The 129,928-nt window shown below is 51.6% G+C and overlaps 6 protein-coding genes, 1 long non-coding RNA gene and 1 pseudogene across 14 annotated transcripts; 4 read left to right on the top strand and 4 right to left on the bottom strand.

The window, feature by feature from the left end:
• Positions 1 to 22,539: 22,539 nt before the first annotated feature.
• Positions 22,540 to 24,719, bottom strand: LOC123841262 (olfactory receptor 287-like). The gene is given in 4 exon segments (XM_045870903.2): positions 22,540 to 23,996; positions 23,998 to 24,301; positions 24,304 to 24,324; positions 24,327 to 24,719. Coding segments are annotated over 4 exon segments (924 nt in total). The 5' UTR covers positions 24,601 to 24,719; the 3' UTR covers positions 22,540 to 23,671.
• A 22,382-nt stretch (positions 24,720 to 47,101) lies between these two features.
• LOC123847142 (olfactory receptor 6B9-like) lies at positions 47,102 to 48,064 on the top strand (annotated as a pseudogene).
• A 3,091-nt stretch (positions 48,065 to 51,155) lies between these two features.
• On the top strand, positions 51,156 to 55,093 carry SPRN (shadow of prion protein). The gene is made up of 2 exons (XM_045879133.3): positions 51,156 to 51,424; positions 52,403 to 55,093. The coding sequence occupies exon 2, from the start codon at positions 52,418 to 52,420 to the stop codon at positions 52,853 to 52,855; it is 438 nt and encodes a 145-aa protein (XP_045735089.1). The 5' UTR covers positions 51,156 to 51,424; positions 52,403 to 52,417; the 3' UTR covers positions 52,856 to 55,093.
• A 250-nt stretch (positions 55,094 to 55,343) lies between these two features.
• Positions 55,344 to 73,005, bottom strand: MTG1 (mitochondrial ribosome associated GTPase 1). Of its 3 annotated transcripts, none has more exons than XM_054508481.2 (11): positions 72,769 to 73,005; positions 70,368 to 70,445; positions 67,226 to 67,323; positions 64,293 to 64,373; positions 63,728 to 63,784; positions 63,258 to 63,348; positions 61,754 to 61,815; positions 61,171 to 61,267; positions 60,792 to 60,873; positions 56,348 to 56,460; positions 55,344 to 55,995 (listed from the first exon to the last, which is right to left on the bottom strand). In XM_054508481.2, the coding sequence occupies exons 1-11, from the start codon at positions 72,878 to 72,880 to the stop codon at positions 55,862 to 55,864; spliced, it is 1,005 nt and encodes a 334-aa protein (XP_054364456.1). In that variant the 5' UTR covers positions 72,881 to 73,005; the 3' UTR covers positions 55,344 to 55,861. The 3 variants fall into 3 exon arrangements, with proteins under 3 accessions (XP_054364456.1, XP_054364457.1, XP_045735088.1); XM_054508482.2 differs by having other exon boundaries at positions 67,232 to 67,323; positions 72,769 to 73,004; XM_045879132.3 differs by lacking the exons at positions 70,368 to 70,445; positions 72,769 to 73,005 and having other exon boundaries at positions 67,111 to 70,264.
• Positions 73,006 to 75,149: 2,144 nt separating this feature from the next.
• On the bottom strand, positions 75,150 to 92,792 carry PAOX (polyamine oxidase). 2 transcript variants are annotated; one of them, XM_045879130.3, is made up of 7 exons: positions 92,489 to 92,788; positions 91,448 to 91,934; positions 89,971 to 90,170; positions 88,023 to 88,275; positions 78,235 to 78,347; positions 77,716 to 77,873; positions 75,150 to 75,584 (listed from the first exon to the last, which is right to left on the bottom strand). In XM_045879130.3, the coding sequence occupies exons 1-7, from the start codon at positions 92,670 to 92,672 to the stop codon at positions 75,441 to 75,443; spliced, it is 1,539 nt and encodes a 512-aa protein (XP_045735086.1). In that variant the 5' UTR covers positions 92,673 to 92,788; the 3' UTR covers positions 75,150 to 75,440. The 2 variants fall into 2 exon arrangements, with proteins under 2 accessions (XP_045735086.1, XP_064451579.1); XM_064595509.1 differs by lacking the exon at positions 77,716 to 77,873 and having other exon boundaries at positions 92,489 to 92,792.
• Positions 92,793 to 96,984: 4,192 nt separating this feature from the next.
• LOC129045924 (uncharacterized) lies at positions 96,985 to 99,812 on the bottom strand. The gene is made up of 3 exons (XR_010412632.1): positions 98,225 to 99,812; positions 98,068 to 98,134; positions 96,985 to 97,318 (listed from the first exon to the last, which is right to left on the bottom strand). It is a non-coding gene; the product is annotated as an uncharacterized LOC129045924 (long non-coding RNA).
• A 78-nt stretch (positions 99,813 to 99,890) lies between these two features.
• Positions 99,891 to 108,810, top strand: ECHS1 (enoyl-CoA hydratase, short chain 1). Its single transcript, XM_045879129.3, has 8 exons — positions 99,891 to 100,045; positions 101,443 to 101,640; positions 102,199 to 102,326; positions 103,102 to 103,201; positions 104,809 to 104,913; positions 105,379 to 105,498; positions 106,967 to 107,034; positions 108,113 to 108,810. Exons 1-8 carry the CDS (start codon positions 99,958 to 99,960, stop codon positions 108,176 to 108,178), a joined length of 873 nt encoding a protein of 290 aa, XP_045735085.1. The 5' UTR covers positions 99,891 to 99,957; the 3' UTR covers positions 108,179 to 108,810.
• A 143-nt stretch (positions 108,811 to 108,953) lies between these two features.
• On the top strand, positions 108,954 to 121,897 carry FUOM (fucose mutarotase). Of its 5 annotated transcripts, XM_045879121.2 has the most exons (7): positions 108,954 to 111,652; positions 112,397 to 112,465; positions 114,023 to 114,093; positions 114,320 to 114,418; positions 115,090 to 115,163; positions 120,939 to 121,042; positions 121,644 to 121,897. In XM_045879121.2, exons 1-7 carry the CDS (start codon positions 111,301 to 111,303, stop codon positions 121,667 to 121,669), a joined length of 795 nt encoding a protein of 264 aa, XP_045735077.1. In that variant the 5' UTR covers positions 108,954 to 111,300; the 3' UTR covers positions 121,670 to 121,897. The 5 variants fall into 5 exon arrangements, with proteins under 5 accessions (XP_045735077.1, XP_054364454.1, XP_045735078.1 ...); XM_054508479.1 differs by having other exon boundaries at positions 120,939 to 121,897; XM_045879122.3 differs by lacking the exons at positions 120,939 to 121,042; positions 121,644 to 121,897 and adding an exon at positions 115,440 to 115,829.
• Positions 121,898 to 129,928: the final 8,031 nt, after the last annotated feature.

Raw genomic sequence — 129,928 nt, 5'->3', positions numbered from 1 at the left:
CTCTAGAACTTACTCAATTTGTGTAACTGAAATTTTGTGCCCCGCCTAGCTTCTGGCAACCACATTCTACTCTGTTTCTATGAATCTGCCTCAAGTAAGTGGAATCATGCAGTTTTTGGCCTTCTGTGTCTGGCTTATTTCATTTAGCATGATGTCCTCTGGGTTCACCCATGTTGTCATGTATGACAGGATTGTCTTCTTGTTTAAGGATGAATAATATTCCATTGTATGTATGTGTGTGTGTGTGTATAGGGTGTGTGTGTATATATATGTATACACCAATCTTCTTTATCCATTCATCTGTTGAGGGACACTTGGGTTGTTTCTGTGTCTTTATGAACATAGAAATGCGAACAGTCTTTTCCAGATCCTGATTTCATTGCCTTCAGATATATACCAGAAGTGGGATTGCTGGGTCATATAGTACTTTTTTTAAATTTTTTGAGAAAACTTTATACTATTTTCTATAGTGACTGCACCAATTTACATTCCCACCAATAGTGTACAAGGGTTCCTTTTTCTCCATGACCTCACCAATACTTAGTTTGTTTTTTTAATAGTAGACATCCTGGTGGGCATGAGGTGATATTTCATTATGGGTTTGATTCGTATTTCCCTGATGATGAGTGATGTTGAGCATCTTTCCATGTGTCTGTTGGCCATCTGGATGTCTTCTTCAGAAAAAATGTTGATTCATGTCCTCTCCCCATTTTTAATCAGGTTTTTTTGTGGGTTGTTTTGTTTTGTTTTTGCTACTGAATTGTATGCGTTCCTTACATAGTTTGGATATTGAATTCTTATCAGATATATAGTCTGTAGGTGTTTCCTCCCATTCCATTGGTTGCCTTTTCATTTTGTTGACTGTTTCCTTTACTGTTCAGAAGCTTGTTGTTTGACAGGTGTTGGTGAGGAAGTGGGGAAAAGTGAACCCTCTTACACTGTTGGTGGGAATGCAAACTGGTGCAGCCACTCTGGAAAACAGTATGGAGGTTCCTCAAAAAGTTGAAAATAGAGCTACCCTACAGCTCAGCAATTGCACTACTAGGTACTTATCCAAAGGATATAAATACAAACATAGTGATTGGAGGGACACATGCACCCCAATGTTTATAGCAGCATCATTCACAATAGCCAAACTATGGAAAGAGCCCAGAAGTCCATCAACTGATGAATGGATAAAGAAGACATTATGTGTGTGTGTGTGTGTGTAAAGGAATATTACTCAGCCATCAAAAAGAATGAAACCTTGCCATTTGCAATGATGTGGATGGAACTAGAGGGTATTATGTTAAGCAACATAAGTCAGTCAGAGAAAGACAATTATATGATCTCACTCATTATGTGGAGTTTAAGAAACAAAACAGATGAACATAGGGGAAGGGAGGGGGGGAAATAAAATAAGATAAAAACAGAGAAGGAGACAAACCATAAGAGACTCTAGGGAACAAATTGAGAGTTGCTGGAGGGGAAGGGAGTGGGAGGATGGGGTCACGGGGTGATGGGCATTAAGGAGGGTACGTGATGTAAATGAGCACTGGATGTTATATAAGACTGATGAATTACTGAACTCTATCTCTGAAACTAAATAATACAGTATCTATATGCTAACTACATTGAATTTAAATAAAACATTTTTTAAAAAGCTTGTTGTTTGATGTCATCCCACTCATCTACTTCTGGTTTTCTACAGAATAGAAATCACTGTGGACAGCATCCCCAGGAGCACAAACAGCTGAACAGTTGGTCCACCCATGAGCTTCCCACCAAAAGCCTGTGCTTTTGGTGTTCTTGTGTCCACAAAATCAATGCCAAGACCAATGTCATGAAACTTCTCCCCTGTGTTCACTTTTAGGAGTTTTACAGTTTCAAGCCCTGTGTTTAAATCTTTAATCCATTTTGAGCTTATGTACACGTATGGTGTAAGACAGGGGTCCAATTCCAATCTTTTGCATGTGGATCTTGTTTTCCAAAACCATTTGCTGCAGAGGCTGTCCTTCCCCAGGTGTGTTCCTGGCACCTTGTTGAAGATCAACTCAGTTGCCTGTGTATGGATGAGTTTGTTTCTACGTTCTCTGTTTTGTTCTCTTGGTCTATATGTCTGCGCTTGGCCAGGACCACACTGTTTTAATCACTATAGCTTTGTAATATATTTTGAAGTCAGGATGTGTGATGCCTCCAACTTTATTCTTCTTTCTCAAGATTGCTTTAGCTATTCAGAGTCTTCTGTGGTTCCATAAATTTTAGGATTATCTTGATACTTATGCCAGACAAAGACACTATAAGAAAAGAAAACCACAGGCCAATGTCCCTAATGAACATAGATGCAAAAATCCTCAACAAAATACTATCAGACCAAACCCAGTAGCACATTTAACAGTTCATACACCATGGTGGAGGAATGGATCAAAATACAAACATCAGTTAATGTGATGCACATGGTAACAAAAAGAAAGATAAAAGTCCTCTTAACAGCCACCTGCCATCATTCAGCCCTACAAAATTCTGGGTCACAAATGTCTTCAGGACCAGCAGAGAGCAAGGCCATCCCCCAAGCCTATGCGAGAGCCCAGCCAGCCCACAGCTATGCACAAACGCCTCAGTGAGCGCAGCCAAGCCAGGAACACTGCATCCATAGCCTCATGAGGGCTAAGAGAGGCCTTTTGTTTGATCGTATGAAATGCAATTTTAAGCCACTGAGGCTTTTATTAAGGTGTTATTTTGCAATTCACTTATGTAAAGTGTAGAGCCTGATGCATTGTGGTAACTGCAAGAAATAGTGTAACCATCAATACCACCAAAATACAGACCAGTTTCCTCCTGCTAAACAGTTCCCTCATCACTCAGATTTGTCTCTCCTGGAATATCACATAAGTGAGGCATGCAGTCCTGTGTGCTTCTTTCACTTCACATGATGTGTTTGAGTTCCATCATGTGTGTGTTAATATCTTGTTTCTGCTTATTACTCGGTGATATCCCATAATGTGAATATCCTCCATGTGATAGACCTTGGGTCACATTCAGTTTGGGACTATTATGAACAGTGCTGCTATAAACAGACTCATAAATGTCTCTGTGTGGACATGCAGTTCCATTTCTCCTGGGTCAACACCTAGCAGTGGACTTGCTGGGTCACATGGCAAGTGTATAAAGTGGTGACTTTATAAGATACTGCTGTGCTGTTTTCCAAAGTAAGCTGTGGAGATCTGAGGTGGCTCACTGTGCAGGGCCACTGCAGGACTAAGTGACTGACATGTCATATGGACAGTATAGAAGCCGACATCAAAGCAACAGGGGACAAGCCGGGTTGCCCCCCTGTCTGTCAGGACCCAGATAGCTGGCACATGGGTGGCCTGGGGTCCCAGTCACATCGACAACCCACCAGCCCAGGGCTCACCATCCACTCACTGAGTGTAGGCATACTGCACACAACCACATACAGACATTCCGTTCACATCAGCAGGAATGAATTAGTAATGATAGTGATCACAATGACCAATGTAATAATCATAAAGGATGCTTTATGCCAAAAGGAATATTTTCTTAAAGAATTGTACTCAGAGATGCTCAGTGGTCCTCAGAATAGAAATCACTGTGGACAGCATCCCCAGGAGCACAAACAGCTGAACAGGTGGTCCACCCATGAGCTTCCCACAGAAAGCCCTCCTGGCCCACCTGTCATGGTGGCCCCTTCCCTTCACAGCTGCCAGGCTGAGTCATTTCATTCAAGTGGAGGGAAGAAGGTGGACAGGGGCTCAAGGTCATGGGTCTGCAGTGTGCTCACCATGTGACCATGAGTCTCTTAAACAAAAAGGGAATTCTATCCCCACTTTGTCCTGCCTGTAGGACAAATGAGGTAGTACCCAGTCCCCACAATGCTGCAGGGCAAGCATGGTGGTCACTCCCATTGTGCAGATGAGGCATGATGACAGAGCCACTGACAGATGATAGATGGAGCACAGGGTCACAGAGCCACTGGGGGGAGGGCAAGACCCACCCCAGCTCCTGACCAAGGTTGTGCTGCCTCATAAATGTCACATAAAAAGTGAGGAATGATGCCCAGCGTCTGGCACAACAAAGCTCACAGCAACTCTGTGGCCCCATCCAACATTTCCTCAGATTTAAGAGGAACTTGTTAACCAACCACATGCATTTCAAACAGAAAGGCTTTGGGGGATGTGTTGGGGACAGAGATGTTGGCCTGATCCACCATCTCCAAGGCAACACAGTGGGGTGCATGACTGAGTTTTGGCAGAACCGTCTGAATGCAGTCCTGTGGTCCAGTGGGGATAAACAGGTTCCCACTGAAGCCTTATTCTGCTCTCTCAAATCCAAGATCAAGAGAGATCTGACTCATATCCCAATGGCAAACAAGCATGAAGAAATGCCCAACTTCCTAGTCACCAGGAAATGTAAATTGAAACCACAATGTGATACACCTTCCAGGATGGCTAAAATGAAGACAGACAATACTAAGTGCTGACAAGGATGGAGAGCACTCCTACACTCCTGAGGGAACTGGACAGTGTGGCAATCACCCAGAAAGACTGTTGCTGGGGCACATGGGTGGCTCAGTCAATTAAGCATCCAACTCTTGATTTCAGCTCAAGTCATGATCTCAGGGTCATGAGATCGATCCCCATGTTGGGCTCTGCGCTCAGCACAGAGTCTGCTCGAGATACTCTCTCTCCCTCTCCCTCTGCTCCTCCCCTGACTCATGCTTGTACATGTGCTCTCTCTCTTTCTAAAAGAAAGAAAGAAAGAAAGAAAGAAAGAAAGAAAGAAAGAAAGAAAGAAAGAAAGAAAGAAAGAAAGAAAGACTGTTAACTGCTAAAATTGAACAGACACAGACCTATGACCTAGCAATTCCACTCTTGGATTTATACCCAACAGAAATGCATGCATATTCTCCCCAAAAGACTGTATAAGAATTATCAGAACATCATTACTTATAACCAAAAGATAGAACCAACCCAAATGTCCACCAACAGCTGAGTGGATGAATCGTGATCTATTCATGCAATGAGAATTAATGAATTGCAGCTACATATGACATCATGAGAGAATCTTGAGTGAAAACACCAAACACACAAGAGCACAATCTGTGTGATTCCACTTATATAAATACAAAAACCAGGCAAAACTAATCTGTGGCAGTAAGTGGTTAAGACCATGGTTACCTTTGGGAGCTATGAAGGAAGGGAGTGTTGGGGTTCTAGCACGTCTGGTTCTTGATTGGGTATTGGTTTCATGGGTGTATGCAGTTTATAAAAATTCATCAAACTATACACTTAAGATTTGGGAACTTTTCTATATGTATTGTATAATTCAACAAGAAGTTTGGATGTAATGCACAGCATGGAGCTGTTAATAATACTATGTTTTATATTTGAAAATTACTATATGTTGGCTAACTAAACATAAAAATAAATAAATAAATAAATATAGAAAATTGCTGAGAGAGTAGATCTTAAAAGTTCTAATAAAATAAGGGAAAAAATTGTAACTATGTGTGGTGACAGATGTCAAACTAATATAATGTTATATGTCAATTATATCTCAATATAAAAAATAAACAAACACAAGGACTGTCAAGTTTTTGTGTTGTCACATACTTGCTTATAATATATAGCCTACTAAAAATCAAAAAAAGTTGACACACCAAAAAAAATCCAATCCCTTTGAAATATAGATAGTGAGAGAACACAGAAATGGTTGAAGACAAATTCACTACAGAATGAGAGGTCCAGCAGCCGTTTGCGTGGCTGGACTGTGTTCTGGCTACAGGTGGAGGAAATGTAGGCCACCTGGTGTGATCTGCAGCACATTGGTGTTTACGTGTCACAGTCACGTCGCGTGATGCTCTGGTGCAGCCCACAGACCCTGTCAGAGCTGTGTGGGGTAGCCAGGCTCCTTGCAGGAAAATTCCATGGAGACCAGGGAATACAACATCTGCTGAAGCCGGGAAGCAGTCAACACACCTCATCTCCCATGGCCCCTGCCCCCAGTCCAGTTTCAGAAGGTGGAAACCTCATCAGGAGATTCCAGTTCAATTCTTTCCTCCACCTGCCCTACCCCCTGGCTCTGTCTCCCATGCTGCAGCCACCCCAGCTCTCAGGAGGGTGTGAAGCAGGTTACATAATTGCTCACTGAAATTAATTGACACTCCTCTGAGGGAATTTAGTGTGGTTAGTAACTACGATAGACTTCATCACCCTCATCATGATGCCCTGGAGTCTCTGGTCCTACTATCCCTGTGCTTAATGAGCCAGAACCACCCAACCTTCTCATCGACAGGGGCCTGGCAAGGCACCTCCCCCAGGTGGCTGCTCAGCCTCCCACACCCCTGCCTGACTTCCTATCAATGATGCCCTTGGGAAGAGAGCACTTTGGTCTCCCAGCTCTTAAAAGTTCTCCCATCAAAGTTGGCTGGAATCTTTGTAAACTATCAGTTTGATTGGGTACCAAGAGGTTTATGAATGATTCCCCAATTGCCTGAAGAACACAAACTTTTCCTCGGTAACAGGGCTCAAGGGTGAAGCAGGTCAGGGAAGGGGCAGAGGCTGGGCAGATGGCTCAGTTCAGCTGCATGAGCTGAGCTGTGTTGGAGACTAGCCCAGGAGGGGCAGAGCTGTCACCAAATCTCAGCTCCTTTCAGGTGGAAAACCACTGCCATGCTGCTGAAGATGCCCGTCAGGACACTTGGCAACACATGTCCATCAGGAAGGCTGAGGATCCAGGACAGGAAAATCAGTATGGGCAGAGACTCAGGTGTGTCCAGGACCCTTGCTGCCAGTGAGGACTGGCATCTCTTGGCCTAGCCGGTGCCTCCTCAGCAGGTGCCTCCTGGCCCAGCAGGTGCCTCCTCAACAGGTGCCTCCTGGCCCAGCAGGTGCCTCCTGGTCAGCACCCACCCAGGAAGGAAGCTGTGGCCAAGCTTCAAGCTCCAGTTCCAGCCAAGCTGTTTGTTCCAAGTCCCCTCTGAGAGTGAGCACAGGAATCCCATGTCTGCAGATCTGGGGTAGACAGGCCACCACATTTCCCCCTAGTCTTCAAGGAATTACTGAAATAGTCCAAAAGTATCAAATATCTAACCTTTAACCTAGGATTGGTGTGATCCAGGATGCCCCACACAGCACCTCAATTGATGGCCATTCTCACCTGATATGAGGTCACTCTAGCATTTATCTTCTCTTATTCCCACAACACCAAGTTTGCCCTCATTACTAGGCATTGCCATCAAAAGTGACACTATCCCTGTAGGTTCACACTACTTCCTGGCTCCTTGATGGGGTATCAGTGTGTTCTCTCTGCTCACCTTCTTCCAAGCCTCGCCTCCACCATCTCATCAAAACTATTCTGTCACAGTCATGTGGCCTCCCCCATGGTTAAGCCAGCTGAGGATGGGAAGGCTCCATCCGCAGCACCTGGCTCTCTGCCTCCCTGGCTCCTGACCTTCCCAGTATCCTGTGCTGTTGCCATCACATTCTTGATCTCTTAGCATCAGCGGGCTCAGGCACATCATCCAACTTCTCTTTTCTCTCTCTATCTCTTCCTTTGGGGTCTTAACCAGTCTTGTGACTTCTACTGCAACATTCTCAAATAAGTGTCACCACCCAGGCTCTCCCTGAAAGTCCAGACCTGTGTCTAGCTGCTCACTGACCATCTCCACTCAGATGTCTCCTCACCTCACAGACCTAATGTGTCCAAAGTAGAACCCTTGAAATTCCCTCCAAAACTTTCTCTATCCACAGCTTTCTCCATCTCTATTAATGGAGTCCATCTTCTAGTTGCTCAGGCCAAAACCCTGAGTCATTCTTGGCCCTTCTTTTTCCCTCACATCCCACCAACAGTCCTATTGGATCTACTCTGAGAATATATCTAGGCCCCAGTGGCTTCTCCCTCCCTGCTGCCATCACCACCACCTCTCACTTGGATTATTGCAATGGCCTCCCAACTGGACTCCCTGCTTCCACACTACAGTGTCTCCTCAACACAGCTGGCGAGGGGTCCTGTCAAATGTGAGATATATCTCGTCATTCTTCCACTCACAATCCCTAAAAATTCCCATCCCATTCAGAGCACAGTTAAGGTCCTCATCAGGACCTACAAGGTTCTATATAACCTGGCTCTCCTCCACTCTGACATCATCTTCTCCTACTCTACCTTTCTATCACCTCACTCCAGACACATAGGCTCCACAGCTGTTTCTCAAACACCCTGGAAACACTCCTTCCCCTGTGGGAGAGGAAAGGAGGGAGGGGAAGGGTAAGGAGTCAAAAAATGGAAGAAGAGGAGAGCATGGGTGGATGGACAGATGGATGAATAGATGGGTGGATGGATGAAAGGATGAATGGGTGAATGGATGGTGGATAGATAGCTGGAGGGATGAGTGGGTGGATGAATGGATGGATGGATGGCAGATAGATGGATGGGTGATAGGTGAGCAATTGGGCTGGTGGATGAGCAGATAAGAGCCACTAGCCTCTGCCCTCAAGGAGCTCACAGTGTAAGAGAAATCAACACTGACAGATAAACACTGTGACATCTTTTTCCCAGGAAAACATGGCTTGGGATGGAGTCAGGAGTCACCCAAACAGCTTAGGGGAGAGTGGGCCTTAAGCACAGGCTCATAGATGGCCATCCTGACCAGATGATTCAAACAGAAACCAAGTCCAGACATAGCCAAGTCCACAAGGCAAGGAGTCCAGCTCAAGACCTGGGTCACCAAGTTGCACTTGGGTAGGGAGTTCCTCAAAAGCCAGTAGAGTTCTGCAGCCACAGGTCAAACTTTAGAGTATCCCAGAGGCAAGTGGCAAGCCATGAGCATAAGTAACCCTGATGTGGGTGAGGGGCAGCTGACCCTGAGGCTTGGGGGCTGCCTTGGGTGCCCAGACAATGAACATGGGGCCCCTGGGAGCACAGGATGAGGAAAGCCACCCAAGAGCTGAGGCTTAAACAGGAACATTGAATCAGCACAAGAGAAAAGGGTGTCCCTGAGAGTGGGAGCAGCACATCAAAACACAGATCAATGAGAAAACACAGGCTACAGAGAGGAGCCATGTCTCAGAATAGCCACACCCCTGTCTGTGTGTGTGCATAGTGGTATGGCCAAGGTGATGAGAGAGGATAGATTTTCAGAATATTTGGAGGCACCCACCAGTACCCAGCCAGTGACCCAAGAGCCATCTGGACTCCTCACCTCCTCACTCCACATCTAGCATGTCCCCACCCCTCAGATTTCTCTCCCAAATGCTTGTCCCCAGTCTCACGTTGCCACCATCCCATCATGTCCCCCTGATGATGCTGGAGTCCCAGTCTGCCCCCAGACCAAGATCAGAGCAATTTCTAAAATTCAGTTTTCTTTGGGCTTCACTCACTTCTCCCTCCAAACACAGGAAGCTTCCACGTGGAGCTGTGAGTTCTGCCCACATTCAGATCCTGCTGGCCAGTCCCCAGTGTCATTCGGTCTCTCTGTCTGTGATCTTACCTGTAACATGGGACTGCAATGGTGCCTGCTCCCTATTTGTGGTGAAGGAGGGCACAGCCATGTGTGAAGGTTGTTAGGACAGCTCTCAGCACCTACTGGTCTTTTGTGCTCCTCCTTCCAGCCTCAGCTTGAATGTCACACTCCCTAATGCCCCCAGCTGAGGTTGGAGTCCCCATGGCACCTTAGCCTTGTCAGTCGTGGTTACTTCCACAGTCTGTCCTAATGGCCTGCAAACCTGTCTCTCCATAAGGCAAGAGTCTGGCCTAATGTGTTTCTGGTGTCTCCCCCGGGCCCAGTCAGCATCTAGAACACAGCAAGTCATCAAAACATTTTATGGGATAATGGAGACTACCATGCTCCATGGTTGCTGCTATGAGGATTGGAAATACAGGAGAATAAGCCAATTTGAGAGAAGAGAGTTTCATTTTTGACCTGTTGAATCTGAAATCCAACTGGACCACCAGGTAGTTGGATAAGTGATTCCAAAAGAAGGAAAGAATGTGAGGTGTTGGGAACCATCAGTGAACAGAAAGAAGCTGAAAAACCACTAGGGTTGATGGTAACACTTGAGGATACAGTCAGGTCAAAAGATAAACCCTGCGCTATAACTAGACCTCAGAGGCATAGTAAGAACAGCCAAGGTGTGTACGGGTGCATGCAGGGATTCATGCACCAGACAGGACCTGGATGGCCTCCCTACTCCCAAGGGCTTGTCCATCTCTGGGGGACTTTCCAGGGGATGGAGAGATGAGAGACAGAATTAAGGGGACCCAGGCCTTGGGCAACATGACAGCTCACCAGAAAAGCCCTCAGCTGTGTGGGCTCAGTGGGGCATCCAAGAATGGCAGATCAGAGGAGGAGATTCTCCCCTGAGCTCGGTAGAGCTGCAAACAGTGGTGCATCAGGAAAGAGGCTGAGGACCAGGGGAAGCACTAAGGGGAAGGTTTCACTTTCCCCTGTGCTTTTGATTGTTTGAACTTTAACTAAGTTTGTTTTCTAGAGGAAGGAGGGATAGTAAGTTAGGTGATGAAGCCTCAGGGTGAAAGTCTGGGTACAACTTTGCAGACTGGCTGGCTGTGCTGACCTCTACCTGGTCTTACCCGGTGCATAAAACAAGATGATAAACTTACCTGGTCTACTTTTCAGGGAAGCTGTGGGCATGAAATGGGATGAAATTATCTATAAAATGTAATGACCAGACCACATGTAAGGAATTACTGTTGCTCACATTCACCAGATCAATAGCACAGCATAGGAAACAGGCCTTCTCACACTGTGGGGTATAAACTGGCACAGCCTTTTGATGCAACTTGGCTGTAATTTGTCAAAGAATCAAGCAGGAGCCCAAAGACGTTCATTCAGGCACATTCTTTGCAGTATTGTCTATAAAGGAAGAACACTGAGATCCATTAAATGCCAATTAGTAGGAAGTAATAGCAAATGAAGCCACAAAAAGACAGGGATGAATTTTAAATGCAAATGGATAAATGAAATAACCCAGTTGAAAAAAATTTTTTAATAAAAAAATAAATTTAAAAAATTTTTTAAAAAGAAAGAAATTATGGTATATCCATTTACTGGAATGATAACTGCTAATTAAAAATTAAGTATTAGACAATTATTGTATGGTTTCACTTATTTGTGGAACATAAGGAATAGCATGGAGGACATTAGGAGAAGGAAGGGAAAAATTAAGGGGGGGAAATCGGAAGGAGAGATGAACCATGAGAGACTATGGACTCTGAGAAACAAACTGAATGTTTTAGAGGGATGGGGGGTGGGATGATGGGTTAGCCCAGTGATGGGTATTAAAGAGGGCACATACTGCATGGAGCACTGGATGTTGTACAAAAAAAATGAATCGTGGATCACTGCATCGAAAACTGGTGATGTATTGTATGGTGACTAACATAACATAATAAAATAAAATTTAAAAAAAAAGAAAAAGAAACAACAGTGCATACACCTACAAAAAAAATTAAGACTTAGAACTATTATTTGTTGGTATGAAAATATATATTCATATATTAAATGGAAATTTAGGTGGCAAACTTTGATGTCCTGTGATTATATTTTTATAAGAGTGAGGCTATACTTAGAAAAGCATTTCAAACAATCTAAATATACACTAAACCATTAGTGTGGTTATTTCTTAACCACCCTTACAATGAGCATATAAGGTTATTTTTCCCCTTAAAAAAAGCTCATATATCTATTAAAGAAATTGAACCAATAATTAATAACCTTCAAGAAGAAAAAGCCCCAGACCCAGATGGTTTCACTGTTAAGTTCTATCAAATGCTTAAGAAGGAAATGATACCAGTTTTCTACAAGCTCTTACAGAAACTAGAAGCAGAGGGAATCCTTCCTAACTCATTCTATACAGCAAGCATTACCCTAATACCAAAATCAGACAAAGACATTACAGGAAAGAAAAACTATAAATCAAAATCTCTCATGAACATATATATATAAATCCTCAAAAAAATATTAACAAATCAAATCCAACAATTTCTTTTAAAAAAAATTATACACTACAATCAGGTGGGATTTGTTCCAGGTATACAAGATGGGACCTCTGAAAATTAATTAATGTAATCCATCGCAGCTAAGGGCTAAAGAAGAAAAATCACATGATCATATCAAAAGATACGGAAAAAAATCATTTGAGAAAATCCAATATCCATTCATGATGAAAACTCAGCAAACTAGGAATGGAGGGAAACTTCCTCAGCTTGATAAAGAACATCTACAAAAAACCTACAGCTAATGTCATGCTTAATGATAAGAAACTAGATGCTTTCCCTCCTGAGATTGCGGAAAAGGCAAGGATGTCCCATCTTGCTACTTACATTCAACATCATACTGAAAGACTAAGCTAATGTAATAAGACAAGAAAAGGAAATAAAAGTACACAGATTAAGAGGAAGAAAAAAAATCTGTTCTCAGATGACATGATTGTCTATGTAGAAAATCCCCCCCAAAAAAGACAAAAAAAACTCCTGTAACTAATAAGTAGTTACAACAAGTTTGCAAAATAAAAGTTCAATATACAAGACAGTTGCTTTTATATATTACCCATATCTCAGCAATAAGCAAATAGAATTTGAAATTTAAAACACAAAGCATTTACATTGGCAAAAATTAAATACTTAGGTATAAATCTAACAAAATACATGTAAGTTCTACCTGAGAAAAAATTATAAAACTCCAAAGAAAGAAATTAAAGAAAATCTAAATAAATGGAAAGATGTTCCATGCTGGTGCATAGGAAGACTTAATATTGTTAAGATGTCAATTCATCCCGATTTTATTCATAAATTCAATGTAATCCCAATCAAAATTCCAGCAAGTTAACTTGCAATGATTCTAAAATTTAGCCATCACAATACTAAAAGAACAAAATCAGAAGACTGACACTACCTGACATCAAGACTTACTGTAAAGTTACAGTAACCAAGCCATCATAGTACTAGTGAGAGAATAGACTAATTGACCAGTGAAACAGAACAAACCCATGAAAGTGCAGTCAACTAATCAATGACAAAGAAGCAAAGGCTATACAATGGAGAAAAGACAGTCTTTTTCTTTTTTTTTTTTTTAAATTCAATTTAAATAACATATAGTGTATTATTCATTTCAAGGGTAGAATTTTTTTTTAAGATTTTATTTATTTATTTGACAGAGAGATAGAGAGCACAAGTAGAGTGGCAGGCAGAGGGAGAGGGAGAAGCAGGCTCCCTGCTGAGCAGGGAGCCCCATGCAGGGCTCTATCCCAGGACCCTGGGATCATGACCTGAGCCGAAAGCAGACGCTTAATCGACTGAGCTACCCAGGCACTCTCAGGGGTAGGATTTAGTGATTCATCAGTTGCCTATAACACCCAGTGCTCATTCCATCAGGTGCCCTTCTTAATGCCCACCACCCAGTTACCCCATCCCCCCCACCTCCCTCCAGCAGCTCTCAGTTTATTTCCTATGATTAAGAGTCTCTTCTGCTTTACCTCCCTCTCTGATTTCGTCTTATTTTTCCTTCCCTTCCCAGATGTTCATCTGTTTTGTTTCTTAAATTGAAAGGAAGTCTTTTTCAACAAATGGTGCTGGAACAACTGGATGTCCACGTGCCAAAAAAAATGTAGATAGTGACCTTACACCTTTCACCCAAAAAATTAATTCAAAATAGATCCTAGAATTCAATGTAAAATGCAAAACTATAGAACTTCCAGAAGGTAATATAAGAGAAAATTAAGGTGGCCTTGGGCTTGGTGATAACTTTTTTAGGTACCACACCAAAAACACAATCCATGAGAGAAAAAGTCAGTAAGCTGGACTTCATTAAAATTAAAACTTCTGCAAAAGACAAATATCAGATAAATGACTCGTATCCAAAATATTTAGAGAACACTTAAACTCAATAACAAGAAAACATCCAGTCAAAAAATGGGCAGAAGACATGAACAGACCCTCCTTCAAAGAAGACATACAAATGGCTAACAGACACATGAGAAAATGCTCTACATCACTAGCCATCAGGGAAATACAAATCAAAACCACAATGAGATACCACCTCACACTAGTAAGAATGGCCAAAATTAACAAAACAGGAAACAACAAATGTTGGCAAGGATGTGGAGAAAGGGGACCCCTCTTACACTGTTGGTAGGAATGCAAGCTGGTGCAGCCACTCTGGAAAACAGTACGGAGGTTCCTCAAGATGTTAAAAATAGGGGGGGGGAGCGGAGCAAGATGGTGGAGGAGTAGGAGACCTGGATTTTGTCTGGTCTCAGGAACTCAGCTGGATAGGGTTCAAACCATTCTGAACACCTACAAACTCAAGAGGAGATCAAAGAAAAGAATAGCAACAACTGTCTGAACAGAAAAGCGACCACTTTCTGGAAGTTAGGATGGGCAGAGAAGTGAATCCGAGGCGATATTCGGGAGGATAGACGGCGGGGGAGGGGCCTCCGTCGGCTGCTTCTGGCAAGTGATAGAGCCCCGGGGCACAAAATCGGAATTTTAGAAGTCGGCTCTGCTGAGGGACGTCACTCCGGTGGCTGAGCAGGGGGTGGAATCCTTGCGGGACAGTGTGGTGTCAGGACCCTCGGGGTCACAGAAAGACCGGGGGTGCCTGAGTGCAGCAGAGCTCCCAGGTATCGGAGCAGGGAAGCCGGCTGCAGAGACGGAGCCGAGGCGCAGGTTCTCAGCTCGGGGTTGTCATAAACCGTGATCGCGGCAGTTGGGCCACTGCTCCTCTAGCAGGGACCGAACAAGCGGCAGATCCGGGGAGACTCACCTTCTTCCCCCGGGGAGGAGAGGTGCAGGAGCGCACCACAGGGATCTGCTGGGTTTGGAGACTCCACACCGGTCAGGTGCCAGAGATAGAGACGCTCAGTCACAGGCCAGGTGAGGACGGAGTGTGGCCAGAGACCAGGGAGACGGGAGTGACTGACGGCTTTTCTCTGGGGGCTCACTGAGGAGCGGGCCCCGAGTTCTCAGCTCCTCCGGGGCGGAGATTGGGAGGCCGCCATTTCACTCTCCGCCTCCAAAGCTGTACGGAAAGCTCGCAGGGAACAAAAGCCCCAGAGAGCAAACCCGAGCAGATTACTTAGCCCAGACCGGGCAAGGGTGGGGCAATTCTGCCTCCGGCAAAGACATTTGGGAACCACGGCAACAGGCTCCTCCCCCAGAAGATCAGCAAGAACAGCCCGCCAAGACCAAGTCTACCGATCAATGAGAATGGCAGAACTCCAGCGCTAGGGGAATACTGCACATAGAATCCATGGCTTTTTTACCATGATTCTGTAGTCTTTCAAAGTTGATTTTTTTTTAACTGTCTTTTTTTTTTTTAATTTTTCTTTTTCCCTTTTTCAACCAACATCTTATCAATCCCTTTTTTAAAAAAACATTTTTATTTTTCATTTTTAGAGTCATATTCTATCCCTTCATAGTAGTTACCCTTATTTTTGGCATATATATATAAGTTGTTCTCTCTTTAAAATTTTGAGATAGTTTCTTCTAACAGATCAAAATATACCCTAAATCTCTAGTGTATGGTTTTTTCTACTCCCCTGCCTGATCACATTCACTCCCTTTTTTTTCTTTCTTTTTTTAATCCTCTTCTTTCTTTTTTCAAACAACTTCTTATCAATTCCTTTTATAAAATTTTTTATAATTTTCATCTTTACAGTCATATTCCATCCCTTCATCATATCAACCCTTATTTTTGTACATATATGTTTTTCTTTCTTTAAAATTTTGGGAGGCACTTTCTTCTAACAGACCAAAATACACCCAAAATCTAGTGTGTGGCACTGATCTATGCACCAGCCTGATCATATTTGATCATAAACTTTTTTTGTTTTGTTTTGTTCTGTTTTTGTTTGTTTTGATCTTTATCTTTTTATTTTTCTTTTTTCTTTCTTTCCCTTTCTTTTCCCCCTGCTTCAGGTCTTTTCTGATTTGTTTAGAGTATATTTTCTGGGGACATTGTTACCCTGTTGGCATTTTGTTCTCTCATTAATCTATTCTCCTCTGGACACAATGACAAGACGGAAAAAAATCACCTCAACAAAAAGAACAAGAGGTAGTACCGACTGCCAGGGACCTACTCAATACAGAAATTAGTACGATGTCAGATCTAGAGTTCAGAATCATCACTTTAAAGATACTAGCTGGGCTTGAAAAAAGCATGGAACTTATTAGAGAAACCCTTTCTGGAGAAATAAAAGAACTAAAATCTAAGCAAGTCAAAATCAGAAAGGCTATTCATGAGGTGCAACCAAATATGGGGATGCTAACTGCTAGGATAAATGAGGCAGAAGAGAGAATCAGTAATATAGAAGACCAAATGATGGAAAATAAAGAAGCTGAGAAAAAGAGAGATAAACAACTACTGGATCATGAGGGCAGAATTCGAGAGCTAAGGATACCATAAAACAAAACAACATTAGAATAATTGGGATCCCAGAAGAAGAAGAAAGAGAGAGAGGGGCAGAAGGTATACTGGAGCAAATTATAGCAAAGAACTTCCCTAATTTGGGGAAGAAAATAGGCATCAAAATCCAGGAGGCACAGAGAACCCCTCTCAAAATCAATAAAAATAGGTCAACACCCCGACATCTAATAGTAAAACTTACGAGTCTCAGAGACAAAGAGAAAATCCTGAAAGCACCTCGGGAGAAGAGATATGTAACCTACAATGGTAGAACCATTAGATTGGCAACAGACCTATCCACAGAGACCTGGCAGGCCAGAAAGGACTGGCAGGATATATTCAGAGCACTAAATGAGAAAAATATGCAGCCAAGAATACTATATCCAGCTAGGCTGTCATTGAAAATAGAAGGAGAGATAAAAAGCTTCCAGGACAAACAAAAACTAAAGGAATTTGCAAACACGAAACCAGCCCTACAAGAAATATTGAGGGGCGCCTGGGTGGCTCAGTCATTGAGCGTCTGCCTTTGGCTCAGGTCATGATCTCAGCGTCCTGGGATCGAACCCCGCATCGGGCTCCCTGCTCCACGGGGAGCCTGCTTCTCCCTCTGCCACTCCCCCTGCTTGTGTTCCCTCTCTCACTGTGTCTCTGTCAAATAAATAAAATCTTAAAAAAAAAATAAATATTGAAAGGGGTCTTCTAAGCAAAGACAGAGCCTAAAAGCAACATAGACCAGAAAGGAACACAGACAATATACAGTAACAGTCACCTTACAGGCAATACAATGGCACTAAATTCGTATCTTTCAATAGTTACCCTGAATGTAAATGGGCTAAATGCCCCAATCAAAAGACACAGGCTATCAGATTGGATTAAAAAACAAGACCCATCGATATGCTGTCTGCAAGAGACTCATTTTAGACCCAAAGACACCCCCAGATTGAAAGTGAGGGGGTGGAAAACCATTTACCATGCTAATGGACACCAAAAGAAAGCTGGGATGGCAATCCTTATATCAGACAAATTAGATTTTAAACCAAAGACTGTAATAAGAGATGAGGAAGGACACTATATCCTACTTAAAGGGTCTATCAACAAGAAGATCTAACAATTATAAATGTCTATGCCCCTAATATGGGAGCAGCCAATTATATAAGGCAATTAATAACAAAAGCAAAGAAACACATTGACAACAATATAATAATAGTGGGGGACTTTAACACTCCCCTCACTGAAATGGACAGATCATCTAAGTAAAAGATCAACAAGGAAATAAAGACTTTAAATGACACACTGGACCAAATGGACTTCACAGACATATTCAGAACATTCCATCCCAAAGCAACGGAATACACATTCTTCTCTAGTGCCCTTGGAACATTCTCCAGAATAGATCACATCCTAGGTCACAAATCAGGTCTCAACTGGTACCAAAAGACTGGGATCATTCCCTGCCTATTTTCAGACCACAGTGCTTTGAAACTAGAACTCTATCACAAGAGTAAACTCGGAAAGAACTCAAATACATGGAGGCTAAAGAGCATCCTACTGAAGAATGAATGGGTCAACCAGGAAATTAAAGAAGAATTAAAAAAATACATGGAAACCAATGAAAATGAAAACACAACCATTCAAAATCTTTGGGATGCAGCAAAGGCAGTCCTAAGAGGAAAGTATATAGCAATACAAGTCTTTCTCAAAAAACAAGAAAGGTCTCAAGTACACAACCTAACTCTACACCTAAAGGAGCTGGAGAAAGAACAGCAAATAAAGCCTGAACCCAGCAGAGAAGAGAAATAATAAAGATCAAAGCAGAAATCAATGAAATAGAAACCAAAAGAATAGTAGAACAGATCAACAAAACTAGGAGCTGGTTCTTGAAAGAATTAACAAGATTGATAAACCCCTGGCCACACTTAGCAAAAAGAAAAGAGAAAGGACCCAAATCAACAAAATCATGAATGAAAGAGGAGAGATCACAACCAACACCAAAGAAATACAAACAATTATAAGAACATATTATCAGCAACTCTATGCAAGCAAATTAGATAACCTGGAAGAAATGGATGCATTCCTAGAGATGTATCAACTACCAAAACTGAACCAGGAAGAAATAGAAAACCGGAACAGACCTATAACCAGTAAGGAAATTGAAGCAGTCATCAAAAATCTCCCAAAAAACAAAAGCCTAGGGCAGATGGCTTCCCAGGGGAATTCTACCAAACATTTCAAGAAGAATTAATACCTATTCTTCTGAAACTGTTCCAAAAAATAGAAATGGAAGGAAAACTTCCAAACTCATTTTATGAGGCCACCATTACCTTGATCCCAAAACCAGACAAAGACCCCATCAAAAAGGAGAATTACAGAGCAATATCCCTGATGAACATGGATGCAAAAATTCTCACCAAAATATTAGCCAATAGGATCCAACAGTACATTAAAAGGATTATTCACCACGACCAAGTGGGATTGATCCCTGGGCTGCAAGGTTGGTTCAACATCTGCAAATCAATCAACGTGATACAATACATTAACAAAAGAAAGAACAAGAATCATATGATCCCCTCAATGGCTGCAGAAAAAGTATTTGACAAAGTACAGCATCCTTTCTTGATCAAAACTCTTCAGAGTATAGGCATAGAGGGTACATACCCCAATATTATAAAAGTCATCTATGAAAAACCTACAGCGAATATCATTCTCAATGGGGAAAAACTGAGAGCTTTCCCCCTAAGGTCAGGAACGTGGCCGGGATGCCCACTATCACCACTGCTATTCAATATAGTATTAGAAGTCCTAGCCACAGCCATCAGACAACAAAAAGAAACCAAAGGCATCCAAATTGGCAAAGAAGAAGTCAAACTCTCACTCTTTGCAAATGATATGATACTTTATGTGGAAAACCCCAAAGACTCCACCCCAAAACTGCTAGAACTCATACAGGAATTCAATAAAGTGGCAAGATATAAAATCAATGCACAGAAGTCAGTGGCATTCCTATACACCAACAACAAGACAGAAGAAAGAGAAATTAAGGAGTCGATCCCATTTACAATTGCACCCAAAACCTTAAGATACCTAGGAATAAATCTAACCAAAGAGGCAAAGGATCTGTACTCAGAAAACTATAAAATACTCATGAAAGAAATGGAGGAAGGCACAAAGAAATGGAAAAATGTTCCATGCTCATGGATTGGAAGAACAAATATTGTGAAGATGTCAATGCTACCTAGAGCAATCTACACATTCAATGCAATCCCCATCAAAATACCATCCACTTTTTTCAAAGAAATGGAACAAATAATCCTAAAATTTGTATGGAACCAGAAAAGACCCCGAATAGCCAGAGGAATGTTGAAAAAGAAAAGCAAGCTGGCGGCATCACAATTCCGGACTTCCAGCTCTATTACAAAGCTGTCATCATCAAGACAGTATGGTACTGGCACAAAAACAGACACATAGATCAATGGAACAGAATAGAGAGCCCAGAAATGGACCCTCAACTCTATGATCAACTAATCTTTGACAAAGCAGGAAAGAATGTCCAATGGAACAAAGACAGTCTCTTCAACAAATGGTGTTGGGAAAATTGGACAGCCACATGCAGAAGAATGAAACTGGACCATTTCCTTACACCACACACAAAAATAGACTCCGAATGGTTGAAAGACCTCAATGTGACACAGGAGTCCATCAAAATCCTAAAGGAGAACACAGGCAGCAACCTCTTTGACCTCAGCCGCAGCAACTTCTTCCTAGAAACATCGCCAAAGGCAAGGGAAGCAAGGGCAAAAATGAACTATTGGGACTTCATCAAGATAAAAAGCTTTTGCACAGCAAAGGAAACAGTCAACAAAACCAGAAGACAACCAGCAGAATGGGAGAAGATATTTGCAAATGACATATCAGATAAAGGGCTAGTATCCAAAATCTATAAAGAACTCATCAAACTCAACATCCAAAGAACAAAGAATCCAATCAAGAAATGGGCAGAAGACATGAACAGACATTTTTCCAAAGAAGACATCCAAATGGCCAACAGACACATGAAAAAGTGCTCAATATCGCTCGGCATCAGGGAAATCCAAATCAAAACCTCAATGAGCTACCACCTCACACCAGTCAGAATGGCCAAAATTAACAAGTCAGGAAACGACAGATGTTGGCGGGGATGCGGAGAAAGGGGAACCCTCCTACACTGTTGGTGGGAATGCAAGCTGGTGCAGCCACTCTCGAAAACAGTAGGGAGGTTCCTCAAAAAGTTGAAAAAACAGCTACCATATGATCCAGCAATTGCACTACTGGGTATTTACCCCAAAGATACAAATGAAGGGATCCAAAGGGGGACGTGCACCCCGATGTTTATAGCAGCAATGTCCACAATAGCCAAACTGTAGAAAGAGCCAAGATGTCCATCGACAGATGAATGGATAAAGAAGAAGTGGTATATATACACAATGGAATATTATGCAGCCATCAAAAGGAATGAGATCTTGCCATTTGCAATGACGTGGATGGAACTGGAGGGTATTATGTTGAGTGAAATAAGTGAAACAGAGAAAGACATGTATCATATGATCTCACTGATATGAGGAATTCTTAACTGCAGGAAACAAACTGAGGGTTGCTGGAGTGGGGGGTTGGGTGGGAGGGATGGGGTGGCTGGGTTATAGACACTGGGGAGGGTATGTGCTATGGTGAGCACTGTGAATTGTCCAAGACTGTTGAATCTCAGATCTGTATCTCTGAAACAAATAATGCAATATATGTTAAGAAAAAAAAAAGAAGAAGAAGAAGATAGCAGGAGGGGAAGAATGAAGGGAGGGAAATCGGAGGAGGAGACGAACCATGAGAGACGATGGACTCTGAAAAACAAACTGAGGGTTCTAGAGGGAGGGGGGTGGGACGATGGGTTAGCCTGGTGATGGGTATTAAAGAGGGCACGTTCTGCATGGAGCACTGGGTGTTTAGCACAAACAATGAATCATGGAACACTACATCTAAAACTAATGATGTAATGTATGGTGATTAACATAACAATATTTAAAAAAAAAGATGTTAAAAATAGAACTACCCTACTACCCAGCAATTACACTACTGGGTATTTACCCCAAAGACACAGATGTAGTGAAAAGAAGGGGCATCTGCCCCACAGTGTTCATAGCAGCAATGTCCACAATAGCCAAACTATGGAAGGAGCTGAGATGTCCTTCAACAGATGAATGGATAAAGAAGATGTGGTACATATATACAATGGAATATTATTCAGCCATCAGAAAGGATAAATACCCACCATTTGCATTGACATGGACGGAACTGGAGGGGATTATGCTAAGTGAAATAAGTCAAGCAGAGAAAGACAATTATCATATGGTTTCACTCATATGAGGTACATAAGGAATAGCACAGAGGACCATAGGGCAAGGGAGGGAAAACTGAAGGGGGAGAAATCAGAGAGGAAGATGAACCATGAGAGACTCTGGCCTCCAGGAAACAATCTGAGGGCTTCAGAAGGGAGGGGATGGGAGGATGGGGTAGCCAGGTGATGGGCATTAAGGAGGGCACCTGTTGTGATGAACACTAGGTGTTATATGCAACTAATGAGTCATTGAACACTACATCAAAATACTATACAGTGGCTAACTGAACATAATTAAAAAATTATAAATAAAAATAAATAAATAAATTGGCTATTAAAAAAAACCCCAAAAGACAATAAGAAAACAGAGAACCCAATTTAAAAATTAGCAGACACCGCACCAAAGAAGAAGTACAGATAAAATAAGCTTATTTTATGAAAAATAAAATGAAACACTTATTAAGGAAAAAATGCTTATTAAGGATTGCAAATTAACCATGAGATACCACTATACACCCGGTAGAATGACTAAAATCTAAAACACTGACAACGCCAAATGCTGGGAAAGATGCAGACCAGCAGGAACTCTCATTCATTGCTGGAAGGAATGCAAAATGGTGCAGCCACTTTGGAAAACAGTCTTTAATTCATTATCTAGAAAATAACTTCACAAAAGCACAAAGACTTCACAAGCATCATTAGCTACAGATGACTGAGTGTACACGTCAGGGAGAGAGAGAGTAAACTTTTGCTCTGGCCCTCGGCCAAGGGGGGTCTCTGGGAACCCCAACTTCCCACCGGAGGGAGACGGTTCCTCAACCCCCTGGGGAGGTGTTGACCAGCACCTGTAGGCGCAGCTCTGTTGTGGGCGCTTGGTTACTGCGGAGAATGAGCACTCACCAGAACCCCCTGGGCCTGGCGCCTGTCAGTTCTGCCTGGCCCGTGTGTGAGGTGGAAAGAGAGAGACAACTGGGCCTGCTGCATCTGGGGACAATGGCAACAACAGCATCTCCTGAGCACTCGCTCCCATCAGATCCTGTGCTCAGCACTTTGAACACACCGATTCATTTAATACTCCTTAGGGCTCCATGAGACCACACATTCACGGTCTCCATTTGCAGATGAAGACACAGAGGTTCACAGTAGTTACGTGACTTGCCCAAGCCATGCTGGCAGAGGCTTGGAGCCCATGCATTGATGGGCTGTGGGGCCTGACCAGGCCTCTCACAGAAGTTCTGGACCTGGAGGACCTCCCACGACTTATTCACTCAGAGGCCGAACCAAGCCCCGTTCCCTAGGACACCTGTACATCCCACAATGCAGACCACAGAAGGAGGTGAGCCCTGGTGGACATGCTCAGAGGCAAACCCACACACTGACTCCACATGGCCCTCAAAGGCTGCCAGGCTTCCTCAGCAAGGTCTGCACACACATTTCTCTGAGTTCTCTCCTTCATGGTCAACCTCCCCCCACCACCAATGAGGGAAGATTCAAGAGACCACAGGTGTTGGCAGTGGGGGAAAATCCCAAGGGCAGACAGCTCACCCCTCACTAGCAAGACAGCTATCAGCCCCCCAAGACCCAGACCAGGTTGGGGGCTCACAGGCTAGTCCAGTGCCCAGTACTTGGTGGGCAGTCAGTATCTGAAGTACATATAGTGCTTCTTAGGACCCCATTTCTCTTCCAGAATCTGGGTTTGGAACTCCAGGGGCTGAGCACCCTAGGCAAGGCCTGTGAGACAGGTGGAAACTTGGAAACTCCCCGAGGCAGACCACACTGCGATATCAGGGTGCTGTTTTCAGTCCATGCAGAGAGAATGATGCTGAGAACTGGCTCCCACAGAGGGGACAGTCAGATGTCCCAGTCTTGCTGGGTGGTCTCCGAGGGGCTCACATCCCCTGCACCCACCTCCACAGAGCCTCCTTGATGTCCTTGTTCCTCAGGGTGTATATGAAGGGATTCAGCACCGGGGTGACAACAGTGTTAAGCACTGTGACGGCCTTGGTCAGGTCCAGCGAGCTCTCCACTGAGGTCCTCACAAGCAGGAAGATGATGGAGCCATACCAGATGAGGACCACCGTGAGGTGGGAGGAACAGGTGGAAAAGGCTCTGTGCCGACCGGCGGCGGAGCGAATCCTGAAGACGGTGCCGATGATGTAGGCGTCGGAGACCAGCGGGATGAGGCAGGAGCCCAGGATGACGAGGAAGGACGCCGAAGGACGCCAGCTCCACGGCCCGCGTGTCGCTGCGGGACAGCACGACGCAGGGCGCGATGTCCCAGAAGTGGTTGATAAGGCGGGAGCCGCAGGAGGAGAGGCGGGCGGAGAGGGTGGCCGGCACGGTGACGGCGGAGAAGGCGCACAGCCAGGAGCCCAGAGCGAGGCGGGCGGAGAGGCCGGGGGTCCTGAGGCTGCCGTAGCGCGGTGGCGGGCAGATGGCCGGGCGGCGGTCGCGAGGCACGGCAGCCAGCAGGAAGTACTCGGTGCAGCCCAGCGGGACGACGAAGGACATCTGCGCGCGCAGCCGGTGAAGGAGATGGCCCGCTGCGCGGGGCGAACGTGGCCAGGGTCTTGGGCACACAGGCCGCGGTGAACCAGATCTCCAGGAAGGAGAGGTTGCGGAGGAGGAAGTACATGGGCGTCTGCAGGGGCCGGTGCGCCCCGACCAGGGCGATGGTGGCCAGGTTGCCGACCACCGTAAGCACGTGTATGACCAGGAAGAGGAGGAAGAGCCCCACGTGCAGGCCCTGCGGCCCCGGGAAGCCCAGCAGGATGAACAGCCCCTGCGTGGAGAGGTTCTGGCTGCCGCCCCAGGCCATGAGGCTCTGTTGGGACACAGACCACTGCAGGCCAGTAAGAGGGACCTCCCACCCCAAGTGCCCACTGGAGGCCCAGGAACAGAGGGGACGGCCCTGGCCCCCCTCTTTGGGTTCTACTCACCTTGTCTCTCTCCCAGGACTCCAGCCAGGCCTAGCGGCCCTGTGGGAGCCAGCGAGTAGACCATGGACATTGCCCTCTTCGGGAAGTCGCTCAGAAGGAGACTGGACCCAGGTTATCAGTTGCTTGCCACCTGGGGAGGGGGAACATCTCCTCATTCTAGACTCTTTGCCATGGGGGGGCACTTCCTCATTCTAGACTCCTTGTCACCTGGGGGGGGTACTTACTCTGGACTCTGCCATGGGGGAGCACGTCCTCATTCTAGATTCCTTGTCACCTGAGGGAGGGGGTCCTTATTCGAGACTCCTAGTCACCTGAGGGGTGGTCCTTACTCTAGACTCAAGAAGACTGGGAAAGAAGAAGAATTGTCAAGTTTTCACAAATGAAATTATGTATGGCCCAATTTTTAGCATTTTCATCCAGCAAACCACATTGATTCCTAGTGAAACATGCTTACCTATGTGCCTAGTAAATCCCGCCCCCCCGCCACACCCCCAACACAACTGTCAGAGGAAGCCCATAGGCGGCCCTGCTCTCCTTGCCTGGGGCTGTCACCCTGGATTATTTGTTAGCTGGAAACTGGGCAGCCAGGGGGGCCTTGAAGTGTGAAATTGCAAACAGTTTTATCACCAGCGCCCCCTCCTGTCTGGAAGCTGGGGGTCGCACTGTTGGGGGGGACCTGCTGGAGAGGAGGGGGTGCCGGAGGGTGCCTGTCTGCGGGGAAGGGGAGGGGCTGTGGCACCAGTGAGGAGGGGGTTTAATTCGAGCTGAGCTCGGTTCCTTAGTGCCCAGCACCTCCCCAGGCTGGACCCTGCCCGCTGGCTGCCCTGGGCCAACAAGCCCCCGATGTGTGTCCACGGGGGTAGCTGGACGGAGGCCGGCAGTGACCTCATGCGTGTGGAGCCCAGAGCCGGCAGCGAGGCAGGAGGGGCCCGGCTGGTCAACGCTTCTCCCAGACAGTGTCCAGATGCTGGACCTGCTCCGGGAGGATTGCCCTCAGGAGCCACAGCAGCCATGTGCACTTTTCTGCCTGCGCCCGTCCTCCCCCCTGCCACGTCCAGGTGCACACATCACACACACAGAGTCGCACACACAGCATACATACGTGGGCACTGGGCTCACATGTGTGTGCACACTCACCACCTGAACCAGCCCCTGGAACACTCACCCTGGTTCCTGATGGGCTGGGTGTCCCTTGGCTGCGTCCCCTCCCCAGACCCACAGTGCGCAAAGCTATCCTTAACAGTGCCCGTCAGTAACAAATAAGCCGCACTGTAGCCACACCTGCTCTGGCCGTGAGCCCCTGCCTTCTGTGGCCATGTGCCATGCAGTGAGCACTCAGGCAAAAGCAAACCCCCAGCAGGGCCGACACTGCCTGTCCCCTGCCTGTCCCCAGGTTCTAGGAGTGGGACCGGTGTGGGCCATGTCCTAGAAGAAGCAGTCCTTTCAGCAGGGCCCCCATGACTCCATTTCCTGGGGACCAGAGTTCTTTTCAGCTGGCACCTCCAGAATTCAGCTGGACACAGACCACTGCCCAGGCTGCACCAGGACCTGAGTCCACTGCACTGCTCATGAGCACAGGCCCCTGCAAGCCTAGCACCCTGCCTGGGGTGTTGGGTCCTGACCCGGGGAACTGGAGCTGTTTTTCTTAGCCTTGACTCCAGGACGAGCCTCATTTAGAAAACCATTTTCACTGTTGAAGATGACTGTTACAAAGACTAAATAGAGGCCTCAGCAAGTCCTGCCCTATCCAGGTTTGTCACAGTTCTCCAGTCCCGAATTCCCCATTCTTGCCGTGTACCTGGAGCTGAGGTTGGCTGGCCTGCTTCCCCCATGTGTGGAGGAGCATCAGACCCTCACGGCTGTGCAGGGTGAGGGCCACCCAGATCCCACGGAATCCCATATATCTTGCCAGGGGTCCCATCATGAGTCCATCTTGGGGGCCCCCCAGGGGATCTGACTCCTCGTGAGGGACGGCAGGGTTGGAGGAATCAACCTGTCTCGGGAGAATCCACTTGCCCAGGGCAGCTTACGGGGACATAGCATGGCTAGGGTCACTCACCCAAGGGGTCTGAGCAGATTCCAGGATGCCCCCCTGAAGCAGTCCAGAGACCAGGAGGGTGAGCATGGGATGACCCCAAGGACCCTCCAGGCAGGACTGTGTCCCTGGGTGGGGGCACTGCCTGTGGCCATCTGACCCTCTGACCTGCCAGTGAGGGTCTCTTTTGGACTGAGCCACTTGCTTTCCACTGCCTAACTCCTGGAGACGTAGCGAGAACAGGGGTGAGGGCCATGAGCTGCTGGGGACCTGCTGAAACCCTTATGCAGCTCCAGCATGTCCATGGCACTGGCCAGGAGGCAGGTTTTGGCTGGCCCAGGAAGACAGCCTGGCCATCCATCAACACCAGACCTGAAAGCAGTCCCCCAGCCCACTGTGGGACCCCAAGTGTGCAAGACTGCCCTGCCCAGGTGACCCTGACTCTGGTCATTCGGAGTGGTCAGCACCAGCAAGCCCTGCACAGACCCCAGGGCACAGGCATGGAGGCTGCCCCAGCCCCCCTGCCGTGGGAAGGAGGCACCTCTGTTGCTGTCCTGCTCCTCCGGCTGCCATCCTTGCCTCGAACTGTGGCCATGCGGTACCCTCCACCTCCTCTCTTCCGGGACAGTGAGTCCACCAAGCCCTGCTGGCCGTCAGCTGACATGCAGCCACTGGCACTCGGGCTCACAATCCAGGCAGCAGATGCATCTGGTACGGGGCAGCAAGGAGGATCCACCACCTTGGAGAGCCCCCGCCCGCCTGCCCACGCACCAATGGGGAGAGCAGAGGGTGAGCCCTCTGCCCAGCGGGCAACCCTCCGACACTCAGGTTACTTCTGCCCTCACCCAGCCTTCCTCCGGCTCAGGCCTGCAAGGACCCTCTTGTTAACTATGCAACTGGCATGAGGGTGGTCCTGGGCAGTGACCAGCCCCCTGAGCGGGTCCTCTTGCCCTTAGCCTACGCCTGGCACCTCTTTCTCATGCACAGCTCGAGTGCATCTTCCCCAGGGGCCAGCCCCACACCAGGCTTGTCTCCAGAGTGCCCACCCTGCGAGAGCACCTGGGGGCAGCGGTGACCCCAAGCACCCCAGGGCAGGTTCTGGCGGCACACTGGGTATTCTTAGCAGGTGCTCTGTGCTTTCTCCGTCTGTAAACAGTGCCTTAGTTTCCCCCTCTGTAAACAGGGGGTTTTCCACAGGTTGATAGGCAAAGTGCAGGCTGCCCCACTCCCTGCCCCTGCCAAGCATTCTGGAAATAGTTGCCTTGGCAAGAGCCAAGCTGGGGCTGTTTGCTGCCCCCGCCAGTGAGGACAGGAGGGAGCTGTGACAGCAGGATGGCTTTGAGCAAAAGCCTAACCTCTGGACTCTGCTGGCATCAACCTCGGGGACCTTGAGGCCTGTGGGTGCATCCAGGGTTGTGGAATTGGGCTCATGGCCAGGGCCGGGCTGCGTGCGGGTGGTCACTCAGGGCCTGGCCTCAGTGGCAGGGACTCAATCCCCCGGGCTGGCATCCTGGGAGGGGGAGGGAGTGCTCCCACAAGCCTCAGCCTGTTTCCCTTGTCAGCAATGCCCCAGGGACAAGGGGCACCTTGGCAGCCCCACGGTGCGCTGACCCCTGCTGGCCTGCTCCGGCATCTCGTGTTACCTGCCCTCGGGCTCCAGCACCACCTTGGGGCCACTGCCACACAGGTGTCTGGGCTACCCTTAATCGGGAGCTCATTAAAAGTTGGTGGAGGGTCTCCCCTGAGGCAGGACTGTTGCCTCGTCAATTAACTCCCAAATCAGGAGCTGCCACTGGTCTGGGAAAACACGGAGCATCTGTTTGATTCCATAAACACTATTTTTCCAAATACAATAATACCCTGGGAATTTGGAAGATTTAGAATAGAAGAAAGATTGTCAAAGCATAGATGAGTGTGGAGATTTGCTGTGTCTTCCACTCTTTGGGGTTACGTTACCCTGGCACGGACAGGGGCACACTGAGCTCCTGTTCCTTTTTCATTATGAAGGTAAGGTTGACATACCGAAAGCACATACTTAAAGTATACATCTTGATGAGTTTGAAGATATGTATACACCCGTCCAACGGTCACCGAACATCACCGTCACCTCTGAAAGCCTCCTTCCCACGTGAGACCTGCCCTCTGGCTCAGACCAAACACCGGGCTCCCACAAGCTTGCGCAGGAACAGCAGGTCCTCTAGCCCCTCCTACAAACCTACGCTGACCCAAAGCTTTTTTCACATTTCTGGCAATTTCCTTACAATAGAGGAAGGGCGGTTCAAATCGATAACTCCCCACTGACAAGACCACTCAAGAGGTGACAAGGTCCAGGGGCTGTGCCCAGAAAGGCAGAACCAGACCACGAGCTGGGCACCCACCCTCTCTCGGACCCCTTTCTCCATGAAGGGACAAAGGTCTCCTCCAGCTTCCTCTGCCCAGAATCAAATGTGATGGCACGCAGTAGGATGCTGAGGGCTCGTGAGGAGAAGGGGTTTTATTCTGTGGCCTGCAATAATAGATAGCAGTGCTCTTGCAGAATGAAAACATGAACATGGCATTAAAATGGGGCTTGTCCTGACTCTATTCCAACCGAGACACTGAGGTGACAGAAATCAGATACCAGACTGAGGCACCAGAATGAATGCAGATTTCCAATGGTGCAGAGAACCCAGTCTGCTAACCGGCCTCCTGCCCAACAGGAGGGTCAGTAAAGGGGAGAATTTGTGCAAACATTTTTTTTAAGAGGGAGGGGTCGGCCTATAAGTGCTTCCTTCAAGTCAAGAGCTGCATGGGAGTCCTGGGTCCTGGAGGGGGGGCTTATGGAGGCTGTGCCTCCTCCTGAGGGTCCCTGAGTGGCCTCTGGGTCAGGAAAGGGAGGCTGGCTGCCCAGGGATCTGCCGGCCCCAGGTTCACCAGGGAGGGGAGGTGGCAGCCCCACCAGGCCAGACACGGCCGTGGGAGCCCCGGAACCATCTGGAGGACGGTGGCTCCCACTGCCCCCACCATCTTCCCCCACACCCCGCCTGCCCCCTGACTGCAAGGGGCCGCAGCAGTTCCTGAGTTGAGCAGGAGGGTGGCATGCACTGTCAGTTTGCTGTGGTTGCTGGAACAAATTACCACAAACTTAGTGGGTGACTTAGATCAACACAAATTTATTATCTTACATGTGGTTTAGAAGCTTCATATAGGACCCTCTGAACTAAAGGCAAGGTGTGGGCAGGACTGGCTCCTTCTGGAGGCTCCAGGAAGAATCTGTTTTCTTGCCTATCCCAGTCTCTAGAGGCACCTGCCGTCTGTGGCCCACGGGCCCTTCCTCCATCTCCAAAGCCAGGGTGCAGCACCTCCAGGACACTGCTCTGTGGTCACATCTCCTCTGACGGACCCGCCTGCTTCCCTTTCCCACCTCTGAGGACCCCATGGTGACACTGGACCCACTTGGGTAATCTAGATAGTCCCCCTGCTTTAGCAGCCACCGGCGATGTAAATCCCCCATGCCATGGAACATAGCAATTTTACCAGTCCCGAGGACCATGACATGGATATATTCTGGGGAAGGGGTGTACTTTCCTGCAGACCACAGATGGGAAGTAGGTGGAAATCCCCCTGCACCATGCCCCGTGGGGAGGAGGGCCAGCCTGGTGGCTGTCTTCTCCTGAATTGCCGATTCCTGAGACAGTCTGTGCCCTGTGGCTCAATTCTCTGAGAGTTGTCAGAAATGCCAACAACTTGGAAATAAGTTTCCTGCCCAAACACATTTTAAAGGTCCTGCACCCCGACTGCCTCCACCCACATACGCTGCACCAAGACCAGCACCTGGATCCCATGGTGGATGTTTGGGCTGCCTCCAGTTTGTCTGCCTGCAAACGGTGTACATGTCCCCTTGGGAAGCCACATAAGTCATGGGATTTGGCGGTCAGAATAATACCACCTCTTGCCCTTTGAAAACTCTGCAACACAGTATTTCCTTCCAATTTTGGCATCTTGATAAAGTGGACTGGTGAAGACCACACACTTTTGTTCTCACTGTCAAATCCGCAATCCTTTCCAGAAGGACTAAGAACCGGGTGCGTGCGGAGCAGGTCCAGGGTGCGCATCAGAAAGGCAAAGTCAGATGCAGCAGAACAGGGAGAGAGGCGATGGGCTATGTGTCTGTACTGTGAACACGGCAGCCGCCGATTAGAAGTACAGAGATCAGAAGCAAGTGCCAAATCCTTGAAATACCCAAGAGTAGACAAACTGGGGAATAACGACTAATAAGGTGCCAGAAATACCACTGGCTTTTACTTTGGGACATATTCACTAGATATATACACTTTAGGCAAATGTAAATAGACTAATCCTTAAGATTCCCTGATGTAGGCAAAATAGGGGGAAAACAATATAATTGCTAAAACTCCATGTGCACTGAAATGATACCATAACTTGTGGCAATATTATTCCTAGGTTATCACTCGTGGGGTACGCTGATCACTAGAATAATTAGTATTAATCTTGTTTGGACAAATATAATTTAGATGAGTATGTTTGTGTATGTATGTGTTTCAGCTTTAGTTTGTTATAAGGAAACTCTTTTTTCTTTTTTTCTTTTTTTTTTTAGAGAAAGAATGCATGTGAGCGGGGAGAAGAGCAGAGGGAAAGACAGAATCTCAAGCAGGCTCCACGCTGAGCACAGAGCTCAATGCAGGGCTGGATTTCACGACCTTGAGATCGTGACCTGAGCTGAAATCAAGTTGGACACTTAGCCCACTGAGCCACCCAGGCGCCCCTATAGGGAAATTCATTTTAAGTGAAGTGATGTATAGTGAGCTGATGCAGACCTGTCGGTGTTTGTGAGGTTGTCCATCCGTAACTGTGCCTGGGTCCAGCCTCTCCATGGCTGTGTAGATGTCTATGTGTGTCTGACTATGTTTCCATATCTGTACTAGCGAGTCTCGGCATCAGACCTGTCAGTGTTGGTGAGTGGCAGAGAGAACAGAGTGCCCACCTTAAAGAATCAATTCTTGCCGGACCTGGCAGCCCCAATGCCCTGTCAGGAAAGGTCACAGCCGTGATATGGGGCGACACTGTCCACAGTGCTGGTGGCTCTGCTAACCAGCACTGACCAGACACCTCAGAGCCCCACCTTCAGGACCCGGCCACAAGCCACTGAGGATTGGGCTCCTGTGACCCGGCTCACCCCAGGGACCAGGACCATGGTTGCCCCAAACCTAGTTTCCTTCTCAGCTTCTGAGCCTGGTCCTGAAAGAGCCCCCTTCTGGCCCAGCCCACTGTTTCTATAGACCTCCTGCCTGAGAACCTCATCCTGTGGCCTCCCACTGCCTGCACCAAAATGTCCCCCTGAGACGCTACGTGGTTGACAGAGCGACGGCTGGGAGACCTGGTGTCTTTCAGGCTGGATGGTCCTGGGCCTCCCTCCCCAGCACCCAGCAGAGAAGGACAGGAATACACTGTTGCCAGCAGGAGGAGGTCCCCCTCTTTGTGAGCCACCATATATTAAAGACAAAATCTGAGATTAGGCAGGGCTCTGAGGGATGGAGAAGATGGGGCATATCACTGAGAAGCCTCAGCCTGGGAAAACCACAAGTTTTACAAAGAAGTAAAAAACTAAAGACAAAAACATTACAATTTGTGACTAAAGGTGTGCTGGGAGTAATGAGAGTCCATTTCTTAAGGACATCCTCACAAGCACCATCTCTAAAACAGAACTCTGGGAAACACAGCGAACTCGATGATGCGTGACAGAGGGGTCCCAGCAGATGCCTGGGGAAGGAAAGTACCATTCAGCACTGGAAAATGACATGAGATAAATGCCTGCCTCAAACCAGGCACAATAATAAACTTCAGATGCAATTTTTTTAGGAAAGATGGAAGACGTTGAAAATGAAAACACAATATAGCAACTTATGGGATGTAGAAAGAGCAGTGTGCATACAGGGAAACATAAGTGTAAACACCTACATTTGTAAAAGAAAAAAAATCTCAAACCAATAAAATAAAAACACCTTTGGGAATTTGGAAAATAAGAGCAAACTAAACTCAAAGCCAGTGGAAAGGAGGAAGTAAGAAAATTTTGAGCAGAGACAAATGAAATACAGAATATAAAAATAGAACCTACAAAACCAAAAACTGATTCTTTGGGAAGATCAACAAAATTGATAAACCTCCCACTAGACCGGCTAAGAAAAAAGGAGAGATACACATTAGCCAGAAATGAAAGCAGGGACATCTCCACTGACCTCACAGAAATAAGGATTACCAGAGAATCAATGAATAAGGCAACAACAAATTAGATAACCTAATGGAAGGAACAAATTCCTGGACACACAGATACAAAAACTGACTCAAGAAGAAACAAACAATTTGAAAAGACCTATATCAAGTAAAGAAATTGATCAGTACTCAAAAACCTCCAGCAGAGAAAAGCCCAAGACCAGATGGTTTCACTAATTAATTCTACCAAATAACTAAAGAAGAATCAACAGCTTTGCCTAATCTTCCAAGAAATAGAAGAGGGAAGAACCCTTGCTAATGTATTCTGTGAGGCCAGCACTACCTAATAAGAAGGCCAAACAGGGCGCCTGGGTGGCTCAGTCGTTAAGCGTCTGCCTTCGGCTCAGGTCATGATCCCAAGGTCCCGGGATCGAGTCCCACATCGGGCTCCCTGCTCCGCGGGAAGCCTGCTTCTCCCTCTCCCATTCCCCCTGCTTGTGTTCCCTCTCTCACTGTCTCTCTCTCTGTTGAAAAATAAATAAAATCTTTAAAAAAAAAAAAAAAATCTCTTTAAAAAAAAAAAAAAAAAAAGAAGGCCAAACAAAGACACCACAAGAAAACTACATACCAATATCTACAAATATAGATGCAAAAATCCTCAACAAAAGCACTAGAAAACCAAATCCATGGCATGTTAAAAGGGTTATACAACATGACCAGTGGGATTTATCCCCAGAATACAAATGTGGTCCAACACGCAAAAATCAATAGAAGAGAATACATCACACTAATAGAATGAAGGAGAGAAATATAGGAAATGCAGGAAAACCAGTTGACAGAACTCAACATACTTTCATGATACAAATACTGACAAAACTAAATAAAGAAAAGAACTTCTTCAACATGATTAAGGATATTTATGAAAAATCCACAGTTGCCATCATTCTCGATAGTGAAAGACTGAAAGCTCTCCTGCTGGGAACAGGAACAAGATGAGAATACCAGCTTTCAGGATGCTATTCAACATCACACTGGAAGCTCTAGCCAGGGCAATTAGGCAAGAAAAAAATAATAAAGGCATCCAAACAGAAAGTAAAATTATTTCTATTCCCAGATGACATGATCCTTTATATAGAAAATCCCAAAGAATCTATACCCAAAAAATAACTAGAATTAATAAGTTCAGCAAAGTTCAACCGCAGAATCAGTTGTGTTTCTGAAATATGCAATGAACAATTTAAAGTGTAAATTAAGAAAACAATTCCATTTATAAAAGCACCAGAAGAGAATAAAATATATAGGAATAAATTACCCAAGGAGGGAAAAGACTTCTACACTAAGAACTACAAAACATTGTGGCAAAAAAGTAATAAAGGCCTAAATACAGGTGCACCTGGGTGGCACAGTTGGTTAAGCATCGGCATTTTGGTTTCAGCTCAGGTTGTGATCTCAGGAACATGGGATCAAACCCAGCATTGGGCTCCTCTGCTCAGCACGGAGTCCTCTTGGGTTTCTCTCAGTCTCTCCCTCTACCCCTCCCCCTGCACGTTCTCCCTCTCTAAAATAAATAAATAAATAAATCTTTTTTTTTTTTTTTAGGATTTTATTCATTTATTTGACAGAGAGAGACACAGTGAGAGGGGGAACACAAGCAGGGGGAGTGGGAGAGGGAGAAACAGGCTTCCCGCGGAGCAGGGAGCCTGATGCGGGGGTCGATCCCAGGCCCCCGGGATCATGACCTGAGCCGAAGGCAGACGCTTAACGACTGAGCCACCCAGGCACCCCAATAAATAAATCTTTTTTTAAAAAGACCTAAATACATGGAAAGACAACCAATATTCATGGGTCAGATGAGTTAAGATTGTTTTGGCATTGCCACCCAAAGTGACCTACAGACTCAATGCAATCCCTATCAGAATAACCCAATTGTTCATTTTTGCTTTTGTTTCCCTTGCCTTTGGAGGGTGCTGCAATCAAAGAGATTGCTGCCGGGCGCCTGGGTGGCTCAGTCGTTAAGCGTCTGCCTTCAGCTCAGGTCATGATCCCAGGGTCCTGGGATCGAGTCCCACATCGGGCTCCCTGCTCGGCAGGAATCCCGCTTCTCCCTCTCCCACTCCCCCTGCTTGTGTTCCTGCTCTCGCTGTCTCTCTCTGTCAAATAAATAAAATCTTTAAAAAAAAAAAAAAAGAGAGAGATTGCTGCCTGTGTTCTCCTCTAGGATTTTGATGGATTCCTGTCTCACATTTAGGTCTTTCATCCATTTTGAGTTTATCTTCATGCATGGTATAAGGAAATGGTCCAGTTTCATTCTTCTGCATGTGGCTGTCCAGTTTTCCCAACACCATTTGTTGAAGAGACTGCCTTTTTTCCACTGGATATTCTTTCCTGCTTTGTCAAAGATTAGTTGACCATAAAGTTGAGGGTCCATGTCTGGGCTCTCTATTCTGTTCCATTGATCTATGTGTCTGTTTTTGTGCCAGTACCATGCTGTCTTGATGATGACAGCTTTGTAATAGAGCTGGAAGTCCAGAATTGTGATGCCGCCGGCTTTGCTTTTCTTTTTCAACATTCCTCTGGCTATGCGGGGTCTTTTCTGGTTCCATACAAATTTTAGGATTATTTGTTCCAGCTCTGTGAGAAATGTTGATGGTATTTTGATAGGGATTGCATTGAATGCATAGATTGCTTTGGGTAGCATAGACATTTTAACAATATTTGTTCTTCCAATCCATAAGCATGGAATGTTTTTCCATTTCTTTGTGTCTTCCTCAATTTCTTTCATGAGTGTTCTATAGTTTTCAGAGTACAGAGAGTTTACCTCTTTGGTTAGGTTTATTCCTAGGTATCTTATGGTTTTTGGTGCAATTGTGAATGGGATCGATTCCTTAATTTCTCTTTCTTCTGTCTCATTATTGGTGTATAGAAATGCAACTGATTTCTGTGCATTGATTTTATATCCTGCCACTTTGATGAATTCCTTTATCAGTTCTAGCAATTTTTTGCTGGAGTATTTTGGGTTTTCTACATAGAGTATCATGTCATCTGTGAAGAGTGGAAGTTTGACTTCTTCTTAGATGACTTGGATGCCTCTTATTTCTTTTTGGTGTCTGATTGTTGAGGCTAGGACTTCCAGTACCATGTTGAAAACAGAGGTGAGAGTGGACATCCCTGTCATGCTCCTGACCTCAGAGGACAAGTTCTCAGTTTTTCCCCATTTAGGATGATTCTTGCTGTGAGTTTTTTGTATATGGCTTTTATGATATTGAGGTATGTTCCCTCTATCCCTACATGGAAGAGAGTTTTTATCAAGAAAGGATGCTGTATTTTGTCAAATGTTTTTCCTGCATCTATTGAGAGGATCATATGGTTCTTGTCCTTTTTTTTTGTTAATGTGGTGTATCACATTGGTTAATTTGTGGATGTTGAACCACCATTGCATCCCAGGAATAAATCCCATTTGGTCGTGGTGAATAATCCTTTTAATGTACTGTTGGATCCGGGGCGCCTGGTTGGCTCAGTCATTAAGCATCTGCCTACGGCTCAGGTCATGATCCCAGGGTCCTGGGATTGAGCCTCGCATTGGGCTCCCTGCTCAGTGGGGGAGCCTGCTTCTCCCTCCCCCACTCCCCCTGCTTGTGTTCCCTCTCTCGCTGTGTCTCTCTCTGTCAAATAAATCAATAAAATCTTTTTAAAAAATGTACTGTTGGATCCAATTGGCTAGTATCTTGGTGAGAATGTTGGCATCCATGTTCATCAGGGATATTGGTCTGTCACAGTCCTTTTTAGCAGGTCTTTGCCTGGTTTTAGAACTTCATCCACAGCAAAGGAAACAGCCAACAAAACTAAATGCCAACTTACAGAATGGAAGATGGCATTTTCAAATCTCTTATCAGATAAAGGGTTAGTATCCAAAATCTATAAAGAACTTATCAAACTCAACACCCAAAAAAACAACAACAAAAAAAATCCAGTCAAGAGATGGGCAGAAGACATGAACAGACATTTCTCCAAAGAAGACATACAAATGGCCAAGAAATACATGAAAAAATGCTCAACATCACTCAGCATCAGGGAAATACAAACTAAAACCACAATGAGATACCACCTCACACCAGTCAGAATGGCTAAAATTAACAACACAAAATTAACAAAAGAGGTGAGGATGCAGAGAAAGGGGAACACTCTTACACTGTTAGTGGGAATGAAGCTGGTGCAGCCACTCTGGAAAACAGTATGGAGTTTCCTTAAAAAGTAGAGCTCCCCTACAACCCAGCAATTACACTACTAGGTATTTATCCAAAGGATACAAACATAATGACTCAAAGGGACACATTCACCCCAGTGTTTATAGCAGCATTATCAACAATAGCCAAACTATGGAAAGAGCTCAGATGTCCATAGACTGATGAATGGATAAAGAAGACATGGTGTGTGTGTGTGTATATGTATACAATGGAATATTGCTCAGCCATCAAAAAGAATGAAATCTTGCCATTTGCAATGATGTGGATGGAACTAGAGGGTATTACACTAAGTGAAATGAGTCAGTCAGAGAAAGACAAATACCATATGATTTTTCTCATATGTGGAATTTAAGAAACAAAACAGATAAACATGGGGAAGGGAAGGAAAAATAAGATGAAAATAAAGAAGGAGACGAACTATAAGAGACTCTTAACTCTAGGAAACAAACTGAGGGTTGCGGGAGGGGTGGGGGGTAGAGGGATGGGGTAACTGGGTGATGGACATTAAGGAGAGCCCTTGATGTGATGAGCACTGGGTGTTATATACAACTGATGAATCACTAAATTTTACCCCTGAAATTAATAATACAATATACATGAACTAACTGAATTTAAATTTTTTAAAAGAATAACAATGACTTTTTTCCTTTTCTTGAAAAATTGAGAAAACTGATTCTCAAATCAATATGGATTAGCAATGGGCCCAGAATAATGAAAACAATCTTGAAAAAGAACAAAATTGTAGGACTCACACCTCTTGATTTCAAAACTTACTATAAAGCTATAGTAATCAAAAGAGTGTGGTACTGGCAATAAGGATAGACATACAGATCAATGGAATAGATTCAGGCATCAAGAAATAAGCCCATATCTATGATCAACTACTTTTTGACAAAAGTACCAAGACCATTCCATAGGGAAAGAATAGTCTCTCCAACAAATAGGCTGTCACAACTGGACATCCATCTGCAGAAGAATGAGGTTGGAACTCTACCTCATACCATATACCAAAATTAACTCAAAATGGATCAACAATGAAACTATATTAGTTAAAACTATAAAACTCATTAAAGAAAATATAGGAGCAAATTTTTATAACCTTGGATTTGGGAAAGGATTCTTAGATATGACATCAAGAGCAACAAAAGGAAGAATAGATGAATTGGAGTTCATAAAAATTTAAAACTTTTGTGCATCAGAGAATAGTATTGAGAAATTGAAATGATAACTCACAAAATGGGATAAAATATTTGCAAATCTTATGTTCAGTAAGGGTCTAGTACCCAGAATATATTAAAAAAAAAAAACTCTTACATCTCAACAACTAAAAGACAAACAATCTAACTTAAAAATGGGCAAAGAACTTGAATAAACATTTCTCCAAAGAAGACACACAAATAGCCAACAAGAACATGAAAAGATGCTCAGTGCCATTAGTCATAAGAGAAATGCAAATCAAAACCTTGAGATACCACTTCACACCCACTATAATGCCTTTAATTTTTTTAATGGAACAAATGTTGGTGAAAAGGTACAGAAATTGAAATCCTTGTACACTGCTAGTGGGAATGTAAAATGGTGCAGCCTCTGTGAAAAACTGTGGCAATTCCTCAAAAAGTTAAACATAGAATTATTATATGACCCAGCAATTCCATTCACAGGTATATATCCAAGACAACTGAAAACCAATATGCAAACAAATATTTACACATGAATGTTCATAGCAGTACTACTCACAGTAGCCAAAAAGTAGAAACAACCCTAATGTCCATCAACAGATGAATGGAGAGATAAAATGTGGTAAATACTTGCAATGGAATATTATCCAGTCATAAAAAGGAATGAAGTACTGGTCCATGCTACAACATGGATGAACCTTGAAAACACAGCTAAAGGAAAGAAGCCAGACATAAAACACTACATACTGTATAATTCCATTTGTATGAAATATCTAGGATAGATAGCTCACAGACAGAAGGCAAATTGGTGACTGCCAGTGCTGGAGAGGGAGGAATGAAGAATGGGGCACAGAGCTTCCTCTTGGGGTGATGAGAACATGTTGAAGCCAGCAGAGACAACAGTGGCCCACATCACTAAATCCCGCTGGACTACACACTCTCACTAGTTCATGTTATGTTGTGTTAATTTCACCTTAGATTAAAAAAAAAGGAAAACGAAAAAAATGCCAAAAAGAAGGAAATCTTAAAACATTTCCATTAATATACAGATGCATATTATTCTGACCTCAGAGTAGTCAAGAATTTCCTTTAAAAGAATGTGAATCAGGGGCACCTGGGTGGCTCAGTTGGTTGGGCGACTGCCTTCGGCTCAGGTCATGATCCTGGAGTCACAGGATCGAGTCCCGCATTGGGCTCCCTGCTCGGCAGGGAGTCTGCTTCTCCCTCTGACCCTCCTCCCTCTCCTGCTCTCTGTCTCTCATTCTCTCTCTCTCAAATAAATAAATAAAATCTTTAAAAAAAAAAAAAAAGAATGTGAATCATAAAAGAAAATTTTTAAATTTCTGAAAATCTGTTAAAATTAAGATCTTTAAGGGGCACCTGGGTGGCTCAGTTGGCTAAGCGTCTAACTCTTGATATTGGCTCAGGTCATGATCTCAGGGTCTTGAGATCTAGCCCAGTGTCAGATTCTGCGCTGGGTGTGGAGCCTGCTTAAGATTCTTTCTCCCTCTCCCTCTGCCCCTCCTCTCCATGCTCGCTCTCTCTCTCTTCTGTCTCTCCCCCACCAAAAAAAAAAAAAAAAAAAAAAACACCTCTAACACCTGACCAAAGAACATATACAGATGGAAAATAAGCATATGAAATGAAAAGGTGGTCAAAAAATATGTTACTAGAAAATTGCAAATTAAAACAATGAGATACTACTGCATGCCTATAAGAATGGCTAAAATTCAAAAACCTGACAATGCAAAATGCTGGCAAGGATGCAGAGCAACATTGCTAGTAAGAGAGCAAAATGATAAAGCCACTTTGGAGGATAGTTTGGCAAATTCTTAAACAGCTAAACATACTCTTGTCATATGACCCAACAATCACACTCTTAGGTATTTACCCAAGTGATTTGAACACTTACGCCCACACAAAAAAAGTGCACATGAATGTTGATAGCAGCTTTATCCATAATCACTGAAAACTAGAAGCAACCAATATGTCCTTTAATAGGTGAATGGATAAAGTCTGAAAAGTCTGCATACTGTATGATTCCAATTATATGACATTCTGAAAAGTCAAAACTATGGAGACAACAGTAAAATGATCAGTTCAAGGGAAAGGACAGTGTTTAGTAGGTAAAGCTCAGAGGACTTTTAGGGAAGGGAAACTACTCTGTATGATAGTGTAATGATGGATACATGATACTTGTTGAAACCCATGGAGATTTACCACACAAGAAGTGAATTTTAATGTATGCAAATTTTTGAAAAGTCACTTAGGACATTCGGGGATCTGGGATGGAATGCAGAAGGTGGCAAACAATCCAACTGTAGAGGTGGGGTGTAAAGATGCTGATCTAAATAACCTCGGAAATGAGTGGAGTCTGTAAGACCAATAGCAAAAGAAACTACACAAGCATTGCACCCCAGCTGACGAAGCATTTTCCTGACAGAGTACAAGTTACAATCCTGTTGCCACTACGCATGTGCACTGGAATTGAAGAGTTAAGTAAGCAGATGTTGGATTTACAGACCAGCGAGGGTAGGAGGCTGGAATGACACACATGGTGGTGGATTAGAGGTGGAGATGTCAGTAAGATCTTGTGTTCCACTTAATATGGGTACAGATGGCTACATACATAAGTGTTTATAGATGGTACACAGGCACAGATTAATATTCACACATACACCTCTTTGCTCTGTCAGCTGGGAGGGCCTAGAAGTGACAATACCCAGGAGCAACAAGCATACCTAGTGAGTCCCCAGGTGTTCATTTCTAATATTACTGTCTAATAAAAAGCACCAGGTCTCCTTGGAGAAACAGCTGAATCTACACCTGGGGAAAGAAATATGCAAGATGAGCCTGGAACATCGCATAGTGCCAGAAATTTAGTAAGTGTTCAAAGAGAAAAAAAACTCAATGGTGGGGTACGTCAAAGGGGCCCAGGAAACAACTGAGTGTTCTCACTGGCCAAAGCTGGGACAGCAAAAAATTAACACAGTAGTACCGGAATATAACCCAAAGTATGAAATAGATATCCATGAATCTGTACCAATACAAACAAACAATTGGATAAATAAATGGAAAGAATAGACAAATGTCCCATAAGGAAGAATTCCAAACAATTTGTGTACATGTTCCTCTCTCAAGGAGGGAGAACACGACTTCCCACCCCTTCGATACGGGCTGTGCACGGCAACCTCCTTCCAAAGAGGGCAGTATGGAAGGGAGGTGGGTAACTTGACAGTGGAGAAACCTGACACATGGCCTCAGCCAGGTGACCAACCATGACCATCCGTGCAGATAGTGTGTGCCCTTAATGTGATGTGCTGAATATGGCAAGTCATGTCTGTGGTCTTCCTCTGAAGACCCACTACCCCAGTCTAATCATGTGAAAAACATCAGACAAATCCCAATTGAGGGACATTGTACAAAACAGATGACCAGAACTCTTCAAAACTGTCATGTTCATAAAAAATAAAAATTAAAATAAAGAAAGTTTGAGAAACTCACAGCCAAGAGGAGCCTAAGGAGATATGACAACTGAATGTAATCTGGGATCCTCTATTGGATAGAAAAAGGACATTGGATAAAAACTAAGGAAAAAGTAAGGAAACTAAGGAAATCCAAATAAAAAGGAGGGCACTTGTGACGAGCACTGGTGTTGAATGTAAGTGATGAATCACTGGATTCTAATCCTGAAACCAATACTGTAAGATATGTCAATTAACTAGAATTTAAATAAAATTTTTAAAAATTAAAATAAAAACAGGAAATGGAAATGAATATCTACAAAAAAAGGAAATCCAAATAAAGTACAAATTTTAATAAGAACATATCAGTATGGGTTCATTAATTCAAGAAATGTACCTTACTAATGTAAGTTATTAGCACTAGAGGAAACTGGTTAGGGGGTGCATGGGAACTGTCTGTAATACCTTTGCAACTTTTCCATAAATCTAAAACTGTTCTAAAGTAATTTTGAAAACTGTTCACCAGGGGAGCCTGGGTGGCTCAGTCGGTTAAGCGGCTGCCTTTGGCTCAGGTCATAATCCCAGGGTCCTGGGATCAAGCCCCACATCGGGCTCCTTGTTCAACGGGGAGCCTGCTTCTCCCCTGCGTGCTGCACCCCCTGCTTGTGCTCGCTCTCTCCCTCTCTCCCCCTCTCTCTCTGTGTCAAATAAATAAAAAAATCTTTAAAAAAAAAAAAAAAGAAAACTGTTCATCAAAAGACATCCTAAAGGAACTGAAAAAGAGATGCTATAAGCTGGGGAAAGATATTTACAAAACATGCTAAAACTTACAAACCACTCATGAAAGGAATCAAAGATTACATAAATAAATAGAGAAATATACCATGTTCATGGATTGGATAATATTGTAAAGATGCTAATGCTCCCAACCTAACCTATAGATTCAATAAAATTCTGACAGAATTTTTATAGAAAACAATAAGCTGAATCTAAAATTCAGGGAAGAGAAAAGGAGCTAAAAGAGCCAAAGCTATTTAGAAAAAAGAACAAAGTCAGAGAAGCCACACTACCTCTACCTGGTTGCAAGGCCCACAAAGCTAGGGAAAAGATAGACATATAGAAGTGGAATGGACTAGAGAATCTGGAAATGAGACCCACACATGACTGATTTTCACAAAGATGAAAGGTAATCCAATTTTCAACAAACAGTGACAGAAAAATCAGCTATCCATATGCAAAAAAAATGAACTTCGCTCTGTATCTCATACTCAAAATGGACCAGTGACCTAAGTATAAAACCTTAGACATACGGAGAAAATGTTCATGAGGCAAAAATTTCTTCAATACAACATTAAAAGCACAATCCATAAAAGAAAAAAAATATAAACAGAATTTCATCAACTGAAAAACTTCTGATCTTCAAGAGACTATTGGTAGAGTCAAGATACAAGCCATGATTTGGGGGGGAGTGAAACAAATCAAATACTTGATAGAATATCTGCATTCAGAATTTAAAATTCTCAAACTTCAAAGGCAAAGAAACTATCAACTCAATAAACAAATGGGTGTAAGACTTGAATGGGCATTTCACCAAAGAATGGGTACTAAGCACACAGACAGTCACATCATTAGTCAATAGGAAAATGCTAATAAAAACCAACAGGAGGGGCGGCCGGCTGGCTCAGTCAGTGGAGTGTGCGATTCTTGATCTCTGGATTGTGAGTTTGAACCCCATGCTGGGTGTAGACATTACTTAAAAATAACATCTTTTTTAAAAACCCAACAACACAAGGAGATACCACCACAAACTATTTAGAATAACAGTTTCCCAAACTCAATACCAAGTGCAAAATGGTATAGCCACTTCGGACAACAGCTCCTTACGAAGTTAAACATACACTTACCATATAACCCGCACTTACACAAGAAAAGTATAAGCAGATGTTTATAGTGACTTAATTCATAATCAGCAAAAACTGGAAACAACCTAAATGTGCCTCAGCTGGGAAATGGATACTCTGTGGTCTTTCCATACAGTGGAATACTACAGACAATAAAAGAAACAGAGCTGATTGAAGCAACAGCGTGGCTGAATCACAAAGGTAGTAGCTAAGTAAAGGGAGCCAGACTCAAATAGGACACTCTTTTGATACTATTTATATAACATTCTGGAAAGTCAAAATTATAGGAACAGAAAACAGATTTGCAAGGAACTAGGGATGGGGCGGTTTATTTACAAAGGGACAGCATAGAGGAAATTTTGGAGGTTGGAACCCTTCTATATTTTTATTGTGGTGGTGGTTACATAATTATATACATTTGCCAAAATTTGCAGAACTATACACTAAAAAGAGTAGATTCGGCTGTATTATACCTTAATTAAAAGCATGTGAAAGTATTTAAGAACATCTGTTCATCAAAAGACATCTTAAAGAAATGAAAAATAAGTTAAAAACTGAGCGAAGATATTGCAACACATAAGAGACTATTCATTTTGAGAATGTATAAAGATGTTTCCAGCCACAAAAAAAATGAGCTTGTATCAGTCTAGCCCTCCACCATAAACAATGGCAAAATTAAATAAAGTATACAATATGAGTATAATTATATATAATACTATAATTACACAAATACTATATGTCTTTAACAACTGTTTTCGGATGTCGGACAAGAGGCAATGCAGGACCGTGTCCCTGGAGGGCAGGTAAAGGGACGGGAGTTCTGGATGTCATGCATGGTTTGGGGGCCAAAGGGAGGAGACACACACTGGAGCTCGGGGACACTGAGGCAGATGTAAGCGCAGGGGATGACTGAACTTTGACTCCCACTTCTAGCCAAGATGGAATACAGAAATTGGATTTACTGTTCCACCTGAAAGGAAACAGACAAAATATGTGGGGGGAAAAAAAAGTGGTTTTCAAGACCCTGAACGTGAGGTAAGGAAAGATGGTGACCCTGAGAGATGGAAAGCAAAGGGAAGGGGTTTCAACTTTCCTGGCTTATTGCCTTGGGGGTTTTCATGCCACCAGACAGGGAAGGGGGCCAGGCAGAAGCAGCCAGAGTCCACTGAGTTGAGGAGATGGGGCAGATTATTATACAGGTGCCAAATAAATGCAGCCCAGCTGCCAAGAAGAGCAAGAATCTTAGGGACAGGAAAAGGCAAGACCCAAAGGACAACATACAGCACCCTTCCTTACAGTCTGAATACAAGCAAACTAAACCGTATTGTTATCTGTAATTAAAATACATGAAGCGGCAAGGGAATTCCAGAGAGTGGTCCCTCAGAGAGGGGAGCACAGGGTGCAGGAGGAAAGGAGCTGAGTGTCTGCGTCTTGCACCAGGAGTAGGTTTACGAGTGGTTATACATATTACTTTATAACTAAATGAATAAAGGGCATGCGTGGAAAAGAAATAAACTGAACCTCAGGGGAAGGGCCCTGAGGCTGGAGGCGGGGCTGAGGGCGGGCCTCACCCGTGCCTGGGCGCCTGGAGGGCAGGAGACATGCAAAGACCTATTTGTCACTGCGGAGAAAGCGGGAAGGCCTTACACCTTCCCTCCAGGGACCCTGCAGCGCTCCTCCACAAACTGTTCTGAGAGTCCCGCCCAGGTGAGAATTCGCAGAGTCCTCCAGACCCAGAGCAGAAGACCAGGGTGGGGGGCAAGGCCGCTAGCGAGCCGGATAAACACCACCTGGGTCCAGAGGCAGCCGGGAGCGAGTGAGATGCGGCGCGCTTTCCCACAGACCCTCGAAGTCCTGCGGAGGCCCGGCGGAGGCCCGGCGGAGGCCCCGCATCTCCTGCGGGGGAAGGTGGTTCTTGAGGCAAGGGGCCTGGGGAAGCCTAGGCGGACCGCGCCTTCAGGGAGGGTCTCCAGCCCCCGCCGCCAGACTGGGCCGCACAGACCGCAGGGCAGGAGATCCTGGACCAGCGCTCGGGCCCTAATACCCCGAACCCCCGGTGCCCTCAGCCTGGGGGTCCAAGCGGGTCCCACCGACCGACGCCCCACCCCCTGTCCTGCAGACACTTCACCAAGAATTTGGGGGGCGGTCCTCATCCCTCCGCACCCCGGCTTGTGCCCCCCCCCCCAGCTCTGAGCAGCCCGCGCAGCCCACCCTCCAACAGCCCGCTCCCAGCCGGGCTGAGGGTCGCCGGGGGCAGCTCCACGAGCGCGGTCCCCTCCCGGGGTGAGCAGGAGCGGCCGCCCCCTCGGCCTGGGGCCCGGAGGACTCTCCGTCGGGCACTCTTGTCCATGGGGACAGCTCGAACCCGGGCCAGCACCCCAGACTCCCAGGGCGGAGCAGAGGAGGGTCCTGAGGCTCACCCTCCCCCGAGAGGGGCAGGAAAGCCCGGAGCAGCCTCTGGGCCGCCAGCGGGGACCCCTGCCCCAGCTCTGCCCTTGCCGACCCTCTCCCCGAGATCTGCCCATCATTCAGACACCTAACTCCAGGGCTGTCCTACCAAAGTCCTAAACTGCGCAGCCCCTTAGCCGCTCTGAGTGGACCGCTCTGCCCATCCCCCAAACAGCCATTTTGCTGCTCAGAAAACACAAGATGAAGACCTCAGGCTGGCTCAGGCATGGTCTACTTGCAGACATCAAAGCTGGGGATGAGCCTCCCTCCCTTCTGCAAATCCCCTGGCCGCTTTGCTCAGCCCTAGAGAGCTCACTGGCCACCAGATAGAAGTGGTGCCCTTCCCCAGGCATGAGCAACATGAAGGAGCATTCTTCTGGGAGGAGACCTGGATGAGACCAGGAAAGTGCCCAGGGACATAGCCCGAAAAGGCACACCAGACAGAATGGGTCTTCTCTCTTGCTGTGTGTTGGGCACACCTAGGTGTGTGTGTGGAAGTATATACGCACCTGGGGAGGAAATGAGGGGGATGCACACCCGGGAGTGTGTAGAAAGTGCACACCTGGTGTGCGTATGTGTGTGTGCACCTGGAAGGATGGGTGTGTGTGTGTATGTGTGCACATATGGGTGCACACACACCTGGCCCTGTACCTGTGTGTTGGGGCAGGAAGAGCCTACACCTGAGGGCTTCTATATGAAATCGGGAGAAAGAGTATCTGCACCCAACGCCCCTTTGCTGGGTGCTAGCTCTGGGTAACTATGTGTTAGACTTAGGGTGGGTGGTGACAGGTCAGTAGGGCAGCACCTGAGAGACCCTTCTCAGCCCTCAGCGGACAATCACACCTGCATCTCTCTGCTGTTCCAGGGTGCTCAGAAGGAACCTCCCCACCAGGGAGGGCCATGAGCAACTCCACTGAGATCCTGGTAACAGAATCTTACTGGGCTTCCCAGAACTGTGCCACCTTCGGGAGCTGCTTTTCAGGTATTCCTCATCACATACCTGGTGACCATCCTGGAGAACCTGGTCATCGTGGTGACCATCCGAGCCAGCCATCAACTGCACACGCCCATGTACTTCTTCCTGGCCAACCTATCCTTGTTGGAGACCCTCTACACCTCGGTGACCGTCCCCAAGCTGCTGGCTGGCCTCCTGGTGTGGGCAAGGACCATCTCCTACTCGGGATGCCTCACCCAGCTGTTTCTCTTCCTCTCGCTCAGCTCCTCCAAGTGCTTCCTCCTGGCCACCATGGCCTGTGACTGGTACCTGGCCATCTGTCGCCCGCTGCACTACCCAGCCACCATGAACTGGAAGCTCTGTCTGTACCTGGCCCTCAGCGCCTGGCTGGGCGGCTTCCTGGCCTCTTTCGTGTCCATGGCTCTCATCTTCCGCCTCAGGTTCTGTGGCCCCAATGTCCTCAACCACTTCTTCTGTGACATCTCACCCCTACTCTGACACCTCGAAGTTTTGGACTTCGTGGCAGCCCTGGCTGTGCTCGCAACCTCCCTGCTGGTGACCGTGGTCTCCTACGCACACATCCTGGCCACGGTGCTGAGAATCCTGGGATGGGCCGGCCGCTGGAAAGCCTTCTCCACCTGCGCCTCCCACCTGGTGGTGGTGGCCACCTTCTGCACCACCACTATTTTCATGTACGCCTGGCCTCACACCGCCAGCTCCTTCGACCTCAACAAGCTGGTGTCCGTGGTCTACTCAGTTGTGACGCCACTGCCCAATCCCAGCATTTACTGCCTGCAGAATCATGACATCAGGGAGGCTCTGACCAAACTCCTCCGAGCCCCGGGTTCCTCCTGAGTGCCAGCTGCAGGAGGAAAAGTCCCAAATGCCCCTCCTCTCATCTGCTCACAGCCTCCTGCCCGCCACCAGGCTCTCTTCCTCTGCACCAGAGCTGCCAGGAACACAGGGTGCCCACGAGAGCATCTGGACAAGCAGGGGAAATGCCGGAGCTTCCTGCCACTTCTCCCAAGAAGCATGAGCACCTGAACGGGGGACCGCTCCCCAGCAGGGCCATCAGCCAGGAAGAGTGCAGACCCCGGCTCACAGGAAGACCCCTCCTCACTGTCACTCCCTTTACCACCTGGGACATGGCCAGTTTCCATGGTGACCAGCCCCGCTTCCTGCCCTGCTGGGCCCCACCTGCCCTGTCCCTGAGCCCACCGAGATGGCCTCCATTGCCTAAGGTCCGGCGCCTAAGAGCAGATTCTGCAACCAACCTCAGCTGGCTGGACAGTGGACCAAGTGTCCGGGCAAGGCCCGACGGTGCCATAGGCCACACACTTGCCACCTTTTCTCAGAAACAAGAATGTCATTTGACTTACAACTTGACGGGTCTAGTGAGTAGATGGCCTACCCATACCTGGCTTTTCTGCCTCTTCTTTGTTCTCTGGCACTTAGGGGCAGAAATTGGGTTGACCCAGCATTTTCCTTCTTATTGGGCTATTGTCCCTGGTCAGGGTGAGTGCTTCTTACTTGATCCCACTGCTTCCCACACTCCAGTCCCTCCCCTGCAGTGGCCCCCGGTGCCATGTGTTTGGTGTGTGCCCTTGGAGAGTACCCATGTATATCCAGACATGTCGTGTTGCTTGGCATGTGAGAGTTTTAAATTCATGGAAATGATTTGGTGCTGTAAATATTCTCTTATTGCGTTGCTTTATTATTTTGAGGTTCTGAAATTTAGAACTGTGTTGTCATCTTGCTAAATTTAACCTTTTATCATTAAGAAGTGTTACTCTTTTTCTCCAGTAATGCTTTTTGCCTTCCTCTGTCAGGCTTCAAGTCGACTCGGTCTGACAAGTACAGCTGTGTTAGCCTCCTTTCCCTTCTGGCTGCTCGTGTGACACGTTTTGTATCTGTGCCTCTTGGCTTCTGACCACCCGGCTGTCATCAGCTCTGCAAACCACACTTCTGTGTTGTCAGCTGCTCCTTATGTCTGTGGAGAAGTCAGCTTATTTTTACTCCTTTTAGGTAATTGGGTTTCCCCCACTTCCGGAAGCTTTCAAGATCTTCTAACAAGACGTTTGGTGTTTGGTTGCCAGGGCATTGTTTTCTTTGTATTTATCATGCTTGGAATTTGTGATGTTTCTAGAATTGTGCTTTGCCTCATTGGTTTTTGAAAAGGTCAGCACTGTGCCCCTAAACACTGCCTCTGCCCCATTCTTCCACTGCTCTCCTTTTGGTTCCCCACATCCATGTGGGGTCTGTGTGGGGCCCGTGTGCGGCCCATGTGGGGTCCGTGTGGGGTCCGTGTGGGGCGGGCCTGCTGCAGCGTCCCCTCTGCCCCAAGAGCATGTTGTATACACTTGCTTTCTCTCTGTTTTCTTCTGGATATTTTCTTCTCATCTTCCAGGTTACTAATTCTCCCTGGCCATATCTAACCTGCGTTTTTAAGTGTATTTTTTCAGTTCTAGAATTTCCGTTTGGTTCTTTTAGTTTCCCACTCTCCATCACATTCTCAATCTTGTTCTACTCCTGTAGGCATGTGTAAGTTCCTCCATGAGTCTGTTAGTGATCCTCTTGTTTGTCTGTACTGCTCTCTGTTCCTTGCCAAGACTAGGTAGTGTTATTACCATGACCTTTTATAGCATCTTAATATCTGACAAGGTGTCCTTCTTCTTTGATCTTGTTTTTCAAAATGAGTTATATTAGTACTTTTTTTACTTTTCCATATGGACTTTAGAAACTCTTGGGTTCTCTATTACTTTACTCGGGCTGCCATAACAAAGTACCATAGATGGGGTGGCTTAAACACCAGAAATTCGTTTTCTCATGGTTCTGGAGGCTGGAAGTCTGAGACAGCATGTGGGCAGGGCTGGTTCCTTCTGAGGCCTCTCTCCTTGGCTCACAGAAAGCCACCTTCTCCCTGTGTCCTCACGTGGCTGTCCCTGTGCATGTCTGTGTCCTGATCTTTTTTTTTTTTTTAAGATTTTATTTATTTATTTGACAGAGAGAGACAGCGAGAGAGGGAACACAAGCAGGGGGAGGGGGAGGGGGAGAGGGAGAAGCAGGCTTCCCGCTGAGCAGGGAGCCCAATGCGGGGCTCGATCCCAGGACCCTGGGACTATGACCTGAGCTGAAGGCAGACACTTAACGACTGAGCCACCCAGGCGCCTCCCTGATCTCTTCTTATAAGGACACCAGTCAGATTAGATCAGGGCCTGCCCTACTAACCTTATTTTACCTTAATTACCTCTGTAAAGACACCGTATCCAAATACAGTCACATTCTGAGGTTATAGGGGTCAGGCCTCCAACACAGGAATTCGGGGTACAGGATTGTGTGTGGAGCAGCAGTTCTGAGCCTCTGGGGATCTAGAGGGTCTGATGGAAGCTGAGAGGTCACGTCACATCAGGTCACAGTTGAGGAGGTTGTGGAGTCATCAAGAGAGCCTGGGTCCCCAGGCTGAGAGGCTGGGTGGGATATCCACAAAGGTGGATAACAAGATAGCACCATTTCAGGAAGTCCCAGAGTCACATCCGGCAGGGACTGGGAAGGCCGACTGGGTGTGGCAGTGGGGTTCCAAGTACCCTTGCTGTGGAGGGGCCACGGTGAGGGCTCCCCAGAGGGATCTGAACAGTGGCACTGCAGGATGTTAGAAGGTCACCCATTATCTCCTTTCCGGATATCCTGGGGCCCTGGATAATCATCCTCTCCTCTCTGGGCCTCCCCGGTGAAAAGCACTAGACGCCGGGATCTAGAGCATTCCGCGGCCCGTGTCTGGGACACATCGCCTGGGGCAGGGATGAAGATGGGGAACGGGAGAGGGTGCAGAGGGTGGGAAAGGGGTGGAGTGTCCGAGGGAGGGGGAGGGGGAGGGGTGGAGTGAGGATGGAGGTTGTGGGGCGCTGTGTGCAGCAGAAATGGGATGGGGTTGGGTGCCCACTGGGTGATGGAGACGGAATGGGGTGGACGTGTGTGGAACCAGGAGATGGGGTGGGGGGCTGGCGCGGACGGGGTGCAGCGAGGATGAAGGTGCTGGGAAGCGAGAGGGGCTGAGCGCTCCTCACAGACTGCCTCTTTCTCCTCCCTTCCCGTCTCCCGGGGGATGAGCCTCCGCGTCTGCCCGCCCCCAATCCTAGGGCGGAGGCCTCGCGCAAATCCAGACTCTGCGCTCGGGTGCAGGGTCTCCGCCACAGCCCGCTCCTTCCCGCTGTGCCGCGGCCCGTGAAGCGGCCACTCCAGCCCGCGGTTCTGAGAGAAGCCCGTGGCAGGTAAGGCCGGACGGCGGGATCCGAGCGCACCGGAAGGCTGGGGCGGGCAACCGCGGGGCTGGGGATGGAGGCGCCGCGAGAGGATCGGAGGGGCCCTGGAGAAGGGTCGAGCCGCCACCCGGATCCCTGCGCTCGGATTAGGCCCTGCGTCGCGTCCCGGTCCCCCGCCCCATCTGCTCAGCCAAGCGGGGGGGCGGGGGGGAGCATGGCGCGGGGGTGGGGCGGGAGGGAACTGTGCCCTGGGTCCGGGCCTGCGGGGGCGGGGTCTGCACTGTGTCACCGCCGCGCGTCTCCGCAACGCCCGCGAGGCCAGAATCCCCTGCTCGGGCTCTGCCCCCGATGCGCGCTGCCCCAAAGGGTCTGGAAGAGGCTGGCAGAGGCACACGCTTGGTCCTTTCTCCAGACGGTGATCTGGATCCTTGGGGGCGCTCGGTCCCCGAGACTGTGTCCTTCAAATATATCCCCCACCCCAATGTGGCCTCTGGTCCCGCCAAGCCGTGGAGGCTTGGGTCGGTGGTCCCAGGGCAGCCCAGGATATGGGGCCCCCTCCTCCAGGCCTCAGCTCCCTGACCGCAGGGTGTTCACCACCCCCCATTCTTTGCTCCCACTTCAGCCCCAGGCACAGAATAACCCCCAGGTGCTCAACCCTCTCACCCTTCAACTCAACCCTTACTCGTCACTGAACAAGACTCCCACCCTCTATCCAGGCCTGAATGCCTAATCCTCCCAGCCCACCCAGGCCCCGAGCCGGTAGTCCAGATGCTGGGGGCCCCTGTACTGCCAAATGCTGAGTCTCCTGTCCCCAAGCCCTGAGCCCGTTGGTCCCCCAGGCCTGTGTCCAGGCCGAGCCCCCTGGTCCCTAAGCCCCCTGTCCCAGAGCCCATGAGCTCTTGTCCCCAGGCCCTGAGCCCCTGGCCCCGAGTCCTCTGGTCCCGTGATCCTCACAGAAGCTGAGGTCGTTTCCGCGTTTTACCGCAGGTTTGCTCCGCAAAGATGAACTGGACGGCCGCGACTTGCTGGGCTCTGCTGCTAGCCGCCACCTTCCTCTGCGACAGCGGCGCGGCCAAGGGTGGCCGTGGAGGGGCTCGCGGCAGCGCCCGGGGAGGGCTGCGCGGGGGCGCGCGCGGGGCCCCGAGGGTGCGCGTGAGGCCGGCGCCTCGCTACGCGGGCTCCTCCCTGCGCGTGGCGGCGGCCGGGGCGGCGGCCGGGGCGGCCGCGGGCCTGGCCGCGGGCTCCAGCTGGAGAAGGGCCACGGGCCCCGGGGAGCGCGACCTGGAGGACGACGAGGACGCGGCACCGGGCGGCAACCGGACGGGCCAAGGCTTCTACAGCTACCGGGCATGGACTTCGGGCGTGGGGCCCACCAGCAGCCCGTGCCTCTGCCAGCTGCTGGGCGGCGCTCTGGGCGCCCTGGGGCTGCTGCGGCCGTAGGCCGGCCGGGCTCGAGGCCAGATCTGGCCCCCCGCCGGCGCCCTCCCCGCAGGCCTCTCCGGCCGGCCCCTGAGACCGCCAGCCGCCGAGCGCCCTTTCCCACCGCTGCCCACCGCCTCCGACCCAGAGAGCCTGTTGTACCTCTCACGCACCCGGAGGCTGCGTCCTGTTCTCCGCCCTGCCCAAGTCCCTCTCCAGCCTCCCCATTTCCCACCCGACCAGAGGACCAGGGCCCATCAGTTCCAGGATGCCCCACCTACCGCCTGGAGGTCAGGGTCCTCCCCAGCCAGAAAGGCAGGTGCCTGTGCTGCCACCCTGGCCAGCAGCCACCGTCTCTCCCGAGCTGCCCAGAGAGATGTGCCAAACCAGGATGTTCAAGCCATTCTGGCTCCCCTGACCCCATCCCGGACACTTGAGGAGTATGGACAGTGCTGACCACCAGGCAAAGAGGTGGGCCCTGAGGACCCTGGGGCCCTCCCCACTGAAGCAGCCAGAATGGACCAAAGGACTAGTGGCTCTGGGGAAGAAGAGAGGTTTCTCTCACAGGTTGTGCTGTGCCTACCACCCTCCAGAAGAGGCAGTCTGGGGATTTCGGGGCCCAGAGCACCCCTGCCCCACAGCTGACCCACAGCCTTGCCAGCCCCCCCTCAGGCCCAGAGGCGCGCCCCCTCCCTGGGCACCCTCAAGACTAGGGGCCTCTTGCGGCCACTTTGCTCCCGCTTGAAACAAGTCACTCTCCTTGGGACCTATTTTGGGGGGAAAACCACATTGTTTAAATTTCAAGAGCTTTTCATTTCCGTTGAGGTTTAGGTTCACATTCTGGAATCAGTGCTCGCTGGTCCTCAGGGATGGCATGGCCACTCCCCATAAGAGCCCTCCCCAGGGACAGCCTGCTTTTGCTTCAAGCAGATCTGTAGTTGGCGCCTTCCCCCCCCCCTCCGCCCGAAGGAGAGGGCAAGGTGTGAATGGTGTGAATGCGCAGGTCAGATCTCAAGTCAGAACCAGCAACCAACACGGCCACAAGGCAGGTCCCTGGAGGTGGGCAGCAGCGGCCAGGGGCCGGCCCAGCACCCAGCAAACACAGACAGATGTGAGAGTATTGGGCTCAGCAAAAGAAGCCGGGAAGCTGAGCCCCCTCCAACAGCTGTCTGAGCATCTGAGGCTGGTCTGGGGACAGGAGAGACCCCCAGAGAGGCCTCTAAGGAAATGCCGGGCGGGCCTTGCAAGGGTTTGCCTCTGGCACCCAAGCACCCTCTGCAGAAAGCCAGCCCTTTGCTCGTCAGGCACCCAGAGGCCCATTTCCCTCGAGCCTCAGGCCTGGGTCACAGTCTGTGAGCTCAGCCCTGGAGGCCTTGGCTCCTTACCACATCCTCCACCCCACATCCCACAGCAGGACCATGTCCCAGGCCTGGATCCTCTGGATCTCTCCCTCCTTCGGTGCTCACTGAAAGCCTCACCTGCTGCTGGGCTGCCTTCCAGAATATGCCCTCACACCCACCCCCAGCCCCCAGACCATGGGGCCTTTGGACTCAGCTGATGGACACCAGCACCTCCCGGGGGCGGGGGGGGGGCCGGGAGGACCTGCAACCTCTGCTCTCCCACAGCTGACACCCAGGTCTGGTTAGGGTGAGGGTCTCCAAGCTACCAGCAGACCCCTGGACCAAGCATCTCTCTCCAAAGACCAGGACCCAGAGCTGCAGGACACAGCTCCCTGCATCCACCTGTACTCACAGTGCCGGCAGACTCGGGGTACAGCAAGCCCAGTGCCCCTCCCTCCGTTCCAGACCAAAGACCAGCAGGCTGTGGCCTCGTGGGCAGTGTGGCCATTCTGCCACCGCACCTGCAGGCAGGAGAGTCTGCACAGGGACTCGGGTCTACCTGAGGGGCCGGGGCGTGGGCCAGCCTCTCCTGCACGCTCACAGGCCGCACGGCACCACGTGGTGGGTGGGGCAGAAACAGCATTCTCAAGTCAGGAGTTTATTTCACACACCAACCTGATTCCGGGAGTGTGTCTGGCCTTTGGCACCAACACACGCTTGAGTTCTTCCCACTCTACCTGTCAGGGCCAGCAGGAAGCAGACAGTGCCCGGGGCAGGTAATCTCAGGAGAGGTCAGTGTGTGGGCACCTTCAGGAGGGGAGGTGCCCTGCGGAAACTCAGGTGTTTCCAGGAAGGCCAGGCCCCCACTGGACACAGAAGAGGCGAAGCAGCTGACCAGGTCCACCCCCACCCCCTTTCCTTCCTCTGCCCTTTGCTGGAACGCAGCCTGCTAGGTCAAGTTCCCCGGGGAAGAGTCCCACTGTCCTGTTAGCTAGAAGGTGCTCGGAGGCAGTGGGAGGCTCTGGAGTCCCCACTGACCACACCAGTGACCCTCGCAGCCTGTACGCAGCTGGGGACAGACAATCCTTGGGTCCTGCCACAGCTCTCTGGACCCTCCTGTCCATCACGTGTGCACATTTTAGTCGTGTCGTGAAATAAACACTCTGCTGGCAAGTAGAATTGTCTTTATTGCAGGACCCAGGACACTATCAAGGACCTAACACAAGAACCCTTGCTAAGTGGCTCATATCCCAATTTTTCTTGCCGAGAGGGGCCTTACACGCGGGCCCAAGCTGCTACTGGTGCACAACAGATGAGCCACCAGCAGAGACAGGCTTTTGAAATGTTTAAATTACAGACTGTCCTCTCACCTCCGAAGAAAACATCAGCTTCTCCTTAAGAGATACTCAGCGTGTGTGAGGCACACAGGGACAGCTCAGAGGTGTCAGCAGCCCCGATGTCCAGACTCCGGGCACCATGCCCTGTAACCGGCAGCTGGCCAGGCCCGGAGGGGCAGCAGGTACCGGCTCCTTCCTAGAGACGAGACCTGAGTACTGTACAGTGACCAGCATGGAGATTCTGGGAAAGGGAGTCCCAGGGTCAAATTCTTGGCTGTGAGGGCCTGGGATGTCCCCATCTCTGGTGCCAAGGGCCAGGCGGGAGTGAGGGCCCTGCCAGCTGGACTGGTTCAGGGGTCTGCCAAGGGGGGTCTCTGCAGGACATCCCTGTCCAGCATCACTGGGCCGAGCAGCCCGCTGCGGAAGGTGCGGAGGAAGTCTCGGGCTGCCGCGGGGTAGTTGGGCTGGATGACGTTCACATCCCCTGGGGGAGACAAGACAGTCTGGGGAGGAAGGCACCTCTGTGCAGGGCAGACCCAGGATTCAGAGGCACCCCTCCCTGCCCGTCCTCAGGGACTGACGGTGGGTACCTGTGGAGCTTGGGCACCAAGAAAATCCACAGAGTCTGGGCAGTGGCGCCTGACCTCAGGAGGCTTCAGAGGGGTGGGACACAGGGTGTACCCAGAGCGAGGCAGGGCCGCCCTGAGCCGCCTCCTCTGCAGCGCCTCCGTTTCCAGAAAAGCCACATGTGCCCGCAATGTCCTCCCCGCCAGTTGCAGCCCGCCCACAGGCTGGTTCTCCAAGCCCAGCCCGGGGCCGAGGCCTCCACGTCTCACCTGTGCCTGTGAGCACCTTCACCTTCTGCGTCTTCCCCAGCCTCACAGCCACCTGCTTCAGCACCCCGGCTATGTCATCACAGGCTGCGGCCAGGCCGTAGTGCTGCATATACCTACACGCAGACCAACGGTCAGGGAGGGGGAGCCACGGCCAGGACCATGGACCCCACCGGAGCCCATCGCTGCAGCACCCACCCTGCTCCTGAGCAGGCCCGGGGCCTGGAGCCCTCGGTCAGCCCGGCAAGCCACTGGAGACACTCAGGGCCTCTGGGCAGCCGCACGAGGTCAGGGGCGCCAGGAGCACCAGCACTCTCTCCAGTGGAGAAGGAACGAGGTGTGCTTGGCGTTTTGGCAGCCCTAGGACCAGCACACTGAGCACCCACCACTGCTGAGAACTGCCCGGTGGCTCCCGTGAACTCCCTGTCCCACACGACTCCGGCTCTGGGCCTGATGAGAAAGGCCAGCACAGGGCCAGGCATGTCTGACCCTGAAGGGCTGAAGGAGACAAACCTCGTCCACAGACAAGCACCTCCCCGAACCCCGGGAGCCGGGAAACTCCACCCTGGACCGCCTAATGGCAGAAGAAACGGTGGATTTGCCTCACGGTCCACAGTGGAGGGCAGGGCTCAGCCATGGGGAAAGTTAAGACATGGACTCAGCCCCCATGTGGGCATCGGAGTGCCCGTCTCAGAGGGCGTCTGAACGCTGTGAATGCAGGTCCTAAGTCAAACTTCTGAGGGCGGCAGCCCCACGAGGCCCTCTGTCCTGGCGACCTTGAGAACTGTCCCCAGAAGAGCACTCCCACCAACACAGCCAAGAGCTGCCGCCCGCAGGGACTCTAGAAACTCTCTAAAAACATTCTCTAGAAATGCTGCAGGACCGCAGATGCCCAGACTCCCACACAAATGATGCAAAAAAGTAAATTTGAAATTCTACTTCCATGCAAAACAGAATAACAGCAACTGAATTTACCTCCCCTGAAACAACCAAAAACACACAAAAGAACGGTGTCCAAGGCACCAGACATCAAGCCATGAAGAATGTAAACGGGGACCCGCCACTGCCCCGCACGGCACCTCCTGACCCCACAGAGCCCAGGAGGTTGCTGGAGCGGAGACACCACCAGCCGAACCAGAGGCCAGAGCTGCCCAGAGAGAGAATTCTAGAAATCAGCCAACCTCTATATTTAGCAGAGGAGGGCTCAGCACATGTGAGAAAGGAAATTCTCCAAAGCCACAGGCCAGGAGAGAGCCCGAGCAGGGCAGAGGGACCGTGCCCAGCGCTCACACAGAGCCAGGAGCAGGTGGATGGTATACAGGGCAGGGGAGGGCACCGCCCCACTTGGGGCAACAGCTCCAGACCCACAGATCTGGAAGGAACTGTTTCTAGACAATCATCCCAAGCAAAGCTCAAGGATTTGTGCAGGAACCTAAAGATGCCCATCATCCAAAGAGACAAAACTCAAAATGCCCAGCAGCCAAGCAAACATTATCAAGCATGGACAGTGGGGAAACAGACTCACCATGAGGAGAAAATCAGTTAGTAAAACCGCCCCAGATGTTAGGGTTAGCAGAGATGTTAGACCAGTTATTGTAACCATAGTCCACGTGGTTACGAACTGAAGTAGAAACACAGAAGATGTGACACATGCTAGAGACACACACTGATGGGCGTGAGCAGCAGGTCAGACAAACAGGGCTGCAGGCGCGTGGCCAACACGTGGGCAACAAGTCCTAAGGACGGGAGAAGGCAGAAACTGAAAACACAGGAAGAAATCATGTTGACAAAGATACAAATGTAGGAATCCGAAGGGGTGCGTGCACCCCGATGTTTATAGCAGCAATGTCCACAATAGCCAAACTGTGGAAAGAGCCAAGATGTCCATCAACAGATGAATGGATAAGGAAGATGTGGTATATATATACAATGGAATATTATGCAGCCATCAAAAGGAATGAGATCTTGCCATTTGCAATGACGTGGATGGAACTGGAGGGTGTTATGCTGAGCAAAATAAGTCAATCAGAGAAAGACATGTATCATATGACCTCACTGATATGAGGAATTCTTTTTTTTTTTTTAAAGATTTTATTTATTTATTTGAGAAAGAAAGAATGAGAGAAAGCAAGCACATGAGAGGGGGGAGGGTCAGAGGGAGAAGCAGACTCCCTGCCGAGCAGGGAGCCCGATGCGGGACTCGATCCAGGGACTCCAGGATCATGACCTGAGCCGAAGGCAGTCGCTTAACCAACTAAGCCACCCAGGTGCCCTGAGGAATTCTTAATCTCAGGAAACAAACTGAGGGTTGCTGGAGTGGTGGGGGTGGGAGGGATGGGGTGGCTGGGTGATAGACACTGGGGATGGTATGTGCTATGGTGAGCGCTGTGAATTGTCCAAGACTGTTGAATCACAGATCTGTACCTCTGAAACAAATAATGCAATATATGTTAAGAAAAAAAAAAGAAGAAGATAGTAGGAAGGGAAAAATGAAGGGGGGAAAATCGGAGGGGGGGACGAACCATGAGAGATGATGGACTCTGAAAAACAAACTGAGGGTTCTAGAGGGGAGGGGGGTGGGAGGATGGGTTAGCCTGGTGATGGGTATTAAGGAGGGCACGTTCTGCATGGAGCACTGGGTGTTATGCACAAACAGTGAATCGTGGATCACTGCATCAAAAACTAATGATGTAATGTATGGTGACTGACATAATAAAATAAAATTAATTAAAAAAAAAAAAGAAATCATGGTTGAAAATCTGATAAAAGCTACAAAGCCACAGATCTAAGAACTCAACAAACTATAAGCTCAAGAAACATGAAGAAAACCATACAGGGCCCATTGTCATAAATTGCTCAAAAGAACAACGAGAAAATCTTAAAAGCAGCTGGAGGAACAAAGGCAAACATGACTGATTACTCATCAGAAACAAGAGGGGTGAGAACAGGATGGGACAACCTCTTTCCAGTCCTGAAAACAGCTGTCCAGCTACCCTTTCACGCAAAGCACAAATATCATTCCAAAACGAATGTGAAATAAAGACATCTTTGGGGGCGCCTGGGTGGCTCAGATGGTTAAGCGTCTGCCTTCGGCTCGGGTCATGATCCCAGGGTCCTGGGATCGAGTCCCGCATCGGGCTCCCTGCTAGGCAGGGAGCCTGCTTCTCTCCCTCTGCCTCTGTCTCTCTCTCTCTCTCTCTCCGACTTTCATGAATAAATTAAAAAAAAAAAAAAAAGACATCTTTGAACAACCAAAATCTGAAAGAATTCCTCAGCAGCAGACCTGCGCTGCAAGAGACATGACGAGAAATCCTCAGATGGGGGACGCCATGTGGAACCTGGACCTACGAGCAGCAGCCACGAGCAGTGCCCATGAACCACCAAGCAATGGGTACGCAGCTACGCTTTACTTCTTACACTTGAAGTCTCTGTATAAACAAAACACTATAGCTCAGGTTTACAAAACCGTCAACGTAAGACACAGAACAACAGAAGCCCAAAGATCCAGAGCAGAACAGATGCGCCATCGTAAGGAGGTTGCACTGCAGACACGTTATGATGTCACTCAAAGCTGCTCCTCAAACCCCAAGGCACCCTCCTCCAGAAGTTACAGATGACGAGCTGACAGAGGGGACAGAGGGATAGCATAAGAATATCCAATTCATCCAAAAAAGGCCAAAGAGAGAGACAGAGGGACAGAGGGAGGGAGACAGGCAGGCAGATGCAGAGAAAGAGGAAAGAGAACGAGGGACAGACAGAACAAACAGCAAGACAACAAATTTGGGGTTTTTTTAGATTGAACAGTAATCAATGAACTAAAAGACAAAAAAACAACAGAGAAAGTCAATGAAACCGAAAGCTGGTTCTTGGTGGAAATCAGTAAACCTGAACATCTGGTGGGACTGAGGTCCTCAACGCGACACGGGACATCCAGGAAACACCCCGGCGAGAACAAACAGGTGCGTCAATCTATACCACAGAACACCGCGCAGCGGCCATCAGGAAGGAGCAACACGGGCCACGACACGTCACGACATGGGTCACAACACGGGTCACGACACCCGTCATGACACGCGTCACGACACGGAGGAATCTGAGAGCAATCACGTCGAGCGCAGGGAACCCAACAAAAGAGAGCGCACGCCGTGGGACTCCATTCCTAGGACGTTCGAGGACAGGACACAAGGTAGATGGCCACCAGGGTGTGGCATGCGGGTTGGGGGACCATTTGTAAAATAGGAGAAGGAAGGGATAGAGAGGAGTGATCCCCGAAGAGCACAAGAAATTGGGGGGTTTTCTTGACTGTATAAGAGCCAAACATTTCAAACTGCACTGCACATAATGTGCAGAATTTGTCCCATAACACCTTCATGCTGCTATTTTCCTACATGACGTTTGTCTAGGATGAGAGAGAGGACAGCCCGCCCGCCCCCCACCCTGCACTCACCCAAAGAGCTGGTGCCTGTTGAGGGTGTAGAGAAGGTAGTCGGCCAGGGTCTCCTCCCCCACCAGGTGGTCCAGCACGGTTCCTGGAACCAGGAGGCCAGCGTGAGCAGTGGAGACCAGCTCCCGGCTCACCAGAGGCACTGCTGCTCCTGACCACTCTGCCTCGGCTGTAAGCTGGGAGAAGGCAGGCGCACTCCAGGCCGTGGGGGTCCACGGGGTCAGAGCAGTGGCCCACGTCACCGGGAGCGAGGGCTGACAGGCTGCCTGCCATGCTCGCTCAGCACGCTCTGAGGTGTCTGCCACGGCCGGGCCGAGAAAAGTAGGCACAACCCGCCAGGCCCGGCAGCAGGAGGGGGCACTAAGCGGGGGCTCCAACCCACCACACAGGGCCAGCTTCAGGCCCATCTCCACACTTTCGATCCGAGGGGCCAGCACCCCGGGAGTGTCCAGCAGGAACATCAGTGGCCGCTCACACACCTGTGGACAGAGAGGACGGTCGGGCCATCCGCTCCCTCCAGGCGTTCTGCTGGGCAGCCCCTGGAGCCAGGCTGCTAGGTTCCTAAGGCTCTGAGAAGGCCCCAGGGCCCTGTTCCGATGGGTTCGTCCTTTTCAGGAAGCTCGTGGCTTCCCCGCAGGATCAGTTCCCACGGAGTTTGGAGAATAAATCAGAGCAACAGTTTCTCCTCCCAGAGCAAAAAGGGCATGTGTGGATGGGCCGAGCTGAGCCTGGGAGAAGAGGCTACTGTGTGACCTTGGGCAGGTGCCTCGGTTCCCTCATCCATAAAACAGGGGTGAGAGCACGCCCTCCCAGAGGTCTGATGTAAGGGCGCTGTGGTGCCTGGCACGTGGCAAGCACTCAGTGGGAACAGAGTGGAGGAGAAGGCAGGCAGCCCACCCCACAGCCCTCAGGAAGCACCAGGCGTGTGTGCGTGGAACTCTGGACCCAGCAGCCAAGGACCCTACCTGAATTCTGGACATCACAGCTCTGGTGATCCCAGGCTCACCGCCCACTCTGGTAGCTTTTCCTGCAGGATGAAAAGGGGCTGTCGAATGCAGTCAACACACAAAGCCTGGCATACGAGCTATAGGATAAGAAATGAGACACATGGAAACCTACGAAGGCCCACACGAGCTTGTGTTCAGTTCAGCTCCAAACCAGCTCACAGCAGTGACTCTTTTACTAAAACTTGCCTCCCAGTGCCTGGAAAGGGCTCCAAGACCTGCCAAGGGACCGGCAGGCAAGCGCCTGACCGTGAAGGTCCCCACAGAGCTCTTCCTTCAGCACCCCAGCTTCTGCCTCCAGGACTTGACGCCATGCCCCCGACACTGACCCTGCATCCTGCGAGTCTGCCCCCACAGCACTGCCCGTGACAGGCCTGTGAGCTGAGTTCCTGTCCAAGGGGCCGAGTCAACGCAAGAGTAAAGAGATACAGCTGTCTGCCAGTGATGCATGGAAAAGCAAAACGTGGTACAGAGACCCAACAGGGTATTATTCAGCCTTGCAAAGAAGGAAATCTGGACGCAGCCACAGCATGAATGGACCCTGAGACATTACGCTCAGTGAAACAAGTCCAACACGAAAGGACGGACACTCTGTGACTGCACTCATGTGAGGTCCAGACAGAAAGCAGATTAGTGGTGCCCAGCGCTGGTTAGTGTTTGTTTAAAGACTTCCAATTGGAGACAATGGAAAAGTCTAGAAATAGTCTGATGAATACACAGCACTGATTATACTTAATGCCACAATTTTTTTAAAGCCACCATTTTTTTTAAAGCCATAATTAAAAAAAAATAAATTTTAAAAAATAGATGATTTGGCAAGTCTGCAATGAGCACCAAAAACACCATCTGCAAAATAATGGCTGGGCTAGTTCAGTCTGGGGGTCTGTGCACTGGAAGCGGGTTTGTTAACAGACCATACATCGCTGGTGTGGAAAACAAAGCCAACGTGGACCTGGTGCGAAACTTGAAAATACTTAATGGAACAAAGGGTAAAGCACAGCGAGTGAGTAGAGTGGGCATGTCTTCGAGACTCCAAGACGGGGTGAGCACAATCAAGGAGGTGCTCAGGCAGCTCCCGGAAGCCATTCCCGAGCCGGGGGGGATGCAGTTTTCCAGCCGGGCGGCGGGGGGGCCGCCTCACCAAATGCCTCCCACCTGACATCAGGTCTCATCTATGCAGCAGGGCCCTGAGACTTCAATGAGGGAGAAGACAAAACCACCAAAGAGCAGAAAAGTCACCCACATATTAAACATCAACATTTCATATTCAGGAGAGAAAACAAATTCAGTATAAAATGTGTAACAGGATGACTCTGTATCACCGTTTAACCTTACATCAGACAGTTAACTGGGTCCTTTCGGTACAGAGACCACCCCAAGGGCTGTGAGGCTCTGGCTATGGGAATTTTGTCTCGGGACCAGAGGAAGAGTGGTCCCTCTCTTTTCACAGCATGAAAGGCGGTACCTTTCCTGAGGTGCTGTCTCCTGAGCGCGTTGATGAGTGAGGACTTGCCCACATTGGGGATCCCGATCACCATGGCACAGTACTCCAGGTTCTGCCCAGGCACAAGAGCAGGGAGTCAGGGGTCCACCCAGACCACCCAGACCACCCAGAGCCCTGCCCAGAGCCCCACCCATGGCCTCATCTGGCCCATGCTAGGGCCCCCCAAGCCCAGGTCTGTGTTCAGGGGAAGGAAGGTCACTGTGGAGGCCACCCCACCCTTCCTGTGGCGAGAACAAGAGCACACAGGGCAGCTCCATGGGTGGGGGCAGCAGCCCCCTCCCAGGCACCTGTAGCAGCACAGAGAGAACCCCAAGGAGTTCTGCAGCTCAGTCACGGCCCAGCATGGGGACTGCTTGACCGCTGCTTAGCTGCTGAGCCCGGACTCCTCAGGAGGGACCAGCCCACGGGCCGCACTGGGCCCCACAACCAACCTCTCCTCGATGATAGCGGTAACTGCTCTCAACCAGTCCTCTGACCATTGGGATGATCTGCAAAGGACAAAGCACACAGAAATGGCTTCTTCCTGGGCTTCTGGAGGCGGTGTACTCCCGGGTCCAGCATCGGGGAACCAGGACTGTCCACATCAGGATTTAGAATGTGCTGGGGCCCCAAGGGGGGGGCAGTGATCTGTGCCATGTCCTGTCCCTCCACCAGCAGTGAGCAGGTCAGCCCCCCAGAGGGTGACAGCTCTGACTGCAGCCACCTCCTGCCAAGCTGCGGATCAGCCAGTGAAATAATCCTAACGTACAACTGCAGAAAACGCGGCCCCAGCCCTCCAGAAGCTCGTCCCAGCCACGGCCCCGAGTGCACACGACAGCCTGGCATGGCACTGTGCAGTCACAAGCTGTCCGAGCCCACCCGCTCCCGACCAGGACCCCCGCAAGCCCACGGACTGTCTCCGAAACTCTGCTTCTTGTGAGAGCAAGAGATGATCTGTGGGATTTCTTGAGGGTATTTAAGCAAAAGCACTAGAGTGCGAAACAGAGGGACACCTACCTGCTCGATATTCTCATCCCTTACACAGTTGGTGAAAACAACATTTTTTAGGCCTTCTCCTTCTAAGTGTTGTATAATTTTCTGAAAGAGAATATTTCCATTTTATATACTAAATGCAAATATGGGTGGCATGATATGCTAAAATCCAAGAATCTGAGCTTAGAACCCCCACCTCACCCCCGCCACAGGGCCAGGCGTGTTCCCTGGCTCAGAGCCACCGCCGCAGAGCCTGGGAAGAGCCAGGCCGCGGGGGGGCAGGCGGAGCAGGTGCTGAAGAACCGCGGGCCTCGGGCAGAGCGCAGGAGCGCCTGGCCCCCCTGTAAGGGCAGGAGGGAAGTGGCCCGGCCAGGGGCCCATGTACTCCGGGCTCCAGCAGGGAAGAAGGCTCAGCACAGCACCACTTGCCTCTCAGGACTCAGGCCCCTTCGTGTACAAGGAGCCGCTTCCAGCATCAGGCAGTTCTGCTCTCCACTAGTGATCTTGTTACCCAGAGTATTCTGCCTAGCTCCCCTGTAAACTGAGGCTTGAACCCAATCCAATTACAAAGTATGTGTCATGTTTTAAAAGCCCAAAAGTAAACTAAGCCTAATATTAATTTACTGGTCTTAACACTAAACGAATACAGTGTAGGAATCCTGTTTTTTAAAACCAGTAGGAGGGCGCCTGGGTGGCTCAGTTGGTTGGGTGACTGCCTTCGGCTCGGGTCATGATCCTGGAGTCCCTGGATCGAGTCCCGCATCGGGCTCCCTGCTCAGCAGGGGGTCTGCTTCTCCCTCTGACCCTCCTCCCTCTCATGCTGTCTCTCATTCTCTCTCTCTCAAATAAATAAATAAAATCTTAAAAAAATAAAAATTAAAAAAAATAAATAAAACCAGTAGGATATTGTTTGATCAATCATTTGATGCCTAAATGAACAAAAAGTCATTCACTAATTTAGTTTTACTTATGTATTTTAGTTATTCGTTAGATGATGCAGATTAAGACACAGGCCACAACAAAGACATATGTGTATAAATTCACAGTGGATGTTCCAACCCAGCACTCAGAGGTAGACATGAGGAGCCACTGCTGGGGGCTTCTCCAGGACCTCTGCCACAGAAGCACCTGAGAACAGCTCCCAGCCGGGGGAGACGCTGCTGTGTCCCTGTGGTAGGTCATCTTAGTGCCCAGCACTCTACAAAAATTAGCATTTAAGGGCAGAAGCAATCACTGATTAAGACTCAGATCTCAACCAATAAAAGCAAAGCTTGTGATAAATTACTACATCTGCACATGCACTGAGACCCATGAGCACCTAGTTCCTGGAGGACCTGAGCTGCCCGATCTGCACAGCAGGACTCAAAATGACAACAGGTGCCTGCACCTGGCTCAGGGGTCGCTTCTGCTTGGATTCTCAAAAGAACTCCGGTGGCTTCAGTGTTTGATGTTTCCCTGGAAACCTTGACACAGAGGCTTGTGGATGGGGCTTAAGTAATTCAAACATACCACAATCAACTAAGATTGAACAGGCTCCATGTTCAGCATAAAGTCTGCTTCTCCCTCTCCCTCTGCCCCTCCCCACTCCCCCGAACGCTCTCTCTCTCTCTCTCTAAAATAAATAAAATAGGGGCCCCTGGGTGGCTCAGTCAGTGAAGCGTTTGCCTTCAAACAAGCGGATCCCTGGCTCCTGGGATCCAGCCAAGGCATCAGGAGCCTGCTTCTCCCTCTGCCCCTCCTCCCCCAACCCCGCTTGTGATCTCTCTCTCAGATAAATAAATAAAATCTTAAAGGAAAGGGAAGGGAAGAAAAGAGAAAAGAAGGAAAGAATATAAAGCTTTTTTTTTTTTTAAGATTTTATTTATTTGAGAGAGAGAATGAGAGAGAGCATGAGAGGGAGGAGGGTCAGAGAGAGAAGCAGACCCCCCGCCGAGCAGGGAGCCCGACGCGGGACTCGATCCCGGGACTCCAGGATCATGACCCGAGCCGAAGGCAGTCGCCTAACCGACTGAGCCCCCCAAGTGCCCAATGAAACTTTATTTATTATTTTTTATAAAGATTTTATTTATTATTTGACAGAGAGAGAATGAGAGAGAGAGAGCACATGAGAGGGGGGAGGGTCGGAGGGAGAAGCAGACCCCCTGCCGAGCAGGGAGCCTGATGCGGGACTCGATCCCGGGACTCCAGGATCATGACCTGAGCCGAAGGCAGTCACCTAACCGACTGAGCCACCCAGGCGCCCCCGAATATAAAGCTTTTTAAAAACAAGAAAGGAAGCCTAAACTACATTCTGGAAACGAAGAGAAAACTGCGCTAACAGCCTCACAATGGGCTGCACAGGCTCCAGCGCCCGCCCTTTCCGCGGGAAGAACAGAGGGGAGCGCCTGAAAACAGCATGGCCAGACCTCCGTGGTTCTCGAACTTCGGCGACACATGGGGAAACCTGCACTGGGGCACTTGGTCACTCGCGTCCCCCAACCCTGCCTGCTTTGAAGAAGTTCCTTGGGCCCCCCACCCTTCTAGTTTCCACATCACTGGGTGTGCAGGCCTGGCCGGCCAGTGTGGGTGCCTGGGGTAAATGCAGCCAGGTCAGTACCTGTGGCCTGCGCCTGTGGCCACCGGCCTCACACAGCTACCAAAACACAAGTCATCACAATGAAATAAACTGTGAACATCGGCGCTGCAGCCAGAGCCCCACTTCAGTGTTCCCAGCCAGACGGGCCACAGGCCACACAGCCCGGCCATGTCCCATGAGAGAGGCACATCTTGGTCCTTTGGACCATAAATTAATCATTATAAATTAGAGGGAGGCATGTCATTTTGAGAAATCATAGAGGAATACCTCTGCAAACAAAGGGTTGTTTGCCAAAGCAAGACTGCCTGGGTGAATCAACACCGTGTTTGTTTGCAATCCCAGACACAGGAACCCTAAGGGTGACGGCATCTGGGACGGGCACCTTCACCTGCTGCTCTTTCAGATCCGCCAAGTCCATTTTGTTGAGGACCAGCATGTGAGGCTTAAGCCCAAGAGTTTCCTGAAACAGAGGATTGCGGCCTGAAAGTGGAATGTGGCAAAATTAAGGCAAAAACTCCCTCAGTGCTTTACCAGCCCATTAATTTATCTTGTCCATCTTGTTACACAGACTGACACCATCTTCAGAAGGAAATCTTTAGAAGGAACTGAGCAGAGGAGGAAACCCAGTCTCAGCGCAAGTACCTGCCAGCCAGCCCAGCCTCACGCTCCAAGAAGGATGAGACCAACCCCCCGTCCTGCCCTCCCGGCTGGGGAAAAGGACGCCTAGTCGCTGCCGCGTTCCCACTGCAGACACGCAGGGCAGTGGGTCTCACATGCCTTCCCCACCAGGAATGATGGTGGCGAAAACAAAACACAAAGCTCAGTGGAAGGTTTTGTAACTGGTTGTTTGTTTAGCTGCCAAGGTACATAACAAAATGAATGATCTGATCACTCCAAAACAGCACATCCCGTAAAGTCCTAATCAGTCTATCTCAAACCACTGCCCCCCTCTGGTTACCGCCAAAGGGATGAGGGTCCCCATGGAAACCATCCTTGAAAGTTCTGCCTCCTCGCCCTCAGCCAGGGACCCTCGGGGAATCAGGATAGGTCCCACCTCATGGGACCCTAACACAGGCAGGAAGAGAGGCCTATATATTTATCTTCTGAACACTCAGCTCCTACTGAGTCCAGGTGTGAAATTCCCGAGGCCTCCAGCACACCCTGGGTCTAGACACCAGTTAAGGGCTATGCCCTCACCCCACACAAAAGGACTTTCCATAAATCTCACTCTTCCCTCAAGGGTTAACCAATCCTGTGTAATTCAGAATACCAAAAGCCTCAGACTCCCTCCCAGGGCCCCTAACCCAGCCCAGCGTTCCTTGCCAGGTCCTGGAGAAAAAGGCAGAGGTCTAGAAACCAAAAGGACAGATGTCCACTCACTGTGCAGTGAGTAACAATTACAGATTTATGATTTTTGATAACCAAACATATGACTGCCAGCAAACACTTCTGACCAGCATGGGATATCCTATAAATTGACATATTTAGCCTACAGTAAATAAACTTGACACTTTATTACAAAAGTTCCAGAGTCTTTGAAATAGTGAAAATGGTCCCTCATCTGATGTCCTTGAGCTGGTAACAACTCTCAAACCAACACCTTCATCACATAAAGAAAACCCAAACATAGCTCAAAAACAACAGAAACAAGGTCTGAAAGTATATTGATCAGTGAACAAGATCACCAGATCTTGCCAATTCACGCCTCAGGCACAGAGGAAAACGCTGTTGGCCAGCACATTTCAATCAAGCTTGCATAACCCCACCGAGAGAACCCACTGCTGGACTGGACTGGAAGGTCTGGGTGTGCCAGGCAGAGGTCAGAGACAAAGACGCTACCCTATGTACCAATGGGGAGCGTCAAACAGCACAAGGCCTGGACCCCACACCAGAGATGCTGATTAACTGGTCCGGAGAGGGGCCCAGACCAGGATTTTTTTTCTTTTCTTTTTTTTAAAGATTTTATTTATTTATTTGAGAGAGAGAGAGAGCACAAGAGGGGGGAGCGAGAGAGGGAGAAGCAGACTCCCCGCTGAGCAGGGAGCCCGATGCGGGACTCGATCCAGGGACTCCAGGATCATGACCTGAGCCGAAGGCAGTTGCTCAACCAACTGAGCCACCCAGGCGCCCCAGATCAGGATTTTTTAAACCCTCCTGGAGAAACTCTAATGTGCAATGAGAGCTGAGAACCACTGCTTCAAGTGCCAATAACTGAGAGGTGAGGGTACCACCCTCTGTGGCAGCAAACTAGACCAGAGCAGAGGCCAGACACAGGAGGGGCACGGAGACCAGGTAACAGCCAGGAATGCCTCCCACTGCTTGAGCATTGCCCGATTCAGGAATAACGGCCTCCCCTTACCACTAGGATGCCACACCCAATTCCAACAGAGTTGGGAGCGAGAGAGCGCACAACACTAAGCAATTCTGTGACACCACCTGGATGTCCTATAACTTAACTCAATTCTAACACTATCTACATGGAGAAAGAGTCAGATCCCACAGGCTAAGGGCTCAGTCCCACAAGATGCCCCCCCCCCCCCGCCATTAAGGTGCCAATCACAAGTCCAGGCCATCACCTTTGCTTCCGACCCACTAGTTATAGATGGGAGGTTCCCATGACCCCCTCCTTGGATTCAATTAGTTTGTCAGAGTGGCTTCACAAAACTCAGAGAAAATTTTACTTACTAGATTACTGGCTTATTAGAAAATGATATGACTCTGGAATAGCCAGATAGAAGAAACATATAAGGCAATGTATGTGGGATGGAGCACAGAGCCTCCATGCCCTAAATGTGCCACTCTCAGGGCGCCCGGGTGGCTCAGTCAGTTAAGCATCCAACTCTTGATTTCAGCTCAGGTCGTGATCTAAGGGTCGTGAGATCAAGCCCCCCACTGGGCCCACCGCTCAGAGCAAAGTCTGCTTGAGATTCTCTTTCCCTCTGCCCCTCCCTGTCCTGCATTTGCATGTGTGCCACGTCCCCCCATTCTAAATAAATAAATAAATAAAATCTTTTTAAAAAAATAATGTGTCACTCTCCCTGCATATCCACATCTGACAACCCAGAAGTTCTCCAAACCCTGTCTTTTTAGGTCTTTATTGAGGCTTCATTATATAGGCTTGATTTATTAAATCACTGGCCATTGGCAATCAATTGCCACTCCCAAAGGTCAGGGGTGGAACTGCAGGTTCCAATCTCCAATGGCAGGACTGTTTCACCTGGCAACCAGCCCTCAAACCTAGGTGACTTAGTGGGTTTCCAAAAGTCACCTCATCAACAGACACCTTTATCACTCTCATCACTTAAGAAATACCCAGGGTTCCCTGCTCGGCAGGGAGTCTGCTTTGCCCTCTGACCCTATCCCCTCTCATGTGTTCTCTCTCATTCTCTCTCTCTCAAATAAATAAATAAAATCTTTAAAAAAAAAGAAAAAGAAATACCCAGGGTTTTAGGAGCTCTATGCCAGAAACAGGGACAAAGACCAAATATACATATATTTCTTATTATAAATCACAGTATCACAACCACTAAAGGATATCCGGGCATCATGGACCTCGATGATACAGTCCACCAACTTTAGGCTGCTCTGCATCTTCTTCAGCCCTGGAAAACAGAAGGATGCCTAATGGGTCTGTGGCTTTTCAAGAGTGATAGGTTTAAACTGTCACAAACGACACACCACAAACAATCTAAAAAAGAATACATCTGAGTGAAGTGTCCTACGTCACCATAACTGATGACCGTTTGCTGAGTGCCTCTTTCAAATTCAACAGTGGTGTCTCCAAGAAAGAGAAGAGGCCCTGCCTGAGGTGCAGCAGCATGTCTGGGTCCGATCCCCTTGGAGGGCTCTCCGTGGAGTATTTAACCTCTGTAGGTGTTGGTCTCAGCTACAGAACAGCCAACTCGGACTACCCGACTCACCGGGCCCTCCACCCTGTGTATCCACTTCAGCCACTCACCCTTACCCAGGAACCACACACAGAACAAAAGTTACAAGACTCCTCAGGAACGGTGCACCGCTCAGCGCCCCTCACACAGCCACACGGGGGCATTGAGAGCATCCTCCAGCTTCTCCACATCTCCCACCTCCCGTGGGCACGCTGCCACTCCCACGTGCGCAGCACTCGGTCACCGTGCACCCGGTGAGCCAGAGCGCGCGGACGGGGCCGGCCCCCGGGACACCCACGTGCGCAGCACTCGGTCACCGTGCTCCCGGTGAGCCAGAGCGCGCGGACGGGGCCGGCCCCCGGGACACCCACGTGCGCAGCAGCACTCGGTCACCGTGCTCCCGGTGAGCCAGAGCGCGCGGACGGGGCCGGCCCCCGGGACACCCACGTGCGCAGCAGCACTCGGTCACCGTGCTCCCGGTGAGCCAGAGCGCGCGGACGGGGCCGGCCCCCGGGACACCCACGTGCGCAGCAGCACTCGGTCACCGTGCACCGGGTGAACCAGAGCGCGCGGACGGAGCCGGCCCTCGGGACACCCACGTGCGCAGCACTCGGTCACCATGCACCCGGTGAGCCAGAGCGCGCGGACGGGGCCGGCCCCCGGGACACCCACGTGCGCAGCAGCACTCGGTCACCGTGCACCCGGTGAGCCAGAGCGCGCAGACGGGGCCGGCCCCCGGGACACCCACGTGCGCAGCAGCACTCGGTCACCGTGCACCCGGTGAGCCAGAGCGCGCGGACGGGGCCGGCCCCCGGGACACCCACGTGCGCAGCAGCACTCGGTCACCGTGCTCCCGGTGAGCCAGAGCGCGCGGACGGGGCCGGCCCCCGGGACACCCACGTGCGCAGCAGCACTCGGTCACCGTGCACCGGGTGAACCAGAGCGCGCGGACGGGGCCGGCCCCCGGGACACCCACGTGCGCAGCACTCGGTCACCGTGCACCCGGTGAGCCAGAGCGCGCGGACGGGGCCGGCCCCCGGGACACCCACGTGCGCAGCACTCGGTCACCGTGCTCCCGGTGAGCCAGAGCGCGCGGACGGGGCCGGCCCCCGGGACACCCACGTGCGCAGCACTCGGTCACCGTGCACCCGGTGAGCCAGAGCGCGCGGACGGGGCCGGCCCCCGGGACACCCACGTGCGCAGCACTCGGTCACCGTGCTCCCGGTGAGCCAGAGCGCGCGGACGGGGCCGGCCCCCGGGACACCCACGTGCGCAGCACTCGGTCACCGTGCACCCGGTGAGCCAGAGCGCGCGGACGGGGCCGGCCCCCGGGACACCCACGTGCGCAGCACTCGGTCACCGTGCTCCCGGTGAGCCAGAGCGCGCGGACGGGGCCGGCCCCCGGGACACCCACGTGCGCAGCACTCGGTCACCGTGCACCCGGTGAGCCAGAGCGCGCGGACGGGGCCGGCCCCCGGGACACCCACGTGCGCAGCACTCGGTCACCGTGCTCCCGGTGAGCCAGAGCGCGCGGACGGGGCCGGAGCTGGAGCGGCGATCGCCGCACTGAGGGCTGTGCGGCTCCCAGAGGTCTTCCCCAACAAGCTGTTAGGAACAGTAAGGATCTCCCAGGGAGGTTTGGCAGAAGACGGCAATGCCTCCGTGTTTTAAATGTGCTGCAATGACAACACAGCTTGGAAAGTACTTCCCTCCATCTCATTTGGTCCTCAACATAATATTCAGGAAAGCAGCTCTTCGTAGAAACAGATGTGGAAACGGAGGCTTCGTTCGGGAAATAAAGTGGCAGAGGGGGCTTGCCGGGTCTCAGGACCACCCCGGGACACCTCTGCCGCCCGCCCCACGCGCGGTCAACCTGACGAGCGAACGGGTGCTGGGGACGCCGGCGGGTTGGGGGGTGGCGCCGGGAGGGGACACCGGGGACGCCGTGGGGGTGGGGGACTCCGGGGGCGCACACACGGGCATACAGAGACGGCCGCAGCGGGCGGGCGGACCCCGGCCCCTCCCGCCCCCACCTCACCCTTGGCCATGTGTCCCGGGAACCAGCGCGCCACGTCGCGACCGCCCAGGGGGAAGCTCTCTCGCCAGGCGGCCCCGGCGGCGCCGCAGAGCGCGCGCGAGGCCAGCCTCATGGCGCCGTGTCGCCGAGCGCAGCGCGGCGCGGGGGGACCGCCCCGGCAACGGACCTCTCCGCCGGGTCCACCACCCCAGCCCGAGCCCGAGGTTCCGGCGCTCCAGGATACCGCCGGGCGACTCGCGCATGCGCGCTACGCTGCCTTCGGCGACGCAAGGGGCCTGGGGGCGGGGGCGAGGGCGGGGGCCCGGGGGCGGAGCCCGGGGCGGGGCTACGAGCCGACCTCGGACCTGTGCACTTCCGGGACTTCGCGGGGGTCCTAAGTTTATGCGGTATTTCTTTTTTTAAGAAATTAATAGAAATTTAAAAATTTCTAGTTCTTTCTTAAGTGTATTCTGAGTATAAGTGTAACATAACTTGGCAGTCCTCTGCCAATGTTTGACCCCTTTTTACAAATTGGTTAAAATTTTCAAATACTTTGTTTTTTAGAGATTTTATTTATTTATCTGACAGAAAGAGAGACAGGAGAGAGGGAACACAAGTAGGGGGAGTGGGAGAGGGAGAAGCAGGCTTCCCGCGGATCAGGGAGCCAGATGCGGGGCTCGATCCCAGGACCCTGAGATCATGACCTGAGCCGAAGGCAGACTCTTAATGACTGAGCCACCCAGGCACCCCTACAAATTGGTTACAATTTTCAAATACTTTAAATGTAGCCTATATATGTAATATCCCCCTTTTCTTTTTCAAATACTCCAGGTTTTAAACAAAGCCTTTGGAAACATTGACTGCAGTTCTGCTACACTAATCCTATTAATACACTGAGCCGGAATTCCCACTGTCCCCGTACTCTGTGTAAATGTAGCTTTAACTCTGAGTCCAAGCAACTACTCAGTGCACATTGAGTACAGGAGTATTCCTCTAGCGGAATTTTTGAAACAAGCTGCTAAAATTCCAAACACAAAAATGTCACTACTGTGATGGTCTCAAACCCCCCAGTTGTCAGCACTAAGCATTCCAGGGCCCCTGGGAGGTAAGCGCTCCCAGGTGGGATGAGTCAGACACCAGATGAGGACCCAGCCCCTGGCTCCTCCTCAATGAGGAGCCCTCCCACCAAGATGGCAGCACGTGTCCTGCTCGCCTTTGTCACTTGGGATACAAGAAATGTCTCCCCAAGCACGCAGCTTGAAGAAACCTTGTATGTCAACAACACAGATCACTGAGAGAAGTGGCAATCTCTAAAACAAAACCCTGTTGAATTCTGGATTTCTCACAGCTGACTGGCAGGTGTCCCACACAAAACCACTGGAGGGACACGGAGCAGTGGACACACATACAGAACTCTGGAGCGGAGGCAGGGAAGACCTGTTGGAGGGGCCATCTGACCCAGGAGAGGAAGGAAGAGAAGGGCCCATGCAGGGTGTGCTGGGGCCGAGGGCATGTTGGGCACCACTTGGGGTTGGAGAAGAGCCCAGACAGACCTGGCCCCAAGGCCCTTCCACCAAACACACGCTCACCCCTGCAGCCAGGGTCCTCCCCGCCCCTCCAGAGCAGGTCACAGACTGCAGCCTGAGGTACGGGAGAGGCGGGAGCCACTGGCTTCAAGGTGGGTGCAGGGCCAGGAGCCCCACAGCCTGCAGCACGGAGTCCCAGCCTCTGCAGCTCCTGCACCTTCTTCTGAAGTGCCACCCACCAGCAGCACCAGCCTCCCCTCAGGGCCTGTGCTGGGAAGAAGCCCAAGCTCTGCGGTGGCAGCCTTGAGACTGAGCAGTTACTGACCCTGACCTCTAGGCATTTTGTCCCTTCCTCAACTGTGAAAAATCAGCCCTTTGACCCATTCTCTGGGTCACCCATTTGAGGATGCAGCAAGGTAAGATGGGGTCAGCTGAGCAGAGCACCCAGGGAAACCCAACACACTCACCCCAACACTGCCCACTGCACCGACATGCTCCCCACTCACCCTGACACCCCATCTATCCCACCCCTCTGCACTCTTGAGGCCTCATTTTTTATTCCCTTCCTTTAGAAAACCTCTGGCCCCAGGTCAGGATGGGGTGCCCCTGTGTACTCATGTGTCCGCACTCTCTGGCCCTCCCCCAGCCCAACGTACAGTGGGTATCCACTAAAGCATCTGTCGGTGCGGTCCTGAGACCACCAATGAGAGCTCAGGAATGCCTGAAGGTGCCAGTGACAAGGGACAACCACAGCATCCAAAGTCCAGGGAACTCAGGGGATGGGGCACCTGGCCCCGCAATGGCCCAGGCCTGGGGCCTGGCGAAGACAGAAGTGACAGGTGCCGCAGGCCTGAGGTACAAGAACGAGGAGGCAGGGAGGCTTTAACAACTTTATGTGCATGCCCTCAGCAGCAGTGGTGTTGTCCCGTGTCTCATTTCTCCAAGAAGACCTCGCACTCAGCTCAAGCTGGGCCCTGGCCAGACTCAGTGACATGAAAAATCAGAGCTGCCCCCAGTCACCAAAAAAGGCAGGCTGTCATTAACATCCCCAAATCTCAAGCCAGGCCAGACACTGTCAGAGGAAAGGATGATGTCACCCTCCCCACCACCCCCCACCCCCCCAGCACTGGAGGGGCAGTGCTGGGCTCAGAATGGGAGGAGCAGGGCTCAGAGCCAGGGCCCCAGCAGCTGCGCCTGGGGGTCCTGCAGAGCGATGAGCCGGTCGGCCTCCCTCCAGCCAGACAGCAGAGCCCCGTGCGTGGTGGAGTAAAATGTCCGATGTGTGGCTTCCCCTGCAAACAGTATCTGGAGCTGCAAAGAAAAGCTAGGGTTAGGTGCCAGGGATCAGGCGGCAGCCACACAACCTCTCACTGTGGCTGCAGAGCTGATGGCAGATGTGTGGCTTTATTGCTCACTAATCCCACTGAGCCCTGAGACGGCCAGGAAGCCTGAGCAGGTACGCAGACAGCAAGCACTCCTGCAATCAAAAGCGAATGCAAAATGGAAAACTTGACAGTTTGGGATGCAATGTTAAGAACTTCACCCAAAACACAAAGTGAAAACCCAAAGAGATGGAAATTAGGAGGGAAAAAGATTTAAAAATTTGAGGACCAGTCCCCCATCCGAACAACAAAATCCCACAAAAGAAGGAGGAGGAGGAGAAAAAAGAACAGAGAGCTGAGATAATTCCAAGCTTCCTAAGAGGTAAGAAAGGAAGGAAGCTGAATGGCTTTGGACTTCCCAAGAGCAGCACTGAAGACTGTCTTCAGAACGCTGAGGGACGTGCCTCTCAAACTAGGATCCACACCCCACGTGCAGCTCTTCCAGGACCACCAGTTCTTGGAGACACCTGCCATAGAGAGGTAGGATCTGCGTCCTGCCCTTGAATCTGGCAGGCTTGTGCCTGCTGTGGAGTGGAGTATGGCAGATCAGCACTTTCTGACATCCTAGCTGGGCTGCCACGTGGCAGCAGCAGCCATGCTGTGAGGAAGCCTGAGCCACGCAGAGGCCACGGCAGGTGCTCCCGCCAGTGTCCCAGCCCAGGGCAGCCGTGCAGGACGAGCAGCCTCAGATGACCCCACCCCAGCCCTGAGTGACCCTGGCACAGGCCAAGTCTTCCCCACTGAGACCCCAGACATCATGGGCAGAAACAGACAGTCCCTTGCGCCCACCTACAGAACCTGTGGGCATAATAAAGTGGTTGTTTCCATGAGTGGGCTTTCAGGTGGTTTGTTACATAGTGACAGGACTGGAACACCTGAAGTCTAAGATAGAAAAAGGACAATTCCACACATGCAAACTTAACTTTCTCTAAAAATTTACCTCCCCTGCACCACCTCATCAGGAAGCTACTAGAATAAATGCTCCAAAAGTAAGCGCACGGGGCAGGCGGGGCAAGGGGTGCCGGACAGGCGGGGGCTGGGCATCAGGAGCTGAAGCTGACGCTGGGGTGTGAGAAGGAAGCAAGAGATGATGGAAAGAATTAGCAGAGTCCAGGCAAAGAAGTGCACGGAAAACAGAGCCCTCCCTGCACACTCCCTCACTCACTTGCACACACTCCACTCCACACACCCACCCACAGACTCACAGACACACACTCACATCTACAAACAGGCAGGAAAGGAACCACAGTGTGCTTACAGGCCACATGTGGACAGGGCCTGGAGCAAACCAGATGATGGACGCACTGAATAGTGGTCTTAACAAAAGTGCCACATCACACATGGGGAGGCCGGGGCAGAGCTAAGTGCTGGGTGGACAGAGGAGTGCAAGAGAGCTAAAACCTTATCTGCCATAGGGAGAGTCAATCAGGGATGCCTCAACCTGAAAATTCAAGGAGCAACATTATGGAACAAGCAAACTGTAAAGAGCTTATAGGGCACTGGGGAAACTGAACCCTGAGTTTTGGATAATATGGAGGAATTATCATAATTTTTAACTGGGATAACTTTGCTATAGTTACACATTTTTAGAGGGCATCCTTTATCTTTAGAGACCCATTCCGGGGTGTCTGCAGTGAAACGATGTCATAATCACACAGTGGAGAGGTGGGGGGATGGGCCGCGGCCAGCACGACACAGCGCCGAAGCCGCAGGTGGGGGCCCAAAGGTCCGGCCTGTTTGTGCACACATCCGAAGCTTTCCATGACTGAGTGTTTTGTAAAAAGCGGCAGCATAAGCGTGTTATTTAGAGATGTGGTAAATCTGGAGCTGAGACTGGGCTCTGACCGTCTGGGAAGGGGTTTGGCGCCCTCCAGCAGCCTGCTGTAGTTTGTTATTTTGTTACTTTGTTATTTTGCTACCAGCACTGTAGAATTTTCTGATGCTTTTTAGGCTAAGTACATGTAAAATTCTGATAAAATAATACATGTCTCACGATTCCTAATTTCAAAAAGCACAGGTACCCAGCCTCAGGGGTCCAGCCCCACCTGTGCCCGCCTCACCTGCGCCTTCGCGCCCTCCTCAGGCAGGGGCTGCGCCAGCAGGTCGATGTCGTCCCCGGTGCTGCCCACAGCCACGTAGCTGTAGGAGCCCCTGGTGTACGGGGCGCTGTACCAGCAGGAGCGCAGCATGCTCCTGGGCGTAGGGAGCCTGGCATTTCCTGCACCCAGAGACGTGCATCAGTGTGGTACCTCTGCCCCCCTGGCCCCAGTCCAGCTTCCCTTTAAGACCCTACAGTTTAAAACAAAGGAAACCACCCAGAAAGAAAACCTCACCGCGAGTGCATCCATCAGAGGCTCTCCCTGTCTCACCGCTTTGCTTAACTCAGTTCACCCAGAAACAGAAAAAAGAAGTGGAAAGTGTTTGCAAAGCTATTTCAGTTCCTCAGAGATGAGAACTCTGAGTGACCCCACTAATATTGGGAAGGACTGTCCCTGGAGGGTTATAGCACCAAGCTGGGTTCCTGTCCAGAGATCGCCAGCAAGGAGCCCCCGTGGTGCCCGGCCACACACACTCCGTACCTGTCACCCTGCGAAGCACTTGGGTCAGAGACAGGAGCACTTCCTCATCAGAGAGCGTCTCCATAAACTCAGACTCCAGCCCAGCGATGAACCCGCAGAGGACGTGGACAGACCTGTGTGGGAGACACACCCTGAGACGACTTGCAGCCGGGTCAACTGTGCACAGCACCTACAGCACCCAGACTGCAAGTGTGACCCATAACCCTGCCCCGGGGCGCCAGCCCCCAGGGATCTGCGAGGTCACAACTCTTTTCTTAAAGCTGAGACAGTGCTTGCTGTTTCTACTCTGCCAATATACACACAGGCGTGCAAGGCCCACAGTGTGTGAACGGCTGTCCCTTCACAGAATCAGGACCAGGACACAAACTGCACCAGCAGACGCAGTGTTCTGCCCCGACACACACACTGTAAAAACAATAAATAAATAAAATGCCAAATTCACTTGAGAATGTCCTGGAGCAAGCAGTAGAAGTTATTAACTGTATTAAATCTTGACTCTTGAGTACATGTCTCCAACATTCTGTGTGACAAAATGAGATAAGGGCGGGGGGCGGAGCAAGATGGCGGAGGAGTAGGAGACCTGGATTTCGTCTGGTCTCAGGAATTCAGCTGGATAGGGATCAAACCATTCTGAACACCTACAAACCCAACAGGAGATCGAAGAAAGGAATAGCAACAATTCTCTGAACAGAAAAGCAACCACTTTCTGGAAGGTAGGACGAGCGGAGAGGTGAATCCGAGGCGATATTCGGGAGGATAGACGGCGGGGGAGGGGCCTCCGTCGGCCACTTCTGGCAAGTGATAGAGCCGCGGAGCACAAAATCAGAACTTTTAGAAGTCGGCTCCGCTGAGGGACGTCACTCTGGTGGCTAAGCGGGGGGGTGGGGGGTGGAACCCTCCAGGACAGTGGGGTCTCAGGACCCTTGGGGTCACAGAAAGACCGGGGGTGCCTGAGTGCAGCAGAGCTCCCAGGTATTGGAGCGGGGAAGCTGGCTGCAGAGGCGGAGCCCAAGCGCGGGCCCTCAGCTCGGGGGGTGGCCATAAACCGGGATCCGCGGCCCAGTCGGGCCCCTGCTCCTCCAGCAGGGACCCAACAAGCAGCAGATCCGGGGAGACTCCCCTTCCTCCCCCGGGAGGAGCCGCACGGGAGCACACCGCAGGGATCTGCTGGGTTTGGAGACTCCACCCGGGGTCGGGTGCCAGAGATAGAAACACGCGGTCACAGGCTGGGTGAGCACGGAGTGCGGCAGGAGACCAGGGAGACGGGAGTGACTGACGGCTTTTCTCTGGGGGCTCACTGAGGAGCGGGCCCCGAGTTCTCGGCTCCTCTGGGCGGAGATTGGGAGGCCGCCATTTTCACTCTCCGCCTCCAAAGCTGGCGGGGAACAAAAGCCCCCGAGAGCAAACCTGAGCAGATGACTTAGCCCGGACTGGGCAAGGGCAGGGCAATTCCGCCTCCAGCAAAGACATTTGGGAACCACGGCAACAGGTCCCTCCCCCAGAAGGTCAGCGAGAACAGCCAGCCAAGACCAAGTTTACCGATCAATGAGAACGGCAGAACTCCAGCGCTAGGGGAATACTGCACATAGAATCCATGGCTTTTTTACCATGATTCTGTAGTCTTTCAAAGTTGATTTTTTTTTACCTTTTTTTTTAATTATTCTTTTTCCCTTTTTCAACCAACATCTTACCAATCCCTTTTTTAAAAAAATTTTTTTATTTTTCATTTTTAGAGTCATATTCTATCCCTTCATAGTAGTTACCCTTATTTTTGGCATATATATATAAGTTGTTCTCTCTTTAAAATTTTGAGATAGTTTCTTCTAACCGATCAAAATATACCCTATATCTCTAGTGTATGGTTTTGTTCTACTCTCCTGCCTGATCAATTTCTCTCCCTTTTTTTTTTAAATCCTCTTCTTTCTTTTTTCAAACAACTTCTTATCAATTCCTTTTATAAATTTTTTTTAAAGATTTTATTTATTTATTTGACAGAGAGAGACATAGCGAGAGAGGGAACGCAAGCAGGGGGAGTAGGAGAGGGAGAAGCAGGCCTCCCTGCGGAGCAGGGAGCCCGATGTGGGGCTCGATCAGGACCCTGGGATCACGACCTGAGCTGAAGGCAGATGCTTAACGCCTGAGCCACCGAGGCGCCCCTTATAAAATTTTTTATAATTTTCATCTTTACAGACATATTCCATCCTTCATCATATCAACCCTTATTTTTGTACATATATAAGTTTTTCTTTCTTTAAAATTTTGGGAGGCACTTTCTTCTAACAGACCAAAATACACCAAAATTCTAGTGTGTGGCACTGATCTATGCACCAGCCTGATCATATTTGATCATATTCTGGGGTTTTTTTTGTTTTGTTCTGTTTTTGTTTGTTTTTATCTTTTTCTCTTTTTTTCTTTCTTTCTTTTTTCTTTCTTTCCCTTTCTTTTCCCTGGCTTCAGGTCTTTTCTGATTTGTTTAGAGTATATTTTCTGAGAACGCTGTTACCCTGTTAGCATTTTGTTCTCTCATTCACCTATTCTCCTCTGGACAAAATGACAAGATGGAAAAAATCACCTCAACAAAAAGAGGTAGTACCGACTGCCAGGGACCTACTCAATACAGACATTAGTATGATGTCGGATCTAGAATTCAGAATCATCACTTTAAAGACACTAGCTGGACTTGAAAAAAGCATGGAAGTTATTAGAGAAACCCTTTCTGGAGAAATAAAAGAACTAAAATCTAACCAAGTTGAAATCAAAAAGGCTATTCATGAGGTGCAATAAAAAATGGGGGTGCTAACTGCTAGGATAAATGAGGCAGAAGAGAGAATCAGTGATATAGAAGACCAAATGATGGAAATTAAAGAAGCTGAGAAAAAGAGAGATAAAAAACTACTGGATCACAAGGGCAGAATTTGAGAGATAAGCGATATCATAAGACAAAACAACATTAGAATAATTGGGGTCCCAGAAGAAGAAGAAAGAGAGAGAGGGGCAGAAGGTATATTGGAGCAAATTATAGCAAAGAACTTCCCTAATTGGGGGAAGGAAACAGACATCAAAATCCAGGAAGCACAGAGAACCCCTCTCAAAATCAATAAAAATAGGTCAACACCCTGACATCTAATAGTAAAACTTACGAGTCTCAGAGACAAAGAGAAAATCCTGAAAGCAGCTCGGGAGAAGAGATATGTAACCTGCAATGGTAGAAACATTAGATTGGCAACAGACCTATCCACAGAGACCTGGCAGACCAGAAAGGACTGGCAGGATATACTCAGAGCACTAAACGAGAAAAATATGCAGCCAAGAATACTATATCCAGCTAGGCTGTCATTGAAAATAGAAGGAGAGATAAAAAGCTTCCAGGACAAACAAAAACTAAAGGAATTTGCAAACACGAAACCAGCCCTACAAGAAATATTGAAAGGGGTCCTCTAAGCAAAGACAGAGCCTAAAAGCAACATAGAGCAGAAAGGAACACAGACAATATACAGTAACAGTCACCTTACAGACAATACAATGGCACTAAATTCATACGTTTCAATAGTTACCCTGAATGTAAATGGGCTAAATGCCCCAATCAAAAGACACAGGCTATCAGATTGGATTAAAAAACAAGACCCATTGATTTGCTGTCTGCAAGAGACTCATTTTAGACCCAAAGACACCCCCAGATTGAAAGTGAGGGGGTGGAAAACCATTTACCATGCTAATGGACACCAAAAGAAAGCTGGGGTGGCAATCCTTAAATCAAACAAATTAGATTTTAAACCAAAGACTGTAATAAGAGATGATTACATCCTAGGTCACAAATCAGGTCTCAACCGGTACCAAAAGACTGGGATCATTCCCTGCCTATTTTCAGACCACAATGCTTTGAAACTAGAACTCAGTCACAAGAGGAAAGTCGGAAAGAACTCAAATACATGGAGGCTAAAGAGCATCCTACTGAAGAATGAATGGGTCAACCAGGAAATTAAAGAAGAATTTAAAAAATTCATGGAAACCAATGAAAATGAAAACACAACTGTTCAAAATCTTTGGGATGCAGCAAAGGCAGGCCTAAGAGGAAAGTATATAGCAATACAAGCCTTTCTCAAGAAACAAGAAAGGTCTCAAGTATACAACCTAACCCTAGACCTAAAGGAGCTGGAGAAAGAACAGCAAATAAAGCCTAAACCCAGCAGGAGAAGAGAATTAATAAAGATCAGAGCAGAAATCAATGAAATAGAAACCAAAAGAATAGTAGAACAGATCAACAAAACTAGGAGCTGGTTCTTGAAAGAATTAACAAGATTGATAAACCCCTGGCCACACTTAGCAAAAAGAAAAGAGAAAGGACCCAAATCAACAAAATCATGAATGAAAGAGGAGAGATCACAACCAACACCAAAGAAATACAAACAATTATAAGAACATATTATCAGCAACTCTATGCCAGCAAATTAGATAACCTGGAAGAAATGGATGCATTCCTAGAGATGTATCAACTACCAAAACTGAACCAGGAAGAAATAGAAAACCGGAACAGACCTATAACCAGTAAGGAAATTGAAGCAGTCATCAAAAATCTCCCAAAAAACAAAAGCCTAGGGCCAGATGGCTTCCCAGGGGAATTCTACCAAACATTTCAAGAAGAATTAATACCTATTCTTCTGAAACTGTTCCAAAAAATAGAAATGGAAGGAAAACTTCCAAACTCATTTTATGAGGCCACCATTACCTTGATCCCAAAACCAGACAAAGACCCCATCAAAAAGGAGAAATTACAGACCAATATCCCTGATGAACATGGATGCAAAAATTCTCACCAAAATATTAGCCAATAGGATCCAACAGTACATTAAAAGGATTATTCACCACGACCAAGTGGGATTTATCCCTGGGCTGCAAGGTTGGTTCAATATCTGCAAATTAATCAACGTGATACAATACATTAACAAAACAAAGAACAAGAATCATATGATCCCCTCAATGGCTGCAGAAAAAGTATTTGACAAAGTACAGCATCCTTTCTTGATCAAAACTCTTCAGAGTATAGGCATAGAGGGTACATACCTCAATATCATAAAAGCCATCTATGAAAAACCTACAGCGAATATCATTCTCAATGGGGAAAAACTGAGAGCTTTCCCCCTAAGGTCAGGAACGTGGCCGGGATGCCCACTATCACCACTGCTATTCAATATAGTATTAGAAGTCCTAGCCACAGCCATCAGACAACAAAAAGAAATCAAAGGCATCCAAATTGGCAAAGAAGAAGTCAAACTCTCACTCTTTGCAAATGATATGATACTTTATGTGGAAAACCCCAAAGACTCCACCCCAAAACTGCTAGAACTCATAAAACTGCTAGAATTCAGTAAAGTGGCAGGATATAAAATCAATGCACAGAAGTCAGTGGCATTCCTATACACCAACAACAAGACAGAAGAAAGAGAAATTAAGGAGTCGATCCCATTTACAATTGCACCCAAAATCATAAGATACCTAGGAATAAATCTAACCAAAGAGGCAAAGGATCTGTACTCAGAAAACTATAAAATACTCATGAAAGAAATGGAGGAAGACACAAAGAAATGGAAAAATGTTCCATGCTCATGGATTGGAAGAACAAATATTGTGAAGATGTCAATGCTACCTAGAGCAATCTACACATTCAATGCAATCCCCATCAAAATACAATCCACTTTTTTCAAAGAAATGGAACAAATAATCTTAAAATTTGTATGGAACCAGAAAAGACCCCGAATAGCCAGAGGAATGTTGAAAAAGAAAAGCAAGCTGGCGGCATCACAATTCCGGACTTCCAGCTCTATTACAAAGCTGTCATCATCAAGGCAGCATGGTACTGGCACAAAAACAGACACATAGATCAATGGAACAGAATAGAGAGCCCAGAAATGGACCCTCAACTCTATGGTCAACTCATCTTTGACAAAGCAGGAAAGAATGTCCAATGGAACAAAGACAGTCTCTTCAACAAATGGTGTTGGGAAAATTGGACAGCCACATGCAGAAGAATGAAACTGGACCATTTCCTTACACCACACACAAAAATAGACTCCGAATGGTTGAAAGACCTCAATGTGAGACAGGAGTCCATCAGAATCCTAAAGGAGAACACAGGCAGCAACCTCTTCGACCTCAGCCGCAGCAACTTCTTCCTAGAAACATCGCCAAAGGCAAGGGAAGCAAGGGCAAAAATGAACTATGATTTCATCAAGATAAAAAGCTTTTGCACAGCAAAAGAAACAGTCAACAAAACCAAAAGACAACCGACAGAATGGGAGAAGATATTTGCAATTGACATATCAGATAAAGGGCTAGTATCCAAAATCTATAAAGCACTTATCAAACTCAACACCCAAAGAACAAAGAATCCAATCAAGAAATGGGCAGAAGACATGAACAGACATTTTTCCAAAGAAGACATCCAAATGGCCAACAGACACATGAAAAAGTGCTCAACATCGCTTGGCATCAGGGAAATCCAGATCAAAACCTCAATGAGATACCACCTCACACCAGTCAGAATGGCTAAAATTAACAAGTCAGGAAACGACAGATGTTGGCGGGGATGCGGAGAAAGGGGAACCCTCCTACACTGTTGGTGGGAATGCAAGCTGGTGCAGCCACTCTGGAAAACAGTATGGAGGTTCCTCAAAAAGTTGAAAATAGAGCTACCATATGATCCAGCAATTGCACTACTGGGTATTTACCCCAAAGATACAAATGTAGGGATCTGAAGGGGTATGTGCACCCCGATGTTTATAGCAGTAATGTCCACAATAGCCAAACCGTGGAAAGAGCCAAGATGTCCATCGACAGATGAATGGATAAAGAAGAAGTGGTATATATACACAATGGAATATTATGCAGCCATCAAAAGGAATGAGATCTTGCCATTTGCAACAACGTGGATGGAACTGGAGGGTATTATGCTGAGTGAAATAAGTCAATCAGAGAAAGACATGTATCATATGACCTCACTGATATGACGAATTCTTAATCTCAGGAAACAAACTGAGGGTTGCCGGAGTGGGGGGTGGGGTGGGAGGGATGGGGTGACTGGGTGATAGACACTGGGGAGAGTATGTGCTCTGGTAAGCGCAGTGAATTGTGCAAGACTGTTGAATCTCAGATCTGTACCTCTGAAACAAATAATGCAGTATATGTTAAGAAAAAAAAAAGAAGAAGATAGCAGGAGGGGAAGAATGAAGGGGAAATCGGAGGGGGAGATGAACCATGAGAGACGATGGACTCTGAGAAACAAACTGAGGGTTCTAGAGGGGAGGGGGTGGGGGGATGGGTTAGCCCAGTGATGGGTATTAAGGAGGGCACGTTCTGCATGGAGCACTGGGCGTTATGCACAAACAATGAATCATGGAACACTACATCTAAAACTAATGATGTAATGTATGGTGATTAACATAACAATAAAAAAGAGTAAAAAAAAATGAGATACGAGAATAAAGCACTTGTGCTGCACGTGGACGTGCGGACGTGGGACGGTCGTTGACGTACAGCCCTGGGCGGTGGTCCGAGCTGCCAACTAAGCAGCTGCTTCTTTTGTGGACACCATTTGACTTGAAAGAATGTCGCTGGTATGCAAACTTGGGTGTTTGGCAAACATTTTCTCGAAAATGAGCAGTATGTCTATCACAAGGAAAACAACTGCAAGCATTTACTGCCAATGATAAAATTTAAGCTCTCAAGCAAAAATTACAATTTTAGAAAACTTGTATCTGCCACCAACAGCTTGATAGGTTCCCAATACCACGAGACTTTCCTGAGATCCGTGGTGATATTAATAAACTTAATTGTTTGATGTTGTACAATGAAATATATCAATGTTGTACAATGAAATATATCAATATATCAACCAACTAGGGGCAGGTGCAAGATCCACCCAAAGTGCAGGACAGACAGTGCATTTTGGTACCCTCAAGCACAAACACCCATGGACGAGCTTTCAGATTCCACACCGCGCCTCACCTTGAAGGAGCGACCACTTCTTAAGTTTTGGTGCCGTATCAAAGAATACCCACAATCATCTAAAGACTATTTTTTTTTAAAGATTTTATTTATTTATTTGAGAGAGAGAATGAGAGAGAGAGAGAGAGCACAAGAGGGAGGAGTGGGAGAGAGAGAAGCAGGCTCCCCGCTGAGCAGGGAGCCCGATGCGGGGCTCGATCCCGGGACTCCAGGATCATGACCTGAGCCTAAGGCAGTCGCTCAACCAACTGAGCCACCCAGGCGCCCCTGAAGACTATTTAAACACCACCCCTTCTCTGAACTATGTATCTGAGTCCAGACTTTCAATCTACTTCAAGTGGAATGAGACGTGGCACCACCGGATGCCGACAGCCTGGAGAGCCAAGCTGTCCACTGTTAAGCCTGACAGTAAAGAGATGAGGAAAAAAGACAAAGTACTGCCACTCTCCTCACTAAATTTTGTTTTAGAAATATAGTTATTTTTCATATAAAAATGTTAATGTATTTTCACTTAAAAGTGTAATGGGGTGCTGGGTGGTTCAGTCAGTTAAGCGTCCAACTCTCGATTTCAGTTCAGGTCATGATCTCAGAATCTTGAGACTGAGCCCCACATCGGGCTCTATGCTGAGGGTGGAGTCTGCTTGAGATTCTCTCTCATCCTCTGCCCCTCCCCGCCTCAGAAAAAATGTTATTTATGCTAACACGGTATAGATTTACTCAGTTTAAAAAATAAATATTTTAAATTTCTGTCTTAATTTCTAATGTGGTAAATGTGCAGACACAACCCACCTAAACAAAAGCTCTTTGGAATCCTCGCTATTTTTAAAGAGACCACAAAGTGTGAGAGCCCCTGTCCTAGCCACAGAGTATCCCGATGACTGCTGTCTCCACCAACGTCCTGAGCACAGGCTGCAGAGCCAAGTGTGGGGCAGGCAGCCGAGCACACCCAGCCACCGTTCCCCTATGCATCCACAACCCTGACACATTTCCAAACCCCTGGATGTCAGCTTTATCTTCAGTCCAAAGGACACGTGCGGAGTCCCCTCCTAGGTGGGAGGAGCACATGCACCCAGCTTCTGTGGCTGTCAGGGATGAAATCAGCTGCAGGCATGCCTGCGTTTTGTCCTCCAGGCCCAGAATATGGTCCCCAATCCTGACCCGTCTCTGTGTGGAAATTTGGACTCGTGTCTGCCAATTGACTACAACACGCTAACCACATATTTTGATCCTGCTGGAAAAATCAGTCCCTCCCTCCCTAAATGATTCATGGTCTTATTTTCTGAGTTCACACCAAGTCCATATACACTGCATTATTTATGCGTTATAGATGGACCATACAATTTAGCCACTAATGGGTCTTTGATTTCTGACTTAGAAGGATATGTTGCTCAATTGCTGCATCAAGTTTAAATATTGTCTCCCAGTTACAGACACTTCTGTGTTTCAAATTCCTTCTGTAACCTCCACACCCCAGCTTCCTGGGAATTTCAGTAAATATTTTCTCACTGATTGAACATGCCCTCCAGGCCACCAGCTCATTCAAGGACCTGAGACACACCAACAGGCTGCCTACAAGAGGCTTCTGTCTGTGCCTGCAGTGGTTCAGGCCCCAGTGTCTGTTATCAGCGCTCTGGGGTGCCCTTGGAATCCCACCCAGAAATCCTCCAGAAATGCCTCCCAGGGAATCAATACACTGCTGGATTCTCAACAAAACTAAGGCCAAAGAATCAGCCCCCTCAGAGCTCACCCCTGAAGCTTCCTCAGAGAAACTCAAGAAGCATACATACGCAAAGGAAGGCAGGACCAAAAAGCCAATAAGCTTCTTGAACCAGACGTGCTGTAGGCCAGAGGTGACGTCCTCCAGGGGCGACGTGTCCTCCCACACCACCTGGATGTGCCGGCAGTCTGGCTCCCAGAAGGGCTCCTCAAACTCCAGGAAGATTTTATTGCTGGTCCCAAAGCCTATTTTCCTGATCGCTTCTGCCTTCTGAGGGGGCAGTGGTGGTTCAAAGAAGGTGTCCAGATGTTCTTTAAGAAAACCTGGAATTCACAAGTGGACTCAACTTACACCACATAATCTCTTAAACTGGAACTGGCAGCCACAGGAACCCACCCTGACACCCATCAGAGGAGTCAGAGAAAGGAGGCTTCCAGAGACTGTCCACTAACCCACACCAGCCCCAGCTCAACTGGGCTCCCAGAAATCGGGCTGGCTCTGGCCATCGGGACTCAGCCTCAGCGAGCAACACCACAGCGGAGGGACAAGGAAGGCCCCAGGGCCACCTGGTCAGGCAGGGACAGCTCTCATGCCCCACCCAAACTGCTCTGTAGGACGGTTTCTCACTTCTCAACCTGTCTGCCTCTCAACGTCTGCAAACCATGCTGCTCTGGAATAGTTTGGAGTAGCATCACAATATACAGGCTTTATCCACAAGCTACATGAAAACTAATCTGCCTGGCAAAAAAAATTAATTCTGGGCCAGAGTCAAACAATGAGAGGGACTATTTGCAGCACAAGCCAGTCTCCTTACAACACAGATAACTTGCAAGCCAGTAAGTAAAGGACAAACAGCCCAAGAGGAAACAGATCCACAGAGGCTGTGAGGACCCACAGAAGGGTCACCATGCCCTCCACCCACAATCCCATTTGCCAGACCCTCAACCCAGCCACTCCCACTCCTGCGATTTATGCCTCAGATATATTCACACAAGTGTTTTTAAATGCACATGGAAAATGCTATGTAAAACAAGAAAAGTGAAAATAGGCTGAATTTCCATCAACTAAGGAATATTAAGCAATGACCCCTACATACAAGAAAATACCATGTGGCTATAAAGAACCAATGTGACAGATGGCCTGGCTCCTTGTGAACAGTATCAACAGACCCAGTAATGCACTCACTGATGATAGCAGGGGCCCAGCAAGCACACACAGACACCGGCAGGGGGCGGTAAAAAATGACTGATGGATCTGTATGTGCTGATTTGGAAGCACTGACACAAGTTTTATTAACCAAAAAAAAAGAGAGGGCAGCAAACAAGTATCAGCAGACTCTGTTAATATGTCCAGTGTGATTCCATGTGTGCGAGAAAGGAGCTGGGTGCTGAGCAAGCTCACCCACAGCCAGCACGTCCGTGCTGAAGGAACCGAGAGCCGGGCGGGTTGGACCCTTGCTCTGCATCTTCCATCAGCTCTGGCCCCTGCTAGCTTTGTGAACCTGCACAGTGAAGTGGCATGATTCGGTCTGCATCTGTCAGACAGGCTGGGGACATACACGTCCCAGCTGCCTGCAGAGTAAATGAGATGCACAGACACGGCTTGGCTCACAGCCACCTCCACCTCTTGTCAAATTGCCAAAATGGCTTCTGTCTTGGGCGTCAGATCTAGAATTAAACAGAACCATATGCTTGAGCCCTTTCTTGATTACACCAGGCCTGAAACTGAGAGCTGGCTTTCACACCCACTTCCGCCTCCAAGAAAGCACAGCTTGGTGAACTTCTGGAGGCAGTCCCAGCCTTTCCATAAACGACCTCGGAAGAAGCAAGACATGCATTTTCTCTTATTGTGAAACTCAATTCCAAAGCATGCAATTGCTACAAAACACAATAGAATAAGCCTGTCCGAAACTAGATTGAAAATGTGAGCTAGCACTTGAACAAACACTCCAGAGCCCGCTGCCGGGGCCCCGGGGGTGAGTGACCAAGGGGAAACCTTACAGGGAAAATGGGCTTTACCTAAGGGCACGGTGATGATGACGTGATGTGCAGGGAAGCAAGTTCTGTCCTCACACTCCACCAGCACTGGAAACCTCTCCCCAGGAGACAAGGCTTCCTGGAAGGACCCGTTCCAGTGAATGGTCTTCACAGGCTTGTTAAAAACGATCACGTCCTCTGGCAAGGAGGCCATTATGCAATTTGTGAGCCCCTGGTAGCCACTTGGAGAGACAGAGGTGTTGGTGTTTTCAGAGGGAGCTGCCTGGGGAGGTGGCCCTGCAGGGAAGGAGGGAGGAGGGCAGGGGATCTCCCGGGGGTTTCCAGTCTACCTCAGGAACACCACTACCACCACCCAGGCTAACAGGGGGATTAGGTGAGCATGAGTGAATGGAGGTAATCGGAGGAGGACAAGGCCTCCTTCCCAACCACCTGGAACCCTACTTCTGATCACAAATGCCCACCCCTGCCAGGAGACTTGGGGTGACGCTGGAGAGCCCAGTGGGACAGTCCTGCGAGGGCCTCTTGAGTGCTCAGTGGGGGGACAGCCACCTGCCCCAGGGGTGGGCTGTCTGTCCATCACAGGGGCCGGAGCCTCACACAGCACTTAGCACATCAGAGGCCTCATAAACATGGGAGGAAGAAAGCATTATGGGATGCACTGCCTTCTTTTAACCACCTTTTCTTGAAAATAATTATTTTTCCCAAGTGAGCAAAACTAGAGAAACAAATGAGCAATCTCCCTAAAACAATGAAGACAAATGCCCTCCTGACCCTCTCACCCTTCCCCTGCTTCCCAAAGCCCAACCTGAGGTAAATGGAAAGGGTCCCAGGGTGCATGGAGGGGTCCTAGGGTGCATGGAGGGGAACCAGGGTGCATAAAGGGGGCCAGGATTCAGAGGGGACCAGGGTGCATGGAGGAGGGACCAAGGTACATGGAGAGGGACGAGGGTGCATAAAGGGGGCCAGGGTTCAGAGGAGACCTGGGTGCATGGGGGGGGTCCCAGGGTGCATGGAGGGACTCCAGGAGTACAGAGAGGGAAACTCGGGTAAATGGAGGGGGCCCGGGGTGTATGGAGGGGATCTGGGTGCATGGAGGGACTCCAGGAGCACAGGGAGGGGGCCCCGGGGCACATGGAGAGGGACCAGGGTGCATGGAAGGACTCCAGGAGCACATGGAGCGGGCTTTGGGGTGCATGGAGGGGGCCCAGAGTGCATGGAGGGTATCTGGGTGCATGGAGGGACTCCAGGAGCTCAGGGAGGGGGCCCCGGGGTGCATGGAGAGGGACCAGGGTGCATGGAGGGACTCCAGGAGCACAGGTAGGGGGCCCCGGGGTGCATGGAGAGGGACCAGGGTGCATGGATGGATTCTAGGAGCACAGGTAGGGGAACTGGGGTAAATGGAGGGGGTCCCAGGGTGCATGGAGGGGATCTGGGTGTGGGGCCCCAGGGGGCCCGGGGCACATAGAGAGCTGGCTGGGTGGGTGGGGCATGCACATACCCAGGAAAGGTGCAGTCCAGCCCCGGCAGCACGGTGTACTCCCCAAAGGGTGCGAGGGCCACCAGGTCCATGCTATGGGTACCGCTCACACAGCACTCCACATTGAAGAAGCTGTTGAGGATGGCCAGCTTGAGCTTCCTGGTCTCCTCATCCTCTGTCCAGCCAGCCGCGTGCTGACGGATCTCCTTCTTGAGGTACTCCCCAACGCTGGGCACTGGGGCATCAGCCATGTGCAGGAACTCCCGAGTCTGGTCTATGAGACTATAGAAAAGACTAGCCATCTCCACCACCAACTCACGGCTCACACTTACCCCAGAGCTGGCGTAGGACACAGATGGCAGGCCCACATGACCCCCAGTTTCGATTAGCTGGTTCTCCTCTGACAAGTCCTTCTCCCCTAGCAGCTGGTACTTGGCAGCCAGCTGAAAGACGGGGTTGCCCTGTGAGGGCCCGTGGATCCAGTGAGCACCTAGCTCTACCACGCCACCTGGGAGGGGCAGCAGATGACACTTTGAGGTTCTCTCCCCACAAAGGCCAACCCTGAGCCCTTCTCCTGAACCACACCAGCCCTGCCCTTCCCAAATATGCTCTAAAAACAGCCCCAGGGACACACGGTCCCTGAAGACTACAGTCCTAGGGCCTGGTCAGACCTAGTTTAAGGGGAACATTTGAAGGGGGGGCGCTGACCTGCACCCGCCTTCAGAGGACACTTGGAGAGCAGGCATGGGGGCAGAAGGGGTGCCTGGGAGTGACCCGGAGGCTGGAGGGGAGGTCCTTGTGGGACCCAACCAGAGCGACTGCAGAGACATAGGTTACCCTCCCCGGCAGGGGCCGGCCCTGCCAACGCGGCAGCTGAGTTTCGGGGACCCCTGAACTTGGCCTGATCAAGTGGGGTGGGGCGGAGATTCACTCGGGGCGCCAGGTAAGGCTTCCGGGTCGGTTAACCCAGGTGCAGGCCGGACCAGGAGCGGCAGAGCCCGGGCAGCACCCGTTGCGTTCTGGAAATGGGCTCGGGGAAGGGGTTCCGGGAGAGGCCGTTACCGAAGCCGCGCTCCGAGCGGATGCGGCCGCCGGCGCGGGCAGTGGCCTCCAGGACCCGCAGCTGCTGGAAGGCCGGGTGGCGGCAGAGCCTCTGCGCGGCGCCCAGCCCCGCGATGCCGCTGCCCACCACCAGCACCCGCGGGCCGCGGCCCGAGCCCTCCGCGCGGCCTCCACTCGACTCCATCGCGCCGTCCGAGTCAGTCCCCGTGCGCCCCCGCCGCTCCGAAGTGCGGAGAGCGCGGAGAGGACCCCGGCAGGGCCGGGAGGTAGGGCGCGGGGCGGGGCGGGACTGGAGGTGGATGGGAGTGGAGGCGGGGCTAGAGGCGGAGCAATAGGGGAGGGGTAGGACGGGGTGGGAGCACTGGGCGTCCGGCGTCGGGATGGGGGCACGGGGCGGGACGGGACTGCAGGTGGATGGGAGGGAGGAGGGGCTGGAGGCGGAGCGATAGGGACGGGGCGGGACGGGACTGGAGGGGGATGGGAGGGAGGCGGGGATAGAGGCGGGGCGATAGGGCGGGGCGGGGCGAGGGCTCGAGGTGGCTGTAAGGGGGCGGGGTTGGAGGCGGAGCGATAGGGGAGGGGACAGGCGAGGCGCGGCGGGGAGGGGCTGGAGGTGGGAGGGCGGGGTTGGAGGCGGAGCTATAGGGAGGGGCGGGGCGGGTGGAGGCACCCGGCTGCGGGAGTGGGCCTGGGGGGCGCGAGGCAAGGAGGCGCAGGCGGGTAGGTGGAGCGAGGAGCGAGGAGCGAGGAGCGCGGGGGGAGGCCAGGCCGGGGCGCCAGCCGCACCACGTGACCCTCTGGGCTGGGTTTGGGGCTTCCCCTAGAGTTGCGGCCCACGTGCGGGCTGCAGGGCAGGGTGAGGGCGAGCGTGGCTCCGTGGGTGCGTGCAGCCCCGCTGCTGGGCGGGTGTCCCCACGGAGGGAGGATGGGGCCGGCCGTCCAGGCGGCTCGTGTCTCCTTCCAAAGGAGACGTGGGAAAGGCGACCAGAAGGTGGAGGAGGTGCCTCTCTCCTGCCTCAGAAAAGCGAGGTGCGCGCCTTCACCTTGGGACCTCGTGGAGCCTCTGGATGGAAGTCCGAGCGTGGCTGCGGTGTCAGGGTGGGTCGGGGAGGGCTCAACACGTCCAAAGTGGGGCTGCGAGGCAGGCTCTTGGCGACGACACTGTTCTGAATGTGTGTGGTCACGGGTGTTTATACACACAGGTAACACACATAAAGTACAAAGTTCAAGATAAAGGGTAAGTGAAGAACTTTCCCGCAGGTCCCCCTCCCCGCCCCCCCACCCGCCCCAGGAGACATTTAGTACATTTTCAAGCATGCAGGCCTTTCTGGAGAACTCCCCTAATTCAGGAAGATCTGTCCTCTACTGTCTTGTAAGGATTAGAAAGCTTCTGCCCTCTGCCAAAAGGCTTTCCTGTAACCCGGCGTTAGGGTGCATCATTCCTTCTTAGGCATGCACTAGAATCTGCTGTTCTAATCCACCGGGAGGCTTCCTTTCTGTGGCCACCTAGTCCAGCCAGGGAGGGTGGCTAGGGACAGGAGGCTGTCCCTGGGACACCACTCCTAAGTCAGTTCCAGTCTGGGTAGATGGTCTTTCTGTCTGGGTTCTCCCTCTCCATCTCCCAGAGGATTCCTATCCCCCTGTGCTGGCCCTCCTCAGCCATCTATTCTTTTTTCTTGATTCACTCACCTGTTAGGGTGAAGCTGAAAAGCCGTGTCTGGGAGATCATTTTTTTTAATGATACCGCAAGCCTGAAAATGTCTTGGTTTCACCCTCACACTTGATTCGTAGTTTGCCTAAGCATAGAACTCTACGTTAGAGACCTCTTCCTTCAGACTGTGAAGGCATTGTCTCCTCCCTTCTAGGAGTGCCATTAAGAAATTCACAAGCAAGGCACCTGGGGGGCTCAGTGGGTTAAGCCTCTGACTTTCGGCTCAGGTCATGATCTCAGGGTCCTAGGATTGAGCCCTACATTGGGCTCTCTGCTAGTAGGGAGTCTGCTTGTCCCTCTTCCTCTGTCCATTCCCCTACTCGTGCTCTCTCTCGCTCTCTAAGTAAATTAAATCTTTAAAAAAAGGAAAGAAATTCACAGGCACTCGAATTTACAATCCTTTACCACAGTGGAGGCTTGTTCCTCCCTGCAAATTTTTAGGATCATCTGTTGAAATTTCAGGGTGGTGCCGCCATGTGACTGGACTTTCTTTCACTATGTTGGGAACTCAAAGACCCCTCAGTCTGGACACTCCTGTCCTTCAGTCCTGGGAACGTTTCATAGGTTATTTCACTAATCAATTGTTTCCACCAATGACTTGTCCCCCATTTGCTGTTACCTCTTTCTAAAATTCCTATTTTAGGATGTCAGAGGTTTGAGACTGAACCTTGAATGTTGAATGTATTCTCTCCTGTTTTCCATCTTTACTTGTTGCTCTGCTTTCTGAAGGGTTTCTCCCCATGAGGCTTTTGTTTCTGCTGTCACAGTGTTTAACTTCCAAGAGCTCTTCTTCCACACATGTCTCTTTTTAGAGAAATGTTCTGTTCTTGCTTCAAGAAAGCATTGTCTGAGAGTATGAGTGAGAAACGTTGAAGTGTCATTCTCCTGCTTGGTAGGTTTGCTCCATTGTTTCTTCTGTTTCTACCTTCCAGGAAGACACTTTGCATGCTGGCAGGTAGTTTTTTGCTCATGAGGAAGAATAGGCCAGAGCGCTGTTTGGAAATACTAGGCTTGTAAGTGGGGCTCATTGAATTTGAGCTTAACTCTGGGGTGCTCAGGGTGGGGGGCTGTTAATTGGGGAACCCCCATCAGTATCTCTAAGTCCTTCCTTTGGGCTGGCCAGGCTCCCCAATAAGAGTCTTCCAGTGTCCTTCCTGCAGCATATAGGTCTGGCTGCTAGTATTTTTGAAGCCAAAGAGTGGACAGGAGTGGAGAGGGTCAGCATTCTGGGTGCTGGAGACCCACCTCCAACTATGCCTCCTTCTGGAATCCCTGTGTGCAAAGACAAATGTCTAGGCTGCTGCCAGGATGGCACCAGGGCCACTGCCTGTAATCTAAGAGCTTCTAATAATTCAAGGTGCTGAGGACTCATCCCAGAATAAGAGACAAGTCCCAGCCTTCATGGAATTCAGAAAATGGACATTTAAATATATATAAATATGTGATTCTCAATGGAACGTACATCCAAGGGATGCGTGCACTTTAAAAGAATGATGTTGGGAGAGGTGTTGCCATAGGCAGGCAAGAAGTGGTGTCTGAAAATTCTTACAGAGTGCCCAGACCACAGGCTGACCCTCTCCTGATACTGAACAGTTTCTGTGGCTGGTCATATAGGCAACCGAGCAGGTCAAGGTGCCCGTGAGTGACTGCCAGGAGTGACCTGCTGTCCTGGGGACTGCAACAGTGGGGAGCAGCTTTGTGCAACTGCTTACTGGGCGGGTGGCCCTGGGACCCGCACACCCCACACACACACTCCTCCCTCTGCACCCATCCCAGGTCCCGGACAGGGTCCTTGACGGCTGGCTGGTGCACCGCCCCCCCCCCCCGCCCCCGCCTGAGGCTTGTGTCACAGCTCAGGGAAAGCACCTGAATGACAAGACTCGTCAGACCGTGCTGGCCCCGCAAGGTACACCCTGAGTCCAAAGGCATGCACCTAACTGCTTCACAGCCCCCACGTGGGGACACAAAGCCCTGGGAGGAAACCGGAAGTCATGGGGACCCAGAGTGGGCTGCTGCACTCGGCCTAGGACCAGTTCACAGAGCTGACCGCCTGACCCCTGGCCTTGTCACTCAACCTGACATCTCAGGCAATCTGACCGAGTCCAGTGAAACATATGTTTGGGGTGCAGCCACCCTGCCCCTAGTGTCACCTGTTGCTGGGAATAACAGCTCTCTCTTTGGGGGAAACTTTACCCCCCACCCACTATGGCACCTGAAGCAAAGCTGCTGGTTCAGGGGGCTTCCTTCTCAGAGCTTCCCCTACATGCCATCTGGTTCCCCAGGGTTCAACTCAGCAGGGTCACTGGGCTGCGTCTGGTCTACTACTGGGGACACGTCAGCCCACAGATTAAAGATTCTTGGAGGTCCCAAACTCGGCAAAGTGGCTGCCGGTCTCTGGGTTTCTCACAGGTATGCCCATGGTGAGGGCCCTGAAGTGACCCCTGAAATCAAGATGGTGGTGGAGCCCGAGCAGCCCACCTGTTACCAAAGTGGCCAGTTCTCTTCCTACTCAAGACTGTTTGCCAAATAACCAAACCATATTTGATAGCAAGCTGGTAATTTATTCAATAACCAGAGAATGGAGAAGGAAGTTCATGCTCTAAAGGCATCTTCTTCCTGATTAGGTCTCAGGGTGAGGGTTATACGGGGTTAGGGTAATTAAAGGGCTGGTAAGCAAGCTGACTAGGGGTGTTTTAGGGAAGAGGAAGGGGGCTTTCTTGGAATCAGACTGCCACCTCTTTTTTTCCCTTAAATGGGCGCAATTGGATCTGTCAGGGCATAGTAGGTGTTTGGGTTTTTTTTTTAAGATTTTATTTATTTGACGAGAGAGGGGCAGAGTGGCAGGCAGAGGCAGAGGGAGAAGCAGATTCCCCGCTGAGCAGAAAGCCCAACACGGGACTCGATACCAGGACCCTGAGATCATGACCTGATCACCGACTGAGCCACCCAGGCGGCCCTAGGTGTTTTTGTTATTACAGTGATACGGTAATGTCCTGAGGTCATCTGGAGGGTTAGCACAGTGTCTGAACTGAATCAAACTGGTCCAGAACTGGGTCACTGGGGCTTGTTTGGAGCTTGTGGCTTCTGGCTGTACCTTAGTTTCTTGTGGCAAGCAGCACCTGTAAGCAGGGCGAGAACAGTGGGTTACTGTGGCCTGTTTGGAGCTTGTTAGAGTCTCGAGGGACACGCCCACTGCCCCGACAAGGCAGCACTGTGCCACCTTCACGGACCTGACTGTGGGGCTGTGAGGGACAAATCTGCATGCTCGTCCTTGGGTGAAGGAGGCCTCCTGGCATGGGCCTTGGCCACTCTGGGCAGACCAGCTGGCTAGACACTGGCCCTCTCTCCAGGTGGCTGGCAGTACCTCAAGGCTGCAGCCCCATTTTCAGGTTGCATTGTCACTGTCCTCGCCCCATCAACTGACTCTATCGCCCTTGAAATTACCGTGTCATGTTTTCAGCTATCCCGTCCCTTTATAGTCTGCCAGTGGCCACCAGCAGTGGGCCCTAGTGAAGGTATTCCAATACTCACCAGTCGTTTTGGTCATAGCCATTCTAGGATGTAGGGAGTGGTATCTCATTGTGGTTCTGATTTGCATTTCCCTAGTGACTAATGATATTGAGCACCTTTGTGTGTGTGCGTTGGCCGTTTGTATATCTTTATTGGAGAAATTTCTGTCCAATCCTTTGCCCATTTTTTTAAAAGTTCATTTTTTTTTTAGTAATCTCTACACCCAACATAGGGCTCAAACTCATATCCTTCCAACTGAGCCAGCCAGGCACCCCTCCTTTGCCCATTTTGTAATGGTTTGTCTTTTTGTTATGAAGTTGAACATGTTCTTTATATATTCTAGAAAGAAGACCCTTACCAGATATATGATTTGCAAAAATTTTCTCTCATTCTGTGGGTTGTCCTTTCACTTTCTTCATGGTGTCCTTTGAAACACAAAAAGTTTTTGATTTTGCTGAGGCCCAATTTACATATACATATACATATATATGAAAAAAAATAAAGGGAAACCTCACCAAAATGGAGTCAGGAGCCAGAAGGGGGAGCCATTACCACTCCATGGTATTGATTACAGGAAGAATTGTGAATTACAGACCCTAACAAAACAATCCTCAACAGGAGAGTCAACTACAGGCCCCAACAGGTGGTGAACCCAAGAGGTGAACATACAGCCTCCACAAAAAATGGCCCACCCCTGCACCTCAGCCAAGAAGCCCTCTTCACCCGGAACTCTTGCTTCTCTCCAAGGGACTTTAGTTCAAAGCAATCCCTGCCAATGTCCTCCTTCTCCGTAAAATGAAGTTCCTCTCCTTTGTTGGACTGGCACGTGGTTTTTCTATAGCTTGCAAGTCCCTAATTGCAATTCTCTGCTATTCCCAAATAAACCCATTTTTGCTGGTGAAATAAGTGACTTTTATTTTGAAGGTTAATACAAATACATCTTTTTTTTGGTTTTTGTCACTTGTTCTTTGTCCCTAATTTTATGGAGGACAACACCTGCTCTCCTCGACACCAGCCCTGGGGGCTTAGGAAAACTTCTTTTATGCTGGAACCATTTCATTCTGTGTGCCTGTCACAGGGGTGTAGCCCACGCTGACACAGCCTCCTTCAGCACCGGGTCGGTAATCTGTTTGCATGGAAATGTCTTTATTCTACCCTCAGCCTTGAAATAAACTTTTCTGAGTATTCAATTCTGGTTTGGATTTTATTATTTATTTGAAAAACGTGTTTTACTTTTCATTTGTCTGTCTGCCGTCTCCGCTATTTGCAGAACCTGAACAAGAGTCAAACGGAGGCCTGGTAATACATGTCTGAACACCTACGTGTTATAACCAAAAAAATTTAAATACATTTAAAGTGTCACTGTTAAAAATGAAATCTTACTTCAATAAACTACATAATCTTGCTGCCGCTTTTTTTTTTAAAGATACTGGACAGAGTGAGTGAGAGCGAGAGCAGGGGGAGTGGGAGAGGCCGACTCTGCACTGAGCAGGGAGCCCGAGGTGGGCTCGATCCCAGAACCCCGGGAACCAGGACCCCGGCCAAAGGCAGACGCCTAACCGACCGAGCCACCCAGGCGCCCCTTGCTGCCACTGTATTTTCCGTGTCTACGCGCTCCCTTCTGCCGGGACTCGTTTGCACCCTGCAAACCCGGTTTCCGCTGGCTTCGCGGGGGTGCCTGCCCCGCAGCGGGCGGGCTGACAGGCTGGAAGCGCGTCCCTGGGAGTGGGGGGCGTCGGGGCTCCGGGTTCCGCGAGCGGCGCCCCCGGGTCCAGCCCGGAGCCTGGCCTCCGGCCCCCAGGGCTCGTCCCGGAAGTAGGGGAACGAGCCCTGGGCGTGGGGGCAAGGGTCGAAGGCCAAAGGTCAAGAGGAGGCGCCGGCAGGCCCGGGGGCTAAGAGGCCGGCGGGCCGAGGCGCGGCCGGACGCGGCAGGCCTGCCCTCCGGGGTCTTCCAGGCGGCTGCCCCACGGCTCAGGGTCCTCGACGGCCGGCATAGGGCTGGGGGCGCGCCACAAGGCCGACCCTCCGAGCCCCGCTCCCGCCCTGCCCCTCAGCCCGCCGCGGCCTGCTAGCCTCCTTCGGCTCCCGGACCCTTGGCCCCGCCCCCACCTCGCCACGCCCCTTCCGGGGCCCGCTGGTCTCGCGATGCCTGCGCCGTCTCGCGGCGCCGGACCGGAGGCGGGCCGGGCCCTGACTGGTGTAGCCGGGGGCGGCTCCGCGGGGCGGGGCGAGTCGTCCCCACAGCGCCATGGCTGCCCTGCGCGCCGTGCTGTCTCGCGTCCGCTGCCTGCTGCGCCCCCGGCCCGGCTGCGCGGCCTTGCGCCCCTTCGTCTCGGGTGAGTACGGGACTTAGGGCGCGTGGGAGTCCGGCACCGCGGCCGCCCCCGGGACCCCCGGACCTCACTCCGGGGCCTCACGCCCTCCACCAGCCTGACCCCCGGACCTCACTCCGGGGCCTGACCCTGGCCGCCCCTGGAGCCCCCGGGGCTCACCCCGGGCCTCACCCCCTCCACCAGCCCTGATCCCGTCCGCCCTCCCACTCCTCCCCGTGCACCCAGGGCCCGGCCCGGCCCCCCTGCTGTCCGGCTGGGCTTGCTGAGGGCGCGTGGGAGTCCGGCACCGCGGCCGCCCCCGGGACCCCCGGACCTCACTCCGGGGCCTGACCCTGGCCGCCCCTGGAGCCCCCGGGGCTCACCCCGGGCCTCACCCCCTCCACCAGCCCTGATCCCGTCCGCCCTCCCACTCCTCCCCGTGCACCCAGGGCCCGGCCCGGCCCCCCTGCTGTCCGGCTGGGCTCGCCTTCCAGCACCTGCTACCTCGGCTTGCTGATCTCTGGGGTTAGCCCCTCAGTTGGGGGGACTCGTGACTAAGTGCTGAGACCTCTGGCCATTTCAGTGTGGTTGCTGGCGGTGAAATTCTGCGGGGTTTACAGGACTTTCAGAGAATGTGCAGTCGGGCCTCCGGGGTTGGCAGAGGTCCCGTGTTCTGTCCGGCAGTGCCTCCTGCGCGGGCCTGCCCACATCCACTGCTTTTCCCAAGTCCGTTTTTCGGACTCTGCCTGCCCCAGCAGCCGGGCGTGTCCTCCACTCAGGTCAGGGCCTCAGGGCCGCAGCGCTCCTGAGGAGCTCTGGGCCCTGTCCCTCCCTGAGCTGGGGGTGGAGTCCCTGCATCCTCTTCCCGCACCCGGGTATCCACTTACCTGCCCAGCTACCAGAGCATGTTGATTTTACCCTAAGTTCCCTTTGCTGACCCACTTCTTCGGGTCCTGACCTGCAACCAGCAGTCATTTCCTGGGCCGCAGACACCCTGCTGCTAAGCATTTCGCCTGCGTTACTCCCACCAAACCCCCAGGGTGCTCGCAGACACACAGACCTACGGCTTCTGAGGTTACTCTTTCCCTCTCCAGGCTATACCGACCCCGCCCCCCGGGTCGGTCTAGGGCGCGAGGCAGTCACCGTTCCCTGGTATGCCTCCCGCTCTGTTCTGTGCACACTCGGCTTTGCTCTCTCGTCCAGCTGGCGTTTGTGGAAGGAACCTATTTACCCATCCCTTGTTTCTGCTGGGCCACAGGATGTCTGTAGTGCAGGTTCTGGGAAGGTAGAGAGTGGTGCAAAGGCCACCGTGAGGCTGAGAGCTGTGTGCTGCTGCCTGAGGTCTGGGCAGCAGACCTGTCGGGGTCACTGCCCATGACGGGTCTGATGCCTACTCGAGTGGAAATCCCTTCTTCCCCCAGGTGCTGATTTTCAGTACATCATCGCAGAAAAGAAGGGGAAGAACAGCAACGTGGGCTTCATCCAGCTGAACCGCCCCAAAGCACTCAACGCACTCTGCAATGGCCTGATCACGGAGCTCAACCAGGCCCTGGGGGCCTTCGAGGAGGATCCGGCTGTGGGGGCCATTGTTGTCACTGGTGGGGAGAAGGCCTTTGCAGGTGTGTGGGCAGCATGGCAGCAGTCGCCCAGGTGTGCGAGGGGCGGTCTGACTGCGGCATGTGGTACTGTGAACAGGCTTGCACCTGCGTGGTAGCATCAGAAAAGTTAGGACAACTTGGGGTTAACTCAAACCTAGCGTAAAAAGACACAGGTACTTCTCAGAGAGCCACTCTGCCTGTTTAACGTTCACGCATGCTTTGCCAGCAAAATAAGATTATTCAAAGTGATTCGGGTCCTTGACAGTTAGGTTTTGTGTGTGTCAAGGGGTTAAGTGACTGATGAATAAGCCCAGCCTTCCCAATCCAGCTTGCATCTGTGTCCCTCCGCGTCACCTCCATCAACACATAGCATGGCACGTCACCACTGTCCCTGCTGCCCGACTCTGTCCAGGTGGCCAGCACCTCACAGGCCCCTTAAGCATGGGGCCCTGTGTCAGCCATTCCCAGCAGCCCCTGGTGCCTACACACAGTGCACACTCGTAGCTCCCTGCTGGTTTGGGGGTGCAGCAATAGTGGGGTCTCTGCTCTCTAGTAACTGGGACTCGTTTCCACCCCCAGCTGGAGCTGATATCAAGGAGATGCAGAACCAAACATTCCAGGACTGTTACTCCGGGAAGTGCTTGAGCCACTGGGACCGACTTGCCCAGGCCAAGAAGCCGATCATAGCTGCTGTCAATGGCTACGCCGTGAGTGTCAGACCAGATCTCTTCTCAGCACACTGGGAGGCATCGGATAACCTATTTTCATTTTGAGAAGGCTGGAGTTTAGTTACAGTCACACCGTTCCTGCCGAGTAACGCCACAGATCCAGGACGTGCAGAGAGGAGGTGCTGTAGGCACAGCTTTCGTTGGCAGGTGTTCCGCTGCCGGCTCTCCCGTTCTCAGCCCTCCTGGCGGTCCCGGTGACTGCGGGGAACGTCTCCCCTCTGCTAGGCCCTAGGCCACACGTTGGCTTTTCTGTATGGTTTCAGTGGCTCCAGCCTGCTCTGCAGCTGCAGGCTGACCTCTTCTGCCACCCTCAAGAGCTCGGTGTCCTCTGTGTGGTGTCTGGGTCTCTGGGCACAAGGGCACTCAGAGGCCCTGGGGCCAATGGTGGTGAAGCAGTGTGGGCAGCTCAGCTCGTGATCATGTAATAAAGCTCCCTGTGGGTAAGGCGAGGTCAGCCAGTCAGGTTCATTGGGACCACAGTCCAGCCTGCTGGTTCACAAACTCTCTCTGGCTGCTCTCGAGCCCCCATGGCAGAGCAGAGACTGTGGGACCCCAAAGCTGAAAGAGTTTGCTATAGGGTCCTTCTCGGGGGGGGGGGGGTCGCCAGCATCAGCCAATTGTAACTAACTTAAAACTTTGCATCTCTGTTAATCTTGGCTACTCCCTGGGCCGTGTTCATTTTGACGGGAAATTTAAATAAGCAAATGGAGTAAATTTCTGACTGGGTCCCCTGGCGGCACCTCGTGTTTTGCAGCTTGGTGGCGGCTGCGAACTCGCTATGATGTGTGACATTATTTATGCTGGAGAAAAAGCCCAGTTTGCACAGCCGGAAATCCTACTGGGAACCATCCCAGGTAAAGAGTGAAGATATCTCTAGCTTAAACTCTCCAGGTAATTCTCTAGAATCTGCCCACATCTCAGGAGCTTATCGGCTTTTCCAGTAATAGACAAAAGTATGTAGCTTACATCTGACGAGGGACCCCGGCTGTGGTATGAGTATTGGCCGGCGGCCGCCTGGCTATGCCCATTGCTCCCTCTGCTGACCAGCACACTAAGCCCCAGGGGCACAGCGGCACTCAGAGAGTGGCCCTGGGGGCCTCGGGTCTATGCAGGCTGCTCTGATGACAGCCGGATCCTTTGTCAGACGCTCTTAGGAAATGCTGGCCACATACCGCACTATAACTGCAGTGATTCCTGCTTGTGACCCTGAGTTCAGCAGAGCAGGGAGTCATCCCCCCAGACGGGAGCCGTGGGCAACCAGTGACTCCTCTGTGCCCCGGGGGGCCACCTGATGAGACCTCCAGGCTTATGGCCCCACAAGTCTCTGCCCTGCATGTAGAGCCTGGAGCCGAGGGCATCTGAGCAGCTGTCAGGTCAGGAGAGGGTGTCGGGTCGGCTGAGGGCGAGCAAAGCCCTATATGACCTCTGCTGTCTGCTGGGCTCTTTCCATCCCAGCGCCCAAGGCCTCTGCTTAATTGAGGCAGCACCTGAGTCTGTTGGATTGTGGGTGTCTCCATCAGGTGGTCCCCTTGGCTCACCCTGGCAGCCTGGGGTTCACTGTGGGGCGGACGGCGGGGCCCGGGGTTCACTGTGGGGTGGACGGCGGGGCCTGGGGCTCACTGTGGGGTGGGCGTTTCCTGTGGGGCAACGGCGGGATCTGGGGTTCACTGTGGGGTGGACGGCAGGGGCCGGGGTTCACTGTGGGGTGGACGTTCACTGTGGGGCAGACGGCGGGGAATGGGGTTCACTGTGGGGCGGACGTTCACTGTGGGGCAGACGGCGGGGCCTGGGGTTCACTGTGGGGTGGAAATTCACTGTGGAGTGACGGCGGGACCTGGGGTTCACTGTGGGGCAGACGGTGGGGGCTGGGGTTCACTGTGGGGCGGACGGCAGGGCCCGGGGTTCACTGTGGGGCAGACAGCAGGGCCCGGGGTTCACTGTGGGGCGGACGGCGGGGCCCGGGGTTCACTGTGGGGCGGACGGCGGGGGCCGGGGTTCACTGTGAGGCGGACGGCGGGGGCCGGGGTTCACTGTGGGGCGGACGACACGGCAGACCACTCTTGGTTCAGCTGTAGAGCATCAGGTGAGCAGGAGGATTAGCAGGGCATGTGGAGGCCAGCACTGGGACAGAAGACCACACTCAGAGCGGCCTGGGAGGCCGAGCCCTTGCTCTCGCTTCAGACCCTGAGGGGAGCAGGCCACAATCGGAGGCTACCCCAGCTGCCCTCCAGGTTGAGCTGGGCCAGGGTCTGAGCTGCAGGGGACCTGATGTGCCAGGCGTGGGGCCCAAATATGGAAAGGAGCCTCTCCTGAGGTTTCTTGGGTTACCTCCTTTCTGCCCACCTGCCCCACCCAAGGGGCCCCATCTTCATCCCTCGGAACTTGCTGGAAGTATGTCTGTGGCATCTGGGCATGCACTGGCCATGAGCCAACTATGACCGGTAGCCCTCTGCCCCTGCAGGTGCAGGGGGCACCCAGAGACTGACCCGCGCTGTTGGAAAGTCACTGGCCATGGAGATGATTCTCACTGGTGACCGGATCTCTGCCCAGGACGCCAAGCAAGCAGGTGTGGACCAGGGCCGCCCCACGGAGCCACCCTCATGGGGAGCTGAGTGGAGATGGGGAGAAGGGGGCTGCATCCAGGTGTGCCCATGGGTGATCAGCACGTTGACTTCGGGTGTCCTGAGAACCCAGGGGACAGCTGCCTTTATTTGGAATGTCACACATACAAGAGAGTAACTGAAGTATACATCAGCTTCAAGAGTCAAAACCATCTTTTTTCCCAAGCCCAACGTCAGCAGTGGGGGATCTCCGAGACCCTTGCAGGCACACCCTTTCCCCGTCCCAGGTGACCCACTCTTCCTCCCTCTTGGTGTGTCTGTAAGAGCCTTGTGGCCCCACCTCAGGGACGGTGTGGAGCCTGCATCCCCACAGCCTTGTTGGCCCCCAGAATACCCCAGCTCTAGGGGTGGCCTTGTGACTCAGAGGAGCGCAGCCAGTGCTGTTTGCTATTTACCTGTTTGTGCTTTAGGTCTCGTAAGCAAAATCTTTCCTGTGGAGAGACTGGTCGAAGAAGCCATCCAGTGTGCAGAGAAAATTGCCAGCAATTCTAAAATCGTAGCAGCAATGGCCAAAGAATCCGTGAACGCAGGTAGGGGTTCTGCCGGGAGGAGATTTCTGAGGGCCGGTTGGCACAGGAGCGGTCAGGAGCCGTGGTTCTAAATGATGCATTTTAAGCCACCCTGGACAGAAATTGGGAGGATTCTTAACATTGGAATTCTGGCTCTTTGTAGAGTTCCAGTCTTTGGCTGCTGGCTCACAGATTCTCCTGGAATGTTCTGAGTTGTCCTTGGTATCAGGACTCAAGAAAGGAGCAAGCTTGAGGGACAAGAGTGACAGGCACTGGGGTGCAGGGAAATGGCCGGGAAGGGCAGCATGCTCCCTTAAGCAAAGCCAGTCTGCTCCTGAGAAACCCAGCTCACCTCCCGGAACCTGGTGGAAGATGCTCCTCTCCTCAGCCAGCAGTTGTGCCTGCAGGCTGGTGGCCGCATGGGCTCACGGGACACCTGCATAAACTGGAGACAGAGTTCACGCTGCTCCTGGTTGCTCTGGACTCTCTACAGGCAAAGCAGCTCCGAGCCCTCCTGAGAATTTCTTGAGTCTTACTGTAGTGCGTTGTGCTCAGCATTGGGGTAATACTGCCCAGTGCTGCCTGTTGAGAAGGGTTAGGGTGAGCCCAGGATAGCTGAGCTGCGCCAGGTCTGTGTGCTCTGCAGGCAGGCAGTCAAGCCCCCCGGGCTGCTGCCGGCCTTAGTTGGCTGAGCTGATGTTTGTGACGCGGCCACAAGGATGAGCAGGTAGCACTCGCTTAAGAGGTGGACGCTGCTGTTGGTGCAGAGGGCCAGTGAGGCCACCGTCAGAGGCACCTGCCATCACCCCAGGTGCTCACCCAGGGAAGACACTTTAGCTTGGCTGGAAGGACGGCCCAGAGCAGTGGTATTCTTACCACCCGGGACTCTGTTCTGGCACAGTGTTCCTTTTTCAGGTTTTCATCCTTAATTTTTATGCTTTTTAAAACATTTAATTCTGGGGTGCCTGGGTAGCTCAGTGCGTGGAGCATCCTGCTCTTGGTTTTGGCTCAGGTGGTGGTCTCAGGGTTGTGGGGTTGAGCTCTCCATGTCTGGCTCTGCACTCAGCAGGGTGTCTGCTTGTGACTCTCTCCCTCTCTCTCAGCCCTCCCCCTGCTTGTGCACACACGTGTTCTCTCTCTCTCCCGGAATAAAATCTTTAAAAAAAATAGAAAGTAATAAAATATATGTAGTTCTACAGGCTCTCAAATCCTCTTGTGATTGGACAGAGTTGGCCACTGCACCCTTTACTCAGTTCCTTGTGCCTCTCTTCTTGGGGCCACCAGCGGTGAAGCTCCAAGCAGGTTGCTCTGCTGGCATCTCAGCTGGGGTGGGGCATTGAGAAGGGGGTGCTTCCCAGGCTATGGTCTAAATCACAACGAAATTAAGGTTGATGTGGGTCAGCGGGGAGTGTTTCCTATCACCATAAAACAAGTTGCATGTTCTCACATCTGACACATGAGTTCATAACTTCAGGGTTCTCTTTTTCAGCTTTTGAAATGACATTAACAGAGGGAAACAAGTTGGAAAAGAAGCTCTTCTATTCAACTTTCGCTACCGTGAGTAAACATTCAGTGGAGACACACATGGTCCAGCCGTAGAAATCACTGGGAATATCCTTGTAGGTTTTTTCATTAAATACCATTTCTCTTTGGTCAAACTGTTTGCTTTCCCTGTAGCTGGATCCGATGTGTCCTGTCCACGAGCATGATTTTTGCAAATGAGTACAGTGTGTAGAAGTTCACAAGTGTGAAGGGTGACTTCCTATTACAAAAGGTCTGATGAATCGCACCTTTAAACAGCAAGCTCCTGTATTTAAATGCAGTGCATCTGCTCATAATTTTCTACATCGTTCCAGTTACTTGGAATGGAGTTCGAATGTATTCTAATACTGCAATCTGAAGCTTCAGATCAATGTTTTCTAGGATTTGACAGTCACTGAAAGGGAGTCCTTCTTGTAAGTCATTAAAACCCATCTCTCGGTATTGGAAAGTCACGTATAGGTGTTTTATGAAAGAGAGATTAGAGGGCGCCTGGGTGGCTCAGTTGGTTAAGCGACTGCCTTCGGCTCAGGTCATGATCCTGGAGTCCCGGGATCGAGTCCCGCATCGGGCTCCCTGCTCAGCGGGGAGTCTGCTTCTCCCTCTGACCCTCCCCCCTCTCATGTGCTCTCTCTCTCTTAAATAAATAAATAAAATCTTAAAAAAAAGGAAAGAGAGATTAGAAATGACTTTGGCTCTTGAGGAAGTGAAGGTGTGCGTGTATACCTGCGTGCACACGCAGGTGATGAGTGAGTGAATGACCCAAACAGGTGCATCTGACGTTCTCTGTGGGTGAGAGTTTATTTGACACACAAATTAGTGGTTCCTGAATGATCACACCTAGGGGCTTGGGGGGGCGGCATATAAAAATGCCTTTCCGGGCCAACCCTAAGTGGTCAGGGAATCCAGGCTATTCCCAGGTTTCCAGGTAGTCCTGATGCAGGACCCTCCCTCCCTGAGCTCCTCCACTCTGGAAACCCAAGTTTCAGAGGAACCCGCAGACTGTGAGCAAACCGCAGAGACACGCAGAGCCCCACGCCTTGACTCCGTAGGAAAACGTGAACGTCCATCCCTGCCTGTTCTCCCTTTCCCACAGGAAGACCGGAAAGAAGGGATGACCGCGTTTGTGGAAAAGAGAAAGGCCAGCTTCAAGGACCAGTGAGCGCCTCCACCTCTGCCTAGAACCCTCTACTTAAAGACAAATTGGAGTCTGTCTGAGAAGCAAGTAAATCCTTTTATAAAGGGCCGTGTCGACGACACACAGTTTATCTCTGATGCTTGGGGCTCTCGCTCCTGTGTGGTAGGCAGTCTTCACCCAGCGGCCATGAGAATCCGTATCTGGAGCCTGTTCACACTCTGACTGACCATATTCTTCTTAAAAATTATGAGGGGAGGGCGCCTGGGTGGCTCAGTCGTTAAGCGTCTGCCTTCGGCTCAGGTCATGATCCCAGGGTCCTGGGATCGAGTCCCACATCGGACTCCCTGCTCGGCAGGAAGCCTGCTTCTCGCTCTCCCACTCCCCCTGCTTGTGTTCCTGCTCTCGCTATCTCTCTCTCTGTCAAATAAATAAATAAAATCTTTAAAAAAAAAAAAAAAAATTATGAGGGGAGCCTGGGTGGCACAGTCGGGTAAGTGACTGACTGTCGGCTCAGGTCAACGGATGAAGCCCCACATCAGGCTCTGTGCTCAGCGGGGAGTCTTCTTCAGATTCTCTCTCCCTCTGCCCCTCCCCCACTTGTGTGCATGCGCTCGCTCACGCTCTCTCAAATCAATAAAAATCTTTTTAAAAATTCTGCTCATGAGCCCTTGGTGATGTGTTTAAGTTTTTACTTGATTTCAGGAACTGAGAGATACTTCGATGGCAAGCACTCACTTTGTACAGTGAGCTGCGTTCGGATGGAACCAAGTCCCCTGCTTGGCCGCTGTGCAGTTTCACGGCCAGTGAACGTGACCGCTCAGAGGGCGGGTGCTGCCGACTGCGCGGCACATGTGAATCCCATCGTGCCTCTGGAGGCAAATGCCATGTCACTCTTCAAGCTTGTTTTGTCATTGTGTGTGACCTCAGTCAAACAGAAGAGAAGTCCATAAGGTCAGTCACCTGGCACGCTCCCAGGGTAACCACTGTTAACAGGTATGTAGCTTTCTAGATGCTTCTGTGAACACGTATGCAGACACGGGGATAGCAGTTTTCTCATAAAAATGGAATTGTGCATCCACACTTTGGCACAGCGCACTGACCGGTCCCACTGGTGCACCCTCTTCGGTTTAAATTGTGGTAAAGTCTAGGAAACATAAAGCTTACCATCTCAACCATTTTTAAATCTGCAGCTCAGAGGCACTGAGCATAGTGACAGTTTTGCAGCCGTCCCCACCGTCCATCTCCGCGCTGCTTTGTCCTCCCAAACAGAGACTGTCCCCGACAAATGCTAACCCTCGTCCCCCCCTGGCGCTGTCTCGGCTACCTTCCTTCTGTATCTGTGAATTCAGCGTTTCCGGGCTCCTCAGGTTATAGCAGGTCCTCAAGCTTGCTTGCTTCTCATTGCTCGGTATTATTCCTGTGAGCGTTCCGCTCGATGGCCCTGAAATACGTGATGGTACAGGAGTGTCGCTTACTTACCCAGGATGTTGGATGTTTAGGCTCCAGTTTCTTGTTATCAGGACTGTCATGGATAACACTGCAGTGACCATTCTGTGTGTGAATCCTTGCACTGCGGTGCAAGCATGCCTGTAAGATTTCGAGAACTGAGCCTGCAGTGGGGACCTGCCCACTCTGCCCCATCAGCAGCAGTCGACAGGGCCCCTCTTCTGGTGCTTGTCAGTCTGCAAGATTGGTGTTAGGACTGCTTGCATCCAAATCCCTAGGGTGCTTGCTTAAATGCACGTGCCCAGACCTGGATCAGAACTATGGGAGGCCCTGGAATGCGTGGTCTCCAAGGCATCCTGGTGCCCAGCAGAACTGTGTTCGGGGCTGTAACACTGAGTGCCATTTGCTGTGGGAGACAGAATTTCCACAGCAAGCTTCCTCTGCTGGCTTCAGACTGGTGGGCCAGCTGCGTCCCCCAGATCACACCTCACAGGGCACTGGTGACCGAGGGACCCCAGTTACAGGAAGCCACCTCTGCCCCACCAAACATCTGCCACTGAATTCGTGGGTCAGTGAGGCACGGTGCTCTAGACCCTCCATCTCTCCAGGCCATTGAGTAAAAGTCCTGAGCATGGGTCAGAGACCGTTCTCCTACTGCTTGGGAGGGCTTCATGGGTGAAGGGGGCTGTTGCTGTCCCAGGGTGGGGCCCCAGCCTCAAAACATCCTCAGACCCTCTGAGGTGAGATCAGGACATGGGCTTCTCTCCAGGTGGGCGCTGGGCACTACAGGGGACCCAGCTGGCTCTTGGCGCTGGGCATGCAACAGAGCAGCTACAGGTTAATTGATGGCCCCACGTGAGGGGGTGAGGCCCTGCTGGCTGCCATGCAACCCCCATCCCTCACCCCATCAGTCTTGCTCTATGGAGACGGCCCCAGCTCTCAGTGGAGGTGTGCCCATGGCACTCTGGGATGGCAGATGGAGTGTTGCCACCATTTTTGGAAAACAGTTCTGCTACACGTTCAACCAGGACCGGGCCCTGGAACCACCATCCTGACCCAGCCCTGGACACAGAGAGGCTGTGGGGTGCACTTCCGGGGGGGGGGTATCTTCCAGCAGGGAGGTGGTGGCACCCTGAACAGGAAAGCACAGTATGGTTTGTGGTCCCAGCATCCCAGATCCCAGGTCTCCAGGGACAAGGGTCAAGCAGGCAGGGGACTCTGGCCGGCTGAAGGCAAGGTGCTCCTCTGTTCAAGGGGACGAGGTGTGGATCCATTCCCCACCCCTCCCAATCTGGACACCCCATCTTGGTGGGGTGGGGGCGGGAAGGTCCAGTCCTGAGGAGGACCAGCAGCTGGGACCCTGGGTAAGAAGAGGTCGGGTCACTGCTGTCCTGGGATGGGACACTGCACCCCATCAGGTACCTGAGGGGTGTCAGCAGGTTGACGCCTGGGAGACAAGGTGGGGACCCCCCAATAAGGTGCTCCCAGCACACCAGCTTGGCCGGGAGGCCGCTCCTGCCTGCCCTCCAGGGTCCCCTGTAGGGTTCCCTCCAGGGCAGGCCCGTGGGCGCCCTTGAGAAGAATGTTGGTTGAAGAAGTCGGACGGCTCTGGCCACCCGCCCTCCCAGGGACCCAGCGGGCTGGGGTGGGAGTGGGCCAGGTGGGGGTCAGCAAGGCCTGGGGAGCGGAACGGAAGGGGGATGGGGAGGCCGCGAGGGGCGGCAGCGGGAAGCTCGGGCCTGGGATCCGGCGAGGGACGCGAGGCCCCGGAACACGCTGCGGGGCTGGGCCGGGTGTCGCCCCCGCCCCCGGGCAGCACGCGCAAGCCTCAGTCCTCCGTGCGTCCAGCCCTTCAGGGCGCCGCGAGGGGACCCTCCCCATCGCGCAGTCGTGCCCCCACTCCTGCCCCCACTCCTGCCCCGCCCCTTCCGCCGAGGCCACGCCCCTCCACTCCAGGCCGCGCGATCATGGTGGTGCTAAAGGGCGTCCCGGCGCTGCTGTCCCCTGAGCTGCTCTACGCCCTGGCGCGGATGGGGCACGGAGACGAGATCGGTGAGGGGCGGGGACAGGGCCCCCGCCACCCCAGGCCCCGCAGGGGTCCTGACCCAGGTTGTGCCCCCGGCCGGGAGGCGACCACTCCCCAGGCCCGGGAAGAGCCGGGTCCTGGGGTGGAGGCATTGCTTTGGCCGCCCCGTCCCGCTTCCCAGTAGGACACCCCCGCAACCCCACATTCTTTAGGAAACAGGCCCGGTTGGTGGCCCAAGCCCCTGCCCAGACTTGGTCGCCCCCCGGCGGTCATGAGGACGGTGGCCCTTGGTCCAGGCGGGGCTGTGTCGGCAGGTCCGGCCCCTCCCCCAGCCCGGCTTTCTGGGGGCCCCGGGGCCAAGTTCCCAGCTCCGGCCTCGGGCCGTGTGCCGCTCATTCTCCAGACCCCCTCCCAGACGGCCCACGAGGGGCCACACCGCTTTCTTTGGGGCGGTTTGTCTTTTCCTGGAGCCGTGGACCTGGGGCGGGGGCTGCGCGGCCGGACGCCGGGGCGGGCTGGGGGCGGCGGCGCCCCTAGGGGATGGAGGCGGGGAGGGGGGGTCCAAACCCCGCCCTCGTAGCCCCTGCAGCTCCTCCTGCACTTGGAAACTTCCTCTCCCCGCCCCCACCTCTGACGAGAGGGGTCGACGGGTCGGGGAGGGCCGTGGGCGTGGCCTGCCGTCGGACAGGTGACCCGCCCGGCGGGAAGGGGGGCTGCGCGGACCCGCGGACCCACCGGGGGATGTTTAACCGGGTTGGATGGCTGTTCAGTTTTTGCAGACGTGAACTTCCCCACCTCCTCCATATGCAGGTGTGGCCCGGAGGAGATCCGCGCTGACGGTGAGCGGCCGCCTCCGGCAGAGTGGGGTTAGGGTGGGTAGGCCGTGGCCCCAGCTCTGGGCTCCCCAAAGTGCTGCTGCTCTGCCCCATCCCCACTTCTTCCCCAGCACCCCCCAGTGACCCAGGAAGTCCCAGTGCCAGGACCCGCAGAGACCCTTCTCCACCCCAAGGCCCCAGACGTGACCCTGGGCCTCCTGCTCCATCTCAGATACCTCTCGGTAACTTCTTGCCAGTGGGGAAACTGAGGCCCAATGGCTTGTTGGCTGGCTGAGCGCTGGTGCACCCCTGCCCCCCCACAGCCCAGGTCCGTGTTCAGCTTTTACTCTGCTATAGAAATCCCACTACTGGTGACCTGACATGGGTTCCAGGTGCCCCCATGCTCTGTCTCTGAGACCCTCTGACCCTCAGGGGTGGGCCACAGGCTTGGCTGGGAGGGGCCTGGAGTCAGGTCCCCAAGGTGATGGTAGTAGCAGAGTTAATACCAAGAGTAAGGGGGTGGGGGGTGTGAGGACACCAGCGTCCCCCTGCCCTGTCCTGCCTGGGCTGGCAGTGGGCTCAGACTGGGCCTGACTGTCTCCCCACCCTTAGCAATGCTCTGAGAGGGGACACAACTCTCCCTGCAAAATTGAGGCCACTGAGGCATAAAGATGTGACGTGTAGGGTAAACCAGCCCCTCTGCACAGAGCGGGCCAGTGGTCTGAGGCCTGTCCAGTGGGCTGCTGGCTCCGGGCCCAGTGGCCTTGTCTTCCACCCTCTGCTGAGGGACATGAGCCAGCCGTGCCTCAGTTACACTGTGGGCCAGATGACCAACATGCTCTCCCCCACAAGGAGAATGGGACAAGGTGGGCCACGGGAAAGGCCAGAATGCTGGAAGATAAGGAGTGGCCAAGCTTCCGAGTGACCCGCACGCCCTGTGGGTTAGTGGAAACAAGCAGCTAGGGGTCAGAGCCAGGTACGCAGACAAATCTAACCACAGAGAAAAGCAGAGAAAAAGGAGGAAGAAAATGCACCCGGGATAGCAGGGTTTCCCACCAGCAGGCTAATAAGATTACAGCCAATTCTTTCTTGTCACCAGCTCCATATTTCCCCGTTTTGTACAACCAGCCTTACAGAAGAGCAGGGACCTTGGAGACCAGTGGGCCGGTTTGGGGACAGCCTGGGGCAGAGCGGCCTCTTCCCAGACCCCACTGTCCTCACCACAGGATAAAGGTGGCAACCCAGGGGTCGTCTGGGGGAACTGGGGTCAGGGAGGTGGCCCAAGTGCCCCTCTGGTGGATGAGTGTTTGAGGTCACCACCAATAACCTGTGTGGTGCAGACTGAAGGGCAGGGCGAGCCCAGAGCCAGGATGGTCACAGGTGCTGTGGCAGGGAGAAGCCAGCTGACCCCAATAAGTGTCACCAGGCAGGCAGCAGGGGCCTGCATCCGTGGCTGTCCCGGCCCACACCATCCCTGCTGGCCGGCTTCGTGAGCCCAGGGTAAAAGGCCCAGAGGGCAGGCGGCGCTGTCGGTGGCTGGGTGGCAGACGGCTGCGGTCTGAGGCTGGCCCTCTGCCCTAGGCCTGGGCATCCCAGAGCTCCTGGAGGCCGTGCTGAAGATGCTGCCACTGGACACCTACGTGGAGAGCCCGGTGAGTGCCTGTCGCCACACTGCCCCCGTCCCTGCTCTGGTCCTTGGTTTCTCCTTTGTCAGACCTCAGAGGACCCACTTGCCTTGAAGGGTGGGGGGGAGGACATGTGTCCCCACAGGGCCCTGAGCCTGATCAGAGGACCCCTAAACTGGCACCCAGTGAGGGGGCTGGAAGCGCCCACGGCAGCTGGACAGAGAGCGCACAAGCTGACCCCCTCTGTCCCTAGGCTGCTGTCATGGAACTGGTGCCCAGCGACAGGAAGACAGGCCTTCAGACTCCAGTGTGGAGGAGCTACCAGTCCCTCCTGTCTGAGGCTGGCTGCACGGTGAGGCTGCGGCCCCCACCAAGGAAGCACTCAGGGACCCTCTGCACCTCCTTGGAGGCCGGGGAGGAGTAAAAGACAGGGGCCCCAAATCCACCCTACAGCTGTGGCCCACTTGCTCACCCTCCACGGAAGTGGAGGCTGTGGCTGTCCCCTGAGGCTGTGGCTGTCCCCTGCCCCCAGCCTCCCACCTCTCAGGTCAGGGACCCTGTGGTGGCCTGTGGCCCCTCACCCACCCCAGCTTTTGTGAGTGGAGCCAGGGGCAAGTGGGGCACCCCTGGCCCCTGTCTTGTGGTCAGAGGCCTGGCCTAATGCTGTGTCACCCCCACATTGTGAGGGGATGAATCTGTCCCCCCAGGACCTCCCACCAGCACGTCTTGGGCAGGACCCACCTGAGGAAAGGCTGCCTGGGACTCCTATCCTGGGCAGGGGCCCTCCTGCCTTCAGGCCAACTCCAGGAGACACAAGGGCCCCAGGCAGCTGGCCACCACAGCCCCCCACGTCCCTGCCTGTCCAGTCCTCACAGCTCAGAGGCTGAGCATCCTTGGGACCTCAGCCAGGAGAGCCAGAGACATGAAGCTCAGAGTGGCCATGTCTCCTCATGCCCCTGGCACCTGCTTGGGCCCTGAGGGTTTCTGAGCAAGGTCCCTCAACCATGACATTTTGCCTTCCAGAGCACCCTGGCGAAGATAGAGAGGTTTGAGTTTTATGCGCGGGCCAAAAAGGCTTTTGCTGTTGTAGCAACTGGGTGAGTTCTGGCCGAGTCCACGGGGTCCTGCAGGGTCCTGCTGGTGAGGGTAGGTTCGGCTAGGTCTGGCTAGGTCTGGGTCATGTGAGGCACTCCCCCTACCCTCTGCTCAGCCCCTGCCCCAACTGAGACTAGAGGCCCCACTGGGAATAGGATTGTCAAGGGATCTGCCTGAGGAATGGTCCCTGGACTTGTCTAGTGGGTGGGGTGAAAGTGGATGGGATGGGGGGCAGAGCAGGGATCCCAGCTTGGTGCTCAGCTCAGCTCCTTATGCAGGGAGACGGCCCTCTATGGAAATCTCATCCTCAAGAAGGGGGTGCTGGCCCCTGAGGCACTGTTCTAGGCCTGGCGAAGACCATTGGGCCCAGAGAGGAATCTGGATCTCTGAGCCAGACAACGGACAAATTGGCCCTGCCCTGCTCAGCCCAGACTGCACCCAGCTGGGGACCCCAAGGGCCAGGCCAGTCCTTGGGAGGTGGGGGGAGGGGCTGCTGACTGGGACTGGGACTCACCCAATTTACGACAGTGGTATGAAGTGTGGTGACTCGTCAGTGTTCAGTCCAGGGGTTTCAACAACAGCCCCATCCTCACAAAGACTTGTTTAGTGCCGAACACAAGGGAGGTCATTGGCTCCTCAGAGCACCTCCCCCCCGCCCCACCCCATGCATCCTCAGGTGGGAAGGAAGGCCTCCCTCCTGCCTAAGATTTGGGTAGCCTGACTCTGAAGCAAGTCCCTGGGTTCGGGACAAGAGCTCACACAAGTAGAGATCCTCATGTGAGGAGACTCCACAGAGGGCTGCACTGGGGGGGGCCATGACTGCACTGCAAGAGGCTTGGGGGTGGGCAGCCCTGAGTGGAGGGGGGTTCTGCAATCAGCCCCCCAGGCGCAGACACTCAGGTGGCCCTTGAGAAGACCAGGGCCCTTCCTTCAGTCCCAAAGGCAGGGAGGCAGGGGGGACGGGTTGGTCTGGATGCTCTGAGAGGTGACTGTGTGTCTGGGTGCTGGAGAGGGTTGGGGCCGGTCATCTGTTCCCTCTCTCCAGTGGTTGAGTGCCTGCTGAACACACAGGAGCCTGAGCTGTCCTGGGAAATGGGGGTGGGAAGGTAAAGGACAAGAGGATGCCCCTTGCCCAGCAGGCAAAGGGCCAGCCTGCCTGGAGGCAGCATGTGGGAGGGAGGCTGTGATGGCTTCCGGCATGAGGCTGGGGTGGGGGCTCAGGGTGCTCATGGTGGGAGTATCCTGCCACCACTGCTCGGGACCCCAGAGTCTCCCCAAACCCTCGCCCTCCCCTCCAGGCCTTCATTTAGCCATGTGGGTGCAGAAGCTGGTATGAACGGGGGCTCCTGCGCTTCTAGGTCCCTCAGAGCCTGGGGAAGGTTCCCGTGCTTGGGACCGGGGCTGGTGTCCCAGATGCCAAGGAGAACTTGGAGGGCAGGCAGGCCCACTGGGCTGGAGGTCTGGGGCTCAGCCTAGGGAAGGGACCCTGCCCGGGCCCAGTCACTGCCAGGGCTTAACCTCAGACCCCTGACCCCACGGCCACTGCTAGCCACACAAAGGCTTTTCTTTAAACAGCTTTATTGAGACTTACCTGACATACAATAAACTGTACACATTTAAAGTGTACAGTTAAATGTCTTTGGATGTTGTCACACTGGCGAGTCTCTTGCCTCCTCCAGCGTCCCCTGCTCACAAGGCTCACACACCTCAACGGCCCACTCCCAAATCCTAGCGGCACTGTCTCTCCAGGAGCTCTCGGCCATGTGGCTGCACCCTTGGGTGGGAGGAAATGCCCATGGGGAATCCTGGCTCCAGGGATGCCGGAGAGAGACTGGGCCACAAGCCACCCTGGGCTGTCCAGGGCCGTGGCCACCACTGACCTTGGATCTGAGCTGGGCGCTGGGCCCCAACCGCCCATACCCAATTGCTCAGACGGGGGCGACCCGCGGGCCTACTAACCCTCACATGTGCCATGCGGGGTAGTCTGGGGCCTCGCCGTGCACTTGGCTCCTCAGGTCTGGGGCAAGAGCAGGTGCAAGGCGCACAGAGGTGAGGCTGGGACTCACTGTTACAGTCCTGCTGTCAGAGCAGGACCATGAACAGGTCACTGTCCAGTCTGGGGTCCCTTCCTCAGTAACGTGGGGATGACAGTACCCCTACTTGGTGCACAATGCCAGGCAGTGAGCACGTGAGCCGTCAGGCAGAGCATTAGGGCGTGGGCCGCCATTCAAGTCCTCAGAGGGGACCCACAGGAGGACACGGAACTCTAGGGCACGTGAGGTCATCCTGGACAAGCCCACCGTCCCCAGAGCAGCCAGATGCATCCGAATCTGCCTGGTGCTTTATTCTGTCCTAAGCACTGGAGTGGCTCAGGCTGGGGAGTGGGAGGCACTCCGTGCTTCCCTCTTGATGCAGGAGCGTGACCGCCACACACAGCCCCATTTGCATCTGCACACACGGTCTGCCCACAGTCAGTACGTGAAATAACTAGTGAGCTCGTGCCCGCAGCTGCAAGGTCGGGCCGTGCCCTGGGATCCGGGCCCCTCAGACCGCGCCGGGCAAGCAGCCAGAGAATGAAGAGCACCGGGAGTCTGGCCTGAGTCCTGCACCGCCCCCCCGACCTGAGCAGCGGTGCACCTGTCCACCTGAGTGCCCACCAACGGGCAGCCTCCGGCTGTCTTTTTAGGGCCCATCTGCGGGGAGCTGACTGGTCCCAACCACTGACCTCTGCCATGCCCCTAGCCCCATCCCAACGTACAAGGAGGAGGCCTAAGGGGAGCAGGTTATTCCGAGAGCAGGGGTGCTGGGTTGGGGGAGCTTTGGGGCTCTCGATGTGTGGAGACAAGCCTGTGGCACCAGGAGGACACGGGCCCCCCTTCTCCCAGACACAGCAGGCTAGGACCATGGTCACTGTTCCTGAAGACACATGTGGCCTCCACCTCTGCGAGGTTTATTCTTCCAGTTGGGGAGGGGTCAGGGCCCCCAGGAATCCTCCCTGGGATGGTAGATGTGGTCTCGATCCTCCTCTGGCCCTTGAAGCACCTGGGGAAGTGACAGTGCCCAGGACCAGAGCCCTGCCTCATCCTGGACCTCCTGGGCCTCCTCGGGCAGTGGGTGGTACAGGTCATCACGGTCTGGCTCAGGGTCCCACCTGGGGCTTGGAACATGGCCCAGGGTGTCCTCGGTTCGTGCCTGGGCTTTGGTGCCTAAGGACAAGGAGATGGGTTGGAGGCGTGGTTCCCATCTGGAGGGAAGCCGACTCCATGGCGCTCCTGGGCTGTGACCTTGTTCTCCGCCCTCCCCCGTGCCCCGCCAGGGGTGCCCACCTTGACCTTGCAGTTTCTCCCACGTGGCAGCTGCAGGCTTTGGTGCCGCCAGCAGCCCCATGAGCTGGTTGTCCTTTTTCAGAGTTTCCACCACTCGGGCGCCCCAGGCCCTGCGAGCACAGCTGGGTCAGTCAGGTCTACCTGCTCCGAAGGAGGCAGCCAGCCAGCCCCGCCAGTGAGGGTGCCACCCCCTTCTGAGCAGCCTGGGGGCCCTGAGCAGGAGACCTAGTGGGAAGTTGCTCCCCACCAGAGTCCTTGGTGGCTCAGTTCCATCACTCGCCACCTGCCCCAGGGGCCCCGGGACAAGCACCCCTGCCCCCGCACCAAGAGCTATGGCCAGGCAAACTCCACGGAACCCAGAGCCGCAGGCCAGGCTTCCCCACCACATCCCTGAGCTGCAGGGGGCCCAGGAAGGTCGGAGCACCCGAGGAGGCATCCTAAGGGTGTCCCCTGAGAAAACGTCCTGGCCCAGCCCTGGGTCATGGAGACCCAGAGAACGTGGGCGGGGGCTCCCTCCTGTTCCGGAGGCCAGGCCTGTGCAGGCTGGGGAGTGGCTCTCTACCCTCTGGCCTGGCCCAGTGACCCTGGGGGAGAAACCAGCCGGGGTTGCCTCATGTGAGTGCAGGGAACGGGGCATGGCTTAGGAGGACCTTTGTCTATGGCCACGGCCCTGGGGGTGGGGTAACTATCCTGGAGGCTGCTAGGAGAGCTAGGGGATCATCCTGGAGCCCCCCTGCCCTGGCTCTGGTAAGCCGCTGACAGGTCCCATGGGGGCCCATGCTGGCTGGAGCACGGCCCCCTCCCCGAAGCTGCTGGGCAGGTCTTCCCCGCCATCCACAACGCCCTTAGTTTAGGGGGTTCCCAGAAGGGGCTGCTGGGGGCACTCACTCCTCTGTGTCCCGCTCAGGGGCCCCGACATGGCCTTTGGTCTTGATGAGGACCTGGAAGAGGGAGGTCACAGGTGTGGGGTCCAAGGTCAGAGGACACCTGCAGAGAGATGGTTCCAAGGCCCCCTGGACCACACTTGCTGACTCCACCCCACCTTTGGCAGACTGGACAGAATCCGTGTGGTTCCTGGAGAGGCAGGGCCACCCTGGGGCTGCGTCTGCACCACTCCTCCCTGGCTGATGGCCTGAGGAAGGGGGCCAGCTCCTCAGTCCAGCCCTCTGTGGAGCGAGTTGAGCACGGGGGAGTGAATGAAACGTGACCCCTGGGAAGCGACCAGCTGTCTGTCGCCAGGAAGGGGTGGGCTTTCCCCTTCACCTGGTCTCTCCCAGGTGTGCAAGTCTGAGTGGTCTTGGCCCAAGGCGGGGTAGGAGGGGAAGAGGGATGGGGAGACACGGCCTGACACCAGTTACCTGCACAGAGAGCACCTGAGCAGCATGTGCAAGGACGGAGGATGTGCTCGGACTCAGTGCAAGTGAGTTTCATCAAGGGCCCCCTCCTCCACCTGGACCACCTGGGCGTCCATGAGCCTTGCCCATCAGACCCCACACAGGGGCCCGCTCCCCCTCATCCTGAGGGTCCCTCCCAGTGCCCACAGGGCCGCCCACCGCACTTGGTGTCCTTCCTTCACATTCCTTGCTGGTGGGCGAAGGAGCCCGCACATACCTGGGGCAGGAAAGCCGAGCCTGTCTCCCCCAGCAGCAGAGCCACCAGGCTGATGACCAGGAGGAGCCTGAGGGGACCAGAGAGGAGAGTGAGAGGCCGGCCAGGGTTGCTCCTGCTCATCAACCTCCAGACAGGACACCTAGGGGGGCAGCCCGGTGTGGTTGGCAGTATGGGTCCCAGCCAGGGAGGCCTGGGGCCAGGTCCACGGGTAGATTCATGGTCTCTCCATCTCACAGACCAAGGACACACAGGCACAGAGACGTGGGACCGCCAAGTCCACAGGTAGATTCATGGTCTCTCCATCTCACAGACCAAGGACACACAGGCACAGAGACGTGGGACCGCCAAGTCCACGGGTAGATTCATGGTCTCTCCATCTCACAGACCAAGGACACACAGGCACAGAGACGTGGGACCGCCACAGGCCCACGCGTGCTCCCAGGGCCCCTCAGACCAGGGGCTGCTGCCCCGCTGCACCCAACATTCTGGACAGATCCTCTGCTGCAAGCACGGGCCGCCGGGTGGATATGATGATCCGTGCCTTGCCTCCAGCTCCCAGCATCTGGGCTAGCGGCCGCACACAGACACGCACCCCCTCGGGCACAGAGCGGTGAGGGCTCACAGCATCCTCACCTAGGTGCTGATGGGCTAGGACCTGGGGCAAGGATCTCAGAGTGCTCTCTGTCCATGGCTCCCCTGAAGCTGTGCACGGTGGTTCCCTCAGGGCCAGATTGCGCCTAGAGCTGTGGGTGGACTGCGGTGTCAGTGCCTGGGCACGAAGCCCCAGAGGAGGCAGGGAGGATGGGTGCTCTTCCCAGACATGTTCAACTTGACCCCTAGGGAGGCCAGGATGGCCAAGAGGGGAGAGGAGCCAAGGACCGAGCCCCAAGCAGGGAGTCTGCAAAGAAACACAGGACAGGCGACAAATGGACCCAGCAGTAAAGGTGCTAGAAGCCTCATCCAAGACAGAAGAGGAGAGGATGGGAGACTGGTGCCTGGTCTGTGTGAGCGTGATGCAAGTGTACATGGTGTGTGTGTGTGGTGTGTGTGTATGCATGTGTGCATGTGGTGTGCAGGTGCATGTGTGCATGGTGTGCGTGATGTGGGCACGTGGTGTATGTGTGCATGGTGTGCATGATGTGTGCATGTGGCGTATGTGTGCACGCGTGGTGCGTGCACGTGTGGTGCATGTGTGTGTGGTGTGGGCACGTGGTGTGTGTGTGCACGAGCATGTGGTGCATGTGTGCATGGTGTGCGTGATGTGTGCATGTGGCGTATGTGTGCACGCGTGGTGTGTGCATGTGTGTGGTGTGCGTGATGTGTGCATGTGTATGTGTGCACGCGTGGTGTGGGCACGAGCATGTGGTGTATGTGTGCATGGTGTGGTGTGTGCACGCGTGGTGTGGGCACATGTGGTGCATGTGTGTGTGGTGTGGGCACGTGGTGTGTGTGCATGGTGCATGTGGCGTGCATGGGTGAGCATATGTGTGTGTGTCTTGTTAAAAAACAAGACAACAGGCCCAAAATGGAATCGCTCACCCCAAGCCCCAGGTCTCCAACCCGAACCCTGAAATGGATCCTTAAAGCAGTGAGGCGGGAACGCACGGTCAGCCCTGGGTAGGTCATCTGTCCGACAGGCCCCTGCTGTCCCCTGAAGAAAGGTCACCCTGCAATGACCCACCGGCGTTTTGCTGCTGGAACTTCGTCCCGCTCCCTTCTGCCTGTAATTCCTGTCTGCCGAATGGGATTCCACCCAATTCTAATTGATTTTGCTCAAATAAACCCAAAATTTTAATATGCTTCCGTTTATCTTGTAACAGTCTGTGTGCACACAGGGCTCTTCCTGGCATTCTGGGAAAGGGTTCTTTCTGTCTCTGCAGCTGGCCGGGTGGCAGGCTGGGCAGGGTTGGGAGGGGCCGGGGAGCCCAGGGGGTCAGCGGGGGCCTCAGATCAAGGCTTCCTACAAGCTGCCCCACCCTCGTAGCCAGAGATTCCAGTTCCACAAAGACCTTTGCCTCTTCTCCAAGTGGCTCAGCACTTTGGGGTGAGGGTTCCTGTGCACACCAGGGGAGCCAAAGGGCGGGGGCGTGCCCTGGACCTCGGGGCACTGGCCTGGTCTGGTTCAGCTGCCCTGCGTCTCCTGGGCACCGACTCGTAAACAGAGGCCAGCTCTCGTGCTGGCAGGGGCTGAACTGTGGACCTGTGCCTACGTGTCTGGACTCTACACCACCACCACGCTGTCCAGCTAAGCCAGGGAAAGCACCTCACACACCTCCCAGGATAGGGCCTCTGCCAGGTCCAGAGAGTGGGGGTGGCAGTGGGGAGCATGGGGCATCCTGGCTGTGGGCCCCCTGTAGATCTCTTTCCAGGAAGACAGCTCTGGATACCAAAGTGTTCCCAAGGCCCCCCAGCCACCCAGCAACCCACCTCTCTACAGGAGGGTATGGCCTCTGGTTCACGCCAGGGTTCCAAGGAGAACCCCCCAGAACAGGAGGGCAAGGGGAGGGCTCTAGCATAGAGGAGGAGGAAAGGGGACCCCCCATGGGATGAAGACAGCCTCTGGCCCTGGGGCCCAGCACACACCCCTGCTTCCAGGGTGATATTCCCTCCGGGTAGCATCTGACCGCTGCCCTCAGCCCCTGCCAGCCTCCAGCCTCCTCTTCTTGACCCAACCCTTTCTTTTGGGCAGTCACAAACCTGGTGCCTCTTCCCTCCCATGTGCAGGGGTGATTCTCTGCTGGGTCAAGGGACCCCAAGGGACAGGTGTGCTCTCTCTCTCATGGGGATCCCAGGGGTGGCCCTCAAAGCTAGTCCCCGGACGCAGACACCAGATGGGCCACAATCACTGGTAGCTCAGGAGGGAGACCTCTGGCAGCCCTGGGGACCGCAGCCAAACACTGGCGTGAGGACAGAGAGCCACCCCTTCCTCCCCGCCAACTCCCTCCCCTGGAGCCAGCCTGAGCTGGGAAGGAGGTGCCCCAGGGGCTGGGGGGTCTGGCTTCAGGAGCATTGGGCATTACCTCCTCATGATGGGGTTCCCTTCTCAGCGTAGACGGTGCTCTTGGGGACCCGTAGTTCCAGATCCAAGCACACGGTGACTCAGACACCTGGTCCCGCTCCTCCCCACCCAGGTTCCTCGGGGTTTTGTGGCCCATGTGGGCGTATCCGGACAGAGGTCAGAGACCAGGGATCCCAACTACAGCGGTGACTGGTTCTACCCAGCTGGCTCTCCATCAGCTGTCACTCCCTTGAGTCCCCCCCCACCCACTGCAGGACGGACCTGATGCAGCGCCCCTCCCACCCCAGCTCCCCACTGGAATCTGCATGCTCCGTGCCACCCACCAGCCAAGTGTCCTGATGTCGCAGGCTGGAGCCTTGTGACCCGGGGGCGTGGACCCCCAGCTGGGCCGAGTGGTGGGCTGGAAGCTGGAAAACCGCCCCCGCAGCGCCCTGCCCTTTGGGCCTCTGGGCACAGGCCTCCTCCTGGAGCTGGGTTTGCTCAGAGACACGTGCAAGGGTTGGGGCTTCCCACAAGTCAGAGTGCGGAGCCTTACCCCAGCCGGATCAGGGCTCTGGAACGCGACCCACAGCACACGCGCAACGGAGAAGTGGGTGCTCAAGCAGGCGCTGAGCCTTGGGTCGGAAGGGAGGGGCCAGCAGCCTCCTCACGGGCGGTGGGCACAGAGGCTCCGCAGGGCGTGTCAGGGAAGCAGCCCTAAACCTGCCTCCACGTTGTCTGTGTGCTCCCGGCTGTCGGCAGAGAGCAGAACCCCACTGCCCAACCAGGCACGGCCTTGCGCAGCGTAGACCCAGGGGCAACCCCCGGGAAGCCAGCTGTCAGAGAGCCAGGGAGAGGAAGGTACCGCGTGAGGTCAGTGCGTACATCACAAGGAAACAGTGTGCAGATCCAGCCCAAGGAAACTGCTAAACAAACAACCATCACCCTCAGCGGAAATACCAGAATCCAAAGTGGCTGCAACCTATAATCTAAGACATCTAGCTTGTTTGTTTGTTTTAAATGAAGAGATTTGAGATTTTGAGCAATTTGGGGTACAGAGAAAAATCTAGCAGAAAGTAGAGTCCCCCTACACCCTCTCCGGCTCACCCTGTTTCCCCACCACTGGCCTCTGGCTTTGGTAGGGCACACTTGTTCCCTTGATGAGATCATTATTTCTCAACCAAAAATTACAAGACAGGCAAAGAAACAAGAAAAGTGTGACCAATATTTGGGGAAAAACAGGTAATAGAAAGTATCTCTGAGTGGACCCAGATGTTGGACTTAGCAGACAAGAGCTGAGTGGGAACCATCGTAAAGAATTAAAGAGAAGGATGATGAAATGTCTTAAGTAATTTCAATAAACAGAATTCTTAAAAGAATCAAATGGAAATTCTGGAATTTAAAAACACAATAACTAAAATTTAAAAATTCACTAGAGGGTTTAGTAGAAGACACATTTCAGTATTTAATATCTTTAAGTTAGATGAGCTCTTATTTTTTTTAATATTTTATTTATTTGTTTGACAGAGACACAGCGAGAGAGGAAACACAAGCAGGGGGAGTGGGAGAGGGAGAAGCAGGCTTCCCGCGGAGCAGGGAGCCCGATGCAGGGCTCGATCCCAGGACCCCGGGATCATGACCTGAGCCGAAGGCAGACGCTTAACGACTGAGCCACCCAGGCGCCCCTCAATGAGCTCTTAAAGACAGATCAAAGGAAATTATCCAATCTGAAGAGACCAAAAAAGAAGAAAAATGAACAGCATCTCAGAGACCCGTTAGACCACGAGTGTCAAGCACACACATATGAACACCACACGCACCCATACACACACGTATACATCCCATCCATATGTACCCACACGCGCGCGCACACACACACACACACGTGTGCGCACACATACACCATACATTTGTATACACACAGATACAGAGTCCCAAAAGAAGAGGAGGGAGAGAAAGGATCAGAAAGAATAAATCAATACAGAATGGCAAAAATCACTCCAAACTTGATGAAAAGCATTTACTACAGACCCAATAAGCTCGATGAGCCCCAACTAGGATAAAACAAAGACATATCACAGCTAAACTGTTGAAGCCCAAAGACAAAGTCTTGAGAATAGCAAGAGAAAAAAACCACGCCTGGCAGAGCACCAGGAATCTGGCTGACAGCTGACTTCCTAGCAGAGACGGGACAGGCCGCGGCCCTGTCTTAGCAGACTGTGCGGGGGACGAGAACACTCCTAGGAGGTCAGTGTCACCCTGACTCCAGAGGCAAAGACATTATATGGAAAAAAAAAGTATAGGCTAGTATTCTTCATGAACATTGACAAAAAATTCTTAATAAAATATTAAGACGCATAAAAAGGAATTTATGTTAGGAATGCAAAATTGATTTAATATTCAAAAATGAATTGATACATTACACTCTACGGACAAAATGAAGGACAAAAAACATGTCATCATTTTAATAGATGCAGAAAAAGAATCTGACAAAATCCAATACCCATTTATGATAAAAACTTTCAACCAGGAACATGCTTGATAAAAAGGCATGTACAAAAAACCTACAGCAAACACCGTATTTCAGTGTAGGGTGGACAGCTTTCTCCTTAAGACTGGGTTTGAGACGAAGACGCTGCTATTCAACACTGTACTGTGGATTCCAAGCAGTGCAGCAAGGCAAGAAAAAGAAGAAAATTATGCTTCAAATAGAATGGAAAAGTAAAACTGTCTTTATTTGCAGAGGATGTGATCCCATACTTAGAAAGTTCTAAGGAATCCAAAAAGAAATTACTAGAAGTAAATAAATTAGTAGCAAGATCTCAGGATATAGGATCAACATACAAAAATCAGTCTTCTCTATATACTAGCAATGAACAATTTTACTGAAATTAGGGAAAAAGTTCATTCATAATAGCACTGAAAATAATGAAATAGAAATAAATTTAACAAAAGAAGCACAAGACTAAGGCTGAGAGAAATTACAGATCTAAATACACTGAGAAGTGTTCCATGCTCATGGATTGGAAGATTCAATTTTGTTAAGATGGCAATTCTCCCAAAACTGATCTGTACATTCAATGCAACTTCTATCAAATTCCTTGCAGGATTCTTTGTAGAAATCTGCAAGCTGATCCTAAAATTTATGTGAAAAGGTAAAAAACTCAGAAGAGTCAAAACAACTTTCTAACAGATGGACCAAGTTGGAAGACACACACTACTTCCATTTCAAAACTTGCCATAAAGCCACAGTGATAAATGATGTGCCACGTGCATGAGGATTGATAAATAGATGAGGGAAATGGAATTAAGGGTCTAGAAATGAACCCATGCATATATGGACAACGAATTTTTGACAAAGATGTCAAGATAATTTGATACGTAAAAGTGACTGTTCTCAACAAAAGGTGCTGAGACAAGTGAATATCCATATGACAAAAAAAAAAAAAAACTCCACAAAACAATTTAGACGTATAACCTACATTGCACACAAAAGTTAATTCAAAATGTATCATTCTAGGGGCACCTGGGTGGCTCAGTCCGTTAAGCGTCTGACTCTTGATCTCAGCTCAGATCTTGTGCTCAGTGTTGTGAATTCAAACCCCACGATGGGCTCCATGCTAGGCATGGAGCCTACTTAAAAAAATAAAAATAAAAATGTGAAAGCTAAAATTGTAAAACCTCTGGAAGAAAAAAAATGAGAAAATTTACAGCACCAAAAGCATGGTACATAAAAGAAAAAAATGGACGTTGGACCTCATCAAAATGACCAACTTTTGCACTTCAAAAGACACCACCAAGAAAGTGAAAAGACAAGTCATAGACTGTGAGACACCGTGAATTATATATTTGATAAAGGACTTGTATCCAGAATATATAAAGAGTTCTTACAACTCAATAATAAGACAAAAAACCCAACTGAAAAATATTTGGAACATTTGAACAGATATTTCATCAAAAATATATAAGTGGCTAATAAATCCATAAAGAGATGCTTAGTTAGCATCATTAGTTATTAGGGATTCGATTTCAAAACACAGTGAAATATCACTACATGCCCACTAGGTCAGTGTTAGGGCAGAATCGTTTCCCCCCAAATTCTTAGGTTGAAGTTCTAACCCTTAGCATCTTAGAATGTAGCACTTAGAATGGGATCTTTAAAGAGATAACGAAGTTAAAATGAGGTCATAGGGGGCGCACCTGACTGGCTCAGTTGGGGAAGCATGCAGCTCTTGATCTTGGAGTCCTGAGTTCAAGCCCCAATTTGGTGCAGAGATTACTTAAATAAATCAACTTGAAAAAAAAATTAGGTCTTATGGGTGGGCCTAATCCATTTCTGACTTGTGTCCTTATAAGAAGAGGAGGTGAAGACAGACCCGCACAGAGGGGCGACCATCTGAAGACACAAGCCAAGGAGAGAAGCCTCCAATGAAACCAACCCTGCCCTTGATATCAGGCTTGTAGCCTCCAACATTGTAAGCAACCAAATTCCTGTGGTTTAGCCACCCAAGGGGCACTCTGTCATGGTGGCCCTAGCTGACGACCATTTGGCTACTGGAAAAAAGACAGACAATAACAAGTGTTGGCAGGAGGTGAAGAGAGTAGAACCCTCATCCAGTTCTAGTGGGAATGTAAAATGGTGCAGCCCCTTTGGGAAAAGGTTAGCATTTTCTTAAAAAGTTCACCGTAAGGGCGCCTGGGTGGCTCAGTTGGTTAAGTGACAGCCTTCGGCTCAGGTCATGATCCTGGAGTCCCTGGATCAAGTCCCACATCGGGCTCCCTGCTTCTCCCTCTGACCCTCCGGACCCTCCCCCCTCTCATGTGCTCTCTCTCTCAGTCTCTCTCTCTCAAATAAATAAATAAAATCTTAAAAAAAAAAAAGTTCAACGTAAGCTACCATCTGACCTAGCAATTCCACTCTTACGTACCTACCCAGAGAAGTGAGGCCAGTGTCCACACAAATACAAGTATGATGTTCCCAGCAACACCGTCTACAATAGACAAAGCTGGAAACAGTCCAGGTGCCCATCAGCGGATCAAAGGGGGCCTAGCCAGACCGTGGCTTTACTCAAATTTTATTCAACAGCAGAAGAGACCAATCACTGCTAACATGCTGTTTTCCTTGCTGTCTTCCACCAGCTGGGAGCCAGGGATGTGGAGCCTGACCCCAGCAGGGCTGAGCCCCCGCACTCGACCGCGCGACAAACGCCTACGGAGCGCCTTCTGTATGGGGTCAAAGCTCAGGTGCTGGGGCACAACAGTGACCAAGAGGACAGGCTTCCCCTAGGAAAGCTGACGGCCCAGGGGCTTCAGGCGCTGAGACATGAGGAGCCCTTCCTCCGGGGGCATGAAGGCCAAACCAAGGGGAGCAAGAAGGAAAGTCTGAGCACCTGACCAAGGTCGCGGGGGCAGCCTGGATGCCCCCAGGCCGAGGAGCAGCCAAGGCTCAGCTGGCCAGGGTGTCTGCTCTCCTTCAGTGAGGCGGTGTGAGTGAAGGGGGGTGCGTGTTAGGCTATACCCCCCCCACCCCGCACAGCTCCGATGGGGAGGGGGGCGCAATGTGAGTGCAGCGGCGGCAGCAGACGCAAGTGCTCCCGTCCCTCCGCCCGCGTCTCCCAGGCAACAGCAGCCTCGGTCTCGGCTCGGCCCCTCCCCCGCCCCGCCCCGGCTGCGAAGCGTCTGGAACCGCATCCTTCCTCCGCATCCTCGTCCTGCGACCGCGTCCTGCAACAGCTGCCCGTTGGAGCCGTCTGTGAGCCATTTCCACATTTCTCCTTGTGGAGCGGGGGCAAAGGGGGCCGAGTGTGTGCAGGGGAGTGTGCACGGGTGTGTGAGGTGCGTGTGCAGGTGCGTGTGCGAGATGCGTGTGCAGGGACGGGGGGCACTGCGGCTGACCCAATGGCAGCCAGGTCAGCCAGGGGTCCTCCCTTGGGGTCTCTGCTGACCGGAGCGGGGGTGCTGTCCCCAGGCCTCCCTGACGATCGGGGGGCCTCCGCGGGGTGAGCCGCTGCCTGGACCTTCCAGAAGAACCGTAGGTATCCAGCCTTGCACAGACCCGACGGCTGCCCAGATCTCCGGTCCTCAGCACAGCGGGACAGCTTGGGTGGGGGTCGGACTGCTGAACATCGGCTCCCTCACCATGGTCTGAGAGAGCCACTAGGAGGTGGGCGTTCCCGAGGTGGGGAGGGGGTGCCAGTTCCAGAACCCGTTCAGCTCTGTCTGAGGGTGGGAGAGAGCGGGGGTCGAGGGGCGGGGGGGGGGGGGCGGAGGCGGGGGAAGCGTCGAGGCAGAAGGCGTCGGACGAACCAGATCACCGAGAAGCATTGCTGGCACCGAGAGCGGGGTGGCTGTGGCGGGGGCAGCTGCGTGGTGGCCAGGAGGCAGGCAGAGGGGTATTTCTCCAGAACCACCTGCCGCAGCCCCTGGACTCGGGGCCACAGGTGGCTGGTGTGTGGGAAGCCAAAGCTGGGTGCAAACCTGCGCTTCCCCTCTCGGGGCTGCGCTGGCGCTCGCAGTTCACCTACCCTTGAACCAAAAGCCAAACCCAGGACCCGCCCGCAGGGCCTCTGGTGGGGGCTGCGGCTGGGGCGGGGGGGGGGGGGCGGTGAGGCGGGGGCGGAGGTGTGTGCTCCGCGGGGTTTCAGCAAAGCACGCAGTGCCCTGCGCTCCGCAGTCACATGCACGCTCTCGACACGCGCAGGACGCTTGTGCCCAGGCCGCACAAGCCCGCGCCCGTGCGCACTGGCGCGCACCCTTCTGAGTGACGCAGCATACAAGGGGGGCGGTGAATGCGAGTCTGCGACCCGCGGATCTGCAGCCGGGCTTCTGTAGT

This window comes from Mirounga angustirostris, unplaced genomic scaffold (genome assembly GCF_029215605.1).
Source record: "Mirounga angustirostris isolate CCGP_5_RB_7025 unplaced genomic scaffold, mMirAng1.0.hap1 SCAF_6, whole genome shotgun sequence".
NCBI classification, from domain to species: domain Eukaryota; kingdom Metazoa; phylum Chordata; class Mammalia; order Carnivora; family Phocidae; genus Mirounga; species Mirounga angustirostris.
Note: the sequence above shows the minus strand (reverse complement) of the source record. Positions and strands in the feature narration are given on the sequence as shown.

What these genes read in the sequence shown, in the direction of transcription:
- SPRN (XM_045879133.3), top strand. Translation starts at nt 52,418, where the DNA reads ATGAACTGGACGGCCGCGACTTGCTGGGCTCTGCTGCTAGCCGCCACC.
- MTG1 (XM_054508481.2), bottom strand. Translation starts at nt 72,880, where the DNA reads ATGAGGCTGGCCTCGCGCGCGCTCTGCGGCGCCGCCGGGGCCGCCTGG. An exon ending in TGCCCGGATATCCTTTAGTG is followed by an intron (nt 67,324 to 70,367) that starts GTTGTGATACTG and finishes TTCCACTTTCAG; the next exon opens with GCCGCAATCCTCTGTTTCAG. An exon ending in AACAGGCACCAGCTCTTTGG is followed by an intron (nt 56,461 to 60,791) that starts GTGAGTGCAGGG and finishes GTCTGCGTGTAG; the next exon opens with GTATATGCAGCACTACGGCC.
- PAOX (XM_045879130.3), bottom strand. Translation starts at nt 92,672, where the DNA reads ATGGAGTCGAGTGGAGGCCGCGCGGAGGGCTCGGGCCGCGGCCCGCGG. An exon ending in TTGGTCCTGCCTTCCTTTGC is followed by an intron (nt 78,348 to 88,022) that starts GTATGTATGCTT and finishes TCTCCCACACAG; the next exon opens with GTCTGTCCACGTCCTCTGCG. An exon ending in AGTGCTTCGCAGGGTGACAG is followed by an intron (nt 77,874 to 78,234) that starts GTACGGAGTGTG and finishes CTCTGGGTGCAG; the next exon opens with GAAATGCCAGGCTCCCTACG.
- ECHS1 (XM_045879129.3), top strand. Translation starts at nt 99,958, where the DNA reads ATGGCTGCCCTGCGCGCCGTGCTGTCTCGCGTCCGCTGCCTGCTGCGC. An exon ending in CTGCTGTCAATGGCTACGCC is followed by an intron (nt 102,327 to 103,101) that starts GTGAGTGTCAGA and finishes CGTGTTTTGCAG; the next exon opens with CTTGGTGGCGGCTGCGAACT. An exon ending in CCTACTGGGAACCATCCCAG is followed by an intron (nt 103,202 to 104,808) that starts GTAAAGAGTGAA and finishes CTGCCCCTGCAG; the next exon opens with GTGCAGGGGGCACCCAGAGA.
- FUOM (XM_054508479.1), top strand. Translation starts at nt 111,301, where the DNA reads ATGGGGAGGCCGCGAGGGGCGGCAGCGGGAAGCTCGGGCCTGGGATCC. An exon ending in ACACCTACGTGGAGAGCCCG is followed by an intron (nt 114,094 to 114,319) that starts GTGAGTGCCTGT and finishes CTCTGTCCCTAG; the next exon opens with GCTGCTGTCATGGAACTGGT. An exon ending in TGTCTGAGGCTGGCTGCACG is followed by an intron (nt 114,419 to 115,089) that starts GTGAGGCTGCGG and finishes TTTGCCTTCCAG; the next exon opens with AGCACCCTGGCGAAGATAGA.